Source organism: Mesoplodon densirostris, chromosome 8 (assembly GCF_025265405.1).
Source record: "Mesoplodon densirostris isolate mMesDen1 chromosome 8, mMesDen1 primary haplotype, whole genome shotgun sequence".
NCBI classification, from domain to species: Eukaryota; Metazoa; Chordata; class Mammalia; order Artiodactyla; family Ziphiidae; genus Mesoplodon; species Mesoplodon densirostris.
The window spans coordinates 84923578-85034213 of record NC_082668.1 but is presented as its reverse complement, the minus strand read 5'-3'; the positions used below and the strand labels follow the sequence as shown (position 1 = coordinate 85034213).

Sequence of the window (110636 nt, the reverse complement as noted above, 5' to 3'; positions counted from 1 at the left end):
GGATACCATATGTTGTATAGCCTGACTGTACAGACATGTTTTAAAAAAAAAAAAGCACTGCTTAACCTGTTAAAATGTGTTTAGAGTTTTATAAGCAAATATAAGTACTGTAAAAAGTCATTTTATTTTATTTTTCAGCATTATGTACATAAATATGAAGAGGAAATAATCTTAAGATTGATATCACAATCACTTTCTTACTTTCTGTCCACCGTACTTTTTCAGGGAAGAAATTTGCTAAATAAGAAATGAAAACAAGACGGGGTAGTTGTAGATTTCTGCTTTTTTATTACATTTGCTACTTTTAGATTATTTCATAATTTTAAAGGGCAAAAATAGGTTCACAACTCACATCCAAATTATGCTTTGCAATTGGAAAAAGGTATAAATTTTTCTTTACATTTTTGGTAGTTCCTACGCTAACTGATTGAAGATAGTGCTTATTTTTAATTTTTGTCCTTTTTTTTTCTAACTTCTGTTTATGTTTTCATTTCTTTGGAGTCATGCCGCTCTAGATTGCTCTAAATATAATGCGGGTTTCACAACTTTTTTTTTTCTGGAAGAACAGAGAGTAGTGAACTTACGTAGTCAGTTATATCAGGACATTTTGTGTTTCTTACAGAAGCAAACTATAGGCACTTTTTCTTAAAACTACTTAAACTGTATTTGTGAACTGCATGCTGGAAAATGCTACTATTACCCTAAATGATGCTAACCAACATTAAAAATGTGCAAAACTAATAAAGATTACATTTTTTATTTCATTGTTTGCCCAGTTACTTTTAGTTAACAGTGTTGTGTAACACACAGAGGTATACCCGGGCTGACAGCAAGAAAACCTGGGGTAGGAATGGGCCTGGGGGAAGTGAACTACCAGGGGCTACAAGCAGTAGGATGTGGTCTTTGTTAGGAGAAAGGACTGAAGCTAGAGCATAAGCTGGTGGCTCCAGAAGGAAAAGAAGGATATGAGAACCAGAGCTATGGTGGATGGCCACTTGAGGTACAAAGAGAATCTCTCAGAACTGTATTAAAATAGTAAAAGTTGCAATTTGTGAGTCAGGTATTTTGTTTGCTCCTCCAGAACCACTTTTCATGCTCCTCCATCCTGCTCTGTGTGAGGGTGGCCTTATAAATTGCATCAGTGGGCTCTCTTACCCTCTAGATCACAATCTGTTTGGCCAGTGGGAAGCCCCAGAAGGAAAATACCATCAGGAAAACACCAGTGGGAGAACAGTAAAATTGGGTGTTTATTTCCGTGTCTTCTTTGCTAGGTTGCTCTGGGTTGGCAGTGCTACATTCATCAACATAGTCATGCTTCCAGTCAGACAGCCCCTCCTACAATGAGAGCTACTTTTCTGAGGGTCTGGTCATCACTCTCCGCCTTGCTCCTTAAGACCTGTGGCTGGACTTCCCTATTCCTCGTCATTTTCCCCTTACCTTGCTGACAACTTTTTAAATGGCCCCTTCATAAAAACATTCTCTGTTGCCTCATTTCAGCATGCCATCTGTCTCCTGCCTGGATGATACAGTGATTAAATATCTCGTGAAAGTGGGCACGAGGCAAAGATTTGCCTTGGGTTAGATTGGAGGCTTAATCTAACCAACTTTGGTAGATAAACAGGAACTGGCGAAAATACAGTGAAGTCAAGCACAGAATTCACAGAGATCATGGAGAGTTTCCTGGAGTGGTCCAGACAGTGAAAGTGACAGCTAAAGAAACATCTAAATTTATGAGTAAAGAGAAGCCCTCACCTGTCATCAGAGTAGCACAACATCAGTTATGAAGCCTGAAAGAGGAACGTGAACTTGATGGAAAGAGGAGAGGTCACACACAGTGCTTCTCCCCATCCTTCATCTTTCTGACCTTGTCTCTTCATGACATCATTGCCCTAAAACACCACAACAACTAATTCTGATTTACCAGTGGGTGAAAAGAATTCCCCATTTCTAACCAACAAAAATAAGGATTATAGCATAATCCCTACAGATTTTTTTTTTGTATTCCACATCCATACCAGTATTCACTGGTACCTTTCCAAATACAAAACATAATCATATAAATCACCATATTCATTTTGGTATTATCTTGCATAGCAAGTAATGATAGTAACAGATTTAACCCATTCAATAAAATAAGAATTCACAAGTATATACTGACATAAATAAATGGAGAAAAGGAAATATCTCTTCCTTACAGTTGAATGTTAATGAACAAATGTAGAAGAAATAATGAAGTTAGAAAATTATCACTTGGCAACCATCATAATCACAACTGATTCATGCAAGAATAATCAACGAATACTAAAACTCATGGGTGAAAGTTTGATGAGGAATAGGACATTTACATTGTCTCAACGTATTCTGTATTAATGAAAATTTTTTTTTTAAATAAGAAAGCTTACAGTGGAGAAAACTAGCAGACACTACCTTCAAAGATAACATCATCAATTATGGGAACAAGTTTACTGAAGAAGACACATCACTTCTTGGTATCCAGTCAAAATGGCATAACCAGAACTTAATCATAATGAAAATCAAATTGAGCACATTCTATGAAATAACTGGACTGAACTCTTCAAAAATGTCATGAAAAACAGAGAAAGGCTAAGGAATGGCTTGAAGTTGGAGAGCTATGAAAACTAACCACAATGTGTGATTCTGGATTCAATACTAGACTGGGAAAATAGTAATAATTATGGATATTACTGGGAAAACTGGCTAAATTTGAATATGGACAGTTGATTAATTATTAGCATTATAAAAGTACTAATTTCCTTAATTTTATAAAGTCTAAATGTGGCTATTACATAATTAAAGGTAATACCCTGTTCTCAGAAAATGCACATTAAAGTATTCAGGGATGAGTGGGATGATGTCTGCAACTGACTTTTGAATGGGATCAAAGGAAAATAAATTGTATGTGTGTATGTGTGTGTATAAAGGTTGATATAGATATGTGTGTGTGTCTTTGGGGATGGGAAGGTTTCTTTTTGCTCTTGTGTTATTGAAGTGTGTGTGTGTGTGTGTGTGTATTCATTGTAACACCTATTTTTTGTGTCCTGGAATTTATGATTCTACCCTTAAAATTAGGTGTACTAGCTCTAATTACTTCAAAGAACCCTGTATTTTAACTACTATTCTTGTTCCCTAGAAGTCTTCTTTCTGAAGAGACACATAAATGATTACATTCCTTGCCCTTCATGATAATCCTTATAGTACTAAAAATAAGAATATTTTAGGAGAGATCTGTGTCATAGTGGTTAAGACCTCAGTATTTGAAGCTAGACAGATCTAAATTGGGGCCTTTTGATCTAAACTCTGGGGATTCTGCCCATATCATAACAGAAGGTGGCTTATTGGCTGTATGAGCTGGGGTCCAAACATTGTGTCAATCAATAACCCCAAACATATTTCCACAGACCAGCACCCACATGGCAAGGGTTTCATATGCCTGCAGTTAACCTAGGAAATAAAGAATAATGTCACAAATATTTATAAAGCTAAACATATTCAATTTAAAGAACTTTATTGTAAAAGTGTGATTTTATTTTATTTTTTAATTCCAAAGACTAAAAGCATTTTATGTTAACATCCTCTTTTTGAAATAATGGTGAGAATAAATGATAGTGGGTTGTTTTAAAACTTTATTTGGCCAAATTAAAAATTGGCGACCCTGGACTTCCCTGATGGCACAGTGGTTAAGAATCCACTGCCAATTCAGGGGACACGGGTTCGAGCCCTGGTCCGAGAAGATCCCACATGCCGCAGAGCAACTAAGTCCGTTCACCACAACTACTGAGCCTGTGCTCTAGAGCCCGCGAGCCACAACTACTGAAGCCCTTGCGCACAGAGCCCGTGCTCCACAACAAGAGAAGCCACCTCAATGAGAAGCCCACGCACCACAATGAAGAGTAGCCCCTACTCACTGCAACTAGAGAAAGCCCACATGCAGCAACGAAGGCCCAACATGGCCAAAAAAAAAAAAAAAAAAAAAAAATTGGTGACCCTGTGTTTGCCCTCCCATTCTCCCATTTTATTTAACTGGTACATGAAATCAAGAGTCCAGGAAGTGGGATAGACAATCACTACTTAACCTCATAGGTTCATATGTTTGTATGTGTGTACCAACAGGTTCAGACATTAGAACTGTATAATCTGTATTAAAGTCTACAAATTTGTCCTGTAATTGTGTATTCTATCATGTGTGCGTTAGAATTTCATATTATTATGTAAGAAGATAAATGTTTCTGAGTCACTACAAATTTATCAAAATGTTCATAGTCAAGAAATATTATTGCTTCTATCATGTACTATACTACTCATAGTACTGTCCTTCCTGGAACATGGGAATATTCTCCAAGGTTGTCAATTAACATTGATTCAACCAGTGTGGCAGCAAAGGCACTAGAGAAGAAAAATATTACAGGCAGTCAAGTATTGTTGAGGAAGATGCATCACCAAGAAATTCTTGACATCACTAGTAGATAATCTTCAGTGTCAACTGAGTACTCAGGGTTGCTCAAGTACTGTACTACCTTCTCAGAACACTCATATTTGCAAATAATGCTGCCTCTTACCCCACCAAGAAACATGAGGACATTATCATGAACTTCCTCAGCTTCTTTCCTCTTCAATGAAAAATGTCTTCCTTCCCTTCCCTCTGCTTCCCTCCCCTTTCCTGCCTTGCCCCCTCTTTGCTTTTCTCCCTTTCCCTTCCCCCCCCACCTCCCTCTATTCCCTACCTTCATATCTTTCCAGAGGTCATTTTCCCCTATTCATTTCTACATACTCTGATACCTTGTTCCATGAGTTATTCACCTTCTCTTGTGTCTTTATGCTCTCCTTCATGATTGATTCTTTCTGTTCAGCTTCACACTTTCAAAATTGTTTCTTCTAATTTCAAAAATTAACTTTTCTCAACTGTGATGTATCTTTGTTCACTGTCCCGTTATCTCTTTACTTTTAAAAATTACCTTCTAGGGATTTTCCTGGTGGTCCAGTGGTTGGGACTTCACTTTCCAATGCAGGGGGTCGGGTTCAATCCCTGGTTGGGGAGCTAAGATCCCACATACCTCATGGACAAAACCCCAGAAAACATAAAACAGAAGCAATATTGTAACAAATTCAATAAAGACTTTAAAAATGGTCCACATCAAAAAAATATATATTTAAATAAATAAATAAAAATTACCTTCTAAAATCAGGGTTCTGTACTCAACACTTTCGCTCTTGGTTAAAATTAAATGAAATATAGGTCTCAATGATATTGATGAGAAAACTTGGCTGTAAATAATCTTGTTGATATAAGCACATTGAGTTTTCAAAATACTATGCTGGCTATTATGCTTCTCAATAACATTAAGAGGAAAAGACTGGAAAATATTTTCAAAAGGTGAATATAGGAACGAGGAACATTAACCATGTGGAGGAGAGCTGTATATACTCTGTATCTGGTTATCATGAATACCTCCTCTATTTAATGTTTACTTAGAAGGGTAAGATGTTCACAGAGCTATTCAATTGTTAACTGCAGCATTTTGTTTGTTTGTCTTCCAGGAATGTAGCTTTTATTTATGATGGTGTGGAGACCAGAAAGTTCTTAAAATAAATTTATAGGAAGTTATATTTCAATTATATTTTGAAGTATAAATTCTTCATTAAAAATATGTTGTTATAGAAAATTCAGTTTACTTACTAAACTTTCATGAATCACTACCCTTCGTTAAACTGGCTACAGTGTGACTATGTGTGTTGTCGGAAAGCATTAAGGTGCAGGTTTTATGTTTCTTCTTCAAGCTGTTTGAAATAAATTGAGACTAACAGATTCAAATACCAAACCAATGTTGAGTCTTATTCTTCCCAAGCACCTTCTCACTCACTTTAATGCTCTCAGATCTGGCTCCTCTTCCCACCAGTCTACAATTAGCCAAATTCAATGATCTTTATTCAGTCTTTATCATATTTGGCAGATTTTTAGAATTGGATGAGGATGGTCATCACCACCTCCTTCACTGAATTGTGTCTTCCTTTGCCTTCCATAAAAGTAAAGTCTTCTAGGTCTCTTCTTACATTTTAGATTCTTTGCCTTTACTGTTTATTAATTTTTTCCCACTTCTTACAGATTTATTCAGCAGCATTGGCCTTTTTGTTGAGCTGGTGCTGCAATTCCAACTTTCTGTTGGTCTTTTATGCTTGTATATTTGCCTATCATCTTCAACTTCATACATCCAAAAGTTATTTGACCATATTCTATTCCTCTCAACCACCAGCAAAACTGGCCAGAAGTCAACCTGCTTTCTCAATATCTGTTATTGTTTGGGTCCTTCTTCAGGCTCAGCAAAAGAAGTAAGTACAAATTACAGAATATATAGAGGAACGAATGAGTAACTCTACAGGCAGATTCAGGGACAATTATAACTGTAAACTCTGATCTGGGTTTGAAGAATGAGAGGGATAGGGCAGTCCAAACAGCAGAAATATTACAGAAAAGTGGTCAAAAGTATAGATTCTGCAGCCAGATTGCCTGGATTCAAACATCAACTATACTGCTTACTAGCTGAACAACTTTGAAAAGTTTCTTAGCCCCTCTTTGCCTCAATTTTGTCATCTATAAAATGGTAATAATAATTTGTATGAGGATTAAATGAGTTAAAACAAGTAGAGCTTTCAGATCAACCGTTTCAAGCCTATGGTAATTACTGTATAAGTATTTGCTCTGATGATGATGAAGACCAAAGACACACATGAAAATCAGAAACAGGATGTCATGTTTAGAGCATTCACAATAGTTCAATATGGCTACAGTGAAAAATGGGTATTGATACAGAGAGGCAAGCAGGGGCCAGATAATGAAGGGCCCTAAGTGCATGTTGGTGCTTTGGCTTTAACATATGACATAACATAACATAATGGTGACAAAGAACCATTAAGACATTTGTAAAAGAAATAAAGGTAGAAGTGAAGATGCTAGAGTAGATTCTGACCTTAAGGAAAAGGAAACAGAAAGCAGGGTCATAATTTGAGAAGTTACTGGAAGAATACAGGCAAGCAATGATGAGACATAAGCCTTGACTACTTCCTAATCTATCTTTGTACCTCTGAAATCAAACCCATCCTTCAGGATTCAGTGACATTTTTCTTGTGTCTTATTACTGGAAGAGAATTTTCTCTCCTGTGAACTTCTATGGGACCTTGATGTATATGTTCACACCCAGACAGTTTTGAGAGTGAAGGAGGAGACTATTAATAATTATAATAAAACAATAGGCATAAATGAGGACTCTCCTAGGCAAAGCAGGACATAGGATCACCACTGTGTTCCATTTGTATGGCACTTAGCCATGAAGCAGTGGTTTAAAATATAATTTTCTTCCTCTCATCACCCTCCTCCTCCAATTTTTGCCACAAGAACACACACACCAGAAAGTGTATGATTGGCAGAAACTGGCCTTAAATACCTCTGTAGCCTCTACAGTACTTTGTATAGAGAAGGTGTTTTCTAGGTATTTAGTAAAAGGTCAAATTAGTTAATTTTTAGCATTGCTCTAAATAGTTCTATTTTTAAAAGAATCATTTATCCCTCTAAGATATTTTGCCCTTTGCTTATATACTCTAACAGAGGGCTGTTATTATATGCAAGATATATAAAAGAGTAAAACATCAGAAAAGTTACAAGTGAAAATTGACCTTGGTATATTATAGTAATGTTGGATATATGTAATAAATATTTAAATGGACATATATTACATCCATAAGAGCAAACATACGACCTCTCTGTTACCTATTAAGATACATAGATATAAGTGTGTGTATATATATAATTATGTATATACATAAATATTTCAAAGATATAAGGTCCATAAATCGATTTTTGACTCTTTAGAACTTAAAGATTATATAAAACTCACCTCGTTCTTTGCTGTGATGGAACTACTGAGCTTGCCATTTAAAAGTTATTCTTCTAAAAGGAATTAGGGATTCTGGACCTTGTTTTCTCTTCAATATCACTTGGCCTGATTCTTATCTGCATTATTAATGTCCATCGTTCATCAAGGATGGTAAAGAAACGTCTTGTTCAGCAGTATTTCTTGCAGTCACAGAAAACACACATTTCTAAAGGCAAACAGATTGTGCCTTTGGTCAACCTTAGTCATAAGTGCAGCCATTCTCCCTACCTCAGGAAAAATGTCTATTGAGTTATGCTGATGGATATTGTCAGTAGGTGCAACACTAGAGCAAAATATAGTAACTATAAGATTGTGATCTTATAAATATGCAAGGAGGTGGATAATAGGATTTATGGAGAATGGTTAAAGTATGTAGACATATTTCTTTCAGAGACAAGGATAGGAAGGCAGACTTCATTCAAATGCAGCAGAGGTTTCCAATTTGTAGTGTTATGATTTGCTAAAATAAAACTCATTAGGCAGTTAACTGCATGAAATTTAGTCTGGAACTAGCCAGGTACGTCTTAGAATTTTATGATACCATTCCTCTTTCCCCACCCTAAAATCTTGGCATTTCCATGGCATTCTGTCTGGACTATGCCTTAAATGTCCAACTCAATCCAAAGATAACTTCAATGTGGTGAGCTCCAAGTCTCTGGACTTATTAGATAACCTGTCTTACCTTTCAGTCTTAGAGCATTAAAAACAAAACAAAACAAAACAACAGCAACAACAAAAACTCATCTAATTCTAAAAGCCTACGAGGGCAATAGTTATAAATACAGTTCCAAGTCTCATCTCAAATTAAATCAGAATCACCATAAAAGGGCCTAAAATGTCTAATGAGTTGTACTCTTAGAATGAGGTAGAAGAAAGCTATAGCAAGCTCCCTAGGAGGGTCTTATAATCAGCAAGTCTGGGAAAGCCTGGCTTAGTGGTTGGTAGCCTGGTAAGGTTCAAGGCCTTCAGGAACTAATCATTAGTTGATTATAATAATTAATAAAATACTCAAAAGTCAGAATGGGCACATCACCAAGTATCATCCCTGAGTTACAGAGTTTGATTCAGTATGATACTGTTATGTAACCAAAGACTTCCCAGCAATATGGGCTGAATAAAGAGAATAAAACAACTTATCCTTCAGCCTACATGATTTAGATATACTAAAAGAAAATGAGTTCTAACATCAGGGACTCAACTAGCTCATATAGACCTTTGTAAAAATTAGGGAAAAGTCCCCTTTTCTCCTCTGGGGAAAACAGCTCTGTGCTGAGACAAAGGATACAGTAAATGGATTTCAACTGGCACTTTTGTGCAAAACAACCTGAACAACTGGTTGTCATTACTGATCTAAACTTCCAACACCAAGAGTGATCACAGAGGAAAAGATTAACTTCTAGGCCAAAAACCATTCTAATATTTCAAGGCTGTGGAATGCTTTTATCCACCCAAATGGCATATTGTGATTCACATGAGGATTAAAAAGTTATGATAGGGAATGGGACAAGTACCCATAGGTCTTTGCCAACTTCATTGAAGTTTGTTGTTGCTTTTTGGTTAGACTGTAAAAATATTACCTATTATTTAAGGAGAAAAAACTAACATAGTACAGAAAGGTATAAAATACTATTATCCCACTCTCCTCTCAGAACAATTTCCTGAATAACCATTGTTTCTTTTGTTTCTGTTTTTTAAAATTTATTTATTTATTTATTTATTTATTTATGACTGCGTTGGGCCTTCACTGCTGCACGAGAGCTTTCTCTAGTTGCGGAGAGCGGGGGCTACTCTCCCTTGTGGTGTACAGGCTTCTCATTGTGGTGGCTTCTCTTGTTGCAGAGTACGGGCTCTAGGTGTGCGGGCTTCAGTAGTTGTGGCACGCGGGCTCAGTAGTTGTGGCTTGCCGACTCTAGAGCGCAGGCTCAGTAGTTGTGGCACACAGGCTTAGTTGCTCTGCGGCATGTGGGATCTTTGCAGACCAGGGCTTGAACCCTTGTCCCTTGAATTGGCAGATGGATTCTTAACTACTGCACCACCAGGGAAGTCCCCAGGCATTGTTTTATACATATGCAAACATATTGTTTGTTATTATAAATAATGAAATGTTTTTACGTCATTCTACACTTGACCTTACAATTCATATAGCTTAGATATATTTCCATTTGGCCCATATAAATCTACCTCATTCTTTGAAAATAATGTGTAGCATTCCATTCTATAGATTTAATTAAACACTTATTGATGGACACTTAGATTTTTCTAGTTTTGCTCTATAGCTAGCAAGGCTGTAATGAATATATTTCTTCCAGTATTTTTGTGATATCTATGAATATTTCTGTTGGATAAATTCTTGAAACTGGATTTTCTAGGTCTAAAGTATTTACATTTTCCATGTTTATTTTAGACAGCTGGGTTAAGTGTAGATGCTTCTCCTTGAAGCAGGGACCATCATACAATCCTCTTTAATTTTTCATCTCCCAACATATCTTCTAGGCCAAATAATTCTACAACCATAACAACTGTAAGGGGAGGAACCACGACCGTCCTACATGGTATAGAACAGTGCCTGCATTGCACTTTTTAAAAAGTTGAATAAATGAATAACCTACCAACTTGAAGAGAGATTGCAAACTGCACTGAAAACATCCTTCACAATATCTTGAAATTTAGGACCAACCACAGAAAGCCAATAATGTTTTTTTTTTTTTTTTTTTCAGTGAACGCAACACAATCAGCATGTATAGCAGTGTCATATTTCAGATGGTGGGAGCTGCATGACATCATATTAGTATTCAAAAACAATGACTACTTGAGAATGAAAATGAGGAGGTATGGCAAATACTATCAGCACATCTGATGCTGTTCAACCTTTACGTATCCTATGAATGAGAAATTAATGTAATTTAAATTATCTTTGAACAATTATACATAAAAGAAACTATCTCATTCAGCAATAAAGTTTTTATTTTAAAATACTGAAGGAGGGCTTCCCTGGTGGCGTGGTGGTTGAGAGTCCGCCTGCCGATTCAGGGGACACAGGTTCGTGCCCCAGTCCGGGAAGATCCCACATGCCGCGGAACGGCTGGGCCCATGAGCCATGGCCGCTGAGCCTGCGCGTCCGGAGCCTGTGCTCTGCAACGGGAGAGGCCACAACAGTGAGAGGCCCGCGTACCGCAAAAAATAAATAAATAAATAAATAAATAAATAAATAAATAAATACTGAAGGAGACTGGAACCTTTACTTCTAAGATAGGAATTATCTACATTTTTTATTACAATAGCAAAGCATGGTTATCATAATAAAATCAAGACTACAAAATTTACACAGTAGAAAATAAGAAGCCCAAAGACAACTGTTGCTAAAACTTGGTTTATATTTTTTCATGAGTTATTACTACATGTAACATTAGAGCAAAAACATTTACTTAACCTTTCAAACTTCCTAAGCTGCTGTTTCTTAATTGATCTTCTGGAAGACCAGAGATACTATTGTTATAAAAACTATAATACCTGAAGCTCATCATTTAACTTTCCTGAACACTGGATTCTTACTGACATAATGAAGTGTTTGGAAGACATGAATTTTCAAGGTCCATTCTAGTATCAAAACACTATTTTTCTGAGAATAAAACCAATTTCTGGCAGCATAAAACAATAAACTATCATAATTAACATGGTGAATCTAGTAAACCTCACATTAGTTTTCTTGGCTTTTAAGACAATATACAGAGGATTTCTCATAAGGAGGGATAGCTGCTGTCTACACATTGATTTTGGTATAACAACTGTCTAGGGGAAAAGATGTCCACATTACAGAAGGTCACCTGGTTCTTAGGAATCTGTGGAAGATGATTTTCTTTCTGCTCTGTGAGGCTGTATTTCATCAGGCAGCCCACGTCCCAGCCTGTAACGCAACTCTAAAATAAAACCTAACTCTGAATTACCCTGACAAATCTAGTCTCCTTGGTATTACCTGAACTACGATTTGGAAATGAATTGCTGAATTTTAGGGCCTTTTATAGCCAGGTACAGTTTTTGAGAGCATCTCCTAAATCAATAGTTTAGGGATCAAGTTCTGCCTAGACCTAAGCTAACTGTGTCTCAGAAGCCATTTAGTTTTTTGGTCTTAAACTTCATTGCTGATCCCCTTCCGCCATATATATATAGAAGGATGAACGTCAACTAAATAGAAACTATGACCTTCTGAAGTGCTGTTACTATTGACACCTTAAAATCACATATAACCTTTTTCTATGCTAGACTAAGGCCAACTATTAGTACAGCATGCAGATTTTTCTCTGTGTCCATTATAATATCCTAAAGATGAAGGAAGCTTGGTCAATAAACAGTTTTAATATCATATTTTTAAATTGTTATTAAAGCAGTGGTTTTCAAAGCATGGTCCCCAGACCAACAGCATCAGTATCACTTGGGAATGTGTTGGAAATTCATATTTTTGCCTCCCCGTCCTCATTGAACTAGAACCTCTGCAGGTGGCAACCTAGGAATCTGTGCTTTAACAAGTCCCCCGGGTGATTCTGACATGTGCTCAAGTTCACGAACCACTGCTCCAAAGCATTCCTTGTCTTATGCATAAGGCAGCAATGTTCCCCAGTGGTCAAAAACATATACGCTATTTAAAAAAAATTATATATATAGTGTGTGTATATATATATATATATATATATATACTATATGTAATATGTATACTATATTTTTTCACAATTTTCGCTCTTTTTTAAGTGGGCTTGGAACTCAATCCCAAAATTCACATATGCAACAAACTTCTACCTCTTCTTCTTTTAAATCTAATAATCCAAAGCTGAACACTAGTCTCACTGGATTGTCAGGAAATTAAATCTCACTCAGTATTACAACCTTCTCTCCCAGGACTCAACCAGAATCCAAGAGGCTTATGTGGTGTTCAGAAGATAGGAAGTCCATCATAGCCTCTGATGGCATCCTTATTTTCCAAACTACTGTCGATCCTTGAGGCCAGTATTCCAGATTCAGCTCTGCTGGGCATACCATGCAACCATTTGCCTGAAGTTTTGTCTCCTTCTGGGTGCACTGTCACAGATTAGAGGGTGGAGCCCTAGAAATCACAGGACCCTATTGCACTTGGTCCCTGTCCCAGTTTCTGAAAAGGGCTCCTCCCTCTCTTGCCTCAGAGGCACTTCTCTGGCTCCTTCTACCCGCCAAGAAACCAACTCATTTCTTCAGTAAACTTAGTCCTTTACAAAAGACCCCAAAGCTTAAACTGCTTTAAAATAGAATTTCCTGAAATGGTGCAAATGTCCTCTATCTGTCCTGTCCAGTCCAGGAACCACTAGCCACAGTGGCTCCTGAGCATTTGAAATGTGGCTAGTGCAACTGATGTGTCTAATTTTTAATTTTAATTAACCGTAAGGTAAACAGCCTCATGTGGCTAGCACCACCTCTCTAAAGGCTTTTTTTTCTTTTTTTTTTTTCGCGGGCCTTTCACTGCTGTGGCCTCTCCCGTTGCGGAGCACAGGCTCCGAACGCACAGGCTCAGCGGCCATGGCTCACGGGTCCAGCCACTCTGCGGCATGTGGGATCCTCCTGGACCGGGGCACGAACCCGTGTTCCCTGCATCGGCAGGCAGACTCTCAACCACTGTGCCACCAGGGAAGCCCCTCTAAAGGCTTTTGCTTCCACCCTGCTGCAAAAATACTAATGGCCTAGCCATCCTCATGAATCTGGCCAATGGAAAATATGGAGAGCAATACGATACAGCATCTCAAGAAAGTTCTCTGGTGGCGAGTAGAGGGGTGTTCGCTGCACTGTTCAAATTTGCTGCATGTTTGAAAATTCTCAAAATAAAAATTTGTGGAAAAAATATCCTGCCATAAGAGCCCATTTGTAAAGCCCAGTTACAAATGGATTATGCGCAGGGATCCTGAGGGATGAGCTCCAGCTGTTTTAATTCAGCCGATTCAGACAAGTGGTAGGACTGATGAGGAGGGCCCAGTGCCTGAGAAATCAGGAGATGGATGTGAAGACAGAGGAAACCTGGGTACTCTGACGTGAGAACAACAACAACAAAATCTCAGCCGTCAGGGGAAGCAGAAGCTCCTCCTCCAGGCTCTCCTCCGAATGGGAGGCTTCTCTTCCCAAGGCAGACGGAGGAGGTGCCTTCGGGGTGGAGGGGCCGGCAGTGAGTCAGTGTGGGGTGGTGCTCTGGTGAGTTTCTGGCCTAATTTACAGATAAAGAAGTTACAGATAAAGAAGTCCGGCTGGCGGAGTGAGAGGTATTTAGGGCAAGCAAGTCGGAACCAGAAGCTAGGAAGGGGCAACCTGGTGGAGTAGAGGCATCACACAGCGGCTGTTAACACACAGATGCTGAAACGGATGCAGGGAGGGGAGAGACCAAGGGGAAAAGGAGAGAAAGGAAGATGGGTGAGAAGAATTGCATTTGAAGTACCCAAAGAAGATCCTGCTAGAGCAATAAAACCCTGCACAACCGAGTCTGCAGGGCAGGCGTGAAGTCGCTGTTGGCTGCTTTCTTTTTACAGACTGAGCACTTGACATTAGCGTGTACTGACTCCAAGGAACGTTGTGACTGCTTGGAAACACTGCCATAAACAAAGTTTCCAGAATCAGACACCTAGAAAGCTAAGGCATGATTCTTCTCAACCTTAAGATAAAAATTAGAGGGCTTCCCTGGTGGCGCAGTGGTTGAGAGGCCGCCTGCTAATGCAGGGGACACGGGTTCGTGCCCCGGTCTGGGAAGATCCCACGTGCCACGGAGCGGCTGGGCCCGTGAGCCATGGCCGCTGAGCCTGCGCGTCCGAAACCTGTGCTCCGCAACAGGAGAGGCCACAACAGTGAAAGGCCCGCGTACCACAAAAAAAAAAAAAAAAAAAAAAAAAAAGGTAAAAATTAGAACAGAGCTCTGGTTATCTCACATCCAGAAATAACAGTGTCTAGGAAGATGTGCAGTGTGAATTTGATGTCAGGGAAGATTTTTCAGATGTGAGCTTGGACCTAAGTGAGTAAAATCTAAAGCAATGTACTGTCTACCTCAATGTCACACCAGGCAGAGGGGGAGTGATCACTATTCTTTGTTCTTGCTCTATCGACTAGAAAAAGATTCTCTAAAGGAGTAGAAGGAAAGACAGATGGCATCTTGACAAGATATTCAGTATATCACAGTTGTAAACATTTAAATAATTCATTGTTTCTATTTCAAAATACCAGACTCTTTTTGAAATCTATTTTTCTGTGTTTTCTGTCTCCTACTTTTGCATAGATGAAATGTCAAGATATAGTCAAGAACATCAAGAAAAAAATAACTCCTGGTAAGTCTCTCTCATGGTATTTGAGTAGAAACATTCGTTACATCTGCTGGTTCAGGTAAGCAAGAAGCACATTTCCTGTTATCAGAAGTTCTTTGCCATCAGATATGTGAGCTGCTCAGGTATTTTTAAAGAAAAACAAAGTATCATTCAGTGGTCTAAAAGAAGTTAATTGTAGGAATTGAGTGGAAGGATTCCCTGGACTGCAATAAGTTAATGTGAGTTTCACTTCATTATTAATATATTAATCCTTAAAACTGGGCAGAGGCCACACAGTTTAGTCTGTTTATTGCACTTACTAAAACAGCTATTAAAGCTGTCACTACTTGTCATTTATTCATTTCCTTCTATGAATATCTCTTCAATGTCTGTCTCCTTTTACTAGACTTTAAATTCTGGGAGGAGAAGACAAGAATTTTATTCTCTGCCATCAGCACTTATTAAAAGTTTGGTGAATAAATGAATGATTGAGTAACACATGGTTAGAACTCTGATAGCTTCCTCAACTTTCGCCATAGTATCATTTAGCCAAAAAAAAAGTGAAAGGTAAGTGACTGACTATTATCGTCTCCCTAGTTTACTTAAATGAATAACAGTGGAGAATTTTAAAGGGATGAATTATGACAACCATCTTATTTTTTGCATCAGCAGACACCATGCTTCATGCACAATTCAAAAGAACGGTACGTTTGTGCTGTGTTATTTGGAGAAGAAAAGAGCACTAGATAGCATATGGAAGGCTGGATGATAATGTCAGGGAGGTAAGATGTCTTGCCCCATAGTCAGCTCATTAGGTAAGAAGCTTTCCTGTAACTGTGGTATGAACTTTTTTGAGGTGGTTTTCAATTTTTGAAATATTTTCACATAATCTCATTTAGTCTATACACTAACAAAACAAATATTACAATCCTAGTCCCAGCTGCCCACTGCAAATGTATAAATTAAAGCAGAGAAAAGTTAACAACTTTGCCCAAAGTTGCAAAGTTATTAAGGGATAGAGCCTTGACTTAGATTCAGCAATTTTGACTTCAGTTAACTTCTAACTTTTCCATGGTATCACCTGTGAGACTAAACTCTGTGCCAATTTATTTGGATTTCATACACATTTACTCTCATATTTTCTGCTTCAACTGTATAGTAAAATAGCCTTAAGAAGAAAAGACAAACACCTCATCTCTTTATTATTCATAACTGCTTTGAAGGCTAGATTGGGATTAGAAAACTGTGAGACCTTGGGTAGATTATTTCATATCTTTGGGCTTCATTTGTAAAATAAAGAGATTGGACAATCGTTTCTAAAGTTACTTCCAGCTCCCAAATTTAATGAGGTCATAGATTTATCTCTGTTTTATTTTCTGTGTACTTACTTTTACTTTTGTCTTCACCAGAATCACCTATTTTTCTTAAGGGTTTCCTTCAACTTCTCGAATAAATGATAAAATAATATATATACAAGTGAATCGGTGTAAGAATGGGGGGAAGAAAGCCAAACAGAGGCACAATTGAAGGGCTTCAACAGTCCTATAAGATTTACTAAATGCTTATGGAATCAATACTGTGCTCTGTGTTCAGAGTAGCTGGGAGTACAAATAATTATAGGTTAAAGTTATTCAATGCCTACCATATATCTAACACTGCTGTGTTCATTAAATATTGACTCATTTAATCTTCTTAACAGCTTTCTGAGGTATTAGTCCCACTTTACAGCTGAAGCACAGAGAAGTTAAGTAGTTTTTCTAAGTAAACAACTTGGGAATGGTGGTGTCAGGATTTGATTGCAGATGGCCTAGCTCCAGGGACCAAGCTGTTACCCACCTCACTATACTGGGTGGCTTTAAGGTACTCCCCATTTGGTAGAAAAGATTAAACAAACAAAAAATACACCATAGCTATAATGCAAAAAATATAAAAGTGTGTTAAGTCTTAGAGAGCACTATGTGTTTTATGGAAATTAATGGTTATGTCTATTATGTGTCAGGAACTTTTTGTATGTGGTTAGGTGTTTAATTTCTTTAGTAAATATGGAAAATTAAGGTCAGGAAATTACTGGCCTGAGTCACAAAGATAATAGCATGCCAGGAGTTCCATCTCACGTCTGAGAGACCATATTCTTGCTACTGCACCAGGCAATCTCACACATCCAATCTGTTATGGCCATCCCTAAAGGCTTCATAGAAGAAACATAGGTTTCTTTTTTCAGATGGAGAAAGAGCTCAGAGCAAAGTAAGGGAAGGCACCCAGAAGAAGGAATGGTTGTCCCATTTGCCTGGAATAAAGGCTCTATGAATGGAGAAGTAGGAGACAAGGCTTCAAAGACGATGAAAGGTCTTAGATGGCAGACTGAAACGTTGGTAGGTAAAAGTGAGCCAGTAGAAATGCTTGAGCTAAGGAACACCTCAGTTTTTCAGGGAAGACAGAGTTTTTCCTGGGCTGAGATCCAAAAGAAACTACTCATGTGAGGCCTTATGCAGGGAACAAGTTTATCAGGAGTGTCAAAGCAAATTCCCAGAGTAGTTTTTTTTTTTTTTTTTTTTTTTTTTTTTTGCGGTACGCGGGCCTCTCACTGTTGTGTCCTCTTCCGGACGCGCAGGCTCAGCAGCCATGGCTCATGGGCCCAGCCGCTCCGCGGCATGTGGGATCTTCCCGGACCGGGGCTCGAACCCGTGTCCCCTGCATCAGCAGGCAGACTCTCAACCACTGTGCCACCAGGGAAGCCCCCCCAAAGTAATTTTAATCCAACAAACACTCATGGAGTGACAGGCATGGTGTTTTATGCTAAATACTTTAAACTTAGAACAAAATTCAACGAAGGAAATTTTATAAAGGGCTAAATTAATAGGGCCCAAGTGTACAGCCTTCCAATAGTCTGACAGCCCAAGTTTAGACTTTAAAGATCTCAGAAAGGTAGGTTGATCATCTCTTCCTTTATCTATGATCCTCAGAAATTTTCTTCTGGATGAACTCTTCACTTGAAACCAAAAGCATACTGGTTAAGATTATATACTCAGATGAGCATCTTAGTTTCTGATATTCTCTGCTGCATACCAAGTGCAGATTAATCCACAGGCTTTGAAAATCAGACCAGCAGGTATTACCAGCTGTCCCTTATCACAAACATTTAGCTTGACTATGAATGATGGAAACAAACAAAAGCAATCTTCATGAAAATAATATGTGCCTCTCTGGGTAGAATGCTCTTTTAAGGGAAACCAGTGAGAAATATTGCCTAGCACTGAAGTCTGTAATCATACCCTTTCCCTCAAGATTGTCATTACCTAACCTACTGGCATGGAAAAAGGTTAATGTTCATTGACTGCTTAACAAACTTAAAATCTGATTAAGGCAACTATGAATCACATCAACTAAAGTAAGATAATTAGAACTAGGATTGAAATGTGGGATCCATGTAAAAGATTCCACAAAGATTACTTAAACCTCAAATCTTATTTTAAAATTATCTTTAAGCAGAAATAGGAAATCTCTTTGTTCATTCTATTTCAATTCAATCCACTAAATAACTGAAGACATCTACGAGCAACTGACGGTTGCCTGATCAGTGCAAACATAAACGTTTGCGTAGGGATTAATTTTATTTTCAGTTTAAAATCAGCAGTGTTATATTTTTTTGACTGAAAAAATAGGTTTACTTCATTGGTTCCTCCCATTATCAGGGCTGGTAAAAACAAAAAAAAAAAGACTAATTTAACGTGCTTTCTAACAAAAAACACGGGATTGCAGCACTGCCTGAAAAGATGGGCGCAAGAAGCTCATCCCTTTCTGTTAAGAACTTGTGATTTTTCTGCTCCACCTTGTGGCCATAATGCAACTACTACATGTGAAAGTTAAAGTCTTTTCTCTGAGCTGGTCAGGCCTTCTAAATAGCCGCATTGCGGGAACCCGCCTCTACACAAACGTGTAGAAAATGGTGTCTTGCTTTGTAGCCGGAGATGGGAAACAGACTTGCCCTTTTTCCTACGTCCTCCCGCATTTCCTTCATTCTTTAATTCCTAATCCTCAGGCCCGCCCACTCACGGTGCCCCTAGGGTCGTTGCGCTGTTTGACCTCCCCCTCAACCAGCATCCGGTTGGTCGCGCCCCCTTCCCCGCCCACCGCCCTTCCTCCGGGTCCCCGCCCACCGCCCTTCCTCCGGGTCCCCGCCCGTGCCTCGACCCCCACAATCCCTGCAGCGAGGGCCCGCCCCCTCCGCCGGCAGCCAATGGCGGCGCGGCCCGCCCCTTCCCGCCCCCTCCCGCCGCGTCCAAAGCTGGTTTGGGCCTGGGCTGCTTGGGCCTGGGCTGCTAGACCCTGACGCGGCTCGTTCTCGGAAGCCATGGACTCGCAGGAGCTGAAGGTGAGCGGGCAGGAGCTGGCCGTGTGTTGCCGTGGGGGCTGCTGGGGTGGCGAGGGGCCGGGGGGCGTGGGGAGCTCGCGGGCCGACCTGGCTAGGCCGTTGTTACCCTGCGGTACCTGCCGCCCCGGCTGGCTAGGTGCTCCCGCCTGGGGTGCGGGCCTGTAACCTACATCACCTGCTCTCCCTCCGCGGGCCCTGCTTTGGAATCTTGAGGTCTGGGCAGCCGTCCCCCGCGCGCTGCTTTCCGAATTGCCGTTAGTGTGCTTTTCCCACCCTGTTGGTCTTGTTTACTTTTACTTTTGTACCCTGTTTGCTCGGAAGGTTTGGTCAACATAGGACACCTAGTGCGTCTCCCGGGTGCAATTTTTAAGAACTTAGAGCAAACTAGTGCCAGCTCCCCCCGTGGGACGGTAAAAGGAGCACCGATAGATGATACGAAATCAGTTAAAGACATAGGCTTGAAAATGGAGGAGTATTTTAGGGTGATGGTCTTCTCTGTTTATCACGGACGCATCCGTTCAGCAAATATTTAATGACGGTCCATGTAAGAAATAATGATATGAAAACAAAGACATGAGACTTGAAAGTAAAAGAAGTTACTTTTTAGGATGATTATCTTCTCCATTCATTAGTTCACTGATTCCCTTGTTCAACACGTATTGATGATGGAGGGCTCACTGTGTGTCCACTGGAGCTGGAGATAGTGATGAACAGAACGGAACAGTCCCCGCCTTCACAGGGACTGTGAATTTATAATCTAATGTTGGCGAAAACCTTAATTAAATTAATTCAACAAATGTTTATTGAATGCCTCCCATGTGTCTGGCACTATTCTAAGCGTGAAGATAATAAGCCCTGCAGTAATAAAGTTAAGAAAAACCCTCCCAAATCTTTCTACATTTGGGGAGGGGGAGTCAGTCAGTAAACAGGTAAATGCAATGCGTACCATGTTAGCTGGTGGTGAGTGGTTGGAGGACAGTTTGGCAGTGATGGGGGTGCTGGAGTGTCTTTTGCTTTTTTGCCTGAAGTTTTACATTACCTTCCTGTGAAGCCTTCCCTCATCCCCTTAAGTATTTTCATCCCCTTAAATTTATCCTTTGTACTGCCACCCAAATGAACTTTTTAATAAAAACACTTCCATGCTAAAAACTGTGATTTAACTCCTCATCACTTAGAGGATCAACTCAATAGGAGGCCCTTCTTGACCCTAACTTTCTTCTAACCTTGTTATCCAGTAATCCCTGTTCTACTTAACGTTCTAGAACAGGAGCCTTAAGTAGAACAGCAAACTTTAAAGGGCCAGGTGGTACATATTCAGGCTTTATGGGCCATAGGGTCTCTGTGGCATCGAATCTGCCATCGTATCATGAAAGCAGCTATAGACAATACTTAAGCATGGCTTTGTTCCAATAAAACTTTACTTACGGACACTGAAATTTGAATTATTTGAATATAGCTCCCTGTGCTATACGGTAGGAACTTGTTGTTTATCCATTATCTATATAATAGTTTGCATCTGCTAACCCCAAATTCCCAATCCCTCCCTACCCCACCCCCCCACCCCTTGGCAACCATCAGTCTCTTCTCTGTGTCTTAGTCTGTTTTTGTGTCATAGATAAGTTCATTTGTGTCATACTTTAGATTCCACATATAAGTGATATCATACGGTATTTCTCTTTCTTACTTCACTTAGTATGATAATTTCTAGTTGCATCCGTATTGATGCAAATGGCATTATTTCGTTCTTTTTTAATGGCCGAATAGTATTCCATTTGTGTGTGTGTGTGTGTGTGTGTGTGTACACACACACCACATCTTCTTTATCCATTCATCTGTGAATAGACATTTAGGTTGTTTACATGTCTTGGCTATTGTAAATAGTGCTGCTGTGAACATTGGGATGCATGTATCTTTTTGAATTTTCTCCGGATATATGCCCGGGAGTGGGATTGCAGGATCATCCGGGATCATCCAGATATATGCCCAGGAGTGGGATTGCGGGATCATACGGCAACTCTATTTTTAGTTTTTTGAGGAACCTCCATACGGTTTTCCATAATGGCTGCACCAATTTTATTCCCATCGACAGTGTAGGAGGGTTCCCTTTTCTCCACACCCTCTCCAGCATTTGTTATTTGTAGATTTTTTTAATGATGGCCATTCTGACCGGTGTGAGGTGATACCTCACTGTAGTTTTGATTTGCATTTTTCTAATAATTAATGATGTTGAGCATCTTTTCATGTGCCCGTTGGCCATCTGTATGTCTACTTTGGAGAAGTGTCTATTTAGGTCTTCTGCCCATTTTTTGATTGGGTTGTTGGGCTTTTTTTTTCTTTCTTTCTTTCTTTTTTCCTGAGTTGTTTGAGCTGTTTGTATATTTTGAAAATTAAACCCTTGTCAGTTACATCATTTGCAAATATTTTCTCCCACTCCATAGGTTTTTTCATTTTGTTTGTGGTTTCCTTTGCTGTACATAAGCTTTTAAGTTTGATTAGGTCCCATTTGTTTATTTTTGCTTTTAATTCTATTACCTTGGGAAACTGATGTAATAAAACATTGGTACGATTTATGTCAGAATGTTTTGCCTTATGCTCTCTTCTAGGAGTTTTATGGTGTCATGTCTTAATATTTAAGTCTTTAAGCCATTTTGAGTTTATTTTTGTGTATGGTGTGAGGGTGTGTTCTAACTTCATTGATTTACATGCAGCTGTCCAGCTTTCCCAGCATCACTTGCTGAAGAGACTGTCTTTTCTCTATTATATATTCTTACCTCCTTTGTGGAAGATTAATTGACTGTAGGTGTGTGGGTTCAAATAGTCTTTAGATTCTAGTCTCAGTTGAAAATTTTAAGCTTTCTGGGACAGGAACCATATCTTATTCATCTTCATGTTCACCATATCTAGCCCAGTGCTTGGCACTCGTAGCAGTCAGTAAATGTTTGTTGGATTGAACAACCTAACCTGAACCAAGGCAGTGGAAATAGGTGTGGGGAGTGGGAAGCAGACTAGAACAACAGAAGAAGAACCTACTGACTGGTTAGACTTATGGGGACTTTGCACACAGGAAGAGAGGATTCCTGACACAATGTCTGGCTTGGGTTTTGCGGAAATTGAAATAGGAATCTGGAGCTGCCATGAGAGGTCTTGGCTGGACACGTGTTTTTGTTTTTAATATCAACATTCGGGGTTTGGAGGAACTTTTTTTTTTTTTTTTGGAATAGGAGTTTTACAGTATGATATCTCAGTTAATCCTTACAATGACCTATAAATGACTACCAGCATTTTACAAATGAGCAAAACTGAGCGGCTATAAGATGGACTGGAAATTTGAAAACAGGTCTTAAAATCCATGTCCTTTTTATGATACCATGCCACTGCCTTTTAGGAGAGTTATAGGTGCTTAGTGATACTAAACGCTGGACAGAAGTCAAGTAAGATGATATTAAAAGTGTCCTTAGTTGTGGCAAACTAAGAAGTCATTTGCAACCTTATGGAAAGGGCTCTAGAGGAAAACTGCACTTTCCTGAGGTGTACTGCGGGGGTCTTGGAGTTGGTGTCCAGATCACACTTTGAAGAAACAGTTGCTGAGAAGGGACTGGAGAACAGTAACCACAGGAGGGAAGCAGAGTAAAAGTTGGAGGATGTTTGCCAGACTGTTCTAGAGAAGCACGTGGACTGTAGCCCTCCAGAAACAATGGACTGTAAAAAAAAAAAAAAAAAAAAGCTGTTCAGACACTCATTTTAATCCTGTCAATCAGTGCTTCATCTGTATTTCTTGCTCCTGCTGAATCAGCTGAAGAGTCAGACTAGGGAGGTATGGGATGGCCCGAATTGGTTTGTGGGAGTGAATCAGGTATATCACAGTGATGGTGAATATGGCTTCCCTCTTTGATTAGGTTAGCAACTAAGCCTTAGATGTGATCCTGAGAAAAATGGTGTAAAGCGTAGATCCAATTAATCAGAACTTTGTATCTCCTGATACTAGTTTTCTGCCTCATGTATAAATAATATAATTTTGAAAAAAGCCTAATGATAGTGATTTCCATTAAAAAATAGATCCTTTGTTTTACTGACAGTTATTTGTTGTGGAACTCAGAAAACAAGATACCCTTTGACAATCAATTGCTGAGTTTAATTGGTCATTACTTTGTGATGCTATGAAAACAAAATAGAAGGGTTTTTGTTTTTAAAAGAAATCTGGTCTGGCAGTGGAAGCCTCTTGTCTTTTTTTTTTAATTCCTGCTTTTTGTCTGTTTTCCCATTTTCTAAAACCTTAAGAAAATGTGGGGAAAGGAAAGAGGTGAAAATACCCTGCCTTCAGTATTGTTAGGAAATAGTTTAGGGAAAAAAAGATCGAAATTATTAGAAAACATTGAGTTATTTCAATAATTTTGTGTTCACTGTGTTCTACATTCCTTAAGTGCTAGACTTTAACAGTATTTAAGGAACTTGGAAGAAAAAAATACGTTATCGAAGTTTTAGATTATTCAAGATCTTAGGTTAATATCTGCTTAGAGTATTTCAGAACATCAGAATCTCTTTTAACATTTAGTCTTTATTTCCTCTTAGACTTTGATTAATTACTATTGTCAAGAGAGATATTTCCATCATGTGTTACTTGTTGCCAGTGAGGGAACTAAGAGGTATGGCAGTGATCCCTTCTTCAGGTTTTATTATGCCTATGGTACATTAATGGAAGGTATGTGCTAATTATTCAACATTTCCATAAGTTTTAAATTCTTGTTTTGCACAAAGAACAATTTTCACTTTGTAATTTTGATTTTCAGGTAGAACTCAAGAAGCTCTTCGAGAATTTGAGGCTATTAAAAATAAACAAGATGTATCACTTTGTTCTCTAATTGCACTGATATACACTCATAAAATGAGTGCCAATCCAGGTATAGTATTTAAGTACAATGCTTAGACAGTTTTTTCTACTCAATTCATTTTGATTTTTCTCAATTACCTTAACATTCAGGCTAATCACACTGCATTATGTATTATCTGTAGATACTATTTATGTCATAGTTGTTTTATCTTCCTGACAAGACTAAGTTTATCAAGCATGAGAAATATGGGTCTTCTATTGCTTTCATATTCCTTATATCCTATGGCAGAAGGTTCATTAGTATGTAGGGATTGTTTGAATTAATGTAAAGGTGAATAAATATTACTAATGGTTAAACCAAAAAAGGACAGCTCAAAACAGGTATATACATAAATTACTCTGTAGAGGCCAACTTTACAACTTGTTTTGTGCATATATAGCTACATGCAGTTTTTCTCTTCTACTATATCTTGAGCTTAAAAACCTTTACATCCCCCAGGGGGGCTAGCTCTTTGGAAGATATTCAGTAAATTTTTATCCAGTAGTAGGTTGGGAAATATGATTAGATTATAGAAGGAACTTTATACATAAACCAGCAATTAAAATTGTGTGAACTGTCTTAATACATAGCATATCTTAATGGCTGAGGCAGAACAGTATTGGAATTATAGGTAATAAAAAAGAAATAGTATTGTATTCATCCATATATATCCAGTAACAGCTAATAGCATTGTAAAAATAGATCTTGTTTCAAATAATAAAACAATTACCAAATGTCATAATTTTTTTTAAATATTAGGAAACAGTTTTTTCTTAAGCAAAGTATCACATCCTTCACCCACATATACTTGTACAAATAAATAAAAAGTTATTTAAAACACTAATATGTTTAGTTCATAAACAAATCTAATGACTAGATGCTTTCTAAAACTTTTAAGAAAGTGTGGGGAAATGGCATGTACTGTTTATCCATAGGAGTAGGCTGGGAAGACTTTGTGGAAATGGGGACTTGATCTTCTTAGACAGGAGAACTTGATGGGCAGATATGTGGAAATGGTTCAGGATCAGGTTCATCTCTGGATCCCCTTCCTCTATGTTCCAGCAGGAGTGTGTGTAGCTGGAGCAGAGAATTGGTGTAGGAGAGCTGTAGTCAGTAAGCCTTAAAAAAAGAAAAAAAAAGAAATTAACAAAATGTTTTCTTCCTAGAATCAAGTTTTTATTTAATTGGTTACTCCCAAGAGTACTGGTTCTGTTAGAGAATGTGATTTCCAGGATTGTTTAGAGACACCTGAGTAGTCACTCGACTTTCCTCCATAATAATGTTGCGTGCGCTTGAGTTCAGAGGAGGCCCAGATGTCTGTCTGTCTCGCCTAGGAAGAGCCTACATTGTTTCGTACATTCTTCCTGAATGCTAATGTAAGCCCTGTTTATTAAAGGGCTGTGATGCATTAAGTACTTGAGCTGATATCTGGAAAGAACTAGCTTTATGCAGACTATCACAGCTAGCTGATGCCCCACTAAGGACTTGCCGGAAATCTGGGCAGAAAGGTACAATGCCTGCTCCTGCCCCATAAAAGTTCTGTTTCTGTATCATGCCTATTTAGTGAGAACTTCTGAAGGTGTTGCAGTGGGTGTGCTGTAGGCAGGGCAGAAGGGGTCCCTTGCCAAGCAATCTGTAGCCCTCCAGAGTACAATTTTGTTTCCTAAACTCGTAAAGTTGTACCCTGGTAATTCCACATTTAAATTTAAATTTGTATCGTTAGAGTTAAAAGGAAGAGTCACGTACCTTTCCTTGGTAGCCATTTCCAGAAAGGTAGTCTGTTAGAATCTCAGTCCTCAGCTTTGACATTTCTTCTTTCTATTGGCTAGCTGATCCACATTTTGATTCGACCTGGGATTTGGATCTAACTGACATTTGTGTTCCAAGCATTTACATAGTAGATTAAATAGAAGTGATTAGAGTTCTAGGCATAGACCATCTTTTTAAGGGAGCAGTCAAGCAGTCAGTGTTAACTATATAAGTAGTAATTATATCACCTTTCATTGACCTGTGACAGCAGCCTGGCCTGGTTATATGTTTTAGAATTGGGTTAGGAAGTAGGGTAATTTGACTCCTAGTTCTGAATTTGCCCCTAATAATTGTCTCATTTTAGAATCATTGCCAACTTTTTCATCTTATTATTAAAAAAGTATTTGCATATATAGCCTTTATGTCTTGAGAATGACATGAACTATAGAACTGTAGTGTGGTCACAGTGGTCATTAGCCACAGGTGGCTGTAGAGCATTTGAAATGTGTCTCCTTTGAGGACATGAGTTTTAAATTTAATTCTAATAAATTTACTTTAAAATTTAAAACTGATGCTTGATTCAGTTAGAAAAATTATGTTTAGAACAAGTATATGATTCTGCTTTTTCCAAAAGAAATTTTATGAAATCTCACTATAAAGATTTGCTGAAGAAAATTTCACATCTTTATTGAGATGTGCTTTGTGTAAAGTGCATACCAGATTTTAAAGATTTAGTAAGACGAAAAAAAAGAAAAGTATCTTCTTAATAATTTTCAAATCAATTATGTGTTGAAATGATAATTTGGATATATTGGGTTAAATAAAATATATTATTAAAGTGAATTTTACTTGTTTCTACTTCTTTGATGTGGCTACTAGGAAATTTTAAATTACATATGTGGCTTGCATTTTATTTTTATTAGTGCTGCTGTAGAGAGAAGAACTATATTCTCTGCTGTTAGTTATCTGTATTATAAACTCTTAATCTAGAATTTAATTTTCACTTAATGTCTTTTTTTCCTTCTCCCAGATAGAGAAGCTATTCTGGAATCAGATGCCAGAGTGAAGGAGCAGCGTAAAGGAGCTGGACCAAAAGCTTTGTACCATGCAGGCTTATTTTTGTGGCACATTGGTCGTCACGATAAGGCGAGAGAATATGTTGACCGAATGATCAAAATGTCAAATGGTAGCACAGAGGTAGCTAGTTTTCTTATTTTGAAATACTAACATTAAAGGAAGCTTATGTTATTTATATAAAAGCTTTGTTATTACGCACTCTATTCTCATTTTATAAATAACAGCCTTATTTTAATATTTTATTATTTTATAAAATTGTGGTTCTCTAAGGTTGTTTTTTTTTAATGTTATTTATTAACTCTTGACAAGAGCCCTCCCTGGTTCCTTCCCTCCCTTCCCTCCTTTTGTTTCTCCTTCCTTCCCTCCCACTCTCCTTATTGAACTGCTCTAGGTACAAGGCACCATTATTTGCACTGTTAATAATAGAAAGATAAAAAATACATAAACTTTACTTTCATGAATGGATCATCTAGCAGTGTTATAGAGCACACACCCAATTAACATTTTGAGAAAATTGACAAGTGGAATGAGAGAAGTGTGATTAAAATGTGCAGGAAAATAATAGTTAACATTTATTGCTCATTTACTTTGTGCTAGGCACTATTTTATGTACTCAAGGAGAGATCACATCGATAACTGTTAGGCGAACGAAGAAGAATTTCTTGAAGGAAGTAGCATTTGAGCTAAAACCTGAAAGGTGGATACAGTTTCCACAGGCAAAGATTATGGAAAAGGAAAGTAGATACTCCCAAGGTGGGAGATAATAGATAGAAAGGAGAAGAACAAGGAGACGTGTAGGTCTGGGTACAGTGAGAACCTCACACCTGATGGGAATACAGGGTACAGAGAACAAGAGGGTGGAAGAAAAGGTTGGAAAAGTGGGTTGGGACAAATTGAAGGATCTTGATGGCTAGGTACAAATACTTATATCTAATTTGATATGCACTGAGGGTCATTGAAGATTTTTAATCATGTCAGTGATGTTATTAAAGTGCAAATTCAGAAGATGAATTTAGCAAAGGTTTATAGGATGAACTGACTTGGGAAGAAACCAGAATGCAGGCCCCCAAAGATAGTACTTTCTGGCAGAAGGCTTTAAGGGCCTACACTAAAATACTATTCAGTGTATCAAATTCAGGTAGGAATTTGAGAATTATCAAATACCCACAGGACTTTTCAACCTATTATAAATATTGGGGGGAAAGATATTGAGGTGTCAGATATCAAGGATGTGTCTGAGGTTTTAAGCCTGGACAATTCAGAGACCAGTTAATGTGACTAGAAAATACTTTGGGATGAGAAGGTAATCTTGGAGGGAGGTGATGTGTTTGGTTTTAGACATTCTGTATTTCAGGCTCTGACAGAACAGTGAGATGGAGACAGTAGATGAGCTTCTAGAAAAAGAAGAGAAAAAATTAGAAAAGGTATTGGACTAGAAATAAAGGTTGGGAATCATCCACACAGTTGAAATGATTCAAGAAAGTACAGTGATCTAATGAGTAGAAGTAACATTGTTTAAGTATTCTTACCTGTCTTTTCAGGTGACATATATGGAAGTAAATATGATCTTAGTTAAAGATTTTTAAGGTTTATTAATTTAGAAATTTTTTGACAGATGAGCAGATTTCATAATTTTTTATTTGGCATTAAAAAAAATAACGTGTGTTCATCTTCCTTCTAATCCTATAAACCTTACAGTCCATTGGCTCACTAACATCTCTGAAGGTAAACATTCATGGCTTCTTCATTTTTTAATTTCTGAGGCCATTTTATCCTTTCATTTGAAGCTCACTGGACTAGTCAAAGAGATTGAGATAGTTGCCAAATTATCTTAATTTTTAATAAATGTGAAGCAAGGCACTTCTTTTTTACCATCTTAGTTCATTTGGTCTGTTTCCCCAAAAAGAGGTAACAAATTCTTATTTATGTATTGAATTACATGTTTAGCAGTTATTAGTAATTTATTAGCAAAGCCCCATGTAAGAATATTGGTTATTTAGTACTAAGGGAATATTTTACAAGCTTCTTAATATTAATATTGACCACAGTAGTAATCTTAAAGGCTGAAATTCATAATAGTTCCAAGACTGTGGGCTACCAAGGGTTTGAAAGTGATTTTATTGCAGTTTTATTTTTCATAACATTATTTGATAGACTGATTTTTGTTACTAATTACAAATAAGAATGATGCTTAGTTTAACTTCTTCATCAACATTTCTTTCTTTCATTTCCAAAAAAATGAAAATATTAGAATTATTCATTTTACAGGGACAGGTTTTGAGAGCATGGCTTGATATTACAAGAGGAAAAGAACCTTATACTAAAAAAACACTAAGGTATTTTGAAGAGGGATTACAAGATGGAAATGATATTTTTGCTCTGCTGGGTAAGGTGAGTTGACGTTAGATTAATAAAATGATGTTTTAAAATTTATTTGTAATATATATGAAACCCAACAAAACAAAGTAGCTCAAAAGATAGTTTTTATGTTACTTTTATCAACTCTCAACTTCAGGAGGGACTTGCATTTGTATGGGATGATGAACAGTAAGCTAGAGAAAAGTACTCCCTGCCAAATTCCTGAATCCTGGATCAGTTTTAATTGTTTTTGTTGTTGCTGTTGGTGGTTGTGGTGGTTCCTATATTATTATTATTATTTATTTTATTTTATTTTATTTTTTGCGGTACATGGGCCTCTCACTGTTGTGGCCTCTCCTGTTGCGGAGCACAGGCTCCGGACGCGCAGGCTCAGTGGCCATGGCTCACGGGCCCAGCTGCTCCGTGGCATGTGGGATCTTCCCATACTGGGGCACGAACCCATGTCCCCTGCATCAGCAGGTGGACTCTCAACCACTGTGCCACCAGGGAAGCCCTGTTCCTATATTATCTACTCACCAAACATCTATGATGTATCTAATATGTGTGAGGCATCACTCTACATACTAGAGATACCCTAAGCAAAATAAAACCTCTTGCTTTTACAGAGCTTATGTTCTACTGGTGGAGACAGACAATAAAGAAAGTAAGTGAATTATATGGTATATTAGAAGGTAGTAAGTACAATGGAAAAATAAAGCAAGGAAAGAGGGGGAAGTACAACTGGGGTATGAACTTGCAGTTTTAAATAATGTGGTCAGAGAAAGTGACATTTGAGCAAAGACATTTAGGAGGTGAGGGTTAAAGCCCTGTGGGCACCTGGGGAGAGCATGCATTACAAATAGGGGAGTAGTGAGTTCAAATACCTTAAGCATGTTGAAGGCATTGCTAGGAGGCCTGGAGACTAAAGCAGAATGAGTGAAGGGGAGAAAAGTGAAGGCTAAAGGGAGAGAAGGTGAATGTCAGGGCAGGTGGGCATGGGGGGCAATGAGGAGAGGCTGGCTGATTCTGTAAAGCCTTTGGCTTTTGCTTTGAACCAGATAGATGGGCAGCCAATGAAAAGAGAAATAACATGATCTAACTTACATTGAGAGGGATGACCAAGTGGCAGTGTCATTAGAAATCATTGGTGGGTAGAAATGTTTAATTTGGACTTTTTCTTCAATTCCATGGATGCCGTCTGAATGCCTTAAATTAAAAAAAAGATCATTTTTTATTTCAGCAAAAAGAATTAAATTTATATTAGGAAAACAGTCTATTAAATTAGCAGTAATCTGGTGTGGGGGGATAAAAAAGAAAGAGAGGATTATTGGTGTCTTGGCTATTGCCAATGTCCCTACATTGCTCTTGTCAATTTCCCTGGCTAGTGAGCTTGTTCAGATGTTTGCCACCAGTACAACTAGTATTCGTGCTGCTTAGATTCAGGTTTTGCCTAATGGCACTGCTAGAGGTTATGGGAATTTAGCAAATTTTTAAATAAGTTTTTCTTGATCATTTCTGCTCCCCTCTATTACTTAAAGAAAAGCTAGTAGGTAATCTAAGGTAGGGCTATTTCAAGTGTCAATATAAGCAGCTTAGGAAGGATTTACCTTTTTCCTCTAATACTTTAGACTGGTTTAAATTCTTTTTCTGATATAACCCATTCCAATTATGTATTTATTTTTCAGTTCATTCAGCAAGAGGCTTGCATTAGTTGAATTCCAACTAGGAATGATATGAACCAATTATAGCAAATTTAGTTTCATTTAATATAGTATGTTGCATTCATATGGGAGGTAATGGTCTAAGGAGGTATTAGATGTGGTCTATTTGCATAATTTTGTTATTTTATGTTACCAGCTATTTAAGCAGATTGCAAAGGCATATATATTTTTAAAAATTATCTTCATTGGGCTTCCCTGGTGGCGCAGTGGTTGGGAGTCCGCCTGCCGATGCAGGGGACGCGGGTTCGTGCCCCTATCCCGGAGGATCCCACATGCCGCGGAGCGGCTGGGCCCGCGAGCCATGGCCGCGGAGCCTGTGTGTCCGGAGCCTGTGCTCCGCAACGGGAGGGGCCACAGCAGTGAGAGGCCCGCGTACAGCAAAAAAAAAAAAAAAAAAAAAAAAAAATTATCTTCATTAATCTTTTTTGCTATTATTGTCCACTATTGAGAAATTTAAATAATAATTTATTTTGACATAGTCGCACCTTTGGATGGTTCTCATACTTTCCTTTAATTATATGGGAACATAATCTCAAACTGATTTCGGGAATATATTGCAGTTTTACTGTACATCTGTTGAGGCTGGATGTTCATTTTGAACTGAGATATTCTAGGACTAAATTTATTCCTAAAGGAGATTCAGAAACACATTTTTAAAAATCTGACATATGATAAATATGCCTCATCATCTGTTCTTAAAGCACTTACTATATTTATAGATTTATATTTTCTGACTATGAAAGTAATACAGGTACATTGCAGAAAAATTTTAGAATACAGTAATATCTGAATTAAAAATAAATATCACCATTGGAGATAACCAGCTAAACTATTATATCGTAAATGACATCTCTTCGTGTCAGTAAATATCGATCTACAAATTAACATAATGAGTTTTAATGGCCACCTAAAATTTTATTAAGTAAATATGCTATCATTTAATCCTAGGTGGCCATTTCCGGTTATTTTAATTTTTTCTATTATAAATAGTTCTGCCATAAATATGCTTCTTTTTGGTCTTATCCATTTATGTCCTTAAGATAATTCATAGAAGTGAAAATATTGAGGTAGTTTTGCACTTTATTTTGCTGATTCTTTAAAATCTTATCTTCTTTAGCCTGAAAGTAATTTTTTTTAAAAGGTACAATATCAAAAAAAAAAAAAAAAGATACAATATCTATTAGTTTTAAATGCTACTTGCAAATATCCTGGAAATATTTTATTCTAAAAGGTAATTTTTCTGTTATAAGTAGAAACGTTCCTTATGATGTTTCTAAAAAATTTCAAATTTTTCATCCTGTAGTTATATTTCTCAATTATTTAAAAGTGGATTTTTTTTTTCTTTTTTTTTGCGGCACGCGGGCCCCTCACTGCTGCGGCCTCTCCCGCTGTGGAGCACAGGCCCCGGACGCACAGGCCCAGCGGCCACGGCCCACGGGCCCAGCCGCTCCATGGCACACGGGATCCCCCCGGACCGGGGCACGAACCCGTGTCCCCTGCATCGGCAGGCGGACTCCCAACCACTGCGCCACCAGGGAAGCCCCAAAAGTGGATTTTAAAACAGTCACTTATAATGTAAAATATTTTTATTCTGTGATGTTTTAAAATTTTGTTTGATTAAAACTTATTTTGTTTTTCTGATTATAAAAGTGAAAACTGTTTCTTACAGAAAGGTCAGAAAATACAAATATAAAAAATGTTAAACACTAGAATTCTACCTCTTCCAGGGTAACTGCTGTGAGAACCTTAGTATATATGATCACAGTTTTGATGTCACTTTTTTCTTTTTCCTCCCTTTAGGCACAGTGCCTTGAGATGCGCCAGAATTATTCAGGTGCTCTGGAGACTGTGAACCAGATAATCATGAACTTTCCAAGTTTCCTTCCTGCTTTTGTAAAGAAAATGAAACTACAACTAGCCTTGCAGGATTGGGACCAGACGGTTGAGACAGCACAGAGGTTAAGTAAAAAAAGATGTCACAAGTATCTTTGGATCTGGTTGTAATTTTGAGAAAAAAGAAAATCTATGTGTATTTTTTTCTATAAGGTTTTTTTCATTTGAATTTTTCAAACAATATAGAATTGAGGAAAACCTTAACGTTGCATTGTTTTTAAAGGCTGAATTTATAGATTTACATAAATATCTGGGTAGCTATTCTAAAACACTCTTATATGCAGAAAGACAAATATCCCTGACCTCATGAAGCTTATATAATAAGCAGAACAAGTAAGAAATTATGTAGTATGTTAAAAAGTTATAAGTGTAATGGAGAAAAAATAAAGCCGGAAAGTGAACTAGGGACCTGGGGGAGGGGCTTCAATTTTATGGGTTGGCAGGGAAGGCCTGGGAGAAGATGGCATTTGACTGAGGGAGCCAGCTTGCAGACATCCCAGAGAAGACTGCAGTAAGAAGCAAATGCAAGTGCAGAGACCTTGAGGCAAGAGTATGTGTCATATGGTTAAGGATGGGAAGGAGCAAGATGACTAGGCGGTGACGTCAGAGCACAGGGTCTTGTTGGTCACGGTAAAGATTTTGGGTTTTCTTCTGAAGTGTGAAGGCATTGGAGCGTTCCCTCTCTCCCTTCTTCCCTTCCTGCTTTGTTCCTCTTTCTCCCCAACAACCCCCTCCTCTTTTTGTTCTTGCTAAATAAGTTAAACCAGTATTTTTATCCTACAGGTTTTGAATGATATGAGTTGTATTGATTGTATGTCATATAACTGTGTAGCTTATTGCTTATCCTTAGTATTTCTAATAAATTGGTGATGGATCTAGAGACTTGGTTAGATTCACATTCACTATTTGTTTCTTTGTTTGACAGTTAATTCATAAGTGCTGATGTGTTCTTCCATCAAAGAGACATAATCTATGCTTGTCTCTCTTTTTTTTGTGGTATTAGCAGCAATTCGAGCTCAATACCTGGGTACTTGGTTTAGGGTTACAGTATGGTTATGTCATTCTTTCTGCATTTCTTAGCTAGAATCCTCCTATAAAGAAAAACTTCCAACCTGCTGATTGGTTATCTAGTGTTATAGATCATGTAAGAAAAGTTGGGGCTTCCCTGGTGGCGCAGTGTTTGAGAGTCTGCCTGCTGATGCAGGGGACACGGGTTCGTGCCCTGGTCTGGGAAGATCCCACATGCCGCAGAGTGGCTGGGCCCGTGAGCCATGGCCGTTGAGCCTGCACGTCCGGAGCCTGTGCTACGCAACGGGACAGCCCACAACAGTGAGAGGCCCACATACCGCAAAAAAGAAAAAAAAAACAAAAGAAAGAAAAGTTGAATAAATGCTTGAGTCTTTTCCCTTATTTCCAGGTTTCAGAAACAAACAAAAAAGGCCCCTAGCATCCATTCTCCATTGGTGATTGATAGTGGTTTGGGTTTGTTTGTTTATATGACATGGATTAAACTTGAGTGTTTCTAACCCTTTTGGTTATTATAATTGCTCAGATTGAGTTATCTTTGGCCATTAGTAGCTTCTTCAGGTTAGTTCTTGAGTCTTTTTTGACATGACCCTAGTAGTCTTTGATAGTTTCTTTACTATTTGGTATGGCAAGATATACTAGGGTTATTTTGTGTATTTACTGCCCTGTATAGGTGTCAGCCATGGTCCAGGGCAATCTAATTCCTTTTACTGAGAAATGGTATTTGGAGACCACAATTTGGGTATAAGTAACTTTCTGATGTTTATATTTTTCCAGATTTCCTCTCTAGGCACTGCGTGGGGGGGTGTGAGTGGGAGGTATCCACATAATGTATAAATATGTGCATATATCTTGGGTGGCATTTAAAAAATGAAAAATAGACTTGTTATATAGCTTTTAAACTTGATTTTTCTTTAACTTAGTATTTCATGGATATCCATTTATGTTTATTAACAATGAATAGCATCTATAAAGTGAACATAAATATAGTTTATTTTATCTTTCCTCATTGGTAGGCATGTTTCTAATTTTTTGCTGTTCTAAATATTGCAGTGAACACACACACGCACACGCACACGCACACACACACACACCTTTATACACATATAGGAGTATTTCTGAAGGATGGTTTCCCAAATGAGGGATTACTAATTTAAAGGGAATTATATTTTTTTAGGGTAAGCTAAGCTCCTATAAAAAGTAGATCCAGGGGGAGCGCAGGGAGAGGACTGGGGCTGGCGGCGTGAACACAGCCTGAAGGGGCTAATGCGCCACAGCTAGCCGGGAGGGAGTCCAGGAAAAAGTCTGGACCTGCCAAAGAGGCAAGAGACTTTTTCTTCCCTCTTTGTTTCCTGGTGCGCGAGGAGAGGGGATTAAGAGCGCTGCTTAAAGGAGCTCCAGAGACGGGCGCGAGGTGCGGCTGAAAGCGCGGATGCCAGAGACGGGCGTGGGATGCTGGGGCTGCTGCCGCCGCCAAGAGGCCTATGTGCAAGTGCAGGTCACTGTCCACTCCCCCCTTCCGGGGAGCCTGTGCAGCCAGTCACTGCCGGGGTCCCGGGATCCAGGGACGGCTTCCCTGGGAGAATGCACGGCGTGCCTCGGACTGGTGCAACGTCACGCCGGCCTCTGCTGCTGCAGGCTCGCCCCACACTCCGTGCCCCTCCTCCCCCCTGGCCTGAGTGAGCCAGAGTCCCCGAAGCGGCTGCTCCTTTAACCCTGTCCTGTCTGAGCGAAGAACAGACGCCCTCCAGCGACCTACACTGAGAAGCGGGGCCAAATCCAAAGCTGAGACAGGGGAGCTGTGAGAACAAAGAACAGAAAGGGAAATCTCTCCCAGCAGCCTCAGAAGCAGCGGATTAAAGCTCCACAATCAACTTGATGTACCCTGCATCTGTGGAATACATGAATAGACAACGCATCATCCCAAATTGAGGAGCCAGGAGTCAGTGCTGTGCCTCTGAGGTGGGAGAGCCAACTTCAGGACACTGGTCCACAAGAGACCTCCCAGCTCCACATAATATCAAACGGTGAAAATCTTCCAGAGATCTCCATCTCAACACCAGCACCCAGCTTCACTCAACGACCAGCAAGCTACAGTGCTGGACTCCCTATGCCAAACAACTAGCAAGACAGGAACACAACGCCACCCATTAGCAGAGAGGCTGCCTAAAATCATAAAAAGTCCGCAGACACCCCAAAACACACCACCAGACGTGGACCTGCCCACCAGAAAGACAAGATCCAGCCTCATCCACCAGAACACAGGCACTAGTCCCCTTCACCAGGAAGCCTACACAATCCACTGAACCAACCTTAGCCACTGGGGACAGACACCAAAAACAACAGGAACTACGAACTTGCAGCCTACAAAAAGGAGACCCCAAACACAGTAAGATAAGCAAAATGAGAAGACAGAAAAACACACAGCAGGAGAAGGAGCAAGATAAAAACCCACCAGACCAAACAAATGAAGAGGAAATAGGCGATATAGCTGAAAAAGAATTCAGAATAATGATAGTAAAGATGATCTAAAATCTTGGAAATAGAATAGACAAAATGCAAGAAACAGTTGACAAGGACCTAGAAGAACTAAAGATGAATCAAGCAATGATTAAAAACACAATAAATGAAATGGAAAATACTCTAGATGGGATCAATAGCAGAATAACTGAGGCAGAAGAACAGTTAAGTGATGTGGAAGATAAAATAGTGGAAATAACTACAGCAGAGCAGAAGAAAGAAGAAAGAATGAAAAGAGCTGAGGAGAGTCTCAGAGACCTCTGGGACAACATTAAACGCACCATCATGCGAATTATAGGGGTTCCAGAAGAAGAAGAGAAAAAGAAAGGGACTGAGAAAATATTTGAAGAGATTATAGTTGAAAAGTTCCCTAATATGGGAAAGGAAATAGTCAGTCAAGTCCAGGAGGCACAGAGAGTCCCATACAGGATAAACCCAAGGAGAAATATGCCAAGACACATATTAATCAAACTGTCAAAAATTAAATACAAAGAAAACCTATTAAAAGCAGCAAGGGAAAAACAACAAATAACACACAAGGGAATCCCCATCAGGTTAACAGCTGATCTTTCAGCAGAAACTCTGCAAGCCAGAAGGGACTGGCAGGACATATTTAAAGTGATGAAGGAGAAAAATCTGCAACCAAGATTACTCTACCCAGCAAGGATCTCATTCAGATTTGATGGAGAAATTAAAACCTTTACAGACAAGCAAAAGCTGAGAGAGTTCAGCACCACCAAACCAGCTTTACAACAAATGCTAAAGGAACTTCTCTAGGCAAGAAACACAACAGAAGGAAAAGACCTACAATAACAAACCCAAAACAATTAAGAAAATGGGAATAGGAACATACATATCGATAATTATCTTAAATGTAAATGGACTAAATGCTCCCACCAAAAGACACAGATAGGCTGAATGGATACAAAAACAAGACCCATATATATGCTGTCTACAAGATACCCACTTCAGACCTAGAGACACATACAGACTGAAAGTAAGGGGATAGGAAAAGATATTCCATGCAAATGGAAACCAAAAGAAAGCTGGAGTAGCAATTCTCATATCAGACAAAATAGACTTTAAAATAAAGACTACTAGAAGAGACAAAGAAGGACACTACATAATGATCAAGGGATCGATCCAAGAAGAAGATATAACAATTGTAAATATTTATGCACCCAACATAGGAGCACCTCAAAACATAAGGCAAATACTAACAGCCATAAAAGGGGAAATTGACAGTAACACATTCATATTAGGGGACTTTAACATCCCACTTTCACCAATGGACAGATCATCCAAAATGAAAATCAATAAGGAAACACAAGCTTTAAATGATACATTAAACAAGATGGACTTAATTGATATTTATAGGACATTCCATCCAAAAACAACAGAATACACATTTTTCTCAAGTGCTCATGGAACATTCTCCAGGATAGATCATATCTTGGATCACAAATCAAGCCTTGGTAAATTTAAGAAAATTGAAATTGTATCAGGTATCTTTTCCGACCACAATGCTATGAGACTAGACATCAATTACAGGAAAAGATCTGTAAAAAATACAAACACATGGAGGCTAAACAATACACTACTCAATAACGAAGTGATCACTGAAGAAATCAAAGAGGAAATTAAAAAATACCTAGAAACAAATGACAATGGAGACACGACGACCCAAAACCTATGGGACGCAGCAAAAGCAGTTCTAAGGGGGAAGTTTATAGTAATACAATCCCACCTTAAGAAACAGGAAACATCTCGAGTAAAAAACCTGACCCTTCATCTAAAGCAATTAGAGAAAGAAGAACAAAAAACCCCCAAAATTAGCAGAAGGAAAGAAATCATAAAGATCACATCAGAAATAAATGAAAAAGAAATGAAGGAAATGATAGCAAAGATCAACCAAACTAAAAGCTGGTTCTTTGAGAAGATAAACAAAATTGACAAACCATTAGCCAGACTCATCAAGAAAAGAAGGGAGAACACTCAAATCAATAGAATTAGAAATGAAAAGGGAGAAGTAACACCTGACACTGCAGAAATAAAAAAGATCATGAGAGATTACTACAAGCAACTCTATGCCAATAAAATGGACAACCTGGAAGAAATGGACAAATTCTTAAAATGCACAACCTGCCAAGACAGAATCAGAAAGAAATAGAAAATATGAACAGACCAATCACAAGCACTGAAATTGAAACTGTGATAAAGAATCTTCCAACAAACAAAAGCCCAGGACCAGATGACTTCACAGGCGAATTCTACCAAACATTTAGAGCAGAGCTAACACCTATCCTTCTCAAACTCTTCCAAAATATAGCAGAGGGAGGAACACTCCCAAACTCATTCTACGAGGCCACCATCACCTTGATACCAAAACCAGACAAGGATGTCACCAAGAAAGAAAACTACAGGCCAATATCACTGATGAACATAGATGCAAAAATCCTCAACAAAATACTAGCAAACAGAATCCAACAGCACATTAAAAGGATCATACACATGATCAAGTGAGGTTTATTCCAGGAATGCAAGGATTCTTCAATATATGCAAATCAATCAACGTGATACACCATATTAACAAATTGAAGGCGAAACACCATGTGATCATCTCAATAGATGCAGAGGAAGCTTTTGACAAAATTCAACACCCATTTATGATAAAAACCCTGCAGAAAGTAGGCATAGAGGGAACTTTCCTCAATATAATAAAGGCCATCTATGACAAACCCACAGCCAACATCGTCCTCAATGGTGAAAAACTGAAACCATTTCCACTAAGATCAGGAACAAGACAAGGTTGCCCAGTCTCACCACTTTTATTCAACCTAGTTTTGGAAGTTTTAGCCACAGCAATCAGAGAAGAAAAGGAAATAAAAGGACTCCAAATCGGAAAAGAAGAAGTAAAGCTGTCACTGTTTGCAGATGACATGATACTATACATAGAGAATCCTAAAGATGCTACCAGAAAACTACTAGAGCTAATCAATGAATTTGGTAAAGTAGCAGGATACAAAATTAATGCACAGAAATCTCTGGCATTTCTATATACTAATGATGAAAAATCTGAAAGTGAAATCAAGAAACACTCCCATTTACCATTGCAACAAAAAGAATAAAATATCTAGGAATAAACCTAGAGGAGACAAAAGACCTGTATGCAGAAAATTATAAGACACTGATGAAAGAAATTAAAGGTGATACAAATAGATGGAGAGATATAACATGTTCTTGGATTGGAAGAATCAATGTTGTGAAAATGACTATACTACCCAAAGCAATCTACAGATTCAGTGCAATCCCTATCAAATTACCAATGGCATTTTTTACGGAACTAGAACAAAAAATCTTAAAATTTGTATGGAGACACGAAAGACCCCGAACAGCCAAAGCAGTCTTGAAGGAAAAAACCGAAGCTGGAGGAATCAGACTCCCTGACTTCAGACTATACTACAAAGCTAGAGTAATCAAGACAGTGTGGTACTGGCACAAAAACAGAAAGATAATCAATGGGACAGGATAGAAAGCCCAGAGATAAACCCATGCACATATGGTCACCTTATCTTTGATAAAGGAGGCAGGAATGTACAGTGGAGAAAGGACAGTCTCTTCAATAAGTGGTGCTGAGAAAACTGGACAGGGACATGTAAAAGTATGAGATTAGATCACTCCCTAACACCATACACAAAAATAAGCTCAAAATGGATTAAAGACCTAAATGTAAGGCCAGACACTATCAAACTCTTAGAGGAAAACATAGGCAGAACACTCTATGACATAAATCACAGCAAGATCCTTTTTGACCCACCTCCTAGAGAAATGGAAATAAAGACAAAAATAAACACATGGGACCTAATGAAACTTAAAAGCTTTTGCACAGCAAAGGAAACCATAACCAAGACCAAAAGACAACCCTCAGAATGGGAGAAAATATTTGCAAATGAAGCAACTGACAAAGGATTAATCTCCAAAATTTATAAGCAGCTCATGCAGCTCAATAACAGAAAAACAAACAACCCAATCCAAAAATGGGCAGAAGACCTAAATAGACATTTCTCCACAGAAGATATACAGACTGCCAACAAACACATGAAAGGATGCTCAACATCTTTACTCATTAGAGAAATGCAAATCAAAACTACAATGAGATATCATCTCACACCAGTCAGAATGGCCATCATCAAAAAATCTAGAAACAATAAATGCTGGAGAGGGTGTGGAAAAAAGGGAACACTCTTGCACTGCTGGTGGGAATGTCAATTGGTACAACCACTATGGAGAACAGTATGGAGGTTCCTTAAAAAACTACAAATAGAACTACCATATGACCCAGCAATCCCACTACTGGGCATATACCCTGAGAAAACCATAATTCAAAAAGTCATGTACCAAAATGTTCGTAGCAGCCCTATTTACCATAGCCCGGAGATGGAAACAACCTAAGTGTCCATCATCAGATGAATGGATAAAGAAGATGTGGCACATATATACAATGGAATATTACTCAGCCATAAAAAGAAATGAAATTGAACTCTTTGTAATGAGGTGGATGGACCTAGAGTCTGTCATACAGAGTGAAGTAAGTCAGAAAGAGAAAGACAAATACTGTATGCTGACACATATATATGGAATTTAAGAAAAAAAATGTCATGAAGAACCTAGGGGTAAGACAGGAATAAAGACACATTCCTACTGAGAATGGGCTTGAGGATATGGGGAGGGGGATGGGTAAGCTGTGACAAAGCGAAAGAGAGGCATGGACATATATACACTACCAAACGTAAGGTAGATAGCTAGTGGGAAGCAGCCGCATAGCACAGGGAGATCAGCTCGGTGCTTTGTGACCGCCTGGCGGGGTGGGATAGGGAGGGTGGGAGGGAGACGCAAGAGGGAGGGGACATGGAAACATATGTATATGTATAACTGATTCATGTTGTTATAAAGCAGAAACTAACACACCGTTGTAAAGCAATTATACTCCAATAAAGATGTTTAAAAAAAAAAAATAGTAGATCCAGGGCTTCCCTGGTGGTGCAGTGGTTGAGAGTCCACCTGTTGATGCAGGGGACACGGGTTCTTGCCCCTGTCCAGGAAGATCCCACATGCCGTGGAGTGGCTAGGCCCGTGAGCCATGGCTGCTGAGCCTGTGCGTCCGGAGCCTGTGCTCCACAACGGGAGAGGCCACAACAGTGAGAGGCCCGTGTACAGCAAAAAAAAAAAAAATGTTGAAAAAAAAAAAAAAAGTAGATCCAAACATATGTTTTAACACAGTGAGCTCTTTTTTTGGTCACATGTAACTGTTTTGAGTGGTTGTAAGATTTGATCAGGCAGCCTTCTCCCACACTGTCTTCAAGGGACCCAAGCTCTCCATCTTGCAATTCTGCCATTTCCTAAAACCTCATGACACCGATGTCCAGCTGGTAAGAGGGGAAAGAGTGTGAAGGAGTCATTCCACTTTTCTTAAAAGCCCAGGCCCAGAAATGCCATAAACTGCTTCCTCTCATGTTGGCCGTGGCTGCCTGCAGAGATGGCTGGGAAGTGTTGGCTAGCCCTGAGCCCAAGCAAGTAAGGGGAGAGTGGACTTGAGGAGAGATTGCAGTCTCTGCCTCAGGTATACACATTTGACATTTTGATAAATGTTGCCAAACTGTTCTTGTAAGAAATTATACTAAGATTCTCATTAGTAGTCTGTTGCATGCCCAGCCCCCATCCTTACCAATTCTGGCTATTGTCAATGTGGGGTTTTTTATTTGTTTTTTAAACAATCTGGTAGAATAAGAATGGTAACTTATTTTTATTTTCATTTCCTTGACCATGTTGCCATTGAGCATCTTTTTTATGCTAAAAGCTATTTTTTTTTCTGTGTATTGACTGGTTCTTTTTTTCTTTTTAACTGGATCTGTTCTTTCCTATATTTCTAATGGATTTTTACGTCTTTTAGGGGAAGTTCTCCATCATGGTTTTTTTTGGTAGCTTTTTTGGCCCTTCTTTTTCAGTTGACTATCAGAATAACTTGTTTAAAAAAAATGAAAAGCTTTATGATATTTGGTTGAATTGCATTAAGTCTGTAGATTATTTGGGGAGAATTTTTTTAACCCCAAACGAGTATTATCATTAGGCAGCTATTGATCTACAGCAAACGACCACACATCTCAGGGCCTGTGATACTGTGCACTCATTTGTACTTTGGTGTGGGTCATCTAGGCTCACTGACCCAGTCCAGATGTGCGGCTGGGACTCTGCTTCAAGTTTCAGATCCAGCTGGGAGGGCGTGGCACCTCATTGCAGTTTGGACTCTGGTCCACTTGAAGGGTGTTCTTCCCTGGGCTCCAGCCAAAGAACACCAGCTACCTAGAGGAAGCCCTTCTTATGGTGATAGCAGAGTTGCAGAGGACAAGCAGAAATATGTGATGCCTCTGAAACAGGCGTGGCACACTGCCATTCCTCTCCACATCCCGTTGGCCAAGAAAAATGTCCAGGTTTGTAGTTGGGGGCAGTGAAGCACACGCCAGCATTTGTAGGGGGAACTGCTCAGTTACATGGCAGAAAGCATGTAATCAGGGAGAGTGAAAAAGCTGGAGCTAATAATTCAACATAGCATACCGTGCATGGTAAGGAACCTAGTGTGTTACCCCATTTATTCAGTTCCATTTCTGAATACCCTTGATAAAGTTTTATAGGAATTTCTGTAGCTTTTGCATATTTCTTACTAAGTTTTGTTTTTGTTCCTATTATTAAAAGGATTTTTTAATAATATTTTCTAATTTTTACCACATTGGATCTATTTTTTTTTTTTTTTTTTTTTTTTTTTGCGGTACGCGGGCCTCTCACTGTTGTGACCTCTCCTCTTGCGGAGCACAGGCTCCGGGTGCGCAGGCTCAGCGGCCATAGCTCACAGGCCCAGCCGCTGCGCGGCATGCAGGATCTTCCCGGACCAGGGCACGAACCCATGTCCCCTGCATTGGCAGGCGGACTCTCAACCACTGCGGCGCCAGGGGAGCCCTCACATTGGATCTATCTTAATGTTGTGAATTCCATTAATAGAGTTTTTGATATTCAGCCCATCTTTACATTCCTGGAATTCTTGTAATAAATCTGTGTGGTCAGGGTGAATTAGTCTTTTAATATACTGTTGAGTATGGTAGAATATATTCATATCTTTCGTAAACATATCAAAATTAAGATCCAGAGATCCTTTGGGGTTTAAATAATAAGATTGATAATTTTCATAAAGGAGATGTCACTTTACTAATTAAAATTACTTATTTAAACAGTGGAATAATCAGCAAACCAAGTTTTCAAGCCGTCAAATAAAAATACATAACATTAACTGAAATTTTTTTTGCAGGTTAATGCTGCAAGATAATCAAAATGTGGAAGCACTAAGAATGATGGCCCTTTACTATTTGTGTAGGGAGGGGGATATAGAGAAGGTAAGTTGTATGGTACTATTATATTTATGTTTCCTATACTAAATATGTATTTAGTTATACACACACATGCACATACAAAAGAGCCTTGAAGTGCTGTTTTAGAATGTATGTCATGGTAGTTTTTAGTTGATTCCTAGAAATATACCTTAACAAAGAGGTGGGTTTGTTAAATCACCTAGTAAAGCAAAAATATCATGTAGTTAAAATTCCTATGAAAACTTTAAAAATTATTAACTACAGCACGTGCTGCTTCTATGTAAAACTCATGTGCAGTAATATATATGATTAATGTAACAAGTGATGCTGGGTATGGAAGAGAACATACACAAAATATAATTCATAGTACTTTTACAATTTTATTGAGTTTGTATAAGTTAAATGGGCTTAGGGTGAAATCCCATTGGACCTTATAAGGCACATGTTTTCTCTGCTAGTGAACACATTGACTGTATACTAGATTATGGAATGCCAAAATCCAGTCTGAAGTAAATAGTATTATAACAAGTGATAGATTCAGACTGGTATTTAGTCTGGTTAAATTGGATAATGTGATAGTACCTAGTAAATACTTCAGTAAGTACTAGAAGAATCTTAGAGGAGCAACTCTTCAGTAAATTTTCCAGGCATTGAAATTATTTATGTCAAGTATCTGATTTTTCTGTTCTAGAAAATATTTTAAATATAAACCAGGCTATGTAGGTAATCCAAGGACTGATCTCATATTATAGTAATGTTTGTAAATATGTTATCATTCATATCTCGTGTGTTATGAATTAATTATTGTAGAGGGAGCTTGGCATGTATAGTTAATTGAATATTATGAGTATCTTTACCCACCCTTAGGAAACCCAAAGGTTTCCATTCAATAACAATTATTAAGGAAACATTTTAAAATGCAGTTATTTATTTATAATTATTCAACTTTTTATAAAAGGGCCTTTTATCCTCTTGCAACATATAATATTTCATTGGAAGAAGGGGACTTTATAAAAGCAAAGATCTTTTTAAATATTAATAATAATATTAGTGTACATGTCATGTATTATGTTCTTTTATTCTTATTTTTAAATAATACTGAATACTTTTTGTTTTAGGCTGCCACCAAGCTGGAAAACTTAGGAAATGCACTAGATGCCATGGAACCACAGAATGCTCAACTTTTTTATAATATCACAATAGCCTTCAGCAGAACTGTAAGAGTGCCAACAGAGCTCTGTTATTTGTAGCTGGAAATATAAAATTAGTCACAAATGTTGAGGCACCAAAAAGCACATGACCTAGAGTGAAAATGTGATGTGTCTATAAATATGTGATACATTCTTAAGGTAGTTCAGAGGAGATACAGTTTCCAGCTATCAGAAGCCATCATGGAGGTATCATGGAGGAAGTGGCACCCGTGAATCCTTTAAGGATAGGGAAGTGCCTTCCAGACAAAGGAAATGGGAATCAGAGCGTAGGATTTAGGACTAGGGTTGTTCTTTATGTTTTTTTTTTTTGCGGTACACAGGCCTCTCACTGTTGTGGCCTCTCCCGTTGCGGAGCACAGGCTCCGGACGCACAGGCTCAGTGGCCATGGCTCACGGGCCCGGCTGCTCTGCGGCATGTGGGATCCTCCCAGACCTGGGCACGAACCTGTGTCCCCTGCATTGGCAGGTGGACTCTCAACCACTGCGCCACCAGGGAAGCCCTGTTTTATATTTTTAAAACTATTTTTTGAACGTTGTAAAGTGGGTAATAGACTATTTGGGTGGGGGAAGTGGTTGCTATCTTATTTTTTTATAATAATAAAGAAATGATTTTATTACAAGCACCCAGTCAAAAGAAGGTAATTGGGAATGGAATAGAAAAATACGGCAGAATTTTAAAATCACTACAAGAAATGAGAGGATTGAAAAGTTAACTAAAGTAGAAAAAAATAAATAAGGAAAGGAGACACAGAGTAAGTAAAATAATTATTAAAGTTGAAAGAAAATAATCAAGGATATTAATTGTTAAATGACATGAATAAACTGAATTCTCTTATTTAAAAACAAAGATTGTCGGATCATGTGAAATTTAGAGGAACTGTCCCTGCCCCGCCACCCCACTATTATGGAGGTTTGAGTTAATGGGGGGTATTTACCTTTTTAATTTACCTACTGCCAGACACGTGGTTTTTATTACTTTACAACAAATCAAACAATTTAGTAAGTAACAACTCTTCAAACTTGTTATATTCAAAAAGTATATACTTATTCTGACAGCATTGCCATTTCTTGAAATATATATATATATATATATATATTTTTTTCCTTTTTGCGGTATGCGGGCCTCTCACTGCTGCGGCCTCTCCCGTTGCGGAGCACAGGCTCCGGATGCGCAGGCCCAGCGGCCATGGCTCACGGGCCCAGCCGCTCCGCGGCATATGGGATCCTTCCAGACCGGGGCACGAACCCGTATCCCCTGCACCGGCAGGCGGACTCTCAACCACTGCGCCACCAGGGAGGCCCGAAATATTTTTGAAGGCTTTTTTTCAGGAAGATTCTAAGGCGTGGTTCTCACTGGTGGTATACTTGTCTTTAGGGGTAAAGCAGATCCTTGTCCTAGTTTTTGATTCAATAAAAAGATATATATTCAATAGTATATATATATGTTTCTCTATATTACTCTAGATATACACACACACATAAATATATATAAAACCTTAAAGTAATGATTTTCTTTTCTGATTATAGGACAATCATGAGACCGTTTGAAAAAAGAGCTCTGAAAATTTTCCTTGTGCAGCATCATTAGAAACAGTAAACTTTTCAAGATAGCTGTTTTTTAAAAGCATTACTCATAAGGTTGTTTAAGTTCTGATAGGATATGAACTCTTGCTGCACTGTCTAGATAGTAAATAGAGTAGTTTTATTTTTCTTTATGAAATTATTTTATATTTTTCCTACATTCTGAATCTGTGAAATAAAAATTATTTATATGTACATTTAGAAAAAATGAATTCTTCCGAGTAGAAGTGTTTTAATCTAACTTAAAATTTTTTTTCTTTTTAGTGTGGACGTAGTCAACTGATTCTTCAAAAAACCCAAACATTACTAGAGAGAGCTTTTAGTTTAACTCCTCAGCAATCAGAATTTGCTACAGAACTTGGATACCAAATGATTTTACAGGGGAAAGTTAAAGAGGCATTGAAGTGGTATAAGACTGCCATGACACTAGATGAAACCAGTGTCTCTGCACTAATTGGTATGACAACCATATCTATGAGTGATCCTCATACAGATGCAAGTAATGATTGCTTTTCATACCTGCCATTAAATAAGAAAAGACATATTTTATGGTTTTCTAAAATTAAACTTTTCTCCACTGTCTACAACAGAAAAAAAATCATGTACCTTTAAGAATAAAATTTTTACTCCTTAAATACTATCTTAAGAGAATAGATTTTTATGAGATAATTCATATAAATTATGAATACCTTAGTAACTGATTTTCTATGGATACAAAGCTACCCATTTTCTTTTCTTTCACTCTTTGTCTTCTTTCTGTCTTTCTTTTTAAATCTAAAACTTTGATGTATTATGGCAAAAAAAATCTTGTTTAATTAATATTGTTTGTGTTAGCTTGAAGTGTACGTGCGTGAAATGATGTGGATTTTTACCATTTTTGTGTATTTTTTTTTTTTTTTTAGGATTTATCCAATGTCAATTAATAGAAGGGCAACTACAGGACGCAGATCAGCAGTTAGAATTCCTTAGTGAAATTCAGCAGTCTATTGGAAAATCGGCGGTATAGTATTTTATTTTATCAGATGGTAGATCCTAGCTACTATTTATAAAATATGAAATTTTTAATGTCTTAATATTTAGTAATGGTTTTAGAGGACTATTGTATACTAATTTTAATATGTAATTACATTTATTAATTTACCTCTGCATAATTAGACTTAGGATTCTAAAAATCTATCCAAGCTAATATTTAAGTTTGAACAAATACTGTACATAAATAGCACTTCATATACTTTTGAAATCTAAGTAGAAATAAACGGCTTTATAACTTCATGGAATGATTTATGAAAACTACCTATTTTCCAGGAATTAACCTATTTACATGCAGTTCTCGCTATGAAGAAAAATAAACGACAAGAAGAAGTTATTAATTTGTTAAATGATGTCCTAGACACTCATTTTTCACACTTAGAAGATTTACCTCTTGGCATACAGTATTTTGAGAAGTTAAATCCTGATTTCTTGCTAGAAATTATTACAGAATATCTGAATTTCTCTCCATTGCAGGTAAGTAATTCTGGGACTTATTTTCAAGGATGCATTTACATGGTGTTTTATAAAAGATGCTAATAAATTATGTTCTACATGTTAGACTATAATCAGCATCTTAAAATGGAAGTATTTGTATCTATATTAGGTGAAATAATTTTTAATGAAACTACTTACAGTAATGACTACTATCAACTAATAAATGTGTTGGTTTACAAACATTCATTTGTAATTCATAAAATCTTAAAATCTTAAATTTAAACAAACTATTAGAAGTCATTTAATTCAGACACCCACCTTGTATTCGAATCTACTCCACAACATCCTCATTAAGTGCCCATCCCATCTCTGGATGCACTCAGAGATGCAGTTCTTATTGTATAACTGTGATTATTAGACTGTATTTCCTATGTTAAGTCAGACTTTGCTTTGTATTAAAAAATTCACCCGTTTATCGGTCCTTCTTCTGCTCTGGAGTGACATGGAGCAAGTCCAGTTACTTAGTCTAGGCAAGGACCATTCCTCATTCATAAAACACACCTTCAGATTTTGGAAATTAGTTTTCATGTTCCTCTGAACAATTCCAGGTTTCTAACCATTTCTTTTTTCATGACATAGTTTGAGAACGCTGGTTGTAAGCCTGAGGATATTTTTCATTTTATCAGTGCCTCATTAAGCTCACTCTTCCAAATATGGATTTGGACTGCAAGACTCAGATTAGATTCTTTGCTCCCTAATTCTGGATGTCCATCTAGCTTCCTTTTTGTGAATCACAATACATTATCGACCCCTATTGAATTAACTGTTAACTAAAGTCCTTAGATTTGTTATTCACTATAACTTTGGACCCAAGTGTAGGACTCGACATTTATCCCTGTGAAATTTTCTCTCTCCAGATTTATCCCATAATTCCAGATTACCTTGTCCTTTTGGATCCTGATTGTCATCTGCCTATCTAGCTCTGAGTAGAACTAAGAATGGAGCCCTCTGTTGTATTGCCAGGGAGTTCATTACAAGTTAACGTGGATCCATTAGTCAACACTCTCATTACAGACAGTAAGCAGATGACTTGACTTTATTATACTCAACTCACAACTCAACACAGGGATATCGTGACGGGCACTAGCAAATATTTCATTCCTAAAAGCATAGTTTTTAGCATTCTCTCTGATTTACAGCTTCAGTAACTGTAAATGAACTTCAGTAACTGTTCATTACCTTCCCTTAGGGAATTCATGCTGCCTTTCATTGATCATCATGTCCTTTTCCAGACTTTGATGACCTATTTTTTTCAACTAATCTGTCTGGAATCACACCTGGGATTGATCTCAGTCTCAGTCATGGTCTGTTTCAGTTGCTAATGAGTTGGAAAGCATTTTTCAGTACTCATGCAGTATTTAGATTTCATTCAACAAATGCTTGCACCAGTGTGTTGCTCAGAGATGGGGAAATAGTTTGTAAAAACAAACTACAACCCTTGCCTTCTTGAAACATGAGTACTAGCAGGAGGAGACATAATATAATTAAGTCAATCATGTAGTGTGTTAGAATATCACAGAAGAAAATAACAGAACAGGGCAGAGGGGGTAGTAATTTTGATAAGGTGGTCTGGGTAGGCTTCATTCAGGTGGGAAAATTTGAACAAAACCTTGAACGTCCTGGGAATATGGTATAGAATGTTTCAGGCAAAGAGAGCCGTTGTGCAGGTGGCCCAAAGGGACACAGAGATGAGTGTGCCCAGGACAGAGTGAGGAGTTGGGGTGTAGTCACCACGAGGTCTCAGCACAGAGACCAGTGTGCTAACTTCTCTGGCTTCAGTTCTGAGTACAGTGGGGAGCCACCAGAAGGCTTCCAGCATGATTCAGTTCAGCATTTTCAAAGGAGTCTCCTGGCAGCTCTGCCGAGAGTAAACTGTACAACGAGCAAGAAATAACGTGTTAAATGGTAGTTGGGTCCCTAGTCCACAGACGTCCTATTTTTCCATAATATAACCTTCACCATCATGATAGAATCTAATTAGCATTTAAAATGCTGTTTTTTTGGGGAAATATCAGAAAGGCAGACTTGTCACTCCAGCTCCATTTCTACTTTGGCCCTTTTATATATATACTTTCTAAAATCAAACATTATCTTAGAGATTGTCCATATAAGTCCTGGCTTTTTTTCTATGATTCACTGTGAAATTACAGTAAAAAACAATGGTTGTTTTCAATGAGTAATTCTTAGCAATTGGCAGAGAACATTATCAGAACTTCACCCTTTTACCTATGCTTTCATTATTTTCAGTTACACTGAAGAAATAAATGTTTTAAGAATATACTCTGTACCCATTACTGTGTGAGTCTGTCATACAGAGTGAAGTAAGTCAGAAAGAGAAAAACAAATATCGTATGCTAACACATATATATGGAATCTAAGAAAAAAAAAAAAAAAGGTCATGAAGAACCTAGGGGCAAGACAGGAATAAAGACACAGACCTACTAGAGAATGGACTTGAGGATATGGGGAGGGGGAAGGGTAGGCTGTGACAAAGTGAGAGAGTGGCCTGGACATATATACACTACCAAATGTAAAATAGATAGCTAGTGGGAAGCAGCCGCATAGCACAGGAAGATCAGCTCGGTGCTTTGTGACCACCTAGAAGGGTGGGATAGGGAGGGTGGGAGGGAGGGAGACGCAAGAGGGAAGAGATATGGGGACATATATATATGTATAACTGATTCACTTTGTTATAAAGCAGAAACTAATATACCATTGTAAAGCAACTATACTCCAATAAAGATGTTAAAAAAATAAATAAAATGGATCAAATGTCCAAAAAAAGAGTCTGATCTTTGAGACACATAAAGACCCTTAGCCCTATAAAAGAGGCAAAACTAAATATGAAACTACTATAGAACTGTATAAGACAAAGAATGCTGAATTATTACATAGATTATAAGTGCTATAGAAATTTCAAGAAGTTGAAGTATTCTAGGCGCCAATCGTTTTATACTCTGAAAATCTTTTTGAGCACACATTTTTTTGGTGCCTCAACATAATGAGAAGATACCACACTTTCTTGTTAGTAACCATGGCTCTTCATAGGAGTGACCGTCAGTAAGAGGTGGTGCTCCAGTTAAGAATCTGTGTATGTGGAGTGTAAGACTGGGGGGATGGGAGGATCATCCTTCAGATAAAGGAAGGAGCATTAGTAAGGCAAAGCAGGGAGAATGAACATTTGATATTTAAACTCTAATATCACATTTCTAAATTGTGAGTGAATAACCACTGCATAAAGATGGGTTGAATAGACAGCCATTAAAAGAATAAAAAAGTGGTCTAGTACTGCTTTAGTTATCGTATTCACTGTTAATAAAAAGAGAAAAAAAATTTGAGGGCCTACAACATGCCAGGCGGAAAAGTGGGGAATATGAAGGTATGAGACATTTGGTGTAGTATACGTGAGTGTTCAACCTTCGGATTTTTACTAGAATGATGAAATCTGAATTCTCTAAAAACTGACCTTACAGTATTCTCAGGGGTGGTGCAAGTTACTCAACTGAGTAAATCACAAGGCAGGTTTAGAGTTAGAACTCACATTGCCTTGACTCTCAATTCCAGCAAGAAACTCTACCTCTTGTTATCATTCCTTTGAACAGATATGTTTTCTTGACAGATTTTTTAAACAGATATGCTCATTTCCTATGTTATCAAATTAGTAACTGTATAATAATTTCACAGTTATTTTGCTGAGCAAATGCCATCATTTATATAGTCTATTCATAGGTCCCAGGGAGATAAATTAGTATTAGTCCAGTCATAGTAAAAATATTGAGCAATAAATAGAATAAGACAGATTTTAGAAAAATACGTGATTTTTGCTCTTCACATTACAATTAATATGTGTTTATTTTTAGCTAAATACTATTATAAACCTATAAAAAATGATCTGCTGATTTGTTTAGCCTGCAAGTCCTGGGCAACCTCTTTCTCCACTTCTCAGACGTTGTACCTCAATCCTGGAGACTATAGTAAGAACTGTTCCTGGTCTTCTGCAAGCTGTCTTCCTAATAGCAAAAGTGAAATATTTGTCAGGTAAGATATACATTAAAATCTTAAAATAACCTTTATATTCTGATGTTGATGAGAACTAGTATAAACAAACTAAGCACTCCTCGTATGAATAGTCACATAAAATAGTCACATAGAATAGTCACATAAAATGCACATTTTACGTGTGCACAGATAAGTAATTTTTAACCAAAATAAAACTGCATAACTTTCTTTACTATTTAATTCTTTAAAAAATTACTATAAACTATTGTGGTTCAAGTGAATTTCTGGGAAAATATAGTTCTACCACTTAAAAAAAGTTCATCAGATGGTACTAGGTCTTGGCAGTATAATTTATAGTCTTTAATCTCTCATTTGAACAGATTATAATGGTTGACTCATTGGCATGACCAAATGTGCTGTTCACCAGGTTTCAGGCCCTTAAGAAATTCATTGATTAATTCCTATTTAGTTTCTGTGATTGGTTATACATAGCTTTAAAAAAATATCCTCAGTTATAGCCTTAGATTTTTAGGATACAAACATATATATGACAACATATATAAAAATAGGCCATCATGTGGTACTTATGTATGTATCTTTGCTGGCTGAATGCTATGCAAAGTAAAGTTAAGTTTGTAAAGTCCTATAAGACAGAAACCAACTTCAAGGTGTTCATTATCGTTAACAGTTACTTGCACATAATGGAACGAGTTAAGAGTTTGATCTTACTAAGTTTTTGGATTTCAGTTTTAACTGTTTTGGGGTTTTTAAAAAAATAAATTTATTTATTTATTTATTTTTGGCTGCGTTGGGTGTTCGCTGCTGTGCACGGGTTTTCTCTAGTTGCAGTGAGCGGGGGCTACTCTTCGTTGTGGTGCACGGGCTTCTCATTGCGGTGGCTTCTCCTGTTGCGGAGCACGGGCTCTAGGCCCGCGGGCTTCAGTAGTTGTGGCACATGCTCTTGGTTGCTCCACGGCATGTGGGATCTTTCCACACCAGGACTCGAACCCGTGTCCCCTGCATTGGCAGGCAGATTCTTAACCACTGTGCCACCAGGAAAGTCCCTTTAACTGTTTTAAAAAGAGAACCAAATGATCACAAAAGCTTGTTTCACCTCTAAAATACCCTAGTTGTAAGAACTGACTCTCTATTACCTTCTTCTGATTGAGTTCTATTGAGCCACATCATATTTCTACTTTCTTCCCAGTTAGAACCGGTATCACCTACTAGGTGATCAAACTGGGACTTTGAGTTCTGTGATTAATTTGTAAACACTCATTATTTATTTTGAATTTTGATATAAATCAATTTCAATATAGTAATAGTTAATTGCCAAAGTCTTAGGAAGGAAACTCTTGTATATTAACCCCATTTTTAAAAAGAACAGCCTGAGATAATGTGAAACAGTGGTGGCACGTGTTTAAATAGCAGTATTCTTGCTAAATTGCCAGAAGTCAACTGCAGTGACTTCTGGCACCAACTACAGTGACTTCTGGCACCAACTACCTGGAGTTGGACTAAACTTCACAGGTTAAGGGCACAATTCTCCATCATACTGCCCTCATTTTAGATAGCAGCCACAAGTTCAGGGGTTCCCAGGGCCTCCTGCACTTTTGACTAGCTTGCAACTAATTTAAGGGTTCTTATGATTCCCTTCAGGTTTGATAATTCACTAGAAAGACTCACAGAACTCAGGAAAGCACTATATCTAGGATTAGAGTGTTATGATAGCAAACTGAAATTTGAAAGTCATCTAAACCAGCAAAAGGAAGAGATGCAGAGGGTGAGGTCTGGGAGGGTCCCAGATGTGAAGCTTCCATTGTCCTCTCCCTGTGGAGTCAGGAGACATCAACTTTCCGACACATCAATGTATGACGACACCTGTGGAACATTAGCAACCAAGAGAACTCACCCAAGGTTCGGTATCCAGAGTTTTATTAGGGTTTTTTGGGTTTTTTTGGTTTTTTTTTTGTTTTTTTGCGGTACGCAGGCCTCTCACTGTTCTGGTCTCTCCCGTTGCGGAGCACAGGCTCTGGACGCGCAGGCTCAGCGGCCATGGCTCATGGGCCCAGCCGCTCTGCGGCATGTGGGATCTTCCCGGACCGGGGCACGAGCCTGTTTCCCCTGCATCGCCAGGCGGACTCTCAACCACTGCGCCACCAGGGAAGCCCTATTAGGGTTTTATTACATAGACATGGACCGAATCTTTGGCCATGTGATTGAAGTCAGTCTCCAACTCCCCTCTCCCTAGGTTAGGCTGGTTATAGGTGGCTCAAAGCCCTACCCTTCTGTTGACAGGGTTGGTCTTTCTGGCATGGCCAGCCACCATCCTGAGTCACAGCATTAGCATAAGCTCTCAGGGCCCACCGTGAATAACAAAGATTCTCCTATTGCTTGGGAAATTCCAAGACTTAGAGACTGTCTCCTGGGAACTGTCTCCCTGTCTCCCTGGGATAAAGGCCAGCCAAATTCTTTATTACATAGGACCTGCCAAAGGCAGAACTGCAGGACAGAAATTTCTTCCATTTTTCTCTCAAGAGAAATTGGGCTGCTCTTAGATAAGAATGTGATATTGATGTGATCTTTGTTTTTATGGCCTGTTTTTTCCCAACAGGGATGACCCGTTTCTCCATTTTGAAATACTTAGTGGCCTCCTGAAGCTAACCGGACATATTCTTCCTCCTTATCTTTAGAAGAAACAAAAAAGATTATGATTTCAGTTATTCATACAGTCCTCATTGTTTTTTCCAGTCTCTTATTTGCAAACCCTAATTCTTTTCTATGTACTCTCTCCACTTAGTAATAAGCTCTTTTTTCAAGTTATCTCCTTAATCCTCCTCCTTCCTAAAAGAGTATGGGGGTGGTAATTTGCATGAAAATTTATTATGCTTAATCTTCCCTTCTTTTTTTGTCTGCACAGTTCTGAGTGTTGGATTATATCACAGTGAAAAAGAAGCTAATGTTTATTATGCTTGTTGGTTAACTGACAAATTTAGACACTGTATTTAATAAGTTATTGTGCTACCCCAGCTAAATTATTGTTCATTAATCCTCTGTCTCTAAGAAAGCGTTTTCTGTTTAAATGGATTTCTGTTATAAGAAAGTTGAGCGTTTGGGAACTGAAGGCCTGACTGTTACCCTTACTTTGTCTGTTAAGGTGTTAGGTAAGGTTACAGAGAGTAATTGAACGGATACCTTAGCAGAGTTACATGGGGAGCTGGCCTAGCTACACCTACTTAAGGCCAGTTTATGAGATGGCTAAATGCAAATCAGTGTGGGTGACATCACGAAACTTCTAGCGCCTAGAGTCTGTGCTGTTATTTCTCTGAAGAGCCTCTTCTACCTTATCTCTCAGCCCAAGGTAGATTCCAATATTCTGTTCACTTTCATCTTGATCATTTCCTTCTATTTTAAGATTCCCAGATGTACTTACTAACCTATAATGGAATATAATCTGCAAAAATGCTGAATCGTTATGCTGTATACCTGAAACTAACACAGTATTGTAAACCAACTACAATAAAAGAAAAAGTCTTCCAGATGTACAATACCTGTGGTTCCAAAACATTTGATATTTCAGTTAGTATTTAAAGGCATTTTAAATCTGTAACTCACATTTCCAAACCTCTGGAATATATCCTCATGCCTTTTTTGGTTATTTTTTGTACAGTAGTAAAATTTCTAGCCTAGATATGGCACTATAACATTCTGTTTAAATTTCTATGTCTTACATAACTTATTTTAATGAAATTGTAAATTAAAAAATATTTTTTGACAAGGAAAATACAGGTACATTTAAAGGGCTTCAGATTTTTTCACATACTTTTCCTGATTTGCTCCTTATGATCAAGGGATGGCCTGGCTTTAGGTATATTCTTTCATTCATATTAAAAAGAAACTGACTAGTGCAAATAGAGGTTAAGCTAAGGGCTTACAAACAGAGAACTTTTAAGTTCAAACACCAGAACTATCCATAGACTAAATACTTTTCTCCCTGTTCTCTCAGGTTTTCTCTTGATCATTTTGTATTACAATAGTGCTTTGTTTCCTCATTAGGTGATATTGAAGCAGCTTATAATAATCTGCAGCATTGCCTAGAACACAGTCCTTCCTATGCAGATGCTCATCTCCTGATGGCTCAGGTTTATTTGTCTCAGGAAAAATTCAAATTGTGTTCTCAGTCTCTTGAACTTTGTCTGAGCTATAATTTTAAGGTAAGTGTTCCAGACTCAAGTGGATAAGACATATTGCTCTCCTTGAACCTTTAGCAAATGTTTACATATTCAACTATTTTGTTTCTTAGCCTGTAATATTTTGCTAGCAAATGCATTTTTAATGGAAAATATTTTGAACTCATTAGCAGTAGGAGAAAAAAATGGAGGCAACTGTGGTGTAGTTAAACAACTATATGGACTTGGCAATAAAAGACCTGGAGATAGTGTCTGGTCTTTTCATCTGTCTCTCTCTGAACCTCAGTTTTCTTTTCTAGAACACTTACATAATAATACCCTACAATTATAGTGAACATTAAATGCAATATGAATATGTAGAGATAATTGTAGACTGTAGAGCATTGTGCCAAATATTTTAATGTATAAGGATTTTATTTTATTGCCTGTTTCTTTCTTGGACCTTGGTTTTTAATAACTTCTTTTTAGATACATCATCAGAGAACAGCTAGTCATTTTGAAAGTTGGTACATAGTTTGAGGATATAAACACACTAGATTTCTGTCCAAGATATTCAGTGTGAACATCTCATATCCCTGAGCATTACGGAAAATCCTAGGTTCAGGGGCTTCCTGAGCAACCTGGAGTCAAGGAGGAGCTCCTCAGACTTTTGCTTTGGTTGGCAGTGTCTTGAGCCCTTCGATGTGAGAACCCTTTAGTGCACTGGAGAATTCAAGTTCCAGGCAAGGTTTGCAGAAGATAATGCCTGCTTCTTAGGACAGTAGTTCTCAAGACTGGTGTTGCATTATGACCCCAGTGCCAGTGCTGTATCTCTGAGAGAATAGCGTAAGCATGATTGTTTACACAAGGCCCACAGGTAAACACGATGCCTAGCTATGGCTCAGAACCCAGCATTAGGAGGACTGTAGACATCCTGGAGGTTAGATGGCTGCCACATCATCTCATTCTGGACCATCTTCTTCCCTTTGACTCCTTCCTCATCTTTTGTCATTCTCTTTATTTTTTCTGTATATGCTGTTGATAGCCAAAATAAAGACAGGAGATTCATTACTACGTGCTTTGGAGTAGTATCAAAGGGTAAAACCAATGTTTGATTAACGTTTCCTGAAATTTTTTATCTTAAATTATTTATTTATTTGTTTATTTATTTATTTAATTTATTTACTTTTGGTTGCGTTGGGTCTTTTTTTTGTTTGTTTTGTTTTGCGGTACGCGGGCCTCTCACTGCTGTGGCATCTCCCGCGGCGGAGCACAGGCTCCGGACGCGCAGGCCCAGCGGCCATGGCCCACGGGCCCAGCTGCTCCGCGGCATGCGGGATCCTCCCGGACCGGGGCACGAACCCGCGTCCCCTGCCTTGGCAGGCGGACTCCCAACCACTGCGCCACCAGGGAAGCCCAAGCATTGGGTCTTTGTTGCCGCGCGTGGACTTTCTCTAGTTGCAGCAAGGGGGCTACTCTTTGTTGCGGTGCGCGGGCTTCTCCTTGCAGTGGCTTCTCTTGTTGCAGAGCGCGGCCTTCAGTAGTTGTGGCTCGCGGGCTCTAGAGCGCAGGCTCAGTAGTTGTGGCACATGGGCTTAGTTGCTCCGCGGCATGTGGGATCTTCCCAGACCAGGGCTCAAACTCGTGTCCCCTGCGTTGGCAGGTGGATTCTTAACCACTGTGCCACCAGGGAAGCCCTGAAATTTTTAATCTTAAAATTAGAAAATTAAGGAAAGACAAGAAACTGTGTAGAAATCTGATAACTTTATTTCAGTACGAGAAGTCTGAGGTAAAGAAATTCATTTCCTGAAAACTAAAATAATTTCTTAGAATATATTTGCTAGCCTTATAAACTTTGTGTGCGATTTCTTTCCTCTCATGGTAGAAGCACTTAACTTGTTTGTTAACCAACAGAACACTAGGTTACCTGAATTCTGATTTAATATAATAAATGATCAGAACATGAGTAAGAGGACAGAAATAGACCTCAAGCATACAATCACAGAGTAGACTGTCCTCAAAGATCCTATTATTATAACATTTGATGGATTGAAAACTATGTATTGATGTTGTAAACACTCCAATGAAGTATTTCTGAATATTATTTTTTCAGGTGAGAGAATATCCTTTGTATCATTTGATAAAAGCTCAGTCACAAAAGAAAATGGGAGAAATAGCAGAAGCAATTAAAACCCTGCATATAGCAATGAGTTTACCAGGAATGAGGAGAACTGGAACTTCCTCAAAGTCAAAATACAGAAAAACTGAAGTCGATGCAAGCCATCGTTTATCAGTCTTTCTTGAGTTGGTAGAGGTTCACCGCTTAAATGGAGAACAGGTAGGTCAAGTGTAATTCAGTGGCTCAGATCTGAATTTTGTTATTCAAGTATATAGAGTCATAGGAAATGAAAAAGCTAAAATTATTCGCTTGACCAAGTGGTAAAGTTTAGAAAATTTATTTCTCATCACTTGGCACCAGATCATGTTACTTTCTATAGCCCCTGAATTTAGGCATAGTTTGTACTGGGATGACTTTGTGTATCAGTGTACTTACATTGGCTACCATGAGATGTAATACTAGATATACACTGTATGTGTAATATAAGTAATAATATAATGTAATATGATGTACTGTAGTATGTATTAATATAATGTGTATAATAATATAATGTATGATTACTTGGGCTATCATGAAATGTAATAGTATAATATAGTTATAATTCTGTGAATTCCTAAAGGGGCTCACACACATACACACACACACACACACACAGATGTACTACTGGAATAAAATCAAAGTACCAATCTGAACTTCTAAAAGTTGAGAAAATAAAAGAACCACTGAAATAATACAGCTTTGGTAAACTAATAGGAAAATCATAAAATCAAATACTTCAAAAAATACAGATAGATCATAAAATCAAATACTTAGGGGGACTTAAAGAATAATATAGATAGGTAGATGGATAGATAGGTAGAAAGAAGGCAAACAAAAATGTAATTCTGAGAAAAGAATTAAAACCTTGTAGAAAATGAGGAACTTAACATCATTTATATTTGTTTTTTAAGTTGCAGCTGTTGCTAATCAGTTATTTCATGTTTCATATTTTAGTGGAAATTAAGAAGGCTGTGTCCAGATACTTGCCAAATCTCAAAGAATTTCCAGTTCACTAATAAATTAATGTAAAATGCACATAATAAGAACAACCAATTCTACTATAGATAGTTGATTCTGAAATGCACTATTTTTTTCACATTTTAACGTTTCTTAAATCAGAATGTTTTAAAATCTCTAAAGTTGAGATGAATTAAAATCAATGACATTTTAGATTCATTGAGGTACAGATTTGGAAATTAGGAAATATATTCACCTGGGGTATAACAAAAATGACGTCCTGGTGTAGGGAATAACGTAATCTGCTATGTAATGTAGAGCCATCGGGTACAGAGGGTGACTGTGGACTGGATCCCATCGAAGATGCAGTGATGAACATGGCTAAGAATTTAGGCTTTGGAGTCACTCTGGTTCTATCATTTGTTAACTTCTTAACTGTCTGAATCTCATTTTACTTACTGCAAAGTGTGGGGTAATTATAGTAACTACCTTAGAGGATTTTTGCGAGAATTAAATGGGTTAATATTTACAATGCTGGGTGCAAAGTAAATGTTTATTAAATTATAGTAGCAACAAGTCTTATGTAGCAACTGCTGTTGTCCTAGTTATGAGAACACTTTTCAGCTAACAAATTTTTCTCTTTTTTTTTCTTTTTTTTTTTTTTGCGGTATGTGGGCCTCTCACTGTTGTGGCCTCTCTCGTTGCGGAGCACAGGCTCCAGACGCACAGGCCCAGCGGCCATGGCTCATGGGCCCAGCCGCTCCGCGGCATGTGGGATCTTCCTAGACCGGGGCACGAACCCGTTTCCCCTGCATCGGCAGGCAGACTCTCAACCACTGCACCACCAGGGAAGCCCTAGCTAACAAATATTTATAATGTCATCTTAATTTGGTCTCTGAGTTTGGTTTTAAATTTTTGTATTTTTCAAAAAAATCTATCATTATTTCACAAATATCCTAACTGTACTAGCATTTATTGTTCATTCTGTATTAGTAGAAAACCTTAGTTTGTAGTGTAATTTGTTGAAATTTTGAATGTTACTTTAATTTCACCTTTACAGCATGAGGCGGCCAAAGTTTTACAAGATGCCATCCATGAATTTTCCGGGACATCTGAAGAGTTGCGTGTCACTATTGCTAACGCAGACCTAGCTCTGGCCCAGGGAGATGTGGAGTGGGCTTTAAGCATGCTTCAGAATGTTACATCTGAGCAGCCTTATTTCATAGAGACCAAAGAAAAAATGGCAGATATATATCTGAAGCACAGAAAAGAGAAGATGTTATATATCACTTGTTACAGGTAAATGGTTCTTTCAACCCATTATATTTTGACATTTATCTCCTAAAATTAATCCCCAAATTTCTTTCTTTTAACTGCTTTTCAGATACTTTATAGATCCCTTCCTTAATGTGTTCTTGCTTCCTTCTACTACCACCAAACACAGTAACTCTAACCAAGTTACTCTCCCTCAAATGTAAATCATGGTAATTATGGTTTATTTCAACCTGTGGCTTACTTCAGTTTCTCAGCCCTCCTCTCTCATCAGATGTTATTTTTGGACTTTGAAAGAGCTACAATTACATGTATTCTAATAGCTTAAAAGCATTATGTAATGTAACAATTCAGGGGCTATATAGTCATATTTAACACTCAGTATCATAGTTATAGCAGAAGAAAATTATGGCTTAGTATATACCACACTAAGGTATGGATTACAGAAATGGCAGGGGTTTAAAAAGTGTCATACACTGATGCCCTTAGGAGTTACTGGGATACACAAAACACGCACACACACACACACACACACACACTCTCACACGAAACATGGGTGCACACATGCACACACAGGTTGCTCTTACACTTCTCCCCAAACAAAAAGATAAAGATACAAGCACACAGTCTATGTGAGAGAAAATTAATGTTTTATCCTTGAGAATAGTAAAATGTTGATGAATTAAGTCATTGGTTCATCTATATTTTGTAAATATCAAAGCCCAGAAAGCTGCTCAGATTCTTTGTAGGTACTGAGTGATTCAAAGAAACTGAGCAGCACCCCCTGTATAGATGGATGGACTGGAGTTTCCTAGATTATATTTTCTATGATGTTTCTAAAATATCGGCACTATCATCTCTAATGATATGAAAAATTTTTTTCACTCTTCACACCTTTTATTCTATTATTATTTTTTTAACATCTTTATTGGAGTATAATTGCTTTACATTGTTGTGTTAGTTTCTGCTGTATAACAAAGTGAATCAGCTATACATATACTTATATCCCCATATCTCTTCCCTCTTGCGTTTCCCTCCCACCCTCCCTATTCCACCCCTCTAGGTGGTCACAAAGCACCGAGCTGATATCCCTGTGCTTTGCGGCTGCTTCCCACTAGCTATCTATTTTACATTTGGTAGTGCATATATTTATGTATATATAAAATAGGGTTGATGTGTTTGGATGCACTATAGTATAGTAGCTAAAATCATAGGTTTTTTTTTTTCAAGTAGATCTGACATATTAGCTATAGTAAACTCAGCATTATCTATATAATTGTAATAATTTTCTCAAGAGTTTTTGGACCAATTAAGTGAGATATTGTACATTAAAGACTTAGCATCACATTATTTGAGCAACCTTGGTATTTTGACCTTTAGCAGTTTACATTTTGAAGGTAAAAAATAAGCAGCAAATGTTGAAGTAGAATATTTTATATTTTTTAAGGTAACTCGTTGTATATGACTTATGCCATGAATATCAGAGCTCAAGATGCATAGGAAGATGATAAGTGTTTGTCATATTTTGCAACTTCATTCCCACATCATGTATTTCTGGATAATGAGAGCTTATATGTTTACTATCTATCTGTATACTTTTACCTGCATTTCAGGAAATAGAAAAATTTAATGAAAAAAATTGTTGACTTAGCATAAACAATCTGAGTGTGGGTATGGCTGGGGTTTTTAAACAATATTACACTGTTGGATATGAAGAAGGCACTCTGAAGGCTATTAGTTCATTGAAAAAATAAGCTTATCTTTTATTTAATTGGTTTAGAAGAAGAAATTTGTATTCAATATACTAAGTAGAGTTTGTCTGATTTCCAGAGAAATTGCTGAAAGGATTCCCAGCCCTCGTTCTTTTATTCTCCTTGGTGATGCATACATGAATATTCAAGAGGTAAAGTTTCTGATACTACTGAACTTAGATTTAAAAACAAAACAAAACCCAAAAATTCTTCTTTGTGGTTAGTATAACATTCTACTGAAAGGAATTTGAGTTTTTTTCTTCGAGTTTTATTGAGATACAGTTGACATGCAGCACTGTGTAAGTTTAAGGTATAGCATAATGATTTAACTTAAATACATCATGCTATGATTATCACAGTAGTTCAGTGAATATCCATCATCTTATATAGCTCAAAATTAAAGAAATAGAAAAAAATATTTTTCCCTTGTAATGAGAAGTCTCAGGATTTACTTTCAACAGCTTTCACGTATAACGTACAGCAGTGTCAATTTTCATGTTGTACATTACATCCCTAATACTTATCTTGTAACTGGAAGCTTGTACCTTTATTTTATTTTATTTTATTTTTTTGCGGTACGCGGGCCACTGTTGCGGCCTCTCCCGCTGCGGAGCACAGGCCCCGGACACACAGGCTCAGCAGCCATGGCTCACGGGCCCAGCCACCCCGTGGCATGTGGGATCTTCCCAGACCAGGGCACGAACCCGTGTCCCCTGCATCGGCAGGCAGACTCTCAACCACTGCGCCACCAGGGAAGCCCGGAAGCTTGTACCTTTTAACCACCTTCATCCAAATCCCCTCCCCTCATTTTAATAACATTTACTTAATAGTCAAAGATCCAGTCATCACAATAAAAAGGGAGACAGCCATTACAATTAAAAAGATATAGTTATTTTTCAGGGCTTCCCTGGTGGTGCAGTGGTTGAGAGTCCGCCTGCCAATGCAGGGGACATGGGTTCATGCCCCGGTCCGGGAAGATCCCACGTGCTGTGGAGCGGCTGGGCCTGTGAGCCATGGCCGCTGGGCCTCCGTGTCTGGAGCCTGTGCTTTGCAATGGGAGGGGCTGCAACAGTGGGAGGCCCGCGTAAAAAAATGTTACAGTTATTTTTCAAATTGAGATCCAGTTATTCAGCACTATCATTTGAAATAGAGATGATACCAGAAGTAAGGTGAGTCACCTTTAAACAAAAGGATGAAAAGAGCACTGGCTAAGGTGGTGTTTTCTTCAAAGGGAAGCAATCCTCTGACCTCTGGTTCTGGCTTTTATAATGATGCCAGATGAAAAGCTGTCAAGAAGCTGTCTCTTAGTTCTCATATGACTATTTATGAAGACATGGACCTAAGTAACATGGGTGGGATTATACTAGTGAGTTACACCTGCACTAGTGATTGATTATCAGCTCTCTGAAATTATTAAGGTTTCTGGACTTAGTATGTGCTTTATTAGTCTTAGTAAGTATTCCAAATGTAGACCTTAATTATAGAAGTGTTGCCATTTAATGGGAGCCACCTAAGCTGTTATTTTATTGCTTCATTTTTTATCTGCCAACATTAGCCTGAAGAAGCCATAGTAGCATATGAGCAAGCATTAAATCAGAACCCAAAGGATGGAACATTGGCAAGCAAAATTGGGAAAGCTCTTGTCAAAACTCACAACTACTCAAAGGTAAATACTTTATATTTTGAAATGTATCTGTTTTAACAAATCAGCAAACCCTGCTCTGTGAAAGATCTTCAGCAAGCACTGTTTGTACCTTAATGGTTGGAAACTCCAAATTTGTCTTTACAAACTGGAATTTGTGTTAAAGACTTTCTCAGTGTCTCAGATTCTTCTCTGCTGCATTTTGCAAAGACTTTTTGGACCCTAAAGTTTTCTTCAGGTTTCACCTTACAGCAAAATTCTGCCATGAAATAAATTATGATAAACTTGCTGTTGTTACATCTCTTTTATCATATGACAAAGCATAATAGATGTCCTTTCCATTGAACCAGTTTTGGTAAGCCATGTGCTTTGAGGGTTTTTTTTGTTTTTTTGTTTTCATTTTTGTTTGTTTTGTAGTAAGGATAATAGATTTTCCTTTAGTTATATTCTTACCCTATTCCTGGTAACTGTTGAACATATATACAACAGCTAGCAAAGTATTTGCATTCACTAACTTTTGGAATAAAACTGGAAAAAATTTTAACAAAGTACTTTGCTTTAGTTACTGGTAAGAAATGCTAGTTGTCTTGTGTAATATTGGATTCTGTAAGAAAAATGTCACACTTAATCAATAGTGCAAGTCCATGCATAAGCTGCTTTTAGGTTACTTCCAATTGCTTTAAGTCGTAATGTGTGTAGGATCTATGCTTGAATGCCATCCTCATTGCCTTTTTTTCCCCTAACTGAAATGGATTTTGTTTAGGCAATCACTTATTATGAAGCTGCTCTGAAAAATGGACAACAAAATTATCTTTTCTATGACTTGGCTGAGCTGTTATTAAAACTGAAATGGTATGACAAAGCAGAAAAAGTTCTTCAACATGCACTAGCTCATGAACCTGGTATGAAAATCTTTCTTATTTGGAAAAGTATACCTAATATATCTGATTCTTTTATTTTTATATTAGTATGTATTTGTATTGTTAGTGTATGTGAGCTTGGTTCTTTCATTTGTCAGAATGTCACTCTACTAAAATAAGATATTTTAAAAATCTTAAAACAGATTTGTGAAACAGTTTGTGTTATAGAAAACTACTTTCCAAAGTGACATAAAGGAAGTTTCCTTTAGTTTTTTTTTTTAATTTTTATTTTGTGTTATAGTTGATTATTTACAATGTTATATTAGTTTCAGGTGTACAGCAAAAAGATTCAGTTATACATATATATATGTATACATTCTTTTCCCATATAGGTTATTACAGATTACTGAGTGGTGTTCCCTGTGCTATACAATAGGTCCTTGTTGATTATGTATTTTATATATAGTAGTGTGTATTTGTCGATCCCAAACTCCTAATTTATCCCTCCCTCCCACCTTTCCCCTTTCATAACCATAAGTTTGTTTTCAAACTCTGAGTCTGTTTCTGTTTCGTAAATAAATTCATTTGTGTCATGTTTTTAGATTCCATATATAAGTAATATCATGATATTTGTCTGTCTCTGATTTACTTCACTTTATATGATAATCTCTAGGTCCATTCATGTTGCTGCAAATGGCATTATTTCATTCTTTTCAATGGCTGAGTAATATTCCATTGTATATACGTACCACATCTTTATCCACTCCTCTGTTGATGAACACTTAGGCTGCTTCCATGTCCTGGCTATTGTAAATAGTGCTGCAGTGAACATTGGGGTAGATGTATCTTTTTGAATTATGGTTTCCTCTGGATATATGCTCAGGAGTGGGATTGCTGGATCATATGGTAGCTCTATTTTTAGTTTTTTAAGGGACCTCCATACTGTTCTCCATAGTGACTGTACCAATTCACATTACCACCAACAGTGTAGGAGGGTTCCCTTTTCTCCATGCCCTCTCCAGCATTTATTGTTTGTAGAATTTTTAATGATGGCCATTCTGACCAGTGTGAGGTGATACCTCATTGTAGTTTTGATTTGCATTTCTCTGATTATTAGCGTTGTTGAGCATCTTTTCATGTGCTTTTTTTGGCCAACTGTATGTTTTCTTTGGAGAAATGTCTGTTTAGATCTTCTGCCCATTTTTTGATTGGGTTGTTTATGTTTTTGATATTGAGGTTCATGAGCTATTTGTATATTTTGGTGATGAATCCCTTTTCAGTCACTTCATTTGCAAATATTTTCTCCCATTCTGAAGTGGGTTGTCTTTTCATTTTGTTTATGGTTTCCTTTGCTGTGCAAAAACTTTTAAGTTTAATTAGGTCCCATTTGTTTATTTATGTTTTTATTTTCATTACTCTAGGAGGTGGATTGAAAAAATCCAGCAATGGATGTTGCTGCAATTTATGTCATAGAGTGTTCTGCCTATGTTTTCCTCTAAGAGTTTTACAGTATCCGGTCTTAGGTTTAGGTCTTTAATCCATTTTGAGTTTGTTTTTGTGTATGGTGTTAGAGAATGTTCTAATTTCCTTCTTTTTTATGTAGCTGTCTAGTTTTCCCAGCACCACTTATTGAAGAGACTGTCTTTTCTCCATTGTATATCCTTGCCTCCTTTGTCATAGATTAATTGATCAGAGGTCCATGGGTTTGTTTCTGGGCTTTCTATCCTGTTCCATTGATCTATATTTCTTTTTTTTGCACCAGTACCATTGTGTTTTGAGTACTGTAGCTTTGTTGGAAGTTTCCTATAAATTGCAGCTACAACCTGTGTTTAAACAAGTAAACATTTTTATAATTCTTTTTAAAAGTTGTTTTTTAAAAAAAATTCAGCATTATTAAAGAGTATAATGTACAAGTCTCCAGTTTCTCCTGTGAATTCTACTTGCCCTGTTCTCAGATCTCCCTAGAGGTAACCATTTTTGTGTTTTGGTGTATATTTTATATATATTTATGTAAATATCTAAGTGTAATATGCATATTGTTCTTTTCAAAATGCATCATTCTTCCTATTCAGCAATTTTTTTTCACATACAATATGTTGCAGATATAGTTTGATGTCAGTACATCCATATTATTCTATCTAATGGACTCACAATATTTTATAACTCTGTAAGCTATTTAATTTTCCCCCAATTAGTTTGTCTTCCAGTCTTTTGATGTTATAAACCATGTTAAAATGAATATCCTTGTATCTCATTCTTTGGCATACACTTGCTTATATTTCTTAAGAGCAAGATGCTATGTTAAAGGGTATGTGTACTTAAAATTTAATTGGATACTATCAAATTGCCTTCTTACAAGTTCATACAAATTTACTTTTTAAAGATCTGTACTTTTTAATAAAATCTAGTGCTTGTTCATTGAAAAAATTTGAGGATTACAGAAGTGAATGAAAGTTGTGTCCCTCTCCCACTCTCCAGAGAAAAACACGTCCTGATCAATCTCCCTGCCCCTATCTCTCACACACTATTACATAACACTTTTTTCTACCAAAAAGGAGTCATATTATACTATAGGTCTGCAGTATGCATTTTTCATTTAATAGCCTCTCTTCATTTTGGCAAATATAGCACTTCAAAATTTTTTAACATAGGTAGCGTATTTTACTGTACGTCAATATCATAATTTATTTGATGAGTCCCCTATCAATAGACATTTAGATAGAAGAAAGCATTACTGAGATAGAATCCTTGTTTATATAGCACTATGTACTTCCTAGAATTGAATCTTGCTCCATTGTTTTTTCTTAAGGGTAAAAATGTCCCAACATTATGTAGTATTTATAGAGAAAACAAACTTTTAATTTACATTTCTTTGATGATTGATAAGGTTAAGTATTATAACTATAGATTGTATTTTCACTATTTCATTCATATCCTTTTTTTTAATCCTTTACCTATTATTCATTAATCTCTTACCTATTATATTCATGTTGCAGATATTTTCTCCCAGGCTGTCCTTTCTTTATCAAATTACTTTATCATTTCATTGGTCAAGTCGAATATTTAATTATCATATATAATACCTACCAGTCTTTTCTCTTTTTGACTTTTTAATTTCTTGTCATGCTCAGAAAAAGCTTCCCTAATCCTAACATTAAAAAAAGTTTTCTTATATTTTTCTGGGGTTTTTGTAATTTTAATTTGTATAATGGAGAATTTTAATTTTTATAATGGAGAACTTTAATTCACATACAACTTTTACTATAGATTTTCCCAAATGGATAGCCAATTATATCTCACTGTCATTTATTGAAATGCCACCTTTATCATATTATAAACTTTTTTTATACATTTCACTCTGATTCTGGGAATTTTTGTTTGGAGTTCCTTCCTTCTCCTCCCCTCCCCATTTTTATTTTTGCCAATACCATGTTTTCTGTGGTTTTAAAATATGTTTGGATACATAGATAAGGCAAGCCAACTCTAAATTTTCTAATATGTCTAAAATGGTCATTTAATTTAGCTTTGAAGTTGATGCTTAAATTCTCCTAATTTGAATGCATTTATTAATTCCGTAAAAATAATTGCATGAGTCTTGTCAGACCTTGCTTGAAACACTACAGATGGCCTAAATGTGGATATGCGTTTTTTAAAAGGTTGTAGAGGAGGAGAGATTCAAGTAGTATGTTTTACTTAATATGGGCATAAGTATATTACATTTATGCAGTATAAATACTTTCATTTAATAATTTACTGAGCACATCCAATGGTGTACTTAGATGCCTTCATGTGCATTTCATTATATGTTATTAATGCTCACATTAGTTTATGAGGCAAATAAAATTATGTACATTTTAAAATTAGCATCTAATACTCAATTTTCTTGAGTTATCCAGGTTCACCTAGCTGATATAGTAGCACCAGGGTTCTAAGAAACATCTTAAACTTACTTAGCATGTTTGAAAGTGAATTCCTTATCTGCCTCCCCCATCTGTTCTATGTGCAGCCTTCTCTATCTCAGAAACTTCAGCCTTCTTTGTAGTTTTGAAGAACCAAAATCCTTGCCTTCACCCTTGCCCATAGGAAATCCTCTTGGTTCTGCCTTCTAGATACATTCAGAATTCTCCTGTGTCTCATTATTTCCACTACTGTCACCCTGTCCTAGATACATCGTCTCTTAGGTGGATTAAAGCAGTAGCCTACACCTGGTCTCCCTGTTACCCAATCCTCAACCCCACAGCTGGACACAGCCTTTCCCAACCCAGCAGCACTATTGGACCTTTTAAACAACCAAAGTTTGATCACACCTGCTCAAGCTCCCCCTTGTCTTCCATTTCTCTGAGTTAACCAAAGTCTTACAGTGGCTTACATGGCCTTCACACATGCATGCTGTTGCTCCTCTGACCTCTCCTTCCAGCCTGCTCTCACCATTGTCACGGCTTCCTTGTTCTTTGTACCACCTTAGAGCTTTTCTTACCTGTAAAATAGCAATAACAAAACCTGCTTCTCAGGTTGAGATTTTAAATAAATAATGATGTATGTAAACCACTTCAAACAGAATATGGCTCAGGCCATGCTGTCAATAAATGGTAGAAGAAACATCTTTTTGTTAATTATCTAGGGTTCTTTTATTACTCTTAGATTACAAAATAATAATACCAAATATTTAAATAGCACTTGACATGTACAAGACTTTAGTTGCTTTGCATATATTAACTTATTTAATAATTTACTAACTTTTTAAATTTTATAGTAATCTTATGAGATAGGTACTATTATTTCCCCTATTTTACAGATGAAAGGGAGGCACAGAATAGATAACTACCTTGTTCGACTAGGACCTTGTTAACTAGAAAGTGATAAAGCCTAGATTTGAAATCAGACAGGTTGGCATCAAAGTCAGTGTTTATTATGTATATATGTATGTATATATATGTATACTTTATTAAGTTCTGTTATTTAAAAATAAATAGCAGTTATCTTCTTAATGGCATGTACCAACTACCCTATCTTGTTTTTAAATGACTTCAATAAACAGAAGTGCTTATACACTTAAGAATGGAAATTGAGGACTTTCCTAGTGGTGCAGTGGTTAAGAATCCACCTGCCAATGCCGGGTACACAGGTTCGATCTCTGATCTGGGAAGATTCCACATGCTGAGGAGCAACTAAGCCCATGCGTCACAACTACTGAGCCCGTGTACCCTACAGCTCGTGCGCCGCAACTACTGAGGCCTGTGCGCGCTAGAGCCCACATGCCTAGAGCCTGTGCTCCTCAACAAGAGAAGCCACTTCAATGAGGAACCCATGCACCGCAACAAAGAGTAGCCCCTGCTCACCACAACTAGAGAAAGCCCATGCACAGCAACAAAGACAGATAAACAAACAAAATAATTAATTAATTAAATCTTAAAAAAAAAAAAAAAGAATGGAAATTGAAACTCTTCTCTGTGTTGTTATATTGTTATCTCTTGTATGTCTAAGAAAAGCCTCCAGTTCTTTAACTTTTATTCCAGCCAGTTTTTATCCTAAATCTTTTTTTTTTTTCCAATTTGGCCATTCTTCAGTTAATTTACTGGACCTTTTTAAACTTTATTCACTATTTTTCAAAATCAAATATAAAAACTTGTAGAGAAATGTAAATATTTATTTTAAATGAATTATTATTTTTTCCCATTATATTTTATTCTTTCATAGTAAATGAACTGTCAGCTCTCATGGATGATGGACGTTCTCAAGTTCTCCTAGCAAAAGTTTATAGTAAAGTGGACAGACCTGGTGATGCAGTTACTTCATTACAGCAGGTAAACAAATGCCTTTGTTTGTTAGGGGTTAAGGGTGGGTGATGGTCTCAGAAGGAAATATGCCACACGTAAAAGGAAGACAGTCTTGGCCCAACTGTCATAGAAAATAAGTCAAATAGAAATAATGATTGAATGCCAGTGGATTGTACTGTTTAAATGTATTGTTGCTAATTATTATAACAATTAGGGAAGGTTGATATTTTTAATCCTGTTTTATAGCTGAGGGAGCTTGGTTTAACAACTTGTGTGAAGTCACATGACTAGTGTCATAGGCAGGAGTTGAACTCATTTTTTTCTTCCACTTATTTATATCTACTTTAATTTCCTTTAATGTTTTGTGGTTTTCAATGTAGAGGTTTTGTACACATTTCCTTAGATGTATTCCTAAGTGGCTGATGTGTTTTGATGATTTTTCAATTTCTAGTTTGCTAGCAATTTTGTCTAATGCACTCTCTGCATCTATCAAAATGGTCATGTGGCTTTTCTCCAGTGTTTTTTTTCTGTTTATTAAATTGATTGATTTTTTAATGTTAAACCATCCTTATAGTACTGAAATAAGTGTCAGTGTTGTGATTTTTCAAAAGACATTGCTGGAATTTAAAGATAGTTCCTAATATTTTGTTCAAGGTTTGTGCATATATGTTCATTAGAAAGGTTGGTCTCTAAGACATGCTATTTCTTTAACGTTTGGAACAATTCAGTATTAGCACCTTTGAGACCTTGAAGTTTCTTTGACAGAAGATTTTTATTAATAGATTCAATATCTCTAGATTTCAACACACAAAAGTGTGTGTGTGTGTTTTTCAGGCAATGTCCAATAATATTTTTTTGTTCAAGTTGTAAGTGAATGGAGCTCACACTGTTAGATTTCTGTGACCCCCATGTAAGCTTATGATTTCATTAAGATATGTAATCTTCAACAATGTAATATCTTACCCTTAATTATTGATATGTTTTATCCCTGTTTTCTGAATTATATGATAAAGGAATGGCACCTAACCTGAGGTTAGCTACCATTAGCTAAAAGGAAAGTGTAATTTTCATAAATTTAGACTTTCAAAACATTTTAGAAGTGAATTTGGCATATTTCATTCCATTATGAATATCATTAGTCTCAGTGACTCTGGTTGCATGAGCTTCTGTGTTCTATGAGCAGACACATTGAATAACACTAAAAAAAAGGACAAACTGTGGTTAGACAATGCCAACAAACCAAACTCAAATTCATTTTAAGTTTATATGTTATAGCACAGGGATTTTTCACCTTTCATAAAATTTGAAGAGCTATAATGTTCTTTCCAACTATAATCTTTGCATTCTGATCTCTGAAAAAGTAAATCTTTTGAGGTACAATACAAACAATTTGAATTTGAATGCAGAATTATAATACAATTCAAATAGTGTAATCAAAGTGTTTGATACTTTAAATTCATTTATTCAGCAACCATTTATTGAGCTTAATTCTCCACATTATGGAACTTGGGGGTTCCATCATAATATTTTTACATAGTTGCTAAACATGAAATATGAAATATGTTTTAGACTTCCAAAATAACTCCACATTTCTTCATCCCTCTCTGTCATCTTTTAGCCTTATCTATGATTATCTTTTAGCCCAGACTCCTCCTAACTGATCCCCATCCTCTTATTGAACAATAGAGGTGAAAATCATGGAATCCATCTTCAAATATGTTCACCATGATAGGAGCCCGAAATTTTTGTTGAATGGCTGAAAGGAAATCATAGATTATTTTAATTGTTTAATTGCAGGAACAGTTAAAGGAAAAATCACTTTTAGTATATGCATTATCTTTTCTGTGAAAATAAAATCTAAACTATAAATAAAAAACCTATGTGCCATAAAACACTAACAATTTTAGGACATTATAACTTTATATAGTTTTAATTAATATGTACAGATTATACTTGTGTTTGCTTCCTTCACTTAACATTCATTTGTATGGATTTTTCCAGTATAGCTCCATCTTCATCATATAAAAAGTAATGTGATATTCTGATTTTATTGGCATATTTTGCTTTGATGTGGTCTTCGGTAAGATATACAATAAGGCTATTGAAATAAAAAGGGAAAATTAAGAATTCTTTGAAATAAGATGTTTATATATATACTTTCTTCTACCCAAGAGTTTGATGGAATTTAGAAGAATATTATAATAAAGGAAGGGGGAGGGAAAAGTAATGGTGTTGACAGATCAGGGTTAATATGCTTATAAAAGACCATTAAATTTATTTCTGATAAAACCAAGGAAAAGTATAGGGAATGGTATCAATTCTTCAAGAAAATTTTATTCTATGTGAAAATGTTTTTTAATGATTATTACATATACTTAGAGAAATTGAGCATTGTTTTATGATATCTTTAATAAAAAATGAAAAAAACTTTTGCTCAAGATTCCCGCCCCCCAATTATTTACCTTTAAGAAAATTGCAAGGTATCACAAAACCTAACTTATGAAGGTTTTTCTCTAGGAAGTTAAGCTCATGAGGTCCACCTATTTGACATTTAGAGATTTAGTTGATGCAGAGATAAAACTCACACTGTCTAGAGAAAGAAGTGCATATCTTTTAACCTAGTGCAACCATATAATTTATCATTCAAGCCAGAATACTTTTGAGAAAGAAAGAAGAATTCATAATTAAGCTGGCACAACAGGTATAAAAGAGTACTGCCCCTATTTAGACCGGTTGTTTCAGAGTTCTTTTGTGAGTGTGTGTGTGTGCACATATGCAAAACCGTGCACACTGGTACATGCATAATATAAAACATCAAATACACAAACATGCACATACCTCTATACTTATAAACACACATTAATATAACCAAAATTAAAATTTCATGAAACAGTGTTAACTTTTACCACATGCTATATATACAGTATTTTTTAATCCTTTCTCTTTCATTTCCAAAAGAATGCTTATCATGATACCCTAAAATTTTATGACCTGTGGTTCCCCAAAATAATCAGCTTTAGACCATCTTCATCAAATACCAGTTTTCAACCAACGTTTTGACAGGAGTCCCCAGAAGGGCTCGCTGTGTGTAGCATAATGTATGGCAGATGGTGGACATTTATTGTTCATTAAATGAATGCATAAATGCATGAGTGAATGATTAGCTCAAAGTTAAAGTTTATTATAAAGGCCTAATGCCTAGGAGTTCTCTGTCACGTGTTAAAGGAAGGTCTCGATGTTTCAGAAACCAGACTTGTGGGTGGGAAGGCTGATACTCTTCCAATTTAGCAAATTAATCTACATTCTTAGTCTGAGGAAGGCCCCTACCTCCTTAAGAGTTTCTATACATAGTGTGGAACCAGGTATATACACCATCAATTGGTTAGGCATTTCCTTATCATCAGACATTTGGGTTGCTTCCAGATTTGTTTTTGTTTTGTTGTTGTTGTTGTTTTGTTTTTACAACAGGCCATTTTTTTAAAAATAACAAATAACATGTCTCCTTTTTTCCTTCTAAGTGATGTCCTTAATACCTTCCCAAGAATGAAACAGCTAAGTTCAATAGCGTGTTAATTTTAGGGAGTTAGTTTGTTTTAAGAGGGTGCGCCCCAGAAAGACTGGACTGATTTATATGCCATTGACAGTATGTGGATGTACTTACTCCCTGAAACATGCCAGTATTTGATTCAATAACTTTAATATACTATTTTATTAATTTAATAAACATTTACAATTTTCATTTTTTAAATTACAACATGTAGACATCTTTTCTAAATATTTATTTCATGGTTGCATTTCCTCCTTAGTGAGTTTCCTGTGCATATTCTTATAACAGTGGGAAAAGATTCAGTACTTTTATAACATTTTAGTTGCAAAGATAAGTGCATACTGGCTTATTTGCAAACAAGTACATTTTTAAAACCTCAGTTAAGACATTTTCTTTGGATCAGGCTTTGTTAGATTGAGGGCCATTAATGCTTAAATAAATCTGTAAAATTATGCTACATGTGAGTTACTGAGAATTGTTTAATTTCTTTTTAAAATTCCTTCTTATCCTTATATTTTTCTAGGCTCGAGAATTACAAGCTCGGGTACTAAAACGTGTTCAGATGGAACAGCCAGATGCAGTTCCTGCACAGAAACATTTAGCAGCTGAAATTTGTGCAGAGATTGCAAAACATTCTGTTGCTCAGCGAGACTATGAAAAAGCAATTAAATTTTATAGAGAGGCTCTTGTTCATTGTGAAACAGATAATAAGGTCAGTACTTTTATCAAATTTTAAGCACCTTATATTCCAGATGTCATCTAATTTCCCCAAATGTAAACTTCTTAACAGCTTATTTATAAAGATTTGAAAAGAAATGTAATAAAAATGCAAGTTAACATATTAATATTGGTTTCAGAAATACTTCAAAATACATGATGCTTTAAATTAATGTTAGTCTAAAATTATTATGAAGTGATATAAAGTAAGTCTGTAAGCTCTTTTTACATTCATCTGTGTTTTAATAATTACTTTAAAACAATTCTCAAATTCAAATAAATATCTGAATCTAGAGGATTCGATTCAGTTTACTAAACAGCTATTGTATTTTAATTGCTGTTTGGTGCTAGATATACAAGAGCAACTAGATTGAATCTCTTTAACTTTAAATGGCACAGCGTGAGAATAAATGTAAAGATAACATTAGTGTAGAAAACTTATATACATGTCCAGTTTAATTTTTTTGAAAATTTTATTTTATTTTAATTATATTGGAGTATATAGTTGATTTACAATGTTGTATTAGTTTCAGGTATACAACAAAGTGATACATATATTCATTCTTTATCAGACTCTTTTCTCATATAGGTTATCACAGAATGTTGAGTAGAGTTCCCTGTGCTATGCAGTAGGTCCTTGTTGGTTACCTGTCTTGTGTATAGTAGTGTGTGTATGTTAATCCCAAACTCCTGATTTATCACCCCCCCCCCATGTTTCCCCTTTGGTAACCATAAGTTTGTTTTCAATATCTGTGAGTCTATTTCTGTTTTGTAAATAAGTTCATTTGTTTCATTTTTAAAAAATTAGAGTCCACATGTGAGTGATATCATATGATATTTGTTTTTCTCTTTCTCACTTACTTCACTTAGTATGATAATCTCTAGGTCCATCCATGCTGCTGCAAATGGGATTATTTCATTATTTTAATAGCTGAGTAGTACTCCATTGTGTATATGTACCACATCTTTATCCATTCCTCTGTCGATGGACATTTAGGTTGCTTCCATGTCTTGGCTATTGTAAAGAGTGCTGCAGTGAACAGTGAGATGCATGTATCATTTTGAATTACGGTTTTCTCTAGATATACGCCCAGGAATGCAATTGCTGGATCATACAATAGTTCTATTTTTAGTTTTTTTCTACGGAAACTCCATACTGTTCTCCATAGTGGTTGTACCAATTTACATTCCCACAAACAGTGTAGGACGGTTCCTTTTTCTCCACACCCTTTCCAGCATTTGTTTCTGTTTGTAGACTTTTTGATGATGGCCATTCTGACCAGTTTGAGGTGATAACTCATTGTGGTTTTGATTTGCATTTCTCTAATGATTAGTGACGTTGAGCATCTTCTCATGTGCTTTTGGCCGTCTGTATGTCTTCTTTGGAGAAATGTCTATTTAGATCTTCTGCCCATCTTTTGGTTTGGTTGTTTGCTTTTTTAACATTGAGCTGCATGAGCTGTTTGTAAATTTTGGAGGTTAATCCCTTGTCATTTGCATTGTTTGCAAATATTTTCTCCCATTCTGTGGGTTGTCTTTTTGTTTATGGTTTCCTTTGCTGTGCAGACGCTTTTAAGTTTAATTCAGTCCCATCTGTTTTTGGTTTTTTTTTTTCCATTGCTCTAGGAGGTGGATCCAAAAAGATATTGCTGCAATCTATGTCAGAGAATGTTCTGCCTATGTTTTCCTCTAAGAGTTTTATAGTGTCTGGACTTACATATAGGTCTTTGATCCATTTTGAGTTTATTTTTGTGTATGGTGTTAGAGAATGTTGTAATTTCATTCATTTACATGTAGCTGTCCAGTTTTCCCAGCACAATTTATTGAAGAGACTGTCTTTTCTCCATTGCATAGTCTTGACTCCTTTGTTGAAGATTAATTGACCATAGCAGCGTGGGTTTATTTCTGGGCATTCTGTCCTATTCCATGGATCTATATTTCTGTTTTTGGGCCAGTAACATACTGTTTTGATGACTGTAGCTTTATAGAATAGTCTGAAGTCAGGGAGCCTGATTCCTCCAGCTCGGTTTTTCTTTCTGAAGATTGCTTTGGCTATTCGGGGTCTTTTGTGTCTCTGTACAAATTTAAAATTTTTTGTTCTAGGTCTGTGAAAAATGCCATTGTAATCTGCTAGGGATTGCAGTGAATCTGTCGATTGCCTTGGAGAGTATAGTCATTGTGACAATATTGATTCTTCCAATCCAAGAACATGTTATATCTTTCCATCTGTTTGTGTCATCATTGATTTCTTTCATTGGTGTCTTATAGTTTTCAGAATTACAGGTCTTTTGCCTCCTTAGGTAGGTTTATTTCTAGGTATTTTATTCTTTTTTTTTTTTTTTTTTTGTGGTACGCGGGCCTCTCACTGCTGTGGCCTCTCCCGTTGTGGAGCACAGGCTCCGGACGGCAGGCTCAGCCGCCATGGCTCATGGGCCCAGCTGCTCCGTGGCATGTGGGATCCTCCTGGACCGGGGCACGAACCCTTGTCCCCTGCATCGGCAGGTGGACTCCCAACCACTGTGCCACCAGGGAAGCCCCAGTATTTTATTCTTTTTGATCTGATGGTAAATGGGATTGTTTCTTTAATTTCTCTTTCTGATCTTTCGTTGTTAGTGTGTAGGAATGAAAGAGATTTCTGTGTATTAAATTTTGTATCCTGCAACTTTACTGATTTCATTGATGAGCTCTAGTAGTTTTCTGGTAGCATCTTAAGGATATTCTATGTATAGTATCATCATGTCATCTGGAAACAGTGACAGTTTTACACCTTCTTTGCCAATTTGGATTCCTTTTATTTCTTTTTCTTCTCTGATTGCCATGGCTAGGATTTCCAAAACTATGTTGAATAAGAGTGGCAAGAGGGGACATCCATGTCTTGTTCCTGATCTTGGAGGAAATGCTTTTAGCTTTTCACCATTGAGTATGATGTTAGCTGTAGCTTTGTCATATATGGCCTATGTTATGTTGAGGTATGTTCCCTCTATTCCTACTTTCTGTAGAGTTTTTATCATAAATCAGTGTTGAATTATGTCAAAAGCTTTTTCTGCATCTATTGAGATGATATGGTTTTTATTCAGTTTGTTGATATGGTATATCACACTGATTGATTTGCAGATACTGAAGAATCCTTGCATCCCTGGGATAAATCCCACTTGATCATGGTGTATGATCCTTTTGATGTATTGCTGGATTTGGTTTGCTAGTATTTTGTTGAGTGTTGTTGCATCTGTGTTCATCAGTAATATTGGCCTGTAGTTTTCTTTTCTTCTGGTATCTCTGTCTGGTTTTGGTATCAGGGTGATGGTGGCCTCATAAAATGAGTTGGGGAGTGTTCCTTCCTCTGCAGTATTTTGGAATACTTTCAGAAGGATAAGTATTAACTTTTCTCTAAATGTTTGGTAGAATTTACCTGTGAAGTCATCTGGTGTTGCAGTTTTGTTTGTTGGAAGTTTTTTTTATCACAATTTCAGTACTTGTGATTGGCCTGTTCATATTTGCAATTTCTTCCTGATTCAGTATTGGGAGATTGTATCTTTCTAAGAATTTGTCATTTCTTCCAGGTTGTCCATTTTGTTGGCATATAGTTGCTTGTAGTGTCTCTTATGATCCTTTGTATTTCTGTGGTGTCCTTTGTAACTTCTCCTTTTTCATTTCTAATTTTATTGATTTTTGCCCTCTCCCTTTTTTTCTTGAAGAGTCTGGCTAAAGGTTTATCAATTTTGTTTATGTTTTCAGAGAACTAGCTTTTAGTTTCATTGATCTTTTCTATTGTTTTTTAATCTCTATTTCATTTATTTCTGCTCTGATCTTTATGACTTCTTTCCATCTACTAACTTTGAGTTTTCTTTGTTTTTATTTCTCTAGTTGCTTTAGGTGTAAGTTTAGGTTGTTGATTTGAGAGTTGTCTTGTTTCCTGAGGTAGGATTGTATTTCTGTAAACTTCTCTTAGAACTGCTTTTTCTGCATCCCATATGTTTTGGATCATGATGTTTTCATTGTCATTTGTCTCTAGGTAATTTTTGATTTCCTCTTTGATTTCTTCAGTGATCCACTGGTTGTCATGGCCAGTTTTATAAACTAAAATGTGATTACTCTCATATCTTGATAGATGATCAACATTTTAAAACAATACTCTAGTAAATGGCTAAATATTTAAATTAGTGATGTAGAACACAAGACAACCATGTTCTAGAATTTAAAGTTTAAGATTGGACGTTTTGAAATAATACAACTCTTTCAGATGTAAGGCAAAGACAATCTTTATTAAGTCATAACCAAATATGTACCTTGTTCAGTGGTGACTAAAGTAACTGGAATCATAGTTGTAAATCTGGAGCATATCTGCTTCAAGCTTTTTATTTTACAAAACAGGTTTAGAGAGGTAAAGGGCCCCGTCATGGAGAAGCTTGGACTAGAATCGTAGCTCCTAATTTAAGACCAGTGTTCTTTTCACAATGCTTTGTGTCTCTCTACTTTTCAAGTGAGGCACAGCCTGTTTTTCCTTTTTTTTTTTTTTTCCAGTATAAGAGAAATTAGAGATGAGCAAACCTATAGTTTTCCTGCTTATCATGCTTGGCCTTTTTATTGCAATAACTTTCAGTCAAATAAAGTTTCATCTCTGCCTACACATTTTCCTGTTTCACTTTTTATTCCAAACATTTTCTGACTAATCTTGCCCTTCTTCTCTGTAGATAATGCTGGAGCTGGCACGATTATACCTGGCACAAGATGACCCTGACGCCTGCCTGCGGCACTGTGCTCTGCTTCTCCAGAGCGACCAGGACAATGAAGCTGCCACCATGGTTAGTCCAGGAGACTTCACTGCTGTAAAGGCAGTTGCGTTTTATATTTATCCCATGGGGCAGTTTCAAATTTTAACTGATAAAACTAATAGTAGATGAGATGCCTGGCTCATGTTGGCTTTTGGAAGAAATAACACTTTTAACATTATTAGTATATTTTACCAATAAACACCAAGACTCTCTTTATTTTATAAGAATGGTAAACTTAGGTCAGGCTTTTGCTTGCCCTTTTGGGCCTAGTTAATTTTTCTTTATGCTTGGTCAGGAGGAGTTCATGTGGTAAAGCTCTAATTTTCTAAAGACTAACTGTTATCAGTTTCAGTGGCACTTTCTGAGTTACAGAAAAAATTCTTCATGTATCATTTTAAGGTGTGTGTTTATTAAATAGAGTTTTGCTTTTCCTTCTCATTTTTACCTGGGTTGAGGTTTTTGGTAGCTTTTCAAACAGCTACATGGATGACAGTTTGTGAGGTTCATTTAATAATTTTACAAATGAGTCACTATAACTGAAAAGAAATATAAGACCTCTCCCTTTTAAAACACTTGTTCATTTTAAATTCCTTTGAAATACTTAAGGTTTCAGAATGTTCTAGGTTTTCTTTTAAAACCTTCTCGTTATTTTAGCCAAGTGAGACACAGAGAGTGTGCCGTTCCCTTCAAGTTTCTGTTTTTAGAATAACTACTTGAAACATATTTTATGCTAAAAATACAGTTTTTGCAAACAGAGAAATGTTTCACATCCTTGATTATCTTCTGTTATACTGATCTCAGTGCTAATCTGCTTAAGGTGTACTTGAATTTTAAATGGCTCCGTTTTATAAAACTTTGCCCTCTTCATGTTTCTCATACGTGTTTTCATAGCAATCAATCCTGATAAGAATACTATGCTTTGTAAAATATATGGCAATATTTTTAGAACCAACGTCTACCTTTATAGATGATGGCAGATCTCATGTTCAGAAAACAGGACTACGAACAAGCCGTGTTTCATTTACAACAGCTTTTAGAACGAAAACCAGGTAAATATCCACTGATTATACCTTCTAATGCAATCAACTCCCTTTCTCTTCTTTTTGGCTGTTATACTGCTTATTCCACACCTACCCTTGAGCAGCTGAAATGGTTATAAGAAAAAGGACTAGGCATTAAAGTGACTGGTCTCACTTTAAATCATGACCAGAGACCCCAGATGGGCCCTCAGATTCTGCCTGGCAATCCTACTGTACTTCTCTAATGAGTTCACTCACTCCATCCCCCTTTTATACTTTCTCCTCTCCTCAAACCTCTGACACCCTTTCCCCTTTTCTTGTCCTCAGCTAGAAACCTTGCCTCCTACCTCACTGAGAAAATGTGAGCACCTGGAAGAGAACATCTCCCTCTTCCTGTCCCCAGGTTGGCCTGCTCCCCAGCCATTGTCCTCCCCAGGTCTGCCACCCCACCTGCAACAGCTGCTCCCTGTGGGCACTGGATGCCTCCCCTCCCCTCCTGAAGGGCTTTACTTCTGCTGTTCTGTCTCTCCTGTACCATCATTTTCTTCCCAGTCAGCACATAAATATGCTGTGACACCTGCCCGCTTTGAAGACATTAGTAAACAAAACCCAGCTCTTAAGTCTCCATTTACTCTCCCCTTCCAATTACAGCTCCATTTTCTACTGTAGCAAATTTCCTCTGAAGGATTTCTGTCTGCTGTCTTCACTGTCTCCTCCACTCCTACACCCCAGGGAGGCTGCTTCTGCAGGGTGGCCAGTGCCCTCCGTGCTGCCAGACCCAGGTCTGATCCTCAGTTCTCTGCTTTCTGGGCCTGACAATGTACTTAGCACATCTTACCCCCTCCTTCATGAAAGACGTCTTTGACTTGTCTTCCAGGATGCTGGGCTTACCTGGTGTTTTCCCAGCTGACCGTTCTGTTTCACCCTCCTTTGTTAGATCTGTCTTCTCTTTATGACCTTTAAATGTCAGAATGTTCTAGACACTGTTTCTCAAACGTTCTCCCCTTTAATACCTTCACCGCTCTAGGTGACTTCATCCAGGCCCCCGGCTTTACGTCCTGTGTCCAGTCCCAACTCATCTACACCACTGCCTATTTGCATTCCCACTCAGCTGCCTAGGAGGCTCTCCAGCTTAACCTGTCCAAAACACAACACTGGGTCTTTTCCTTCCCTCCAGATCTACTCCTCCTCTTTTTCTCATTTCAGTAAATGGCATTACCATTTATCCATTTACTCCAGTCCCAAACCTTCTAGTGACCTTTGTCTCATCTTTTCTCTCATATACCACATCTAGTCTGTCAGCAAATCCCTGTTAGCTCTACCTTCAAAATATATCTAGAATCCCATCACTTTTACCACCTCTACTGCTGCCACCCTGGTCATTTCTCACACAGATTACTGCAGTATTCTCATAACTCACCTCTGTTTCTACGCCTTGCCTCCAAATAGTTTAGAAATGCTTTCAGCTGAAAGTAGCGGATACCCTCCCCCCCATACTCTAGTGGCCTAAATAATTATGATTTTTATTTTTCTCTTATGTTAAAGAAATTTAAAAGTAGATTGTGCCAGGAATGGCCCAGAGGTTCCACAGTATCATCAGGAAGTCTGAGTCCTTCTGTCTTTTTCTTCTACCATCATTAGCCAAACTTCCATTTTAAGTATCACGCCCAAGATGACCGCTGCAGCTCTAGGCATTGATGTTCCTGGATGGGGAAGGTGGAGGTGGGCCAAAGGGCATACCTCCTCAGTGAGTCATCTTTTCTTTCTTTTTTTTTTATTAGTTTCTTCTTTATAACAAAGTGAATACATACCTCCTCAGTGAGTCATCTAAAAAAAAACTTTCTAGAAGCACCTCTGTAGCTGCAAAACAGAGTGGGAAATGTCATCTAGCTGAACACAGTGCCACATAGAATAAAATCAGAACTCTGATAGTGAAAAAGGAAGGGATAGTAGATATTAGGTAAGCAACAGCCCAGGCAGGTTAGTTCTTTGAGACTCTCCAGTTGCTGTTCCCTCTTCCTGGAGTATATTCTGCTTTGTTCCACTCAGAACTTTGCTCTCATGCTGCCTCTTCCTGAGGGTGCCCTTCCCCAGCCATCGTATGTCAATAACACTTCATTGCCCTCCATCCTCTTATCCTGTTCTTGGTTCTTCGTTTTATATTGCATTTGTAAAACAAAGCAAAACAAACATTGTAAATAATAGATCATAAGCATCACGTGGCCAGGAACTGTGTCTTCACTGCTATGAAGATTTAGAACAGTATCTGGCTGAGTATAAATATTGGATGAATAGAAGAGTGGGAGGAGAAAAGGAAAGAAGGGAGGTGGGGGAAAGGGGGAAGGGAAGGGAATGTATGTTATGTGTCAAAGTACTGGCTGAGAAGAGTTTGCGATCTCAGAGGAAGTCCTCAAGCTATCGTTCAGTTCTTCCAACCCCTATGCCTTGTCTCAGGATGATGCCATGGGCAGTCAGAGCTGCCTGGGTGGGGCAGCATGCACACAGAGGTGGGCATGCCTCAAGGAGGGCAGCTCAGAGAACCAGATACACTCGACTTGTTCCATTTACTAATGCTGTCACTCGCTGAAGTTTTGAATTTATAGAACAATCCCATCTGCTTACAAATAAAACATTCCTAATTCCTAGTTAGGGCTAAGATTAGAAGGGAAAAATCTTGTTCTTATGGTGATGTCAACACTTTTAATTTTTATTATTTTTATCATCTTTTAAGATTGTCTCCCACCTTTGGACTTCCTCAGGTCATGTCCCTCAGGTCATGTCATTTCTCACACTGTGTGTCTGACACTGTCTGTCTCACAATGTCTCCAGCTCATATTCAGATGTTATTTGAAAGAGTGCTCTTAATTACTTTAACTTCTTACCTTTTCTGCTTACTCCAAGTCTAAAATATGGGCCATCCTCCCACTTCATTTGCCCAAACCTTACTCATACTTTCTTAAGGCCTATGTTGTCTTCCTGCCATGGCTTCTCTCTTGGTTTCTATACTCTGTTTTGTCCTTTTTTCCTTCTCTGAACTACTGTTTAAGGTAATGCACGTAATATTTTCATTCTGACTATCTCAAGCTGTTCCCATATTGCAGCATTTCCCTCTGAGTCAGTGATCCAACCTGGTTTCTTTAAAAAACAGACCTCTTTCCTTGTGAATATGTTTAAGCCATTGGTGACAACAGTGCCCTCACATGTAAGATTTGAAGAAGCCCCTCATCTGTCATGTGAATTTCGTATCACCCAGGTTACTTGGCCCCAGCACTTTTTCCAAATACATAATAGTGGTGCTTTGGACTGTCTACTTAAAAACAAATATAAAGTGAATTATTTATCTATAAATTCAGTAGAACGACCTAGTACACCAGAAATACCAAACAACATACAACCACCAGCATCAGGTATATTTCCAGGCACATAGATGGTGCAAAGTAATTGTTTACTGGTTGAATGGTTCAATGAATGACTGTGAAATACCAAGTTGTTTAAAAATATAGAGTTTTAAGTAAATTTTTATTGTCTATGTGATATTTTGTTTTTAATTTTGCATTCTATGCTTTATTCCTAGTAGGATTTTGTAAACTTATCCACTAGTCAATTTTTTCAGAATTATTCTAAAATCTGTGCATCTATACTTACTTTGTCATGTGTTATAGGTCATCCTCAGTAGCACATCTTATACTTTAAGGCTGTGTTTGAGCTTACTTCAGAAATGTACTGTCTAATTTGACTTAACCTAGCTAGTAGAAAATTCTCCATATAGATCTAATTACTGCTCTCTTGACAGATTACAAACCTTTTCTCTCTCAGAATCTCCAAATCATCCTGAGTTCTCCCCTTCCCTCACACTAATTGGTTAGCAAGTCCTATCAGTTCTCTCTGCTGAATAGCTAACTATCACATCCTGTCCATCTTCTCCTAGCCCACCACTCTAATGAAGAACTTTATTACCTCTCACCTGGACTAGTGCAGTTTCCCAGCTGATCCTCCAGCCTCTAGTCTCTTGCTGTTCCAGGCCATTGTAGGAACTATCATATTAATTCTAAAAAATCGAAAACTAGCCCTCTGCTTAAAATCTAGGATGACTTTCCAGGGTGAAGTCTAAAATGCAGCATTATTTTGATAATAATACACCCCAGGATTACCTTCTCTCTGTATTTCTTATCCCTCTTCCTCTACTTCAGCATCCAGCACTCTCCATGCCCTTCTCAGCCCTGTCTTTGCACATGCCACCTGCCCTTGAAATGCCTTTGTCTGCTTAACAAGACTCAAAAGTCTGATCCTCTGTGAAACCTCTTCTGCCTCCCCCAGGCAAAGTTAGGAATTCTGTGCATTGTAATTCCATAGCACTTCATGCCTAATCACATCACATTATGGTTTTTCTTGATATTTTCTCACTGTTCATTAATAAACATGAACTAACTTTTCAGAATATAATACATTTCAGCTTTCGACAGATTTCTTAAGTGCAGAAATTTGCCTTCTGTCAGATTTCATGGTTAACCAAAAGACAAGTTAATGTAATCTAACCTATCAGTGGTAATTATAACTTCAACTAATAGTGAATGCATTTCAGTAATATTGTAAGGTGATAATTATTCAAGAAACTGGCCTCTCAAGGTTGACTTTAGATAATATCAGTAATATTATATATCACACACATTAGCAAAATCATACAAACAATTGGGGCCAGAAATTTCAACCTTTACTTCCTGTCTAATCCAATTTAGCTTCTAGATTCTGTGGCTTCATTATAGGGTGGTCATCCTAGTTCTTAACAAAATATTTGACATTATAGATATTACTATTGACGTTTATAGTTTTAAAGCTCTTTCATGCTTTTATTTGGTTTCCATGGCACTCTGAAGGTCAATGTTATAATCCTGTTTTAAGAAAGTAAGTGGTTCTAAACTCAGAGAATTTGAATAATGTGCTGGAATTCGCATAAAGAATAAGAGTAATATTCGAATCCTCTTTCTGAAACCATATTCTGATCTCACTCCTCTTTTTAGTGATACCAGAAGGCAGAGAGAACAAAATTTTGAAACCCAAGATTATGGGTCAAGAAAGGCAAATGGGGGGGGGGAGCTATTAAGATGGTGGAGTAGTAGGATGTGAAGCTCATCTCCTCCCACGAATACATCAAAAATACCTCTACGTGTGGAATGATTCTCACTGAATATCTGCTGCATGCTAGCAGAAGACCTCAGACCTCTGAAAGGGCAAGAAAATCTCCACATAACCGGGTAGGACAAAATTAAAAAGGAGGGAAAAAAAAAGGAATTGGGGATGGGACCTGCTCCCCTGGGAGGGAGCTATGAAAGAGGAAAGGTTCCTGCACCCAGGGAAGTCACCTGATGGGGAGATCAGCTGGGACAGAGGGGGCACTTCTGAGCCTCAGAGCAGAATGCAGCAACCGGTTTGCAGCAGCTAGAATGGAGAGAGACCTTCACACATGGTCAGTGCCACCACTGTGCACTCCCCAGCCTGAAACACACATCTGCCAGTGCTGGTGGGGGCTGGGTGTGGAACCTAAGGCTTCGGAGATCAGACCCGGGGAGAGGACTGGGGTGGGCTGCATGGAAACACCCTGAAGAGGCTGAAGTCTGGTGCAGCTGCACCCGCGGGTGTATGCACAGGAAGCCTGGGCTGCCTTAGAGGCCAGGCGCCGTTGTGTGGGTGGTGCGCAAGGGGAGGGGTGGGGCCCGCCATTACAGCTTTTTTTCCTGCGTGAGCTCTCAGGTGGCAAGACAAAGCCTTCCTGAGCTCCAAAAGCAATTGTGAGCCACCACTGTCCCCTAGGCTTCAGGACCAACTGTGAGCCACCACCGCCCCTGTACTTTAGGAGTGGTTTCAAGCACCAACTCCACCCTGCTGGACTCCAGGAGCAGTCGTGAGCCACCTCTGCTCCCATTGTGTGCTCCAGGGGTGCACGTGAGCTGCCACCACTGCTGAAAACCCCACAGGCCAGGCACCAGCTGCTGCATCTGTGCACCCCCTTCAAGGGGATAACGACCAGCACATATTGAGGAAAGCGGCGACAGGCATCCATACTAAAAACAGCCCTTGCACCAAAAATATTAAACCCACATGAGCTACACAGGGATGCTCCCACATATAAATAGCCCTCCAAGACCACAATAGACAACTGTTTCTCCTAAACTCACAGAATAAGAGAAATATAAATAAAATGAAGAAGCAGAGGAACCACTCCCAGTTAAAAAACCAAGAGAATTCCCCTGAAAGAACAATGAAACAGATCTCTTCAGTCTAATAGACACCAATTTCAAAAAGGAGATAATGAAAATACTGAAGGAATTAAGAAGGGCTGTCGAAAGAAATGCAGAGTACTGTAAAAAGCAACTAGAAACTATAAAGAGGAACCAAGAAAAATTAGAAAACTCATTTGTCAAGACAAAGACTGAACTAAAGGCAGTGAATAGCAGAAGAAATAATGCAGAAGAATGAATAAGTGACCTGGAAGATAGTATAATGGAAATCATCCAATCAGGACAGAAGACAGAAAGCCAAATTAAAAAAAATGAAAACAATATAAGAGACCTATGGGATAATATAAACCATGCAAATTTATGCATAATAAGGATTCCAGGAGGGGAAGAAAGAGAATAGGGGATGGAAAATGCACTTGAAGAAATTATGGCAGAAAACTTACCAAACCTAAAGAAGGAAACAGACACCCCAGTACAGGAAGCACAGAGGTAGAAAATCATCCACACACAAATATGACATCAAAATCAGCGATCATGAGAAGAGGAGAGTACAAATACAGGATACTGAAAATGCATTTAAAATTAAAAGACTAGCAACTTAAAACAATCTTATTTATACATAGACTGCTATATCAAAACCTCATGATAGGGACTTCCCTGGCGGTACAGTGATTAAGACTTTACCTTCCAATGCAGGAGGTGCAGGTTCAATCCCTGGTCAGGGAGCTGAGATCCCAGATGCCTTGGGGCCAAAATATAAAACAGAAGCAATGTTGTAACAAAATTCAATAAAGACTTTAAAATCGGTCCACATCAAAAAATCTTTAAAGAAAAAAAAACACTTCATGGTAACCACATACTGAAAATCTACAACAGATACACAGAAAAGAAAAAGGAATCCAAACACAGCACTAAAGTTAGTCATCAAATCATAAGAGAAGAGAACAAAAGAGGAAGGGAAGAAAAACCTACAAAAACAAATCCAAAGCAGTTAACAAAATGGTAACAAGACATATATATCGATAATTACCTTAGATGTAAATGGGTTAAATAGTCCAACCAAAAGACATAGACTGGCTGAATGTGTACAAAAACAAGACCTGTATATATATGCTGTCTACAAGAGACCCACTTCAGATCTAGAGACACATACAGACTGAAAGTGAGGGGATGGAAGAAGGTATTCCATGCAAATGGAAATTTAAAGAAAGCTGGAGTAGCAATACTCATATCAGACAAAATAGACTTTAAAATAAAGACTGTTACAAGAGACAGAGAAGGACATTACATAATGATCAAGGGATCAATCCAAGAAAAAGATGCAACGATTTTAAGTATATATGCACCCAACATAGAAGCACCGCAATATATAAGGCAAATAGTAACAGCCAGAAAAGGAGAAATCCACAGTAACACAATAATAGTGGAGGACTTTAACACCCAACTTTCATCAATGGACAGATCATCCAGACAAAAAAATCAATAAGGAAACACAGGCTTTAAATGACACATTAGACCAGGTGAACTTAAATGATATTTATAGAGCATTACATCCAAAAGCAGCAGAATACACATTCTTCTCAAGTGCACATGGAGCATTCTCCAGGACTGATCACATGCTGGGCCTCAAAGCAAGCTGTGATTAATTTAAGAAAATGGAAATCATATCAAGCATCTTTTCAACCACAATGCTATGAGATTAGAAATCAACTACAAGAAAAAACTGTAAAAAACAAAAACACATGGAGCTTAAACAATATGCTACTAAAGAAGCAGTGGATCACTGAAGAAATCAAAGAGGAAATCAAGAAATACCTAGAGACAAATGTCGACAAAAGCACAATGATCCAAAACCTATGGGACACAGAAAAAGCAGTTCTAAGAGGGAAGTTATAGCAATGCAAGCTTACCTCAGGAAACAAGAAAAAGCTCAAATAAACAACCTAACCTTACATCTAAAGCAACTAGAGAAAGAAGAGCAAACAAAACCTAAAGTTAGTAGAAGGAAAGAAATCATAAAGATCAGAGCAGAAATAAATGAAATAGAGTTGAAGAAAACAATAGAAAAGATCAATGAAACTAAAAGATGGTTCTCTGAAAAGATAAACAAAATTGATAAACCTTTAGCCAGACTCATTAAGAAAAAAAGGGAGAGGGTGCAAATCAATAAAATTAGAAATGAAAAAGGAGAAATTACAACGGACACCACAGAAATACAAAGGATCTTGAGAGACACTACAAGCAACTGTATGCTAACAAAATGGACAACCTGGAAGAAATGATAAACTCTTAGAAAGATACAATCCCCCAATACTGAATCAGGAAGAAATTGCAAATATGAATAGACCAATCACAAGTACTGAAATTGACATTGTAATCAAAAAACTTCCAACAAACAAAAGTGCAGGACCAGATGGCTTCACAGGTGAATTCTATCAGACATTTAGAGAAGACTTAACACCTATCCTTCTGAAAGTATTCCAAAATACTGCAGAGGGAGGAACCCTCCCAAACTCATTTTCTGAGGCCAGCATCATCCTGATACCAAAACCAGACAAAGATACCAGAAAAAAAAGAAAACTGCAGGCCAATATTACTGATGAACACAGATGCAACAACACTCAACAAAATACTAGCAAACCAAATCCAACAATACATTAAAAGGATCATACACGGGCTTCCCTGGTGGCGCAGTGGTTGAGAGTCCGCCTGCCAATGCAGGGGACACGGGTTCGTGCCCCAGTCCGGGAGGATCTCACATGCCGCGGAGCGGCTGGGCCTGGGAGCTGTGGCTGCTGAGCCTGCACGTCCAGAGCCTGTGCTCCACAACGGGAGAGGCCACGGCAGTGAGAGGCCCGCGTACTGAAAAAAAAAAAAAAAAAAAAAAAAAAAAAAGGATCATACACTATGATCAAGTGGGATTTCTCGCAGGGATGCAAGGAGTTTTCAATGTCCGCAAATCAGTCAGTGTGATACACCATGTCAACAAACAAGAATAAAAAACCATGTCGTCGTCTCAATAAATGCAGAAAAAGCTTTTGACAAAATTCAACACCAATTTATGATAAAAACTCTCCAGAAAGTGGAAATAGAGGGAACCTACCTCAACATAATAAAGGCCATATATGACAGACCTACAGCTAACATCATACTCAATGGTGAAATGCTGAAAGCATTTCCTCTAAGATCAGGAACAAGATAAGGATGTCCTCTCTTGCCACTTTTATTCAACACAGTTTTGGAAGTCCTAGCCGTGGCAATCAGAGAAGCAAATTGGAAAAGAAGTAAAACTGTCACTGTTTTCAGATGACATGATGCTCTACATAGAAAACTCTAAAGATGCCACCAGAAAACTACTTTCTGCCTCTATGAATTTGATTCCTCTAGATACCTTATACAGGTGGAATCATACAGTATTGTCCTTTTTTGTCTGGCTTATTTCACTTAATATAATGTCTTCAAGGGTTATCCATGTTGTAGCATGTCAGAATTTCCTTTTCAAGTTGAATAATATGCCATTATACGTATATATCATGTTTTGTTTATCCATGCAGCTATTGGTGGACATTTGGGTTATTTCCACCTTTGGCTACTGTGAGTAATGCTGCTGTGAACACTGGTATACAAATATCTGATTAGGTGCCTGCTTTCAGTTCTTGGGGGTATATACCCAGAAGTGGAAGTGCTGGATTGTATGGTATCTTCTCTTTTCTTGGAAAATAGAATCAGGATAAATTTCTTTTAAAAGTTTTTGTTTGTGTGTGTGTTTTAATTCTAGGAATTCACCCTATCAAAGTGAATCGAATAGCTTATATAAATAAAGATTTTTATAAATTCCCTACTATGAGTCCTGTGCTAATTGAAACTTGTGAGCCCAAATATTAATACATAAAAAACACCACTATAGAGAAATAAAATGTGAGCCGTCAATATAATAGAATATTGTGCAGTCACTAAAGTGTTTTTGAAGTCCACTTAATGACAATTGGGAAATGTTTACTATATATAACGTTGAATCAAAATCAGAACCCCAAGTGTGACTCCAACTTTGTATATATGTAAGCAACATATTTCACTGTTTACATTTAAATATTTATAGATTGATTTTTACTCATAAATATATGACAGGAAAAGTACCAAAATGTGGTAATCTCTAGTTGGTGGGAATATGAGTGATTTTTTTTCTCCTTTATACTTTTCTGTACTTTTCCAAATTTTCTAAAGTGTCCATATGTTATTTTCACTATCTTAAAATGTATTAACATGATTCTCAAAATTTAGTATCTTAGTGATGAGAAAGAACTGAATAGAATTAGAGGAAGCCATCCTAGAAACCTGCCAGGAAATTATACCTGGGACTAAATAACTAGTTCTTTTTCCTTAGAAGATAAAATAGGATTAAAATACTGGGACTAGTATGTTTAAGGTTATAATATGGTAAGCTGGTATCGAGTGTGTTAGGTACATGTACACCTTAAGGCAAGTCTGGAGTAAAATTATTGCCCACCCTAAACAGTATCATCAACGTGTACTGTTCTCGCCCGCTTCCTAGCTGCAGTAAGTAGGAAAGCAGGTCTCAGAGGTAGACTTCTCCTGTGCAATCTAAATTGATCCTCCGGAATTTTACATTTAAGAGTTTAGATTATACAGAGGCTATTTCTAGAAGGTTTTGGTCCCAGGAATGACGATTGAAAAGTAAGGCACAACAAATGTACACTTTTATAGATTTGCCTATATTGAACATTCTCTCACTGTGACCAGACCAACCCATCCCTTATCATTTGATAAATCATCCATTGTCTGTACAGACTCTTTAGGGACTTATAACCCCTAAGGCACTAAATTTAAATTTATATTTAAATTGCACTTCATTTGAAGCAAAGTATACTTTAATGAAGTAGGATTTTAACCATCAAAGCAAAAGCTATAAAATGTCCATAACTGAAATGTTCTTTGTTTCTAGATAATTATATGACATTATCTCGTTTAATTGATCTGCTAAGAAGATGTGGAAAACTTGAGGATGTTCCAAGATTTTTCTTAATGGCTGAGAAACGTAACTCCAGAGCAAAACTGGAGCCAGGATTTCAGTACTGTAAAGGATTATATCTTTGGTAAATTTATTGGCAAATGAATTCTACGTAATAGGTTGTTTTCCTCATTGTGACTAAAGTAGAATACACTTTGAATTTTAAAAATTCTATATTTTAAAATATAATAGTTTTATTAACAAAATAAAATAAATTATAAACGACTTAAAGTTTGTAGTTAGTGATTGCAGTAAGTAATTTTTTTTAAACATCTAACAAGGTATTCTGGAGAACCAAATGATGCCCTTCGACATTTTAATAAGGCTCGGAAAGACAGTGACTGGGGCCAAAATGCCCTTTATAATATGATAGAAATCTGTTTGAATCCAGATAATGAAACTGTTGGAGGTGAAGTATTTGAAAATCTGGATGGAGACCTGGGGTGAGTAGTATTTGACAAGTTACGCTTTTTTCCAGAAACACTTGTTGGGGATAATCAAGGATATCTTATAAAAGAGAACTAAATTCCAGGATAGCACTAATGGCAGTTTAGCGAATAAATCATAGCTGGAATAACTGTTCTCTGAAACAAGCATGACATCCTTTTAGAAGGTTTTCTAAATCAGAACAGACATGCTATTGAAGGCACTCCCCTAATTGCTCTGTGTAAAATAGAATGAATCGTAGTGTGTGATTACCTTGGCAAAAATTGTCCGCATAATATTAATAGTAACTTCTTAACAGATGGCTCTCTGCCAGATCTTGGCTGTATACTTTATATGCATTGCCTTATTTATTCCCTTTAACAATGTGTGAAAAAGCTCCAAGTTACCCTAACGTGATGGAGTTAGAAAATGATGGAGGCAAGATTTAGACTGAGTCCTCCCTGACCTCAGAGCGCCAGCTGTTGGCCACTGTGGTGCACTGTGGGTAAGTGGTTATTCTTCTGTCAGCCTGCACTTGTTGCTCGCCCTCTCCCCAGGGTCAGGGAAGGCACGGTGGGGAGTGTATAAGGGTGTAAGGGGAGTAGGAGAGGTCATTTCTGCCCCCAGGAGCATGCATGCAGTTTACCTGGTCGGCAAGACAGTGTCTGAAGCCATTCAATCCGCAACAAAACAGAAGTGAGTTAAATTGATAAAAAGTGTTGCAGGAATTCATAGAAATCATAGTGCAGAGCAGTCAGGGGAAGCTGCATAGAGAAGTGGGAGAAATGCGAACCTGACTGCTGAGAGGTTTCAGTGGCACTCCTGAAGGCTTGGATTACAGAGACCATTGAAAGATTTAGAGCGGGGAAGAGGTATTTTTATTTTTGTTTGTTTTAGAAAGGTTAAGGAAACATTCTGCTTTGCAACTATAGGCTGTCCCCATGGAAATCTTCAGCAATAGGTTGAAAACACCAAATTTGGAATATAGAACTCAGAAGGGAGGTCACAGCTTGAGATACAGATTTGGGGGATAGGTGCTCAGAGTGGGTAGTTGGAACCCCATGAATGGCCTCTTTTCGAGTAGAATGTAGTGACGGAAGTCTGAGAACTAAATTTGGGGTGTGCTAACATTTAAGGAGATTGGAGGAAGGGAGGTAAGGAAAGGGCAATGACTGGTGGAAAGAGAAGGAAAACTGTAATCTTAGAGAAGAGACAAAAGGAGGGGAGCTTGAAAGAAGATTACCAACAGTGTAAAATGTTTTAGAGAAGGTAAAAGCCTGAGAAGAAGATCAATAGATTTAGTGATTAGGCTTTAAGAATTTAATTTCCTTTCATTAATTGATTTATTTATACATTATATCTGGGTGTGGGTATGTATATAAGAAAATTGCTATTACACATTCAAATTATTGCACTTAAAATTTATAACCTCTTGACAAGTAAAGAATTTCTTTTCTGAGAGCCTAATAGGCAACTGGGTGAGGAACATTAAGTATACTTTATATGTCTGGCAAACTTAGATTCAAATCTATTAGCTATGTGACCTTTGGCAAATTACTTTATCTGTTGGAGCCTTGGTTTTCTCATATATAAAATGGATTCAACATACACTGAATGAAGTAACACAGTGCTTGGCACATAGGAAGTGCTTTAACAAAGTTAGTTACTTTCTGCTCCCTCCTTTTTTTTAATTAATTATTTTTTAATTGAAGTATATAGTTGATTTACAGTATTTTATAGTCTCCCTTCTTTCTTTCGTTTTCTGAGTAGGTATGCTATTTGATAATTGTATGATTCTACTTACCCTGAATTCTAGTTTTATATTAGCTAAAATGAACACATTTACCACAGGTGGACAGTATCCAATGTTTGTTTTCGGTCTAAAGTGAATAAATGTTTAATGGTGTTTTGTTGAAGCTATGTTAGTTTTGTTTTTAAAACTGTAACTGGGCTTTACTTTGTATTAGAAGAGAATGAGTGACATTCTTCAGTAGGATTACTTTTAAATTGAGAAAAATAGAAACCCATGTACCCTAATCTCAATGAATTTTACTTCATGAGTGATAGACATAAATTTATTTTTTATTGTCTACAGTAATTCAACTGAGAAGCAAGAGTCTGTGCAGTTAGCAGTGAGAACAGCAGAAAAGCTCCTTAAGGAGCTAAAACCTCAGACTGTTCAGGGTCACGTGCAGCTTCGTATAATGGAAAACTGTTGCCTAATGGCTACCAAACAGAAATCTAATGTCGAGCAGGCATTGAATACCTTCACTGAAATAGCAACGTCGGAGGTTAGTAGATTTTCTTTTTCCACTTCATGTTAGCTTTCCTTGGTGGTGTTGAAATATGTACTTTAATTAGTTATTTGTTTTCTGAAGACTGACTTCATTATTTACTATTATTAAAAATTAGATATATAGTTTGGTATGATTTTACATCATGTACCTTTGTTTGCAGAGGAGGCATTGTTACATGTTGATGTGTTGTTATGTTTATCTCTATTAGAACAGTGAGTTCTAGAGAAAGGACATTCTGCAAGAGGGCATAAATTAATTCTCAAGGGAATGGCTTTATCCTCTGTTGTTAAGTGTAGCCTAGGTTAACTTACTAAGTGAAAACAAACACCTGGCTGCCTTGATATCTCACCTTTTCACTTATGTGAACTTGAAATTTTTCCAACTCTAGAGCTAAGTGAGATCAGTACTGACAACTTATAATTCAGTCATGCAGATAATGATGTTCTTTCGTGACACTGAAATCACCCCCTGTGATAATAATAAATATTAAATATTAAGTAATAATAAATTATTTTATTACTATTAGATCAAAGGCTTTCTCCTCTTTTCAGCCCATTCAGATCCACTGCCCTTCTCACCCTCTGGGCCTTTTATTTTTCCTTCCCTCGCACAGTGCTGTATTTCTCCAATTACTTGTCATTAAGGAAGGAATTCTAGGTACCCATCCCATCAACAGTTGCTAGTAGCTAGTTCTAAGCATGCACTTGGGATTTCATGTTCTTCTACTCACTGGTGTTGTAAGCCGTGGGAGACTCATCATGTGGCGCCTCTCACAGGATGTACAGAATTTTGCTGTGTTTTCTTGTGGTTCAGAGGTCACAGCAGCAGCAGTAAATGACCAAAACCTCCTACAGTGACCCCTCCCCCCTGCCTCCCTGGACCCTGGAGGGCTTTGGAAAACCTGCAACTCCTGTTGGTGTTTGGGTACAAGTATCCATGGTGGCACTTGACCACCACTGTAAGCTGCCCTGGGGACAAAACAGCAAGGCAGCAGCCTTGCTTCCATCCTCAAGCAGAGCCCCTCTGCTGACATTGAAGTAGTGCTCAGGGTGCTCAGTTGAATTGACTGCAGCAGCAGATGGATGACAGCAGCTGACAGAACCAGAAATAGGACCGTCCTGTAAGTCTAAGAAAATCTGTAAAACATGATAAAGCACCATTGCAAGTAAGGTGTCATAGCTCCCTAATGTTGGGAAGTAACATTCTATCATGTAAGGAGAGTTTAAACTGTGAGGTTTGAGAGAGAACACTAAAAGCAGTAAGTGACATCATAGCTGTTTCCTAGAGAGACTGTGCGAGTTCTTTGTTTTGCTGAGACTACATTATTTTTTTATCATTCTTACATATGTGATTAGTAATATACGGTCCTCAAATCTGTTTACTGGCCATACTGTCCAAAGACTGATGTATGAATTGAAGTTTAGTAAGTGAATTTTATCTTGCATTTTTCCCTTTTAACTCATAGGCTGCATATATTAAATATAATGAATATTCATTAAGTAACCAGTGGGTGCTGAGCATAGTTGGAATCACAAAGATAAACCACATATAGACCCTTTCTTCAAGTTTCTCATAGTCTAGGGAAGATGAGAGACGATACTGAGTGTAATGCAAAGCAAAATCTGTTACATTCTGTCCTAAAGTTGCAAATAACAGTGCTGTAGGACTGGGGCTCCCAAGCCCCAGGCCGGGGACCGTCCCGGGCCTGTTAGGAACCGGACCAGCCAGCAGGAGGGGAGCAGCGGGCGAGTGAGTGAAGCTTCATCTGCCGCTCCCCATGGCTCGCGTTATTGCCTGAACCATCCCCCCCGCCTGCCCCCTGCCCGTGGAAAAATTGACTTCCAGGAAACTGGTCCCTGGTGCCAAAAAGGTTGGGGACCACTGCTGTAGGAGATAGTATAAGGAGAGCTGAGAGACCCTTTCCATGGAAGAAGGTATGATTTAAGAAGAACCAGGGTAAATTGCATTTTCACAGGCAGAGTTGGAGGAAGTGCATTCTAAGTTAAGGGAAAAATGTGAACAAAGGCAGGGAGGCATCGAAGCATAGGGTAGATTCACAGCACTATGTGGCCTTCAGATTGATTGAGACATGACAGGAAGACATGGGAAGAACCAGTGGAAGAAGCATTAAACCCAAGCTAAAATGTTTCCACTTCCTTTCTTCCCCTCACCTTGAACCATAAAGGTACACTGTTTATAATAGAGCTGTATTGTCTTTTGTGATGTAAAGTTGTTGCAGTTCAGAGTGACAGAGAGAGAAAAGCTGGCTGAACATCTTAGGATGTCTGCACCAGGAAAGGCATCATGGGCCTAGTGCAGGGGTTAGAATGCAAGTCTGCAGTCTTAGAAACCATTCTTCAGTTCACTCAGGAGTGATGTCAAGCTGTGAGGAATTGATTCATTCTAATCAAACTCAAAGTGTGTGATTTTTAAATCAGGGAGTTTATTTTTTAAATGTATAGTGTGAGATATTTTTAGTATGTGAATAGGTCTGGACATTTTTCCAGGACCCTTCTCTTCTTGGGCTGTCCTAGGATCTGGCTGACAAATGCATAGTAGGTCTGTATTTTGTTTCCTCTCTAGCCCTCCTGGGATGGGGGATACCGTTCAATAATTAATAATATCCCACACATCTTCAAAATCTACTACCAAATTGGTTGTATTTGGCATTCAAATAAAAAACTGTCCGCCATTCCTTAATCAGGAGAACAAATTACATATTAGGAGTTTATTGATAGACATAAAATTAGACCCAAGGAAGTTTTATATTCCTACAAACCGTGTTCATCAAACTCTAGTGAATTGCCCTTCTCTATTCCAGGGTTGTTTCTGACTTCCAACCATGATCAGATCTACTCTCCTTTTGTTCCTTATTAGTTACTGAAACTTGCTATCTTACAGTGCACCTTTATTTTATTTTTTATTTTTTTTTTGCTGTACGCGGGCCTCTCACTGCTGTGGCCTCTCCCGTTGCGGAGCACAGGCTCCGGACACACAGGCTCCGCGGCCATGGCTCGCGGGCCCAGCCGCTCCGCGGCATGTGGGATCTTCCGGGATCGGGGCACGAACCCGTGTCCCCTGCATCGGCAGGCGGACTCTCAACCACTGCGCCACCAGGGAAGCCCAGTGCACCTTTATTATAGTCATGATATTATAATTTCTACATCACAGTTTCTCATCTTTTATTTATATTTTAAATGGAAGTCTTTCTCTTTATAAAAGCATCACAGTCCCTCTGCTGAAATTTGAGAAGCACTTTATCTTTTTCAGATACATACACATAACTGCTTAGGTATGTTAGTTTTCTGGATAGATCGCTAATGGTCTCCATTTTATACCAATTCTTAATAGCTTGTTAGTTTCGCAGAGTGACGTTTTCTGACTCTGAGCTCTGTCTAAAAGAATATCATCTTTTATAGTTACAATCAAGGAGCTGCAGACTCCAAATCTAAAAGCATATTTTAAGGCATGAGTTTATTTCATATAGTTTCCAAATGATTAATTAATTGCATGCCTTATTTATAACATTTCATTGACCAAACTTTATTGGGAGAAGAGGCTTTTGAATAAAATGAAAAGGGAGGAGGAAAGCAATAGAAGTCAGTATAGGTAAGGAATATCATTTGCAGGTAAATCATTCTGTTATTCCTGTTTTATAGGTGAAAGAACTAAGGAGCCAGAATGCTGAATCTGAAACATAAATGTTCAGTTAGGACTACAATGAGATAGAATTTTATGTTTTCTGTTTCTGTACAAAACCAAAACAACCAGTCAGTCTCATTAAAGAACAAGTTTTCCTAATTGTCTGGAATTGCGTGGTTACCGCACCTGCATTCTTACTGAACTACCTGGACCAGATGGTTCCTCCTGGTAGCCTGAGGTTACTGGATGTGTTACATAATGACCATATCACAGTACTTAAGTGAAGCCAGCAATTGAATCCACAGGCCAGTCCTTATATTATGTAGCACTTGCTACTTTCCATGTGTTTTTCTTTTAAACATGGCACATTTATGTTTGTGTATCTGGGGGTCTCAACTCTTGTTTCCTCATAGAAGGATCATATTCCAGCACTTTTGGGAATGGCAACAGCTTATATGATCTTGAAACAAACTCCACGAGCCCGAAACCAGCTGAAAAGGATTGCAAAAATGAACTGGAATCCTATTGATGCTGAGGACTTTGAGAGGAGTTGGCTGCTGCTTGCTGATATTTATATTCAATCAGCAAAGTACGACATGGCAGAAGAGCTGTTAAAAAGGTGCCTGCGTCATAATAGGGTAGGTGACTGAGGAGTGAAAAATAATTGGTAGCCTTTGTTGCATAAGCTTTCTATATAGGTTTTTATAGAGTGTTGGTCCATTTTTAGGGATTTGTGTGTTTTTAGAGAATTAAATGTTTGTTTTTACCACAATCAGGAAATAAACATAAGTAATAAAAAAGAAGCCATTTGCCCTTGAAAATAAAGAAAGAGAGATTGCAGTTTCAAGTTTCAGCTATGGTTTGCCCTACTTACAGAAAGTGTTTTGGAATGTCAAGCATTTGCCTGTGATTATCCATCTCATCCCAGAACTAATGAAAGTTGCAGAAGAGCATTAATTGTGGACGCCTGTCCCTCCTGTTAAATACTCCTGATGAACTGACTGCAGCTACATGTTGTTTTCACATTATTAGAATCCACTCTGCATAATATATTTTGTAGGAAAGAGTGTTTTAAGCATTTAATTTGATTTGTTTAATGAAAAGTCCGTATCTTAGGTATAAAACTGAAAATCTTCAAGGCCTTAGAATTTAAGGCTCTTTACTAACAGTGCATTTTGGTATTTAATTGCCCAGAAAAGCATGTCTTTTTATAACATGTTTTAAGTTAAGAATTTGTTACTATTTATTGAGAAATATTGTGCTCAACTTAGAAACTTGAGGATATTTATCTTTATAGAGTCTTATCAGTTACTTCAAAATCTTAATCACAGCAAATCTATGTTTTATTCCCTTTGAGCCAGTTAGATTACAAAATAGATCATTTGTTTTTCAAAGAGGAGTCATGATCGTCTAATACTATTAAGTTATTTTCTTGGGGACTTTAAAAACCTAAAATATCAAGCCATTTATCAGTTTATGTAATTATACATGTAATTTAAGTTACATTGGCCTTAAAAAACAGAATACTTATTAATAGGCTCTGAAAAATCTAAACTGCCAAATAACTAACCCTTACATGCCTAATCTAGGATTAAGCAAGATTTCATGGGAATTAAGGTTTCAGTGCAGATAGAATTTCAATTTGCCAGAATGCAGACAGCAATACATTGCATGGTTGAACATGACGGCTGCTTTAGAGGCATCAGCCCTACTGCTTAGGCATGACAATATTGGAAGCATGAATTCAGGAACCAGAGCTTAGAAACTTTGAATTATATAATTAAAAAATGGAGATCATCCAGATCTGAGGCAGGAAATGTGCAAGATGACACTAGACCATCTTGTCATACCAGATGGCAAGGAAGCTATCGGTGATAATTGGAGTCATGTCAGGGACTCAAGAGCCAACTTGAGGACACTCCCACTAGCCAAAGTTGAGACACTTTAGATATCAGTAATAACTGCATTGAGTTGGAACACACCAAATATGTCTAAGTCCATGAGTTTACAAAGATCCAAAAAAAAAAAACCCTAATTGGTCACCACTGAAATATGCTAGTAAACTGACTTATTTCTAAAGCTGGCAAATAAAGGGAAAGAATTAAGCATCTATCCTGCCTTTTCTGTATGAACAATACTGCTAGGAAACAAAATAGTGGAGAAGGAGATGTTTCTCATTATTGATGTTTTCCAGCTAATAAATGAAGAAAGAATGATAGAATGTCACTATTTTCCAACCATGATGAATTAATGAATGGGTATAACATCGCAAGACATTACGTGCCACGTGATGGAAGAACACACCATCTATGAGAGGGTCAGAGTGGGGTGACACAGGTGAAACACTCCAGGTCCGAAATTTAAAGGAGCACTTAAAATCTCAGTAATTATCGGGACTTCCCTGGTGGTCCAATGGCTAAAGCTCCACGCTCCCAGTGCAGGGGGCCTGGGTTCGATCCCTGGTCAGGGAACTAGATCCCACATGCTGCTACTAAGAGTTCGCATGCTGCAACTGAAAAAAAAAGGATCCTGCATGCCACAACTAAAAAGATCCCACATGCCGCAATGAAGATCCCGCACTAGCAACAAAGATCCCACATGCTGCAGCTAAGACCCGGTGCAGCCAAATAAATAAATAAATAAATAAAATTTTAAATCTCAGTGATTATCTTAGTTAACTGATGCTGCTATAACAAAGTACCATAGATTGGGTGGCTTATAAACACCAGAAATTTATCAGTATTTCTCACAGTTCTAGACGCTGGAAGTCTAAGATTAGGGTGCCAGCATGGTTGGGTTGTAGTGATAACCCTCTTCCTGGTTGCAGACTAATGAGTTCTCACTGTGTTCTCACATGGCAGAAAAAGAGGGCAAGGGAGTTCTCTGGGGTCCCTTTTATAAGGTCACTAATCCCATTCAGGAGGGCTCCACCCAAATGACCTGTTCACCTCCCCAAAGTGTCACCTCCTAATACCATCACATTGGATGCTAGGATTTCAACATATGAATTTGAGGGAACATAAACACTCAGTCCAATGTAGTAATCAGGATGAATGACATTTAATGCAATATTTTTTTAACAAAGTATCAAAAGGTAAAACAGGTAGGATCTTACAGTGCTGTGCTGAGCTATATTGAAGCCTGAAGCAAAAAGGGAAAATGTGTGCCCTGATCCATGTTTGTGTGTATTTTTTAATGGTTAATAGTTTTCGTGAAAATATTAGTGATGTATCTTCTTGCATTAAAGTAAGGAAAGTAAAATTATGATAAACAGAAAAAAAATTCAAACTTAAAATAATGCAGTGAATTTTAATATACCTACTTTTCTATTTTTTTAAATTAATACTCTGGGAAAAAATAGCAATTAAAAAATACCTAAAAACATGTATACAGCATTGTGCATTTTTGCTTTTTCATAAGGAGCAGTGTGACTCGGTTGAGCACTGATCTATGAAGTAAGTAGTTTCACCTCTTTCCCCTCAAGTCAAAATCGGATACAAACCTCTAGATCTAATACAATTTCCAGGAAATATTAATGACATAGGACTATATTATATAACTACTATAAGGATGCACTCACCTAACTCTGGGCTGTGAGAAACTCTAGGATGAACATTCTTGTTTCTTCTACACTTAATTGCAAGGAAAGAGACAGAGAGGAGACTTCTAGATCAAAAGGAAGTTTAGGGACATTTCAACCAGTCACAGTGTGTGGCCCTTATTTGAATCCTCATCCTAACATGCAAACAAATAAGTATGTTAAGACTATTTGAAATTTGAATAGTGACTGGATATTTGGTGATATCAAGGAGTTGTTACATTTTAGGTGTGATAATTTGTGGTTATGTTGAAAGAAAGTCCTTATTTTTAAAGAGGCATACTAAAATATTTATGGGTGAAATGATGTAGTATCTGAGAGTTTTTTTTCTGGTAATACAGAAGGACAAGTGTATGGAGTAGTGAAACAGTATCAGTCAGGAGTTCATTGTTGAAGACATGGGTTCAGGGGGTCCATCATACTGTAATTTCTATATGTGTTAGAATTATTTGTAATAAAACATGTACATGTATATGTATAAAACATCTCCTTCCCTCTCACCCAAAAATCCTGATTCTGTAGGTTTGAGATAGGGGCTTGGCATCAGAATCCTTTTTTAAGTCCCATAGATGTTTGGATTGCATAGCCAAGGTTGAAAACCACTGTTTTATGTGCCATTTAAATGAGTTAATATGGTTGACCTCTATAGTCCTAAGCACTCCATAAAATCTTAGTGATATCAAGTGTAATCTGTTGATACATCTTGCATTTTTCTTCAGTCTTGCTGCAAAGCTTATGAATATATGGGATACATTATGGAAAAAGAGCAAGCATATACAGACGCTGCCTTAAACTATGAGATGGCATGGAAACATGGCAATCAGACAAATCCAGCAGTAGGTGAGTTTAACATTTAGACACCAGGTTTTCACAGGAAACGTGGGTTTTATATGTAAATCTTCATTTAAACTCATTTGTTTTTTCTCTTTAAGGACAAAATACACATTAAGAGCCAACATCCTTTGTCGGACCTTCTGAAAAATGAATTTTATATTTATAATAGATTATTAGCTACTAAGTTATTAGGTGTACTTTCCTGAGATTCAAACTCCACCTCAGTCGCCTTAAAGGACATCGATCTAATTCTGTCCCTTCTTTCCCTTCACCCTCTAATTCCAGAAGGGGGATGCTGTGGGGGGAAGGTGTTCCATTGTGAAGGAAGTGGGAAGACATTGCATCAAATCAAGTCCTCCTGGTTTCTTTACTGCAGAACTTCTCAAAGCCTCTAAACCCTAATATATACTGTGATGGGTATCACAGAGGGGACATGTTTCCCACAGTAATTTGACTACGGAACTTTTTTTTTCCCTTGAGCATCTCTAAACGTCATCTGGTTCCAGTGGTAGCCCATTGATTTGAGGAAGGCTAGTCTCCAGGATCCCTAACAGATGGGCAGCATCTGGAATATACTTAGAGACTCCTGTCTCCCACAGTGTGAGGGAGCTCCTCCCCAGGCCTCTCTTTCTTTGTGTTGCGCTGAAATAGGCTTCATCGACACTGCCCTGTCTGTTCTCTGGAGCAACCCACAAGAGTCCTTCCGCCCTTATACATAATGGCCTTCTAATTGCAAACTCTGTCATGTCTCTCCTCAGTTTCTCTCCAAAGCATCCTCAGGTGCTTGTCCATTCTTGCTTCCAAGTCTTTCGCCCTCCTTGCTGTCTCCTGGAAACTCTCAAATAGTATTTCCCAAACTTTGCTTTGGAATACTGGGTGAGATATTAATAGTTATTTCTTTAAAAACAGAGAGTTGAGCGTGAGGAGATTAGGTTCCATGGCCAAATAGGTTTCGAAAAGGCAATTTTATTTGTCCATGTCCCTCTTGACCTGTTGTGCCAGAAATGAACAAGTTCTTACGTATGATTTAAGAACGAACTGTATGTATAATGAAGCTATGTTTTTAAATTAGGCATTTAGTAGTTGGTAGTTCAACCTAAGATGGCATCTGTCTTTTTTAGCAGCCGTGGCACAGTGATGACTCAGATTTAATCTGCAGTCAGATTGGTCATCTTTAGACTTACCGCTGTCAGTTCAGGACTTCCCCTACCTTGTATTTTTCTGAGGTCTGTTATTTTACTAGACTTGTATAGAGCACAGGAACTAACGCTTCCTTCTCAGGTATTGTGCGTCTTACAGAATAAAATCAGCTTGTAAAATGAACATTCCTTAACATCCTTAAAATATATTTAATTTTGGTGCTTTATTCCCCAGAATGAATACAGTTAGAAGCTCAGTTATTTGAATACTCTGTTCCTTGGAAGACCAGCAAATAAAGAGATGTCAAGTCAGTAGTTCCTTCACTGTGTTATCTTTGTGTTTTATAGGTGATTTTTTCAGTTCCTCTGACTTCTCCTTAGTAGGCATTTCTCTGAGGCTCTAAATTAATTCTCACAGTTTCTTCCTTAAGATTATCATTGCATCCAGTACCCCCAGCCTGCCTGGCCAAGTTAATGATGCATTTATTTCACTTTTTCACTTGTCAGGAAATCCTTAAAATCATGGTTGTTCTTTTCGTAGGATTCAGGCATGAGTACTGTAACTGTGAAAGGCACCAGGAACTGAGATCCACTGAGAGGAGAACACAGTCACGTTTCTCCCTTCACCGTCATTCCCAGGTTACGTGACAGTCACTAGGCTGTTCACATTGTTTGTGTTCACGAGCGCACTCTCTCTTTCTCCCCCGTTGTTTTTCCTGATTACAAAGAGTTGAATTCTTAGAAGCCTGACAGGTGTCATGCAGCTGCGGTACACGTATTCTTTGCCATTTCTAGCTCTTCGTTTCCTCTCTAAAGTTTTTTGAAGGAAATGATTCTATCAGGTTTCTTTCAATATGAAAACTTTGTGCTTCTAATTTAGTGTTTACACAGAAAAAAAATGCTAATATTTGTATGGTACTCAAATTTTTAAAAGCATTTCACAACAAGTATTTCATTTGATCTTTAAACTTACACCAAGAGCGGAGTTATCCTTCCATTTTTGGATGAGGAAACTTGAAATTGACAGCTCAGGTGACTTGTCTAAGGTCTCAAAGCCAGTCAGGAAGCCAGAAACCAAAAGTTAAGTCTAGGTTTTTTTGGCTCTAGTTTCCATGTTTGGCATGACATCTTAAGTTGTTTTCCTTTTTAAATGTCCTTTTAAATGTTCCTTTTTTTTTTTTCAGTGCTTAACAGTGGCTTTATTAGGTGAATGCTTGAAAGTATTCAACATTAAATTCAGTTTACTTCATATGTTTGCAAACACATCATTAGCAATTCTTAACTATTCAGATCAACTAATTTGAAGTACAGAAGGCTTGTTTTCAAATAACTCTTCTGAGGTGACACTAAGACTGAAAGAAACCTATGACTTGAGTCCAGGTCTCTAATAAACTCTATTTATTAATCTGTTTTATAATTATTTTCTAATGATATCAAGTTTACCTCTCTGACACTTATTGTTTTCATCTTGGACATTTCTCATTTGTGTGTGTGTGTGTGTGTGTGGAATACAATGAATTTTAGATAATTCCTTTTCCTTTTTGCTACCATATGATTGCATTAGCCAGCAGTTCTTTTAAAACATTGTTTTGAAATTCTAAAAACTTGCTTTGGTACTTTGATTAAAGCCTAAGAGCAGCATTCAGATTTCCCTTTTTCATATTTCTAAGTGGTAAAGCAAGATATTTAATTTATTAGTTACATATTATTTTACATTGTGTTATATCTTATTTATTGAGTCCACTTTTTTTGTCTTTTCCTTAGTTTGCTTACTATTATGGCATTGTTACAGAACAACAGTCGGTTAAGAATGTCTTAAAACTTTCTTCTAAATTGTCAGTATTTGAAATGTGACATTTCAGTATCAGTAACTGTGGTACTTGTTACTCATCGCTGATGTGGCTTATCTAATGACTCACCCAGTGTCTTCTGAGCCACTCTCCCCCCTGCTCTGTGCTCCACTCGTGCACTCCAGGTCCATTTGGTTGCTATGTCTCCCTCTATCACTGGCCTTTCCGTGTGCAGTTTTTGCCTAACAGTGTTCTTGCTTCCCACCCCCTTGGCCTACATTATGCCTCTTCCTTCAGATTTCAGACCTTGCCTGACTCCCACCCCCTCCCCAACCAGGTTTCTTATTACAGTGCTCTTGGCCTGTACCTTTATTTCATAGCATTTATCTCAGTTTTGAAATTATTCATGTACTTACATAATTACTTAAATAAGGTACTTTCTTTCCTAATGGAGTGTAAACCTCATGACTGAAGGAACCAGTTTGCCTGACATGTTAAATAAATCTGTACTGTATAAATGAATAGCTGTGTTATCATTTACTGCCCTATGGTGAGTTTTTACCATAATCTGAAACAAATGGGACTTTTCTAGTAAGTTGCAAAACCACATTTGTGGGATGGCCGGCCATCTTTTAAGCCAACTGTGGTCCTTTGTTACAACTCCATTTTCTTTCCTACCTGTTCTCCGTTTATGTCACTCCACCTTCTATTATCTTATCATTTCTACCATAGTACAGTCACCAGCCTCCACTAAGAGTTCTCTAATATTAGAGTAAGCAAACAAAGGAGGAGGCCAAGAAAGGTAATATTAACAGTATGCTCTATAAATAGTACTCTATCATTGTTGGTTTTTTTGTCTTTACAGGATACAAACTGGCATTTAATTACTTAAAAGCAAAAAGATATGTGGATGCAATTGACGTATGTCACCAGGTAAAACTTAAATTTAGATTTCTTAAAATTTTTCAAATGCACTATTTCCTACTTTTAATATCAAGATGTACATGAATAGAGATCGAAGACATCATATTTTGGTTAAATGACTCATCAAATATATCTGGGAGATACTACCACTTTTCAAAGTTTAGAAAATAAAGTTTACTTAAATTGAAAAAACATATGTTTTTAATTGGGCTCAAATAATAAAATATTTCTGTCAATTTAAAGAAAGAGGCTAGAGAAGAATGTTAAATAAACTTAATCCTTAAGTCAGAAGATATCTCAGGAGTATCATAGATTCTCCACGTCACTGTTCTGAATAGAAGTTCTTATGTATGTGTCTAAGTCTTTGGTTATTAGAGGATTCAGATTTATAAATTAAAGAGGTATTTTTGTCATTTGGAAGTCATTCAATTACTCTTCTGGAATTGATTCCTGACTAAATGATCCCTTGTTAAAATGACAAATATTTAAATTGCAGTTTTAGAATTTGCAGTTTCTTTATATACATTGTCTCATTGATATTCCATATAAGGTATTTTACTAAACATTGTTGGGAGCTCCAAGAAAAGCTCCTTAGCAGAGAATTATGTAATGTGCTTTATCCGGGATAGCTGTGTGCGCATCATTATAGTAAATACTTGGCCCCAGCGATTGCTATTGATTACTGAGTCTCTGTGTAAGGCAGCATTTCACATTAAGGTTAAGGTTGTACATTAATGTAAGGTTATACATTAGAATCATTTGTGGAGGTTTTTTTTTTTTTTTTTTTTAATGAATTTCCCCTACTCCTAGACTCAGTAGACCTGGAAATTTGTATGTTTCAAAATCATTCCAGGCAAATCTGATGTGTGCTCCTGGGTAAAAATAACTAAGGGTTTATTAAATATCATGCATAAATAGCTAATTTTTTTAAAGTATCTCAAATCATTGATACATAATTGTTTTCTGTAACTGATCTATTAAGGAAATAATTATATTTGTTGTATTTTCCACGTGTAGTATTATATTCTACCTTTTTCATTTAATTGTTGTTAATAGAAATGAGTCATCATGTCACACGCATCTCAGATATCACCTTTAAAAAGTGTTGTTAAATTTGTAGTATTAATATAATGAAATCTCAACTGTAATGCTGTTTCTGGTAAGTTTTGTGACTCCCCAGTTCTTGATAATGAATTACAAGTTCTTATGCTTTTGTTTTATTTTGTTTTTTTGTTTGTGGGTGTGTTTTTGCAGGTTCTCGAAGCACATCCAACTTACCCCAAAATCAGAAAGGATATACTTGATAAGGCTCGTACATCTTTAAGACCTTGAAAATTATTTTAGCTTTTTTAAGAAAGAAATGAAAAGAATCTGAGTTCTTCCAGTTCAAAATAGGTTTAAGCTAATACTTTGTAATAGAAAGCATACTTTTCTTTCTCCAGCAGAGGCTGCTATTGTATATAAAGAGAAACACTATGTTAAATGGATGTCTTCTGACAGAGAAGGTGAATGAGAGCTGGTTTATTTAATTGACTCTCTTGATTAGGTGCAGATTTGGTGGCTCTGTGGTAAAGATTATAACCCATTTCTATAAAAAATATTTTGTTAAAATCTTGGTAGTTAAGTATCCTGTATCTTTTCTAAGGAGCATTAGTTGTTTCTTTCAGGAAATACATTTACAATATTGTTGTTCTCTGGTAAACATTTTTGTGATAGTCTCTGTTATTTCAAAGGTTTGAGTAAATTTCCCTGTAAATATTTATGAAAAAGAAAATATATTTTTTAATAAAGATTTTATAAATTTATGATTTGTATTCCTCTTGAAACTCAAAAGACATGGTGAGTTTTGCAAAACCAGGGTAGGCTCCCCATCTTAATGCGTAGTATTACAGAAAATGTGGCTTTCCTAGAAAAATCTTTGTGGAAAAGTATAAAGAGTGTGTGTGTTTTCCCTTCTCTGTTGAACTGATTCTTCCTGCTCCCAATGTCTATGTGATCCTTTTAAGAAATAACCAGTACCTGAAATTAGTTTAAATAGGTAAACCTTTATAGCAATATTCAACCTTAGCCCAAAGACAAGATCTTTTGGTGTAACTTTAGACACTGTAACATCTGGTGGAGAATATTTCTGGTCAGTAGGGACTCCCAAAGCACACCGTGTGAAAGCAGCTGCAGACCCCGCTCTCCCTAGAATCCCTGCCACCACCCTGGGAGAGCACTCACTCTTTACACTGAATTTAACCTAATCTTCATAAACTCAATTCTTAACATCATTTTTAGTATGTTATCTATACCTTTTTCAGTTGCCTTTAAAAATACAATAAACACAATCTTCAATTTTAATTGCATTTTCAATAAACAGTGTTTTTCAAAGTCCCTTGCTTTTCCTTAAGTACCTCATGTTTATTTCTCTTGAGCTACATTCTAGTTTCTGATCACTTCTCCAATTTTCCAAAGTCCTTTTCATTCCAATTATATGTTATAAAATTCTAGTCATTCTTTTATGTATGGCATTCCATGAAAATGTTTAATAAGTGGAGCATTTATGAAACATTTCATGCCTGTTAAAACGCTTTCACATGTCTTATTACATTTATCCCCCAGTCCCATAATATAGACATTATTATCCCTGTTTTACAGTTCTGGCACTGTGACAGATTATCTCTTTCGCTATAACCTTTCAGCCTGAATGGACGTTGTTAAAGACGTGATATAACAGAATACCCTTAGCAGTTCCAGTGAGCCTGCATCATGGAATGCTAGAATCATGGAAATTGGATAGAAAAAGTAGAACATCACTTCTCCCAGCAAGACGTTTCCAAATCAGCTTTCCTGTCTGTAAAATGAGGAGGTTTTTTTTGTTTCTTAAGCAGCCACTTATTCTGCCATTTGTTAGATACTATCCTAGAAACTTTCTTTAAATTAGGTCTTTTATTTCTCAGTCAGCTCTCCAGAGAAATAGTATTTTTTCAGATGATGAGATGAGGCTCCAACTAAGTGATTTGCCCAATGTCAGAGAAAAATTTTCAGAACCTGGATTCCACACCAGCCTTTCCTATATTAAGATGCCTTCCATAACTAAGAGAGATGGTGTCTATAAGAAAAACTCTTTTATCTGCATGTGGCTAGCAGATGAAATTGAGTGTCCTGTCACAGAGGTGGCTAGGTAATAAGGAACAAGAAGAACTGAGTGGAATGAACGTTCTTACAAATGTGGCAGCTGCCACCGAGAAGTGTAAGCGAGAAGCGGTGTAGTGTAGCAGTGAAGAACATGGCTCTGAAGTCAGAGCGGCTTAGGTTTAAAGTCTGGCTTTACTACTTTCTCAAGTTACATAGGCTCTCTGAGCCTCGTTTTGCTTTTCTTATCCATAAAGTAAAGTATCAGGATAATAACCTTCCTCGGGTTGTTGTAAGAATTAAGTGAAAGAACGTACATAAAACCTAATGAATCTAACTCACTTGGGCTCTTAATAAATAGTAGCTCTACTTACTTATTATAAACCGAACAGGGTCAAG

At 37.4% G+C, this 110636-nt stretch overlaps 1 protein-coding gene across 1 annotated transcript; it reads left to right on the top strand.

Annotated features, from left to right (window-relative positions):
* The first annotated feature begins 19528 nt into the window (after window positions 1-19528).
* On the top strand, window positions 19529-108863 carry TTC21B (tetratricopeptide repeat domain 21B). The gene is made up of 29 exons (XM_060106075.1): window positions 19529-19616; window positions 24186-24315; window positions 24404-24514; window positions 27264-27430; window positions 29579-29701; window positions 33190-33347; window positions 44186-44270; window positions 45365-45463; window positions 47303-47495; window positions 47941-48038; window positions 48344-48544; window positions 52474-52603; window positions 56621-56778; window positions 58847-59071; window positions 60909-61147; window positions 62951-63023; window positions 64427-64537; window positions 65277-65415; window positions 71071-71177; window positions 75221-75409; window positions 80106-80216; window positions 81154-81235; window positions 92405-92555; window positions 92752-92913; window positions 94992-95187; window positions 99249-99473; window positions 103153-103273; window positions 107062-107129; window positions 108375-108863. The coding sequence occupies exons 1-29, from the start codon at window positions 19596-19598 to the stop codon at window positions 108450-108452; spliced, it is 3951 nt and encodes a 1316-aa protein (XP_059962058.1). The 5' UTR covers window positions 19529-19595; the 3' UTR covers window positions 108453-108863.
* Window positions 108864-110636: the final 1773 nt, after the last annotated feature.

Bases quoted from the DNA above. Each gene is read 5' to 3' on its own strand.
- TTC21B (XM_060106075.1), top strand. From the start codon at position 19,596: ATGGACTCGCAGGAGCTGAAG. The intron at 63,024-64,426 runs GTAAAGTTTCTG...TGCCAACATTAG, and splicing joins CATACATGAATATTCAAGAG to CCTGAAGAAGCCATAGTAGC. The intron at 81,236-92,404 runs GTAAATATCCAC...CTTTGTTTCTAG, and splicing joins GCTTTTAGAACGAAAACCAG to ATAATTATATGACATTATCT.